Source organism: Macaca fascicularis, chromosome 16, assembly GCF_037993035.2.
Source record: "Macaca fascicularis isolate 582-1 chromosome 16, T2T-MFA8v1.1".
Classification (NCBI taxonomy): domain Eukaryota; kingdom Metazoa; phylum Chordata; class Mammalia; order Primates; family Cercopithecidae; genus Macaca; species Macaca fascicularis.
The window spans coordinates 47267703-47411881 of NC_088390.1; the positions used below are offsets into that span (position 1 = coordinate 47267703).

Genomic DNA, 144179 nt, shown 5'->3' on the forward strand with positions numbered 1-144179 from the left:
ACGCACACCAATTGTGAACACTAACTAGGAATACTTGAAATGGCTTTGTGTGATTAAAAGGTGCAGTACTCTTCAGGTGAAACCAAACCAGCGTATCCTAAAATAAGAGAAAATTTGGACATTATCTCAATATCCCCCAAATCAATCTCTGAGCTTCTTTCATTTATTTACCTAAGTCTCCACTTTAGTATTTCCCAAATTGTCCCCTAACTCCTACTCGACTGTTTTTTCCCACAATTTATTTACTTATTATGTTTATTGTATCTGTCTGTCTCTCCCCACCAGGATATAGGCCTCACAGGACCAGAGATCTCTGTTTTGTTCATTCAAGTATCCTAATTGCCTAAAAATTTGAGTGTGGCTTGTAGTAGGCCACACTCAAATAATCTTTACTGAATAATGCTTATGTGACACTTAGAGCTTGTGTCAGAATGTCTAGCTAGTACGTCTTAATATCTCCCAGAAGAATAACAGTTACAATAAAATTCCAAGGCATAGTATGAAGTTTCTCTTTTTGGAAAGTTTTACGCTTCCAAACAAGCTGGAATAATAGTTCAATAAACATCCTAAACCTTTTACATATATTTACCAATCATTAACATTTCACTACATTTTCTGCTACACACATGTACACACACACAGCACACTTTTTTTGTTTTTTTGAGATGGAGTCTCGCTCTGTCACCTGGGCTGGAGTGCAGTGGCACGATCTTGGCTCACTGCAACCTGACAGGGTTTCACTACGTTGGCCAGGCTGGTCTCGAACGCCTGACCTCGTGATCCACCTGCCTTGGCCTCCCAAAGTGCTGGGATGACAGGCATGAGCCACCGTGCCTGGCCAGCACAGTTTTTTAAAGGTAGGATGCAGCTGTCATGACACCTCACCCCTAAATATCTCATTATGGATCTCCTAGGAAAAGGTCATTCTAGTAAATAACCACAATAGCACTCACTACAATCAGACTAAGAGATTTAACATCAATTCAAGAAGATAATTTAATATACTATCTCCAGTGATCTTAAAAATGTCTAGCAGGCTTTCCTCCTCCCATCCAGGATCTACTCAAGGTTTACATATAGTATCTGGTTATCTCCTTGGTCTCTCTTAGTCTCAAAAAATCCCCACCTGTTGGTGTTTTCCATGACATTGAAGTTTTTGAGAATCCAGGCCAGTTAGCTTGCAGATTTTTCCAGATTCTGAATTTCCTTAATTGTTCCCTTATGTTTATTTGCAGGTTAAACAATCCCAGCAGAATTCTACATAGAGGTGTTGTGTGTCTCTTAGTGCATTATAACAGGAGGCCATCCATTGCTTTACTATTAGTGAAGCCAAGTGTGATTGCTTGGTTAAGAGGGTATTCACCAGATCTGTCCGTGGTAAAGATACATTTTTCCCTTTGAATTTATTAATTTTTTATTTTGAGGCAGAGTCTCGCTCTATTGCCCAGGCTGGAGTGCTGGAGTGCAGTGGCACGATCTCGGCTCACTGCAACATCCACCTCCTGGGTTCAAGCAATTCTCCTGCCTCAGACTCCCAAGTAGCTGGGATTACAGGCATGCGCCACCACAGCTGGTTAATGTTTGTATTTTTAGTAGAGATGGGGTTTCACCATGTTAGCAAGGCTGGTCTCGAACTCCCTCAGGTGATCCGCCCACCTCAGCCTCCCAAAGTGCTGGGATTACAGGCGTGAGCCACCGTGCCCAGCCTGAATTTATTAATTGATCTGTGAGGTACAACTTTGGAACCATGTAATTATCATATTCCCCAACATCCTTTCACTCAATTATTTTATCATTGATAATAACCAGACTGAATCAATTATTACATTGGCAGTTACAAACTCAAATTCTATCATTTGACTATATTTATTAGCTGGCATGCTTCTGAATCACTGTGAATTCATAGAGCTTTTTTTTTTTTTTATTTCATTTAACAGGTTATAATCCATTATTTTTTGATGTACAAAATACATCAAATTGTCCTAACTTTGGCAAGTGGGAACTCTGATGTTTGAAAGATCTTTATAATCATCTAATGTATATGTCACAAAACATGATGAGTTTGGAGGACATAAAACTCTAAAATGTAGCTGGGTGCGGTGTCTCGCACCTGTAATCTCAGCACTTCGGGAGGCTGAGGCAGGCGGATCACATGAGGTCAGGAGTTCAAGACCAGTGTGGGCAACATGGTGAAAACCCATCTCTACTAAAAATACAAAAATTACCCTGGTATGGTGGTGGGCACCTGTAACCTCAGCTATTCAAGAGGCTGAGGAAGGAGAATCACTTGAATTCGGGAGGTGGAGGTTGCAGTGAGCCAAGATCATGCCACTGCACTCCAGCCTGGGCAACAGAGCAAGACTCTATCTCAAAAAGAAATTTAAAAACTCTAAAATGTAGACTATAGTCATATATATTTGTAATTTATTTTCATTTATATATTTTTTTGAGACAGGGTCTCGCTCTGTCCCCCAGGCTGGAGTACAGTGGCACCATCTTGGCTCACTGCAGCCTCCACCCCCTGGGCTCAAGCAATCCTCCCACCTCAGCCTCCCAAGTAGCAGGGACTACAGGCACATGCCACCATCTCAGGCTAATTTTGTATTTTTTGTAGAGATAAGGTTTCACCACATTGCCCAGGCTGGTCTTGAACTCCTGGGCTCAGGCAATCCTCCGGCCTTGACCTCCGAAAGTGCTGGGATTACAGGTGTGAGTCACCATGCTCGGCCCTATTTATATATTTTAAAAAACATTTTGGATAGTTTGTTGGCACAAAAGGTTTGCTACCTGAAACAAGTTCAAAAAAATCTGTTGACAATCCCTTTGATTTTCTTAGAAGATGTATTATAGAACATTTTCTTTGAACTCGATGTTGATGTGTTGTAATAAGACTTCTTCCTAAGAAACTCAATGGATTTTGATCTTTATATGTTATTTGAGTTTGTAACAAGATTTTAAATAACTTTAACCTCAACTTTTTAAAGTGGCCCAGGAAGAGTTGGGGAGTTAATACAACTGCATTGCGTGTCAGATCGCTGTTGCATTTTCATTTCCTGAGCAATGTTGATGGACTGTGAAAATAGGAGAAAACTCTATAGAACCCCAAATAGAAAGGCTTGGGTTAGGCTGCAGGTAATAGAAAACCAGATAACAATGGTTTTACTCCATGGAGACTATATTTCTTCTCATGTAATAAGAAACCCAAAGGTATTCTACTCAGGGCTAGTGGAGCTGCTCAATGATATCATTAAAGCTTCCTCTTTCTCTCCACTCCACCATCCTTAGTTTGTTGTTTTTGTCCTTGTGGTCACAAAATGGCTGCTGAACCTCTAAGCTATTGCATCTGTGTTCTAGGTCAGGAAGAAGAGGGAAGGGTCATGAGGCCAAATGGAATCATCCCTATTAAGAAACTTTTTCAGAAGCTCTAAGCAGATACTTCTGTTTATAGCTTTTGGCTAGAATTGGAGCACATGCCCCCTTACTTGCAAAGGAGTCTCTAGTAGAAGAAAACAAAGGAGAAAGGGGCTACAGCCAGGCACGGTGACTCACGCCTGTAATCCCAGCACTTTGGGAGGCCAAGGTGGGTGAATCACGAGGTCAGGAGTTCGAGACCAGCCTGGCCAAGATGGCAAAACCCCGTCTCTACTAAAAATACAAAAATTAGCTGAGTGTGGTGGTGGGCGCCTGTAATCCCAGCTACTCGGGAGGCTGAAGCAGGAGGATCACTTGAACCCATGAGGCAGAGGTTGCAGTGAGTCAAGATCGTGCTACTGTATTCCAGCCTGGACGACAGAGCAAGACTTCATCTCAAAAAAAAAAAGAGAGAGAAAAGGGAGACTACAAATAGCTTTTTGATACCCAGTAAGACAGTATCTTCCACAGTCATGTAAATAGCAAGGTATCCTTAGTTGACGTTTCAGGAAAAAGAGATATAAAGAAGTTAACATGGTCGTAGTCCGTGTGTCTGCTACTCATAAAGCAAAATCACTGGAACATGTTCTATGTACTACTACTTCATTGGGAATGTAAAGATTGAAATTATATACTGCCAGTCAGGCAGAGTGGCTCATGCCTGTAATCCCAGCACTTTGAGAAGTTGAGGCTGGTGGATCACCTGAGGTCACGAGTTTGAGACCAGCCTGGCCAACATGGTGAAATCCTGCCTCTACCAAAAATACAAAAATTAGCCGGTCATGGTGGCGGGCACCTGTAGTCCCAGCTACTTGGGAGGCTGAGGCAGGAGGATCGCTTGAACCAAGGAGGTGGAGGTTGCAGTGAGCCAAGATCCCACCATTGTGCTCCAGCCTGGGTGACAGAGCAAGACTCTGTCTTCAAAAAATAAATAAATAAACAATAAAATAAATAAAATAAAATGATATACTGCTTCATTTGCTCTCTTTAGAACACATTTTTGAAAGCTCCAAGTTGGAAGTTCTAGGACTCTGGACAATCAAGTGTACTCAGCTTCATGTTGCCTCTTCACTACAGTTTCTTTTCTGTTTTTTTGTTTGTTTGTTTGTTTTTTGAGACAGACTCTCTGTCACCCAGACTGGAGTGCAGTGGCTCAATCTCAGCTCACTGCGACCTCATCTCAGGTTCAAGCAATTCTCCTGCCTCAGCCTCCCGAGTAGCTGGGACTATAGGCGCATGCCACCATGCCCAGCTATTTTAAAATTTATTTTATTTTATTTTGTTGTGTTTTTAGCAGAGACAGGGGTTTCACCATGTTGACTAGGCTGGTCTGGAACTCCTGACCTCTGTTGATCTGCCCACCTCGGTCTCCTAAAGTGCTGGGAATACAGGCATGAGCCACTGTGCCTGGCCTCTTTTTTTTTTTTTTTTTTTTTTTTTTTTTTTGAGACAGGGTCTTGCTCTGTCACCCAGGCTGGAGTGCAGTGGCGCAATCTTGGCTCACTGCAACCTCTGCCTCCCAGACTCAAGCAATCCTCCCACCTGAGCCTCCTAAGTAGCTGGGACTACAGGTGCGAGCCACACAACAGTTTCAAGTCCAATCAAAACACAGAGGAATTGAACCACTCCACTGAAGTAACTATTTCAGTCAGAAATATGTTCTTGGCCAGCCATGGTGACTCACCCACCACTATGGGAGGCCAGGGCAGGAGGATCAATTGAGCCCAGAAGTTTGAGACCAGCCTGGGCAACATGGCAAAACCCTGTCTCTACAAACAATACAAAATTAGCCCGTCGTGGTGATGCATGCCTGTAGTCCCAGCTACTTGGAAGCCTGAGGGGAGGATCGCTTGAGTCCAGGAGGTTGAGGCTGCAGTGAGCCATAATGCTGCACTCCAGCGGGGGGGACAGGGTGAGACCCTGTCTCAAAAAAAAAAAAAAAAAAAAAATCAGTGTTGTCACTCAAAATATAACTTAAAAACCATAGCGATATTACTCTAATTCCTTGTCTTAACAGGCAAAATATAAACATGTAAATTTTTTTTTTTTTTGAGATGGAGTCTGGCTCTGTCGCCCAGGCTGGAGTGTAGTGGCCGGATCTCAGCTCACTGCAAGCTCCGCCTCCCGGGTTTACGCCATTCTCCTGCCTCAGCCTCCCGAGTAGCTGGGACTACAGGCGCCCACCACCTCGCCCCGCTAGTTTTTTTGTATTTTTTAGTAGAGACGGGGTTTCACCGTGTTCGCCAGCATGGTCTCGATCTCCTGACCTCGTGATCCGCCTGTCTCGGCCTCCCAAAGTGCTGGGATTACAGGCTTGAGCCACCGCGCCCGGCCGTAAATTTTTAAAAATAAAACTGTTGCATTAGGCTACAAGCTCTCTTACATCTTCTACATCTGAGATTGGCAAACTATGGCTTACAGGCCAAATTTGGACTGCTGCCTGTTGTAAATAAAGTTTTATTAGAACACAGCCATATCCATTAGTTTATGTATTGTCTAAGGCTGCTTTGTGACTACAAAGGCAGATCTGAGTAGTTGTGATGGAGACTGAATGGACCTCAAAGCCTAAAATACCTACTATCTGGGCTGGGCATCATAGCTCATAACTGTAATCTCAGCACTTTGGGAGGCCAAGGTGGGTGGATCACCTGAGGTCAGGAGTTCAAGACCAGCCTGGCCAACATGGTGAAACCCCGTCTCTACTAAAAATACAAAAATTAGCCTGGCGTGGTGGCGGGCACCTGTAATCCCAGCTATTCAGGAGGCTGAGGCAGGAGAATCGCTTGAACCCGTAAGGTGGAGGTTGCAGTGAGCTGAGATGGTACCACTATACTCTAGCCGGGGGCACAGACTGGGACTCGGTCTCAAAAAACAAAGAAAGTAAAATACTATCTGACACTTTTTATAGAAAAAGTTTTATTTATCTTTTTAAATTTTCATTTATTATTTATTTATTTATTTATTTATTTAAGACAGAGTCTCACTCTGTTGCCCAGGCTGGAGGGCAGTGGCACGATCTCAGCTCACTGCAACCTCTGCCTCCCAGGTTCAAGCAATTCTCCCTGCCTCAGCCTCCCAAGTAGCTGGGATTACAGGTGCCTATCACCATGCCTAGCTGATTTTTTTTCTTTTTTCATTTTTTCTTTTGTATTTTTAGTAGAGACGGGGTTTCACCATGTTGGCCAGACTGGTCACAAACACCTGACCTCAGGTGATTCACCTGCCTTAGCCTCCCAAAGTGTTGGGAATACAGGTGTGAACCACGGCACCCGGCCTATTTATTTATTTATTTTTAAGACAGGGTCTTGCTCTGTCATCCAGGCTAGAGTGCAATGGCACCATCACGGCTCATTGCAGCTTTAATCTCCTGGGCTCAAGTAGTCTTCCTGCCTCAGCCTCCCAAGTAGCTGGAACTACAGGCATACCCCACCACATCCAGCTAATTTTTTAAATTTTTTGTAAGATGAAGATGAAGAGATGGAGTCTTCCTGTGTTGCCCAGGCTCTTCTCGAACTCCTGGGCTCAAACAACCCTCCCACCTCGGCCTCCTAAACTGCTGGGATTACAGGTGTGAACCACGGCACCCAGCCTATTTATCTTTACTTTGCATATATTAGGTGCTCAATAAATGTTTCATGATTTATTGAACGAATATATTGGAGCTTTCCAGTTGGACATAAAAAATTAACAAACTAGCTCTTTATATACATTTCTAGGCACGATAGTCAATTTTAACAAATCATAACACAAAGCATTTTACAGTTCCCCAATTTACCTGGCATTTGCTCGTTTCCTTGTCATTTGTTATTTAGAAGAAGACCACATGCCTTGAAAAAATCGTGTTAGTGCTTTAGCATTCCAGATTGCAAAATCCTGTGTATTCAAGTTTTCAAAGAGTTGGCCTTTGAGCTAAATATGTCTCATTGATATGTTTTATTTTGCTCACAGAGTACTGTTGTTTGTTTTTAAGCAACATTAGCTGCCAACATTTAAAAATAAGGTGACTTCACATAATAATCCAAGTTTCCCGCTTCTCCTGAAAATTTGAAAGATCTAGCAATGTGGGTACACGGTTTGGTTAGGCCCATAATCACCTGGGCCTGGTTGCTTCTGCTTCCTTAGATGGAGTGAGTACTCTCTTGTTTACCACAGTCCCCACCACTCCCAACAGCCTTACCTCTGGCTGCTTCCATCCAGGTACCATATCTGTGTGGCCTTTCTATAGACATTTGTATTTCAGATCCTTAATCTAGGGGAGTATAATTTGCTACAAAGGCCCCTGAACTGCAACAGTAGCTGAAAACCATATATTTGCTTCATTTTCCAGACTTGAAAACAGATTTGTCCGTCTAAAGACAAAACAGGAAAGAATGACAATGCTATTAAGATGATGACTTTCATTCCAGCTAAAAGGCAACTTCATCCTCCCACCCCCTCTTTCCTTTTTCAAACAAGCCTGAGGACTTCACCCTCTTGCCTTTCCGTTATTCAGCTCCTTCCACCCACTCCATCTCCTGGTGTTGTTTACCTCAAACCCTGGGGTACTGCCTCTCTCCAGTTCTCTGCTTCCTTGCTGACCTTAAAAACAACCTTGGTCATTTTTGTTTTTAGAGTTTTACTGCTAATCGCTGCAGCGAAACAGACAGGAAATAACAGTACAGAGGAAATTATAAAGTTTAGAAGACCTTGTAGTTCTTAGTCATAGTCCCTGATTCCCTTAAAGCGGTGGCACCTGGAAGTGCATTATTTTTAGTCTCTCCTGTTAGCTGGTGGATGGAGAAGAGAAAAGAAGAGTCTACCCTGCCTTGATAGAAGAGGAACCACTAGGTGGCAGCACAGGGCGTGTCTTTTCAGGTCTTTCTGCAACAGGCAGGCGGATGTGAGGCACCAAATTTTCTAGGAAGGGAGAACTTAGTACCATATCCTGGCAAGCATTTGGGCTGAGACCAATGGGATAATACAAGTCAGCCAAGAGACTCCAGTCACATTGTGCTGTCAAGTAGCCAGCGGTGGAATTCTTGTCTCTTGGGCTTTCTCCTGATAAGTTGGCTGTTAGTTAACCTGTTGGGGCTGCTAGGAATCTTCCAGCCCAATACCTTCATTTAACAGATAAGTAAACCAAGGTCCTGAGAGATCTGACTCTCCTTTTTTTTTTTTTTTTTTTTTTTTTTTTTGTGAGACAAGGTTTTCCTCTGTCACCCAGGCTGGGGTGCAGTGAGGCAATCATAGCTCACTACAGCCCTCAACTCCCAGGCCCAAGAACCTCAGCCTCCTGAGTAGCTGGGACCACAGGCGTGCACCACCAGGCCCAGCTATTTTTAAAAATTTTTGTAGAGATGGGGGGCAGTCTTGCCATGTTGCTCAGGCTGGTCTCAAACTCCTGGCCTCAAGCGATCTTCCCAGCTCAGCTTCCAAGGTGTTAGGATTACAGGTGTGAGCCATGGCACCTGGCCTTGACTTTCCTCTTGTTGATGTCATGCTAGGAATCCAGCCAAGTGTCTTTCTGGTTTCATTAGTGCCAGCTTATCCTTCTGGTCTGTGCCTCCCAGTTAAAAAGCATTTATTGGCTAGGATCATGCCTGTAATTCCAACACTTCAGGAGGCTGAGGTGGGAGGATCACTTGAGCCCAGGGGTTTGAGACAAGCCTGGGTAACATAGTGAGACCCTATCTCTATTTAAAAAGAAAATAGAAAAACATTTATTGAAGTCATTTAGTATGGTTCAAGACTAATTTTCCTAGCTTCAGAGGTGAAACTAAGAGGGAATTCTTTGCCTCTGATGAAGTGGGACTTTCCACAGGAAACAGAGGCTTACCAGGCACAGGAAAATAAAAGCTTTATGTGTGCTTCCAGCTACCTAACCCACCTGGGGGAAAAGCTAAGGCCCCTGGTCCAGAAGGGGGTGTTACAGCTGTCAGCACTCTATGAAGGCTAGACTGTTTTCCCTTTTTATGGGATCAGCTGGTGTAATTGTGGCATTTATCAAGAGAATCCTAGCATTGCAGGGCTAGGCCATGCATACCCAAAATAACTCACCAATCTTCTCAAATTACATTAGTAAAACTATTTGTATTCCTAGATTTAAATGTGAATCCAAACAACTGCACTATAACAAAAGCATGTCCTCAGGCTTCAGTTAATTTAGGGGGCAGTCTAGTGATCAAAGAGGAAATGCCTTATTGCAAGGTAGAATTTGCTTGAAGGGCTTGGGCCTCAGAAGGGAATTTTAATTTTCCTAAAATACTACCGAAAGTCTTGCTTGCTTATGTTGAAGCACTATTCTGGGAGTTACAAAGCCTTGCCACTCAAAAGTGTGGTCCTCCAACCAATAGCCACACTGAGGTTGGCAATGCAGAATCTAGCCAGGCATGGTGATACACGCCTGTAGTCTCAGCTCCTTTGAGAAGCTGATGTGGAAGGGTTGCGTGAGCCCAGGAGTTCGTGGTTGCAGCTGTGACTGCACCACTGCACTCCAGCCTGGGCAGCAGAGCAAAACTCCATTTAGAAAAAAAAAGGAAAGAAAGAAAACGAAGGAAGGAAGGAAAGAAAAGGAAGAAAGAAAGAGAGAGAAGAAACAAAGAAAGAAAGATAAGGAAATGCAGGATCTCAGGTCCAACCCATTCCTACTAAATCAACTCTGAATTTTAATAAGAAGCGTTTAACATTAATAAACATGTAACAGTTAACATTAATAAGCATATAACATATAACAGTAATAAGCATTTAACGTGCTTGTTAAAGTTTAAGCAGCAGTGCTTTAGGATATCCAAGAGAAAAGGCCAAGAACAACAGCAACCAAACAAACCATACCCTTTCTCCTCCCAAACAGTCCCCACCTTAAGGAGCTCGTAGACTGGTTTAGGAACACAAACCACACATATGGAAAGTGGTATGAAAATGATCATTAGGTGGCTCACGCCTGTAATCCCAGCACTTTTGGGAGGCCAAGGCGGGTGGATCACGAGGGCAGGAGATCGAGACCATCCCAGCTAACACGGTGAAACCCCGTCTCTACTAAACACACACAAACACACACACACAAAGAAAAAATAAAAAAAAGAAGGATGTCATTAATGCCGTGTGGGCTCCCCTAGGACATGTAGGACACACACATTTGGAGAGGGTGCAAAAGAATGATTACAGTTAAGAGGCCTGGTGCGGTGACTCACGCCTGTAATACCAGCACTTTGGGAGGCGGAGGCAGGCAGATCACTTGAGGCCAGGAGTTTGAGACCAGCCTGATTAACATGGTGAAAACCCATCTCTACTAAAAATACAAGAATTAGCCAGGCGTGCTGGCGTACACCTGTAATCTCAGCTACTCAGGAGGCTGAGGCAGGAGAATCGCTTGAACCCAGGAGGCAAAGGTTGCAGTGAGCCCAGATAGGACCAGTGCACTCCAGTGCATTCTGCCTGGATGACAGAATGAGACTCTGTCTCAAAAAAGGAAAAAAAAAAAAAAAAGACTGATTATAGTTAAGGGGGTCAGACTGGGCAGTCTTCCTGCAGGTGGTGAGATTTTCCTTGGCTCTTGAATAAGGTGATAAGCATGTGTTAATGGAGATGGAAAGGACAGAGAAGGGCATTGCAAGTGGACAGATCAGGACAAATCTGGGAGGAGGCAAATTGTAAATTCTAGACAGTGGCCTACAAATACTTAATTCTTTTATGCATGTTCCCAGACTTTCATTACATCCTTGCAGGTACACACATGTCACACATTAATGGGGCTGCACACATGTTATTTTGTCGCATGTTACATTTTAGTCAGTGGTTCTCATGGGACTTCTTCAGATGTGTTCACCCACATACAGACTTTTTTCTTTGGGTTCGTACAGGCAGGTCTTCACCTCTTCCTCTCTTGTGTCTTCAGCTGTGTTTTCTAGCTATTCTTTCTAATCCGGTGGAAGGAAATCCCTTACATGTGCATTCTCCTGAATTGCTAGAGCCTTTCTTAACAGTGGTGCAAATCTCTGTAAAGCTCTTAATCAGATCTCATAAACGATTAGCCCAAATGCGTTTTCAGTTTCTAAAGTTAATCATCCTCGAGGGCCAGGAGTTAACATGAAAATGGGGAACTTGCGGTTGTTCCCCTGTCTTAACATCCAGATTTCATTTGCAAAGTAAAAGTCATTACACAGAAGATGAAATCAAGAGTCTCAGCGCATATTTTCCAAATGAGGTGGTGTGATTGTATCCTCCTCATCCTTGCACATATGTGGCAACCTAAAGAGTTGTCCCGGAGGTGAAACAGTGGGATGAAGTGAAGACTGTCAGAGCAGCCCCCTGGCCACCTGAGGGGAAGCACACAAGGGGAGCTGACCCCACAGCTTCCTGAAGCAACACCAGGAAATGAGACTCGGGATCATTTGGGAGGACATAACACCCTTTATACAGTTCTTTAGAAGAGTTTACCCAGGCTGGCTATGGTGGCTCTTGCCTGTAATCCCAGCACCTCTGCAGGCTGAGGCAAGAGGATTGCATGAGCCCAGTTCAACACCAACCTTGGCAACACAGGGAGACCCTGTCTCTGCAATTTTGTTAATTAGCCAGGCATGTTGGCACACGCCTGTGGTCCTAGCTACTTCGTAGGCTGAGGCAGGAGGATTGCTTGGGCCCGGAAGACAGGCTGCAGTGATGCAGTGAGCCAAGATCATGCTACCTGGATGACAGAGCAAACCCCTGTCTCAAAACAAAACAAAAGGAATAGTTCACCCATAAGCTGAGAGCCTCTTCCCTTGTCTGAGCCTTGCTGTGGGTTGCTGAAATCAGCGTGGAGCACTGGGTCTGTTGGGGTGGTGTATGCTCATCGGCTTCAGGGCTGTAGATTCCTTTGCCCAGCAACACCCTGGCAAGGATAGTGTTGACTGCCCAACAGCAGCCAAGTGTTCATCTCTGTCAGGGCCTATCGGCAAGCAGCTTGTCACCAGCTGCCCAGCACACCCGGAAGAAAATGGTTCCTGTGTTCACACAGATAATTTGGGTTGATAGGAATAGCCTCAGGGGAAGACAATGGTGTCACCAAATCAATACTTGTGCTTCACAAATTAAAGTCTTGGCTCTGGCCCTGAGTTTATATTCAGGAGGGCACGACTCCCGGACAGAGACTAACTGCAACAGACATTTTGCTCCCAACAACAGCGAATTATCTTTTCTTCATAAGGAGTCAACTAGAGACTTGATATATTAAAGAAAATCCATTGAGGTTCATGCCCATAATCCCAGCACTTTGGGAGGCCGAGGTGGGTGGATCGCTTGAGCTCAGGACTTTGAGACCAGCTTGGGCAACATGGTAAAACCCTGTCTCTGCTTAAAAAAAACAAAAAAAAAAAGCAGCATATATATATATATATATATATATATATATAGAGAGAGAGAGAGAGAGAGAGAGAGAGAGAGAGAGAAAGAGAGACAGACAGAGAGAGACAGAGAAAATCCATTGAGAGCATCCATTAACTGTGAATTTATGTTTGTTGTGGCATCTCTCTAGAAAATAACGTTGGTAAGCTAGAAGAGGGGACCTGCATGCTGGCATAAATGAAGATTTCTACACTCATGTTTGTAGCAGCATTATTCACAAAAGCCAAAAGGTGGGAGCCAATCAAGTGTCCATTGATGGTAAACAAAATATGGTAGATACATACAGCAAAATATTCAACTTCAAAAGGAAGGAAATTTCAACATATGCTACAACATGAATGAAACTTGACAACCTTATGCTAAGTGAAATAACATAGTCACAGAAAAGCAAGTACAGTATGATTCCACTTTGATGCAGTACCTAGAGTAGTCAAGTTCATAGAGACAGAAAGTACAATGGTGGGCCAGGCACGATGGCTCATGCCTGTAACCCCAGCACTTTGAGAGGCTAAGGCAGGCGGATCACGAGGTGAGGAGATCAAGACCATCCTGGCTAACACGGTGAAACCCCGTCTCTACTAAAAACACAAAAAAAATTAGCCAGGCGTGGTGGTGGGTGCCTGTAGTCCCAGCTACTCTGGAGGCTGAGGCAGGAGAATGGCGTGAACCCGGGAGGCGGAGCTTGCAGTGAGCTGAGATCGTGCCACTGCACTCCAGCCTGGGAGACAGAGCGAGACTCCATCTCAAAAAAAAAAAAAAGTAGAATGGTGGTTGCCAGGGGCTGGAGGGAGGGGGTAATGGGGAGTTATTGTTTAACATGTACAGAGTTTCCGTTTGGGAAGATGAAAACACTAGAGATGATGTAATGATGAATGCACAACAGTGTGAATGTCTTTAATGCCACTGAACGGTACACTTAAAAATGGTTAAAATGGTAAATTTACGTTATGTACATAAAAAAAAAAAAAGAATGATTCTTTTATTCATCAGCCAGAGAGCAAGTCTTGTATTTAAATGGATCACAACATCGTGGGCTCTGTGGAGATTTCTTAGAAATGTACAGTAGAGTAGAAAAGGTTTAGCCTCTGGTTGAGTTTGCTTTTGGACATATATTAGTAATCATAGAGGCTGACAAACTGATTACTCATCAATCAGTCATGCAAAACAAAACACAGACTGCAACACAGTGCCCTAAGTTTTACCAACTAGGCAGTTTTCCTATCTTGTAGATCAGGGCTTTTCAAACTTGAATGTGCATGGAATCACCCAGGCATCTTGTTTAAAATGCAGTTTTGGATTCAGTATGTTTGGGGTGGAGCTTCAGATTTCTGTCTGTACAACCAGTTCCCAGGGGATGCTGATTCTACTGGTCCAGGGACCCAGTTTCAAGCAGCAAGAGTGTAGACCTCTTTGTAATTAAGATTCCTTTCTTTGCTTGTTTGGCCAGAAAAAAAAGGTTCCTGTCCACACCTTGGAGGTAACAGCCTCCTCATTAAAATCGAACACAGGCATCTCCAGATTCAGACGGAAGAAAAGTCTGTGGGAGATAGGAATTATTCCTGGGATCCTCTCGTTTTGTTACTTACTGCCATCAAAAGTCAGGTTTCAGGGATCAGCTCCATCTTTTTCTCCACCAAACCATGGACATACTGTAAATAAATCCCTTGCACTTATTCTCTTTAGGTATAGACCAGATCAGCTGCAATTTCAAAAGAAAGAAAGAGAGAAAGAGAGAGAGAAAGAGAGAAAGAAAGAAAGAAAGAAAGAAAGAAAGAAAGAAAGAAAGAAAGAAAGAAAGAAAGAAAGAGAAAGAAAGAAAGAAAGAAAGAGAAAGAAAGAAAGAAAAGAAGAAGAAGGGAAGGAACGAAGGAAGGGAAGAAAAGAAAGAAAGAGAGAGAGAGAGAGAATGGGAAATAAGAAAAATATGAGAAGCAAAGGACTTCCTTTGAAGTCCTCTAACATAATCATTCAGCATCTCCTCATTGCTTTTAGGCTCAAGCTCCGAATCCTTAGAAGGGCTTCTGGGGTCTGATGAGGTACCTGCCCACCCGACTCATCTCTCACTCTTCCCCTCCTTGTACTCTGTGTTCAGTCATACTGAATTTTTTTTTTTTTTTTTCTCACAGTTGTTGTCTCTTTGATCTGGAAGCTTGTCCCTCCTGTAACACCTGGCAGGCATTGTCTCTTCTGGAAAGACTTGACACCACTGCCCTCGTTTGCTGCCCTCTGAGTTAGGTTGTCTTTCGCTGTCTTCATTTGCACACTGTGCTTACCTCTGGCACAGCACTTCTCAATACATTTCCATTGTATTCCCCTGTCTATGTCCCCCACTGAACTGTGAGCTCCTTGAGGGATGGAAAGATGTCTTTTGCCCCTAGCACAGTGTCTCGAATATATGAGGTGCTCAACACTGAAAGAATGGGCAAAAGGCCGGGCGCGGTGGCTCAAGCCTGTAATCCCAGCACTTTGGGAGGCCGAGACGGGCAGATCACGAGGTCAGGAGTTCGAGACCATCCTGGCTAACACGGTGAAACCCCGTCTCTACTAAAAAATACAAAAAACTAGCCGGGCGAGGTGGCGGGCGCCTGTAGTCCCAGCTACTCGGGAGGCTGAGGCAGGAGAATGGCGTAAAAACCTGGGAGGCAGAGCTTGCAGTGAGCTGAGATCCGGCCCCTGCACTCCAGCCTGGGCGACAGAGCGAGACTCCGTCTCAAAAAAAAAAAAAATACAAAAAAAAAATACAAAAAATTTTCTGGGCATGGTGGCATGTGCCTCTAGTCCCAGCTACTCGGGAGGCTAAGGCATGAGAATTGCTTGAACCTGGGAGGCAGAGGTTGCAGTGAGCCACAGTCACTGCACTCCAGCCTGGGCAACAGAATGAGGAATAAGAAAGAGGAGGAGGAGGAGGAAGAAGAAGAAGGAAGAGGAGGAGGAGGAAAGGGGGAAGGAGGAGGGGAAGGGGGAGGGGGAGGAAGAGGAGGAAGAAATTGCTTAGTTCCTAAAATACCATGATGTTGCCCTCAGAAAGACTTTCGTAAAGGCCAAACACATTGACACCAATTTCTGTGTTCCAGCAACTGCAACTGAACTCCTCTGTTCTGATAAATTATATTACCCCAGCTTCCTCATTTTATATTGCTGACCATGTATCTTCTCCTGAAGACTAAATATAAAGAAATACACAAGGCGATAGTAGTTATTTTTAATGGAATTTGAGGAAAGGTAGAATCTCTTTTAATATTGTACGGTTTTTATTGCTAATTTGACCCTAAAATAACACTTTAAAATTGCGATGTTTCCAGATTTGAGGTCTCTGGGCATCTAGCAGTTACTAGCAGTCTCCAAATTGGTACATCTATATGTCTATCTATAGATCATGGCACAGATACTGCCTGCTTTATACAAAGTACTGTGCCAGGAGTTCCTACTGTCACAGGCTTTGCTCTTTAATGGGGAAATGTCACAAATGCTACACTAGAATTCTCAGCAGCTCTGACCTACTTGACTGCCTCCTCCTTCTCTTGTCTCCTGTGCCTTCTAAGATGTTGGTCTCTGCCAGTTCTCCTGGCTGTTCTGGACACCTCTTTTTACTTTCCTTTTCTGGCTCCCCTTTGATCAATCCATTTATATTAGTGCTCTGTAGGGTCTGTGCTGGTGTCTCTTATCTTCTCACTTTCCAGCTGTACTTGGTGGGTATATGCCCTTTATGTCCGTAGCCTTGGCACCTATTTATTCCCAGCTCAGTGTCTAGCCTCCAGCTCTCTCATTAACTCTAGACAGAGATTTCCAACTGCCAGTGGGGCTTGTCCACTTGAATGTTGTGCGGGTATCTTAAACACAGCATGTCGTTATCCTGTCTTTATCTTTCCTCCTATTCTTCTATACCCTACTGTGGTTAATGACACCTTTGTTTCCTCAGCTGCATGGGCTACTGGCTTCTAAGTCATTCTTTTATTTATTTATTTGAGACAGGGTCTCACTCTGCCACCCAGGCTGGAGTGCAGTGGCTCAATCATTGTGCACCACAGCATCAACCTCCTGGGCTCAGGTGATCCTCCCACCTCAGCCTCCTGTGTATCTGGGACTCCAGGCATGTGCCACCAAGCCTGGCTAATTTTTTGCTTTTTTTTTTTTTTTTTTTTTGTAGAAATGAGGTTTCAGCCATGTTTCCCAGGTTGGCCTTGATTCCTGGGATCAAAGGACCCACCCACCTCAGCCTCCGAAAGTGTTGGGATTACAGGCGTGAGCTGCCACACCCAGCCCCAAGTCATTCTTAATGCCTTCTTTCCCTACATCATCTTCCTTCCAACCAATAACCAAGCCTTGTTGATTTAATCTCTTAGTTCTTCCTTGAACCCATTCTGTTCCCTCTTTTTCTTTTTTTTTTTTTTTTTTTGAGACGGAGTCTTACTCTGTCGCCCAGGCTGGAGTGCAGTGGCCGGATCTCAGCTCACTGCAAGCTCCGCCTCCCGGGTTTACGCCATTCTCCTGCCTCAGCCTCCCGAGTAGCTGGGACTACAGGCGCCCACCACCTCGCCCGGCTAGTTTTTTGTATTTTTTAGTAGAGACGGGGTTTCACTGTGTTAGCCAGGATGGTCTCGATCTCCTGACCTCGTGATCCGCCCGTCTCGGCCTCCCAAAGTGCTGGGATTACAGGCTTGAGCCACCGCGCCCGGCCTGTTCCCTCTTTTTCAATCATCAAGATGTTACCACTTTTCACCTAGATTAGTGAAATAGCCTCCCTGTTGATTTCTTGGCCTCCAGTCCTTCCCCACTACTACTCTTCCTTCAGACTGCTGCCAGAACGTCTTTCAAAGCCCAGATTTGATCTTGCCAATCATTTACCTAAAATTCTTCAACAAACCCTTTTGTCTACACAGTTCAAAGCCCATAGCAAGATTTGTGAAGCTCTATGTGACTTACCTTTTAGCCCGCTTACGTTTTCAGCCTCCTCTGCTGACACTCTCCCTACATACCCAAAGATCCCCATATACCAAACCACTCAGCATTTCCTCACACACCATTCTGGCTCCTCTTTCAGGGGCTTTCCAGCTACTTTGGAAATTCAGCCTAGGAAACTCCTGTTATTGTCAAGATCCACTCAAATATCACTTCCTTTGGGAAGACTTCACCTCCAAGCACTCAGGGCGTATTTCTATTATAGCACCTCTCATGTTAGATTATATATATTTTTTCTTTTAGAGACAAGGTCTTATTGTGTCACTCAGGCTAGAATGCAATGGCACAATCATAGAGTACCACAATTTCCAACTCCTGTCCTCAAGTAATCCTCCCACCTCGACCTCCCAAAGTGTAGAAGCCACTGTGCTCAGGCTATAATTATGTTTTATATGCCTCCTACCCTCCTAGACTGAGCTACAGAAACCATGTCTCACTCTATTTTGTATACTGGCCCTTGGCACAATACTTAGCACATATCAAGCCTTGCATCAATGTTCAATGAGTAACCAAATAATTGAATGAATAAATAACCCACTGTGATACAAGTTAGAATAAGAGCAGTAGGCAAGTTGCACATAAACTGCTGCTGTAGGGCATTCAGAGGACTGGGTCACATTTCTTTCAGCAACCAAACAAGACTTCATATAATTGATTGCCATCTCTCCATTTACCCCTATATCTTTGTTTATGACTTAACACAAAGTCGGTTCATTCCATCCCAGGTATAGCCCACTTCTTCTCCAGCCTCCACCCAAATACTGAAACTAGTTTTCTCTTTTCTGTCTCTTGTATAATAGATCTTTAGTTCATTTTAGCTTTGCATATAACTTTTATAATAATTTACCTATTTATAAAGGGAGGTCCCTTCTTTATTCTAAGAAGGATTTTTTTTTTTTTTTTGAGATGGAGTCTCACTCAGTCGCCCAGGCTGGAGTGCAGTGGCGCGATCTCGGCTCACTGCAAGCTCCACCTCCCAGGTTCATGCTATTCTCCTGCTTCAGCCTCCCAAGTAGCTGGGACTATAGGTGCACGCCACCACGCCCGGCTAATTTTTTGCATTTTTAGTAGAGACAGGGTTTCACCCTGTTAGCCAGGATGGTCTTGATCTCCTGACCTCGTGATCCGACTGCCTCGGCCTCCCAAAGTGCTGGGATTACAGGCTTGAGCCACCGCGCCCGGCCTCTAAGAAGGATTTAAGTGCCTGCCTCATAACTGATTGTCTGTTTTTATTATAGCTTCTTGTATAGAAGATACCCCAAAAAATGTTTGCTGAATGAAGAAATAAAGGATTGCTCAGGCACCACTGGCACTTCAACTTGCTTAGCAAGTACTCATGCCTCTTAAGAACTGGCCAAGGGCCGGGTGTGGTGGCTCACGCCTGTAATTCCAGCATTTTGGGATGCCAAGGTGGGCAGATCACAAGGTCAGAAGTTCAAGACCAGCATGGCCAACATGGTGAAACTCCATCTCTACTAAAAATACAAAAACTTAGCCAGGCGTGGTGGCGTGTGTCTGTAATCCCAGCTACTCAGGAGGCTGAGGCACAAGAATCGCTTGAACCCAGGAGGAGGAGGTTGCAGTGAGCCGAGATCATGCCATTGGACTCCAGCCTGGGCAGCAGGGCAAGACTCTGTCTCGAAAAAAAAAAAAAAAAAGAACTGGCCGAGGTCTTAACTGGAGCACTCTCTCTACCCTGCATGTTTGACGGCATTTCTGTCCATTTTCAATCTATTTTGGTTATATGTTTTTCACACAGGTCTGTGGAACTTAGAACACCGAAGGCCTGTGCATCTTCATGGCTCACAGCTCATGCTGTGTTGACTTGTCCCGCTGTGGTTAATGTTTAGTCCCTAAACCATCAGCTGAATGTCCTTAAATCTGAAAGAATAATGAACACACGCCAACAGACAGCTTAGGTTTATTTGGTGACTTGCACCACGTACTTTGTGAATATCATCTCAGTCATCCTTTTAGCATCTCTCTCAGGCACATACTATCCTCTGTGGTGGCTCATGCCTGTAATCCCAGCCCTTTGGGAGGCCGAGGCGGGCAGATCACTTGAGGCCAGGAGTTCGAGACCAGCCTGGCCAACATGGTGAAACCCCATCTCTACCAAAAATACAAAAATTAGCCAGGTATGGTGGCATGCACCTGTAATCCCAGCTACTCGGGAGGCTGAGGCAGGAGAATCATTTGAACCCAGGAGGCAGAGGTGGCAGTGAGCCGAGATTGCACTATTGCCCTTTAGCCTGGGTGACAGAGTGAGACTCCATCTCAAACGAATAAATATGTAAGTAAGGGAAAAGCGATCACACAGCAGAATACAACCTAAGGGTAACTACTGAAGGGACAGATCAAGGAGCAAAGTCTACCATGTATCAACCTCTACAATGTCCCCAAGGGTCAGCTGTGTATAGGGACCCACACAGAATTTGGAATCCAAATACATCTCTGGATCTCCAGGCCTGTGTTTCACTCTCCAGGTAGTAATGAGATGTCTCCATTTTCTGCAGGCTGAATGATTCCCTCAGAGCAGAAGTATAAGTTTATTTATTGTTTTTCCTTCTATCATAAACAGTTATCGGTTGTGGCCCTTTCTCCCTTCCAAATAGATGCCCAAATTTTTGGAATTGGAAAGAGCCCAAGTCTTCCATATCAGGGGGTGGGCCCCACTGGGTGTGAGCCAATCAGCGTCTTCTGTCCTGTGAGCTCCTGATTTACGCTGGTCTATAACCTGAGATGGCCTCCTCAGGATGGACCCCCAGGGATTGCTGGAACTTGGACTCTTGTCAGCCTGGTAAATGGTATGTCTTAGATCTGCTGCAGCCGTCGTGGAAAGCTTGAAGCTGCCAGGAGAGAGGGGTTCCAACATGTGGTGGCTAAAGAATGAATCCAACTCAGAGGAAGCAGAGCCAAGAAATGGATCCATGCCGTTTGAATCTTGGATCAAATTGTGCCTGGATCTCCAGTGAGACAATAAATTCCTGTATTACTCAAGCCTATTTGAGGTTGTTTTCTTTCACTTGAAACATTAAACTTTTAAATTGATACACCCTAGTTAAATTATAAACTGTGTGACAGTAGAGAGTGTGTCTCCCTCTCTTTTTTCTTTCTTTCTTTCTTTCTTTCTTTTTTTTTTTTTTTTTTTGTTGCTTTGAAACAGAGTTTCACTACTGTCGCCCAGGCTGGAGTGCAGTGGTGTGATCTTGGCTCACTGCAACCTCCACCTCCTGGGTTCAAGTGATTCTTGTTCCTCCGCTTCCCGAGTAGCTGGGACCACAGGTATCTGCCACCCCGCCCAGCTGATATTTTGTATTTTTGGTAGAAATGGGGTTTCACTATGTTGGCCAGGCTGGTCTCAAACTCCTGACCTCAAGTGACCAACTAGCTCGGCCTCCCAAAGTGCTGGGATTACAGGCGTGAGCCACCGCGCCCGGCCCAAGACTGTGTTTCTCTTGATCACCTATGTGTTCCCTGGCACATAGTAAGGATTCAATAAATAACTTTTGAATGGATGCATTTTAGCTGCAAGGAACACCCATGAACTCTCTTTACTCAGCTGACAGCTAAGGAATCTGGTGTTCTGTAAGAAAGTGACGATGTGGATCTAGAAGTCGGACCTTACCCCAACACTGGCATTTTCCTAATCACAGGAAATCTTCCAGTAAATACGTTGGGGTCTTTGAGGAGGCCCCAAAATAGCAGTCTGCTCCCTTCTCTGTGAATTTTGAATTGAATCAGAAGATAGCAGCAAGCTAGACAAGGACCAAAAATAACCTTTTCTACTGATAAAGCTGATATTAGAGAACGTGGCTTATATCATCAGACAAACGAGCTTCCCGATACTCAACTTCAGAATTAGGCAGACTTGGCGGCTTGGTGACAGGCAGCTGAGCTGGAACGGGCCTCCTCTTCCCACCCCGCGGGAGCGAAGCTTGCTCCCAAGAAGAAAAGAAGAGAGGATGATATAAGGCACAGTTCCTCCTTCCAAACTCACCAGTCATATTAAACCACTCCTCCTTCTCAGGGAAGAGGGGGCAGGCGGAGAGAAGCCAGGAGTGTTTGGACTCCTTTCAGAAGAAAGAAAACATCAGGAGTGGGAAGACCCAGTCTCCCTCCCTCACACACACCACGTGTGATTTGGTCAGGTCAATTGATTCTACTTTGTTTTCAATCAAAATGGGCGATATTTCCAAGTGGTGGGATATGTTTGCTGTCTAAAATATAGAATAGCTCCATAGAATAACTCACACATCACAGAATCAAGCTCCCCAAGGAGTTGGAGATCTTCATTTGAAATTATGCAAAATTCAAAAGAAGAAACAAGAGCTCACGACGAAATTACACAATCAGGGGCACTAGGTGGCAATAAGCCTTTTGCTCTCTCACCATGCCCATCAAAGGCATTTCAAGAGCACTGAAAGCTCACACACTTCCCACGCCGGCTGTCAGTTTCTTTCTGGATGATCTCAGAGCCACACAGAGCATTCTTAGTCACTGGGAGAACAGAACCAAAGCTTAACTCCTTGGTGGCACCAGGGGAAGTGGCACTTCGAGTTGGATTCCAGGAAATCCAGGGAAACACTTGACACAGGAAGTCTGTGACCACGTTCCCAGTTTCCCCAGTGTCAAGGCTGGGGCCATGAGCATTGTTCAAAACACTCAGGCCTGCATTGTGTCTGTCTACCACATGCTTTTGGTTTTACTCCCCAGGGCACTTTTTCCTGTTTCTGTTTTTTGGTTTTGCTTTTTAAGGTAAACATGTACCATCTAGGCTTCAAGAAACGTCCTTGAATAACCATCGTTTGCCGATTTGAAGGTTGGTACACAAACTACCAGCTGAATTGGACAATCATAACCCCCCAAATGAGGCAAAAGTACATTTAACATTCAACACGGGTTTTCCTAAAAGTGGTATTGGCTGTTTAATGTGACTGAGCCTGGTGAGAACCAGGATGCCCTGAACTCAGCAGGATCCCCTCAACTCAGCAGGATCCCCTCTGTTCTTGCTGCCAAGACAAAGTTTTGCTCTAATCTTAAGTAGCTTGCTGGTGGGCTATTTGCTGGAGGTCACTAAGTAGACTTTGCTGGCCAGCCCTGGGAGAGAACCCAGGCTGACAAAGGAAACCTCGAACACAGCAAGATTGAGACAATATGTTCCCATCCTCTCTTCTCAAATGTAAAGCTATTTTCTCATCTATTACCTGCCCCTATTTTTACCATGAGAAGCTCTCCAATGCCACTTTAGCTATCGATAATTGGCAGTGAGTTTTGCAATTAACAGCTGCCCAGAATCAATTCCAAGGATGCGCAACTGAAACCGCTTTTAAAAAGGCAGAGTTGGGGATTGCTCTGCTGCCTACCTGACCTCCAATCCTTTTTCTTACCCATACAAACCATCTGCTGGAAGAATCTGAAACTTGAACCACGTACCTAAATGCCCAGTTCTGGGTATGGGGTAGATATTTGAGAAATATTTCGATTGATTGATGTGTACCCGGGGGAAGGGTACGGGCAGCTCCACAAGGAGTTGCTGTGTAATTCACAGTGAAGAGTGGCTCTCCTGCTGACTCAAAACTCCTTTCTTATTTCAGACCAAAGACTCCAGGGACAGGTTTGGGTAAGAAACCTGGCCTCAGGGAAAAGCATATGAAGCCTGTTCATTCCCCAGAAGAGAAGCAATAGAGAGAATTGCTCACCGTGATGGGCGCATCTCAGCTTTGCAAGTTTATCGTCCTCATGATAAACTTGAGGGGCACCAGCAAGGGGCCTTCTATGAGGCTGAACTTCCCACTCACCCATGCCTGTTAGAGACATGACCCAAGGCTTTGGGAGCTTTCTCGCAGCTTCTGCTTAAATGGGGGCAAGGAGGGAGCCAGTCCTTTCACCATGACCTCTAAATGACGCCAGTGCTGAAGGCTGTGGGGCCTTCGATCGCTCGAAAACTAGGAGACTTAAATATTTTTAGAGACATGCTGTCATCTGGGCAGCCTTAAGTGGATGTTTTCTCTGTCTTTCTTCAGAACTAGTGGGTTTGCAAGAAACCCTCCCAGGGCAGCAGTCTTAGAGGAAGTGCCTGCTAATGCAAGAAGGAGGGCAAGGGGGACAGCCAGCTGGAGCCTGGAGCTGCTCATGCTCTTGGAACCCTCGGCGGGCGCAGGCGGGGATTTACGGACCTGCCTTTTCCCTCATCATTCCGCAGGAAGCTTCTTTAAATGAGCCTCAGCCCAGCAGCTCTCATGGGGCCTGGTGTTTATAGTGGAGACCAAGATAACAGAACCGTGGAGGTGCCAGCCCTGGATACCGACCCCACAGTCCAGGAATCATCAACTGGGCCCCAGGGCAAATTGTGTTCTGTTTTCTCTGCGCAAGATGCCAGAATGCTCCTGCCTCGAAGAGGTTGACTCTGTTGTCAGCTGTGGGAAAAAACAGCCAGAGTTGCTATTTACACCCTGAACTGAAAGCTGGGTAAAAATAGCGCTAGCAGCTTGGTCCAGCTTCAAACCCCACTGCAGAGAGATTATTTTTGGAAGAGAAGATTTTCCTCCCCACCCACAGATCTGAAAATGGTCACCTCCCCGGAAGAAAGGAGGAGAGATGATCCCACGCAAAGGTGAAACCTACCCCCTTCCCACTTTCCCTGCCCAGGACAGCACATCAAGAGACGACGAGAAAAGCCCTCCCCTGACAGCAGGTCAGGCCCAGCACAGCCCTGCAGCTGACCTAGTTCAAGGTACAGTGAGAATTAATTAACTTTGACTAAGTGAGAGGAGGCAGCTTTCTGAACCTGGATGCTGCGCCATCCTGTTGCTTATGTGGCTAAAAGCAGAAAAAAATAATTGACCAAAAGAGTATGCAAGACCCCAGAACAATAGCTCAGAGCCTGACGGTCAGGAAATGACTCTCCAGCACTCCCGCTCTCGATAGGCCACGATGGCTGTAAAATGATGAATAAATTCCTAAAAGCCTGGTCTGGTCCTGCTTCTGTGTTGAGAACCCCTAGCAGCTGGGGGCTGAAAATTCTTCCCTCAGCTACTTGCTAGAGCTCAGGACCCAGTGTGTGGAGTTCTGGAACCTCCTTCAGGTTCAGGAGGTGATCCACATGACAATCAGTGGAAGAAAAGTCATTCCTTAATAGCATGCCCTTTATTCTGTAAAAAGATATTTTATAGGTACATATAAGTATGTAGATTATGCTGTCTTAGAACTCTAAAAAGATATACACATGTGGATAGTTCTTAACAGGTAAAACTATATTAAGACTGTGTGAAAAACAGCAGAGAAAAATACCAGATCCATGGTGTCATGAAATTGTTCTATAATCTGAAAGCGCCCAGGCTGCCCAGAGCTGAAACCAAGAGGTGCTTAATAAGTATTTTTAGGGAGGAAGAGAAAACACCTCCCACATCCTACCTCCATCCGAACCTCCTTCTACGGAGATCCAGGAACGAAAATGAATCTTCCAGTTTGAGAAGACATACCTCGGCAACCCCACCCACCTGAAAGAAAGGCAAGAGAATGACGTAGTGCTCCCCCAACCTCTTAGCACCCCTACCCAACACACGCCAGAGCTTCGCCACCCTGGCCTCAGTGTGAGCACTTGGGTAGCGACAAAGTCGGGGACACCTGGGTCTAGGTGGAAGTGGTACAGATGGGCTTGTGCCTGGGGCACAAGGGCAGCTCATGCCTGGCTTTTCCTCCGGTGGCACACAGACTGAGGTTTTATTCCCATCGTTGTTACCTGTTAGCTGTGTGACCAACTCACTTCACCTTTTTGAAATCTGTTTGCCTCGCTAGCTAAGAGGGCTGATACCACCCACGTCCTGGGGTTGTTGAGAACGAGCCGAAGCCGCATGCATGAGGGCTGTTTGGTGGCTGCTGCAGAGTGAGGGTATTGTGCATCCAGGGGCAGTCCTGTTTCCTCCAGGGCATATCCTGAGCCAGATTCGGGGATCTGTCCTGCTTCCAGCTACCTGACGATGGGGAGCCTGCCAGACGGCTAAAGTCTGAACTCTCTGAGAAATGCATGGCATTGACAGAAATTGCTAAAAATGTCCTTTTCCCCCACAGTGTGAGGCCCTCCTGCACCCTGCCCTTCATTTACTGTGGTCCTTCACCTGAAATGAAAATGGTCACCTCCAAGGAGCCAGAAACAGAATCTCCCTATTTGAGTGTCTCTGCCAATGGGTTGTCCAGCCAGCTAAGGGCTGGCTCAGCACTGGCTTCTCAGCTGAGGGAGGTCACGGAAATGGAGTCCCAGGGCCCCTTTCCAAGTCTCATCTACCCATGACATCGGGAGGGAAGAGCTGCCGCTCTGCTGAGTCATAGCTATTTAAGCTATCAGTACTCAAGGGCTCGGAGACTCCCCAAGGACCTGGGAAAGACAGCTCAATATCCCTTTGATCAGGACTGCTTTGGGTTTCTATTTCCAAAGTTGAGAGATCCAGATAATGCTGACTCCTGCCCAGGGACGAAGTGAGCTCAGGTCTCTCTCACTGACCTCCTGCTGAGAATTGTAGGCCAAGGTGGCCAGGCTCTCCTTTCCAGCCTAAGTCAGCTTCCTTCTGAGTCAGCTTTCTTCACCTCCCTATTAATAGCCACTGCTTTGGCTGACTCCATGCACAGTATGATTACAGTTTAAGAATACATCTCAAACCAGGAAGCAGTCACCTTCCTGGAGCTGGGCTGTGGAGGGCCCCGAGCGGAGGCTCCATCCCAGAAAGCAGAGGCCAGAGCAGCTGCAGAGAGGCTGGGGAGACAAAGTCATTGGCCTGCAAGACAAGTCACTGCTTTGGGGGTTCTGTCTCACTGAACTTTCCTTTGTTTAGGGCAGGAGACATGGACGCAGGCTAACTTTTATTTTATTCTTACCGATATTCTTGGGCAGGACTGAAAAAGTGTGGCTATATTATCCAATTATGCAGACCCCTCAGCTCACTGGAACGGCCAGTTCTAGACCAAACTGGGGTTAGCCCCTACCAGCGTCACCTTTTCTCCGTCAGGACGGTAACAAAGTGGCCTACTTAAAGAAGCTCAGGGCCGGGTGCAGTGGCTCACGCCTGTAATCCCAGCACTTTGGGAAGCCAAGGTGGCGGATCACGGATCACCTGAGGTCAGGAGTTCAGGACCAGCCTGGCCAACATGGTGAAACCCCATTGTTACAAAAATACAAAAATTAGCTGGGCATGATGGTGGGTGCCTGTAATCCCAGCTACTTGGGAGGCTGAGGTGGGAGAATCACTTGAACCCAGGAGGCACAGGTTGCAGTGAGCCAAGATCGTGCCATTGCACTCCAGCCTGGGCAATACAGTGAGACTCCGTCTCAAAAAAAAAAAAAAAAAGAAGAAGAAGAAGAAGGCTCAGATTGCCCAGATGGGATGGGATGCTGAGAACAGATTGAGTCCCAGCAAAAAAAATAAATAATATTTTTTACTCCACCCCTCTTCCCTTCCTATGTTTCTCCCCAGGAAAAGCAAACAAGCTAAATGTGCTTTAGCATTAGATCATACTGAGAAGCAATGAAGTCAGGCCACCCTGTAATTTGTTCCAGCCTTCCCATCCCTCGTGGCCCCTGAATGGGCAGAACATATGGGTTTAGGAGCCAGACATCCTGGATTCAAATTCTCACTTAACCTCTGAGCTAAGAGGGCTTAGTAAATTTATTCCACTTTTCTGAACCCCCATCTTCTTATGTATATAAAGGGATAATAATGTATCCTGAAATGATTTTAATGCAAATGAAATGAGACAACTTTGAAAAGTATGCCAAGTACTGTGCCTGGAATATAGCAGGTGATCAATAAACTATCTTAATTTTCTTTTCAAAAATATAAAATATGGGGAAATGTGAGGATAAGCCAAGACCATCTAAACCCCTCACACTGGTGGGGAAACATGACCAGCATCTCTAAACTGCAGGCCCATGATGTAAACATCTCTGGTATGAGGGCCCAAGAGAACAAGCAGAATGTTGTTTCTCTCCTCTGGATTCATACCATTCAGAAGTTCCAAACAGCGGCCCAATCTGGACCACGATGGGTTCCACTGAAGCCAAAGTGAGGCGTCTCCTGGCTCCATTTATCTTCCCTACTAACAGTTCTCAGAAGTCTCACAGTTCATAGGCCAGGCACGGTGGGTCATGCCTGTAATCCCAGCACTTTGGGCCGAGGCGGGCAGATCACCTGAGGTCAGGAGTTTGAGACCAGCCTGGCAAACATGGCGAAACACCATCTCTACTAAAATTACAAAAATTAGCTGGGTGTGGTAGCAGGCGCCTATAGTCCCAGCTACTGGGGAGGCTGAGGCAGGAGAATCGTTTGAACCCAGGAGGCGGAGGTTGCAGTGAGCCGAGATCGCACCACTGGACTCCAGCCTGGGTGACAAAAGGGGACTCTGTCTCAAAAAAAAAAAAAAAAAAGAAAAAGAAAAAAAAGTCCCACAGTTCATAAACAAAACGATGGCACCAAGAAAAATATGGGCAAGCCAAGGGTACAGAAGGGCTTCCATGAGGCGGGGTGCTTATCTATATTTCAAGGTCCCCCTTAAAAGAACCAGGTCAGCCAGGCCTCTGGGTGAACCCTGCTATTAGGAAGGCCAAAGGAGAAACAATATATCATGGGTGCCCTGTTTTTCAACCTGCTGAGAAATAACCTGCCCCCAGACACCTGATTATTAGCTGACAAATAATGGTCTCTTTAGCCCAGTCCCAGTTGGTGTCCCTCAGCAGCCTGCAAGTCCAGTGGGGTGGGGGCAGGGTCGGACTTTGTTCTTGCCACAGCTCTCTTCCCTCTTGCTTGCCAAGAGCTCACATATATCTGATGGGAGCCAACCAGCACTGCTGGCAGCACAAAGTGGGGCCAGCCCCCCCGTGACCTCCCCTCACCCAACATGGCCCCCAGCTGACTAGGGGCTTCAGTGGCAGAGGAGAGAGCGGGCACTGAATTGACTTGGGCTCACTGCCATAGAGGCAGCCCAGAATTCCCCTCACCTCAGTAGGGAAGCGAGTGGTCCTCATGTCCTTTGTGTTAAGTCTAGCCTGGAGTCTACCTACACGCAGGTATTGAGGGGATGAGAACACTGTCTTTTCTTTTTTTTTTTTTTTTTTTTTTGAGATGGGGTCTCACTCTGTCGCCCAGGTTGGGGTGCAGTGGTGCAAACACTCACTGCAGCCTTGACCTCCCTGGGCTCTGGTGATCCTCCCACCTCAGCCTCCTGAGTAGCTGAGTCTACAGGAGCATGCATGGATAATTTTTAAAATTTTTTTGTAGAGACAGGGTTTCGCCACATTACCCAGATTAGTCTCAAACTCCTGGCCTCAAGTGATCCTCCCCGCTCAGCCTTCCAAAGTGCTGGGATTACGGGCATGAGCCACCACACCCGGCCTACACCGTCACTTATTTACATGCCACAAAGACCGCCCAATTTAAGGATCAGCTACCCTAACACCATTCACTCCTGCCGTCACTCAGCAAATAGTTTTTGAACACTTACCTTGTGCCAGCACTGTTCTAGGTTCTGAATGCACATTGCTGAATAAAACAAGACTGTGTCTGCCCTAGGGGAAGAGCCAGACAAAGAACTTGAAAATGAATACATAAATAATTGCAAAGTGTGAGCAATGTTATTGAGAGAAGTACTTGGGGACAGTGATAGAGAATAACTGATAGGGAGGGGAAGGTGTCTGATTTAGATTAGAAGGTGAGGCAGGACCTCTCTGAGGAGGTGACATTTAAGGACTTGGGATTTCCTCTTTCTGCTCAGTTAAAAGTTCTCTCAATGAAAGGCTCTGAGAAGAATGAAAAGGTACTTCAGCCAGAGGTGCAGTAAAAAGCATTCTGGGGGGCTGGGCGCAGTGGCTCATGCCTGTAATCCCAGCACTTTGGGAGGCCGGGGCGGGTGGATCACAAGGTCAGGAGATCGAGACCACACTGTGAATGGTGAAACCCCGTCTCTACTAAAAATACAAAAAATTAGCCGGGCGCGGTGGCAGGCACCTGTAGTCCCAGCTACTAGGGAGGCTGAGGCAGGACAATGGCGTGAACTTGGGAGGCGGAGCTTGCAGTGAGCCGAGATTGCACCACTGCACTCCAGCCTCAGCGACTGAGCTTGACTCCATCTCAAAAAAAAAAAAAAAAAAAAAAAGCATTCTGGGGACTGGGCGTGGTGGCTCACCTCTGTAATCCTAGCATTTTCGGAGGCTGAGGCAGGAGCATTGCTTGAGCTCAGGAGTTCAAGGCCAGCTTGGGCAACATGGTGAAACCCCATCTCTACAAAATATACAAAAATTAGCTTGGAGTGGTGGCACCCACCTGTGGTCCCAGCTCTTGGGGAGGCTGAGGAGGGAGGATCACCTGAGCGCAGGAGGTTGAGGCTGCAGTGAGCCGATATCACATCACTGCACTCCGGCCTGAGTGAGAGTGAGACCCTGTTCCAAAAAAACCAGCATTCTGGAAGGAGAGCAGGGGCTACAGAACCCTTGTCCAAGTCTCCTGCTATGGATGCATTTACCCTTTCTGCCCCACACTCAGCATCCATCTTTCCTCCTTCCCAGGGCCTTTCTAGCACCTTGTCCTGTCCCCTAGCATGTTCTCTTCCCTGTGAAGACATTGCTCTTCCTTGTATGACATCTGTTATGGACACACTGTCTTTGAAAACACTTTTTTTTTTTTAGATGGAGTCTCACTCTGTCACCAGGCAGGAATGCAGTAGCGCAAACTCTGCTCACTGCAACCTCTGCCTCCTGGGTTCAAGCAATTCTTCTGCCTCAGCCTCCCAAGCAGCTGGGATTACAGATGTCTGCCACCACACCCAGCTAATTTTTGTATTTTTAGTAGAGACAGGGTTTCACCATGTTGGCCAGGATGGTCTCGATCTCCTGACCTCATGATCCACCCGCCTCGGCCTCCCAAAGTGCTGGGATTACAGGTGTGAGCCACCGGGCCCAACCTGAAAACACTTTTCTCTAGAGACCCTACAGTCCTGCCCTTGAATCTCTGCAAGTCAAATAGCTCTGATCTGTAGGAGATAAAACTCGCCATTCCTGCTGGGCCAGCAGGCTAATTACAGAATCTGCTTTCTATAACTCTTTATCTCAGGACTGTTTTCCCAAATTAGCATTAGCTAGGTAGCTATCAGGCCATCTGCCCCCTGAGTTAAGGAGTTGGCCTCTAGATTGTTGTGAAAGCAGCCCAGACATTGTAGCCAAACAGAGCTGGGATGAATCCTAGCTCCTTCCTTATCAGCTTTGTGAGCTTAGGCAAGTCACTGGGCTTCTCTGGGCCTCGGGTTCCTTACATGCAAGATTAGGAGGAGGATAGCACCTGCTCCCGCAGAGCTGGCACAGCAGTTAGCTAGGAGGCATGCAAGATGGATGGAAGTCATATGTACTCCACAAATGGGAGTCTTTGCTGTGACACCAACTATAAAACAATCTGAGTAGAATTTTGGCAGTGCGTTTTATGAAGGTGACTGATTGCTCCGTTAAGAATGGTGGCCAGGTTTCCATTTCAGAAACCATTTGGCCACAGGAGCTCCCTTTTTTAAAATTTTTTTTGAGACGAGTCTCACTCTGTCGCCCCAAGGCTAGAGTGCGGTGGCAAGATCTCAGCTCGCTGCAGCCGCCGCCTCCTGGGTTCAAGCCATTCTCCTGCCTCAGCCTCCCGAGTAGCTGGGACTATAAGCGCACGCCACCACGCCCGGCTAATTTTTGTATTTTTAGTAGAGACGAGGTTTCACCAAGTTGGCCAGGCTGGTCACGAACTCCTGACCTCAAGTGATCCGCTCACTTCGGCCTCCCAAAGTGCTGGGATTACAGGCGTGAGCCACCGCGCCCCGCTGACAGGAGCTCTTTAGTCTGGGGATTGCTAAGAACCGGGTGAAAGGAGAACACTTCGGGACCTGAGAAAAGGCATGGCTCCCAGAATCCCAGATTGCTAAGAATTCTGAGAAAAGTCTAGTCCAAATTTTTACTATCAGGCAGGATTGAATTTAAATCTCAGATATGGGTAAGCATATTTCCAGAACTTACAATGAAATAAAAAATAAATCTCAGACAGATGGAAATATTTCCCATACACAGTTGAGCAGCCATCACAAATGCTGCCATGGCTGTACTACATGATAAGATACTTTATTGTAATTACTTCACTCAGTCATTTAATTATCAATTCAAAAACATATTTACGGCTGGGTGCGGTGGCTCATGCTTGTAATCCCAACACTTTGGGAGGCGGATGTGGGCGGATCACCTGAGGTCAGGAATTTGAGACCAGCCTGACCAACATGGAGAAACCCTGTCTCTACTAAAAATACAAAATTAGCCAGGCATGGTGGCGCATGCCCGTAATCCCAGCTACTCGGGAGGCTGAGGCAGGAGAATCACTTGAACCCAGGAGGCGGAAGTTGCGGTGAGTCGAGATTGCACCATTGCACTCCAGCCTGGACAACAAGAGTGAAACTCCGTTTCATAAAAACAAAAACAAAAACAAATAAAAAATACATATTTACGGGGCACCTACTATGTACCACGTACTTACTATTCAAGGCATGTGGGATATACAGGCACCGAGACAAGGTCTTATTCCTTGTGGAAACCACAAAAAAAAAAAAAAGAGAGGAAGAGAAAGAAAAAGGAAAGGGCTGGGTGCAGTGGCTCACTCTTGTAATCCCAGCACTTTGGAAGGCCAAGGTGGGCAGATCACTTAAGCTCAAATGCTCGAGACCAGGCTGAGCAACATAGATGAGACCCTGTCTCTATAAGAAATACAAAAATTGGCACCTGTAGTCCCAGGTACTTGGGAGGCTGAGATGGGAGGATCACCTGAGCCCAGGAGGTTGAGACTGCAGTGATCCAGGATTGTACTACTGCACTCCAGCCTGGGTAAAAGAGTGAGACCCTGTCTGAAAAAAAAAAAAAAAAAAAAAAAGAAGAAGAGGAAAGGAAGGAAATGGTGATAAGTGATATGAAGAAAATAAAACAAGGTAATAGATAAACAGTGACCAGAGGAGGAAAGGGTGAGGTGGGGCTAGAAAAGGCTGACATTTGAGCAGAGACCTGGTGGGTGAGAAAAAGCCAGACATGAGAGAATTCAAGGAAAAACCATCCTAAGCGAGGATACCTCAGTACAAAGTCCCTGAGCAGAAATAAGCTTGATGTGTTCAAGGCACAGAAAGAATGTCCAGGCGCTTGTGGTCACGAGGCTGCGGGTGGCAGACAGAATATGTAGGACCTTGAAGACTTTGAGTTTTATTCTGATTGCAGAGGAGCAGCGAGGTCTGGTTTATACTTTGAAAAGCTCACTGTGGCTATTCTTGGAAATGTACTATAAGCGGCGTGAGTGGAAGTGAGGAGACCAGGTAAGGAGGTTATTGCTGGAGTTCAGGCAAGACGTGGTGGCTTGAACCAGGCTGTAGCATTGGAGATGATGAAAGCCCGTCAGATTTGAGACCTCTTTTGGGGGTAGAGCTAACAGGACTTGCCTAGGGGTTAGATATGGGTGAGGGGTATTGACAGAGAGGAATCAAAGCTGACTCCTGGATTTTGAGCCTAGTAAACTGGGAGGATGGTGATGCTGTTAAATTAGATGGGATTGTTGGGAGAGATTACTTATTCCATGTCTTCCTCCTCCTCTGGAGAACCTGGAGCTATTCAGAAGCACCATTCATTACTTCCATGGCTAAAAAGTACTACAAATCTTAGTCGTGGACCTTGAGGATCAGCTCACAATGTTCTCAGTACTGCAGCCTTCTCCAGGAGTCTGCCCTCAGCCTAGAGCACATCCAAGCGATGACCCAGGCCAGGAACCTGGGACCCAGCCTAGAGCCCTCCCTTCCTCTCAGTAAACGATAAAAACAGAAAAGTAGCTGAGCACTTCCTGTGCCAGACACTGTGCTAAGCACATGGATCTCATTTGATTTTTGCCACAACCCTGTGCTGTAGGTGCCATTATTATCCCCATTTTACTAATGGAGAGACTTAAGGCTAAGCAACTTGATCAAGTTCGCTGTTCTCTGCTAGGAAGTGTTGGGTGGAGCCATAGCCTGTGAGTTCACCAAGCCACCACCTCGTGGTGAAACAACGACTCCCATGGCTCGGCCTTCCTTATCTGTCTCTTCCTCTCTGTCCCCACGGCCACTGCCCTGGGTTAGGCATTTCTCTTTTTCTCACCTGCAATATTGCTACATCCTCCTTAATCACCTCCCTGCCTCCATCCAGCCTCTATGCCTCTCTCTAGTCCTTCCTTCCATAACTGTCCGAGTGGAAACGTGATGTGTATCTGACAATGTCACGCTTCTGCTCAAAAATCTTTTTTCCCTCCACCCCATAAGGAAGGAAACAAGCTTGAAATTCTTTAATGGCTTCTTGATGCCTATGAGTTAAAACCTAAACACCGGCCGGGCGCGGTGGTTTACGCCTGTAATCCCAGCACTTTGGGAGGCCGAGGTGGGCGGATCACGAGGTCAGGAGATCGAGACCATCCTGGCTAACACGGTGAAACCCCGTCTCTACTAAAAATGCAAAAAATTAGCCGGGCGCGGTGGCGGGCGCCTGTAGTCCCAGCTACTCGGGAGGCTGAGGCAGGAGAATGGCGTGAACCCGGGAGGCGGAGCTTGCAGTGAGCCGAGATCGCGCCATTGCACTCCAGCCTGGGCGACTAAGCCAGACTCTGTCTCAAAAAAAAAAAAATAAAATAAAAAATAAAAATAAAAATAAAACCTAAACACCTTACAAGGCCCTTCAAGACCTGGCACCAACCTCCTTGTGTGGCCTGATCCTCTCTCCTGCTGTTTCCCTTGAACTCTGTGTTCCAGGCATACCAGATGCACGTGAAGTCTCAGGTCTGAGGACTGGGCCAGATGTGCCCTCTGCCCACAATGCCTCTTCCTTTTCTCTTCTGTGCAATCCCTGGGCATTTGCACACACACGTGTTACACACACACTATGCTCATTTGGTGATTCCCACAAATTCTTTGAGACTCAGCTCCGAAGATGTCCCCTGGGAAGCCCTTCCTCACACTCACGATCAGATGTGGGCACCTCTTCCTCTGACACCACCCCTTCAGACCTCTGATGAAGCAAATTATTTTGTATTGTAATTTTCTCTTTACAAACTGTCCCTCTTAGAGAATATAAGGTCTGTGAGGGCAGGAACCATAGTTATGTTGTGACTGTTGTATCCTCAACATCTGCACATGTTCATAAATATTTGTTTTTTTATTTTGTTATTTACTTTTTTCTTTTTTTTTTTTTTTTTGAGACGGAGTCTCGCTCTGTCGCCCAGACTGGAGTGCAGTGGCGCGATCTCGGCTCACTGCAAGCTCCGCCTCCCGGGTTCACGCCATTCTCCTGCCTCAGCCTCTGGAGTAGCTGGGACTACAGGCGCCTGCCACCACGCCCGGATAATTTCTTTTTGTATTTTTAGTAGAGACGGGGTTTCACCGTGTTAGCCAGGATGGTCTCGATCTCCCGACCTCGTGATCCGCCCGCCTCGGCCTCCCAAAGTGCTGGGATTACAGGCTTGAGCCACCGCGCCCGTTCACTTTTTTCTTTTTTTGAGACGGAATTTTGCCCTTGTTGCCCAGGCTGGAGTGCAATGGCATGATTTCAGCTCACTGCAACCTCCACCTCCCAGGTTCAAACGATTCTCCTGCCTCAGCCTCCCGAGTAGCTGGGATTACAGGCGCCTGCCACCGTACCCAGCTAATTTTTGTATTTTTAGTAGAGACAGTGTTTTGTCATGTTGTGCAGGCTGGTCTCGAACTCCTGATCTCAGGTGATCCACCCACCTCAGCCTCCCAAAGTACTGGGATTACAAGCGTGAGTCACTGTGCCCAGCCTAATATTTGTTAAATGAATAAATAAATGGCTTCTTGAAATGAATTGATCTTCAAAGTAGATTCTGAAATCTTGGAAACACTTTGTCCTCACATTTTCCCTTTGTTGGACTTATTTCCCTGGGGATTTTTGCTATAGTGGGGCTTGGGTTGGAGGTTGAATATATAGTGGCTAAAATGTAGACTCCAGGCTGACCATGGTGGTTTACATCTGTAATCCCAGTGCTTTAGGAAGCTGAAGCAGGAGGATTTCTTGAGCCCAGGAGTTCGAGGCTGCAGTGAGCTATGATTGCACCACTGCAATCCAGCCTGGGCAACAGAGCAAGACCCTGTCTCTTGAAAAAAAAGAAAAAAAAAGAACTCAGCATCTCAGCCTCTGTTTTATTTATTGTAAAACTGAGTTAATAATAGAACCTACCTTAGAGGGTTAATATGAAGGCTAATGAAAAAGTACATGTGGGCTGGGCACAGTGGCTCATGCCTGTAATCCTAGCACTTTGGGAGGCGGAAGCGGGTGGATTGCCTGAGCTCAGGAGTTGGAGAGCAGTCTAGGCAACATGGTGAAAACCAGTCTCTACAAAAATACAAAAACTAGCCAGGCATGGTGGTGTGTGCCTGTAGTTCCAGCTACTTGGGAGGCTGAGGCACGAGAATTGCTTGAATTTGGGAGGCGGAGGTTGCAGTGAGCCAGGATCACACCACTGCACTCCAGCCTAGGTGACAGAGCAAGACTCTGTCTCAAAAAAAAAAAAAAAAAAAAAGTACATGTGGAACATTTGGTGTCTGGCACAGAGTGAGTGCTCAATACATATGAGCTATTATTAGCAGCTATTTTCCTGACAGCTTCACTTGACCCCATTGTGTCACCATCACTTTTTGAACCAAATGTCTGGAGTCTGGTTCTCCAACACAGGCACTCGATTTCAGCAGGCTTTACATTTGCCATCGTACTGGGTCACCCTGGATACTAGGCCTTGGGGGAAATGGATCCAGATGGTGTCTAAAACTCGGAATAGCCTTTTGCTTGTAAGTCATGATTTATTGCCTAGAAAGAAAAAGTAAGCATTACCCACGAGTCAACAGATTACCTGAATTCTTCAAAAGTCCCACCAGTCTGTTCCCTGCTGCCGCTCGCTCTTTCTCAAATTTGGTCAAACAGAGGTGATTGGTGATTGGTGCAGCAATTTCTCCTTGGAGGAAAGGAAGTGGGACGCACAGACCCTCAGAGTAAACTGCCAGATGTTTTGCTCCTTCCGTTGGCTACACAGGGGTGTATAAGAAAGCAACTCTGGGTAGACAGAGACCCCAGTGTGACAGTCCCATACACGGCTGGAAGAAATGCCTTTCTTTCAATACTCAGGCAGAAGGAGGAGGCTGTAGTCTCCATTCAGGCTTGAGATTTATAGATGCTGAGTTAAGCAGCCTCTTTGAGAGGTCATAATAGGGTCCCTGGAGCCTTGAACTAAATAGCCCAGATTATAAATTGCGAGATTGGCCAGACACGGTGGCTCACATCTGTAATCCCAGCACTTTGGGAGGCCAACATAGGTGGATGGCTTGAGCTCAAAAGTTCGAGTCCAGCCTGGGTAACATGGCGAAACCCTGTCTCTACCAAAAATACAGAAAATTAGCCAGGTGTGGTGGTGCACATCTGTGGTTTCAGCTACTCAGGAGGCTGAGGTGGTCAGGGAGGCGGAGGTTGCAGTGAGCCAAAATCGTGCCACTGCACTCCAGTCTGGATGACAGAGTGAGACCCCATCTCAAAATAGATAGATAAATAAATAGCAAATGTGTATGCTAATGAAGTGAGTGAGGAGTGACATGACTTAAAGTAACAAAATGATTCCTCAAAAGGATTAAATGACTCTTCATGTCAAATGACTTTTTTTTTTTTCTTTTGAGATGGAGTTTTGCTCTTGTTGCCCAGGCTGGAGTGCAATGGCAATGGCAAGATCTCGGCTCACCGCAACCTCCACCTTCCAGGTTCAAGCGATTTTCCTGCCTCAGCCTCCAGAGTAGCTGGGATTACAGGCACCCACCACCACGCCTGGCTAATTTTGTGTGCCAGCCTCAGATGGTCTACCCGCCTCAGCCTCCCAAAGTGCTGGGATTACAGGCGTGAGCCACCGCACCTGGCCTTTTTTTTTTTGAGATGGAGTCTCACTCTGTGGCCTAGGCTGGAATGCAGTGGCGCGATCTCGGCTCACTGCAGCCTCTGCCCCACAGGTTCAAGCAATTCTCCTGCCTCGCAATTCTCCTGCCTCAGCCTCCTGTGTAGCTGGGATTACAGGTGCACGCCGCCATGCCCGGCTAATTTCTGTATGTTTAGTAGAGATGGGGTTTCACCATGTTGGCCAAGATGGTCTTGATCTCCTGACTTTGTGATCCACCTGCCTCAGCCTCCCAAAGTGCTGGGATTACAGGCGTGAGCCACCGCACCCAGCCATCAAATGACGTTTTAGAGCCATTAAGAAATAACGTAATTTTGGGTCAGGGGTGAGGTCTTCGTTTAAATGTGCAATCTTTTTTTTTTTTTTTTTTTTTGAGACAGCGTTTTGCTCTTGTTGCCCAGGCTGGAGTGCAGTGGTGCAATCTCAGCTCACAGCAACCTCGGCCTCCCAGGTTCAAGCAATTCTCGTGCCTCAGCTTCACAGATGAGAATACAGCTATTCCCTGCATAGCTGGGAATACAGGCATGCATCACCATGCCTGACTAATTTTTGTATTTTTAGTAGAGACAAGGTTTCACCATGTTGGCCAGGCTGGTCTGGAACCCCTGGCCTCATGTGATTCACCTACCTGGTCTCTCAAAGTGCTGGGATTACAGGCATGAGTCACCGCACCCGGCCTAGTTTCTTATAAATTTAAACCTCCGCCTTACCATATGACCCAGCAACTCCACTCTTAGAAATTTACCCAAGAGAAATGAAAATACAGGCACAATATCCACAAAACTCTGTTCACAAATGTTTATAGCAGGTTTTTCAGAATAGCCAGAAACTGGAAACAAAACAAATGTCCATCAACTGGTGAACATATGATGGCATATCCGTACAATGGAATACTATTCAGCAATGAAAGGAACAACCTACTGATCCACGCAACATTATGGATGAATCTCTAAAGCATTACAGTAAGTGAAAGAAGCCAGACTCAAAACTCTTTGTATGGCATTCTGAAAAAGGCAAACCATAGGAACAGAAAACAGGATTGTCAGGGGCTGGGGCTGGAGGAGAGAGGTGATCACAAAGGGGACATGAGGAATTTTTTGAGGTGATGAAAATAGTCTCTATCTTGACTGTGGTGCATGACAGGTATACATGATTGTATTCATTTGTCAGAACTAGTACAACTGTACACCTTTAAAATTATTTGTTTAGAGACCAGGTCTCACTCCATCACCCAGGCTGGAGTGCAGTGGTGCAGAGCCCGGAACTCCTGAACTCAAGTGATCCTCCAGCCTCAGCCTCCCCAGTAGCTAGGACTACACGTGTGAGCTACCACACCCAGCTGATTTTTAAAATTATTTTTGTAGAGACAGGGTCTTGTTATGTTGCCCAAGCTGGTCTCAAACTCCCGGCCCTGAGCGATCCTTTCACCCTGGTCTCCCAAAGTGCTGGAATTACAGGGGTGACCCACGGCACCCACCTTTTTTTCAAAGGTGAATTTTACTGTTTGTAAATTATATCTGATTTGAAAAAAATATGTGTATCTATCTCTCTGGCTTTTGAGTTTCACAATCCTAGGCCATCAAGGGTAAGAAAAAAAAAACTCTCAGTAAGAGCAAAGTACTTGGGAGAAAACACCACAAATGAAAGCCATGTTTCCCCACCTCCATCTCTCACTTGAAAGGAAAGATTCCCTAGAGCAAAGAACGAGGAATGAGAGAGATTAGTGGGGCCTGGAGATGAAGAGGCTGGTCCTAAAGCGACCCCACTGAAAGTTTTGCAGTCCATGTTCGCTGACTGTGCAGCCTCTGACTTCGTGGGCTCATCCATTGCTTGCATCCAGGCACTACTTGTGAGGACTTCCTTTGGGCAACAGAGAGCACACGACCCTCTGACCAGCCAGCTGAAGGGATTCGTGTTTGTGCTCCCAAGACTTTGCTCAGCTCCCTGTCCGACATAGCCCATGTGGAGAAATCTGCCTCTTTGCTACTCCATGAGTAACTGCTAATCTCCCCATTCTTCCCGCCACTTGTACTTACGTTGGACTGAATGGAATCATTTGAGGACCTTCCTTGCCCCACAACACTGGTTGTAGAAAACATCTTTCTACATGCTTTACTTATGTTTCCTGTCCTCTAAGCTTCTCTCTCATTTACCTTAGGGTTTCCAGTGGAATAAGGTAAAAGCTAAAGCAATCTTTCCTTTCTCTCACATATGTTCAATAAATATCACAAGTTTTCTTTTGGGTTAGAGTTGAAAGGAAGAATTCTTTGGATAGTCGAGCATCCGTATATCCACTTGATTGTTCCTTCATCGAACCTTCACTGAACCTTTAGTCTGGGTAGCTGTAAAGAAAGAGTCTGAACTGGGCACAGTGGCTCACATCTGAAATCCCAGTGGGAGGCGGAGGTGGGAGGATCACTTGAACCCAGGAGGTCAAGGCCACAGTGAGCTATGAACATGCCACTGAATTCCAGGCTGGGCAACAGAACAAGACCCTGTCTCTAAAAAGAAGATTCTGGGCCGGGCGCGGTGGCTCACGCCTGTAATCCCAGCACTTTGGAAGGCCGAGGCGGGCGGATCACAAGGTCAGGAGATCGAGACCACGGTGAAACCCCGTCTCTACTAAAAATACAAAAATTAGCCGGGCGCGGTTGTGGGCGCCTGTAGTCCCAGCTACTCGGGAGGCTGAGGCAGGAGAATGGCGTGAACCCGGGAGGCGGAGCTTGCAGTGAGCCGAGATCGCGCCACTGCACTCCAGCCTGGGCGACAGAGCGAGACTCCGTCTCAAAAAAAAAAAATAAAAAAAAAAAATAAAAAAAATAAAAAGAAGATTCTGGGTCCCTGCCCTCAAGAAAGGGCTAGGGAGGGACATAGATAATACAACTCAATAAGGACCATAGCAGAGACCTGGGCCACGTGCTACAGGGACCCAGTGGAAGAGGGGCCATGGTGGCAGGGGCCATGGTGGCAAGGCCCATAGGAAGCCTTTCTAGAACTTTACTTTCTAGTCCAACCAGTAACTGCTGTGGCAACTCAGAGCTTTCCTTCACTGGGCAACTACCCACTCCCCTTGTTACATAAGCATTCCCAGGCGGGACTGAGAAAACTTCCTAAGGGCAGAGACCTTGTCTGTTTATCCCTAGTATAAAGCGTAGCTCATAAATATTTGTTAAAAGAATGTGTGAGTGATTGTCTTTGGGGATATTTAGCATTTGCCAAATTCCCTGGAAAGAAATATAAAATAAAACATGTTTAGAAAATACATGCTGGGAGCTAAATGATGAGAACTTAGAACACAAAGAAGGAAACAGACACTGGGGTATACTTGAGAGTGGAGGATGGGAGTGGGAGCGGAGCAGAAAAGACAACAATTGGGTACTGGGCTTAATTCCTGGGTGGTGAAATAATCTATACAACAAACCCTTGTAACATGAATTTGCCTATGTAACAAACCTTCACATGTACTCCTGAACCTAAAGTTAAAAAAAAAAGAAAGTACATGTGAAAAAAGGGATCATTATCATCCATGATATTGAGAATCCTTCTCCTCTGTGCAGTGTTTCACATGCATTTGCTTTTTCTTTTTTTTTTTTTTTGAGACAGAGTCTCGCTCTGTCACCCAGGCTGGAGTACAGTGGCCGGATCTCAGCTCACTGCAAGCTCCGCCTCCCGGGTTTACGCCATTCTCCTGCCTCAGCCTCCCGAGTAGCTGGGACTACAGGCGCCCGCCACCTCACCCGGCTAGTTTTTTTGTATTTTTAGTAGAGACGGGGTTTCACCGTGTTAGCCCGGATGGTCTTGATCTCCTGACCTCGTGATCCGCCCGTCTCGGCCTCCCAAAGTGCTGGGATTACAGGCTTGAGCCACCGCGCCCGGCCAGTGCTTTTTCTTTTTTTTTGAGATGGAGTCTTGCTCTGTCGCCCAGGCTGGAGTGCAGTGGTGCAATCTCGGCTCACTGCAACCTCTGCCTCCCAGGTTCCAGCGATTCTCCTGCCTCACCCTCCCAAGTAGCTGGGATTACAGGCATATGTCACCACGCCCAGCTAATTTTTTTGTATTTTTAGTAGAGACAGGGTTTCATCATGTTGGCCAGGATAGTCTCAAACTCCTAACCTCAGGTGATCCACCCATCTCAGCCTCCCAAAGTGCTGGGTTTACAGGCATGAGTCACTGTGCCCAGCTTTCACATGCATTTTCTACTTTGAGTAACATAAATCCATGCCTTGCCCTCACAGTACTGAAGCAAAAATCATGACCATTTCTTCAGCTCTACAGTGCCAGGCTTTCTCTTTCTCTCTTTCTCTTTCATGATCTCAGTCCTCACGTAACTTTTTTTTTTTTTTTGAAATAAGGTCTTGCTCTCTTGCCCAGGCTGGAGTGCAATGGCACAATCACAGCTCACTGCAGCCTTAACCTCCCAGGCTCAAGCAGTCCTCCCACCTCAGCCCCCCAATTAGCTGGAACTACAGGTGCACACCGCCATGCCTGGCTAATTTTTTAATTTTTTTGTAGAGACAGGGTCTCACTATGTTACTCAGGCCGGTCTCAAACTCCTGGACTCAAACAATCCACTCACCTCGGCCTCCCAAAGTGCTGAGATTACAGGCATGAGCCACTGTGCCCGGCCTGTAACCCCTTTTTATAGATGGGTCAGCTGAGTCTCAGAAGGTAACTGATCTGGCCAGGTGTGGTGGCTTTCACCTTTAACCCCAGTACTTTGGGAGACCAATCTGGGAGGATCGTTTGATACCTGGGAAACATAGTGAGACTCTATCTCTACAAAAATAAAAATACAAAAATTAGCTGGTTGTGGTGGTGCAGGCCTGTAGTCCCAGCTACTTGGGAGGCCAAGATGGATTGCTTGAGCCCAGGAGATTGAGGCTGCAATGAGTTATGACAACGCCATGGCACTCCAGTGGCCTGGATGACGGACCAAGATCCTATCTCTTAAAAAAAAAAAAAAAAAAAGGAAGGTAACTGACCTATCCACGGTCACACACGGTCACACATCTAACTAGCAACAGAGCTAGGTCTGACTCTGGTGCCTGAGGTTTAAACCACATGACTGTGTGTCTCATGCCCACTGGCAGAAAAAACTTTTGTAGGCATTCTCGACCAGGTGCGGTGGCTCATGCCTGTAATCCCAGCACCATGGGAGGCTGAGGCAGGTGGATCACCTGAGGTCAGGAGTTCGAGACCAGCCTGACCAACATGGTGAAACCCCATCTTTACTAAAAATGCAAAAATTAGCTGGGCATGGTGGCACACATCTGTAATCCCAGCTACTTAGGAGGCTGAGGCGGAGAATTGCTTGAATCCGGGAGGCAGAGGTTGCAGTGAGCTGAGATCGTGCCATTGCACTCCAGCCTGGATGACACAGTGAGACTCCGTCTCCAAAAATAGCAATAATAACGATAATAATAATAATAATAATAATATGGGCATTCTCATGTTGAGTTCTGCTGCCTTGTCGCACTGCTTGCTTTAAGCAAGCCTCCATCAGGCTATACCTGGGTTTACCCAAGGCAAGAGGAAATGTCTGATGCACTGGACTCAGCAAGTCCATGTCAGTAACTTCTGAGAGAACGCTGACCTTTTCTTTGCAGGATGACTACCCACTCTCCCTTGTTAAACAAAAACTCCCAAAGAGGTCCCTCCTACAGCAAGGGCTCCAGGAGGTCAGCGGCTCTCTTTTCCCTCCAGCCTCCTCTCTCAGATGGCTGAGAGTTCTCACCAGTAAACTATTTCTTTTAGAATATCATTGAGATCTAAAACAAAATGAAATCTGAACCTTGGGTATGTCTCATCACCATGGAAACAGCTTCAAGCCTGAGTGCCTCCAAGAGATATGGGTGCAGTTCTTCCAGCTGCCCTGGAAATAAGTGGCTGAGAACTGGGCAGTGCCGAAACAAGGTCCTGTTGAATTAGCGGCAGTTTTAGTAATAACCACAACAGGTTCAACATAGGATTAGGTCATCAGCAGCAGCAGTATCAACCTGTATTTTCAATTTTCAACAGTGTGCTGGCTTGGTCAAGAACCAGCCAAACGAATGACAGCACAGATCATCCTGTCTACTTTGGGAAGGGATGTTTTAAACTCTATTAAGGTGGTGCAAAGAATGTGGTAGGAAAAAATATATAAACAGTAATAAATTTTAAGAACATTCTGTAGAAGCATTTTCGCTTCTGGGAATGGGAAACTAATATTTCCCCAAGAGGCTTCATTATTAAAGCCATAAATAAAACATCCCTGATTGGACTGCTTGGATGCTTTGCTTGCGTGGCCTTGCTCTGGCGAAGTGGCTCAGAATTTGAGGCAGACACGTCCAGGGGAAGCTGGGGAGGCGAGTGAATTCGACAGCATTGGGCCTCCTCCTCTCCAGCACGTTGCCTGCACACCAGACGAGTGAGTGCAGGGATAATGAGCGCATTTTGCTGTATTGAAGACCACCAGAGAGGGTTAGCATAAAATTCAAGGATGATTTTTCTAGCTGATGCCCCGCTACCTTTCTTCTTTCCATAAACATACGCTCTCTCCTCTAGAAGTAAAGGCAAGTAGTATGGTGCAAGGACTACTAGCTTCGTTGCCTAACAGGGCTGCTGCTTATTAGGCCCAGTAACCATGATTACTTAACTTCTCTGCGTGTCAGTCCCCTGTATAGAGGTGGGCTTAGAGGGATAAGTGTTGAATCCGAAATATCCTATGTGCTCACAGTGTTCACCATAGTGAGTTCCAATCAATCAGTAAAAAGACAAGTGACACTTGCTGAGGCCCATTTGTGCTGGGCACTTTATGGCTGTCATTATATTTGACCTCACAGTAACTTATGTGGTTGCTGGTATTCCCTATTTACAGATGATGGAAATGAAACCTCATAATTGCAGCGACTTTCTCAAAGTGAAGATTGTGTAAACGTGCAGCGAGGCTTCAAATCCATCTGTGCAACCCCAAAGCCAAGGTTCTTTCCACTTGACTGTGTTGATTTCTGAGCTCATGAGCTCGGGATAAATCATTATTTTAATTGAAAATAAATATAACTCGCTGGGCACGGTGGCTCACGCCTATAATCCCAGCACTTTGGGAGGCTGAAGCGGGCAGATCACCTGAGGTCAGGAGTTCGAGACCAGCCTGACCAACATGGAGAAACCCTGTCTCTACTAAAAATACAAGATTAGCCAGGCATGGTGGCGCGTGCCTATAATCCCAGCTACTTGGGAGGCTAAGGCATGAGAATTGCATGAACCAGGGAGGTGGAGATTGCGGTGACCCAAGATCGTGCCATTGCACTCTAGCCTGGGCAACAAGAGCAAAACTCAGTCTCAAAAAATGTACGTATAATTATTTATCATCGGGAATTACAGGTACCTTATATGCAACATGAACTTTGAATCCTTGGCTTGGTCCAAGCTGCCCTGCAGAATTACCTCTGAAGGGCTCCATGGAGATGTTATCAGTGTTAGAATACCTTAGTCACTTTCACGTGGGCAAGGGTTGGGATTTTTTTTTAATCTTTTAAAATCATTCTGAGCAAGTGAAAACATTTTTTCCCCTCAAAAGAAATGTAAGGCTGGGGATGGTGGCACATGCCTGTAATCCCAGCACTTTGGGAGGCTGAGGAGGGTGGCTCACTTGAGGCCAGGAGTTCGAGAGGCCAGGAGGTGGAGGCTGCAGTGAGCCTTGATCGTGCTGCCTGTGCAACCAGAGATCCTGCCTCCAAAAAAGAAAAAGAAATATAAAAGCATAGTGCCACAACCAAAAGGGCTGAACTCCTATAAAATAAAGGTATAATACAACCCAACCATCCCTCAGTTCTAAGCTCTGTGTTTCCAGTGCTTGAAAGGCCAGGATTTCCATTTTATATGTTTAAAAAAAAAAAAAAAAGAATAAAACATGAGCGAACAAAATAGCCATGACATTTTGGGTGTGCGCTCAGATCTGCCAGGAAGTTTCCTTCTGGTAGATGTTCATGGCAGGCTGGGGCCACAGATAGGGTGTGGGCTTCACAGAATCAGAACAAGAGTGAAAATCCTCGCTTTTCCACAGGCATGCTATCATACTTCTTGAACCTCAGTTTCTTCTTCTGTGAAATGGGGGGATTATTGTGTGAACTAAACAAATAATGTGCATAAAGAACAAATATAATATTCTTCATCCCACTCTCAATTCAAAATAGACTTGTGCCATGTGTGATAACAATCATCTTCTTCTTGAATACTTTGTGCCCGACACTGGGCTGAGCCTTTTCTACAGATTATCTAAGGGAAATCAGTATTTGAGCTCAGTTGCTCTAGCTCCAGAGCCTACCCTGTGCCCTGCTCTAGGACATGAGCCACTTATTGGCTTCAGATGAAAGGCTTTGAGCAATTGCTTCAGCAGAAAGCAGGTGCCTGTCAGGGTCCAGTGGTCCCGTGTGAGGGTCCTGGCTGATGTGGCAAGTGACTTGGCCCAAAGTGGGGAGGCCCTTGCATAATAATCCCTCATCCTCTCACACTGCAAAATTAGTACCACAGCTTTCTGCTCTCTTGGTTTCCCTACTAGACTAGGCATATAATAGATGTCTGAAAAAAATGCTTGTAGGGTAAATAAATGCAAATAAACTGAACCATTTCCCTATGCAGGAAGCATTTTATGCTTAACTTCTTCATTCTACTCTTAAACATACTGACATGGTTAAACAGATTTTTTTTAAAAGCTGTTAATTCTCCGCCATCCAATTCAAGGCCCATCAGGCATTTATTCAGCACCTATTATTAATGTAGACGGCCAAGGATTACATATGTAATCCATTAGAGAGTATTAAAAACAACAACAAAGCCTAGTGTAAAAATATTGAGCTATGAAATACATAATACTTTCCAGGTAGCATTGACTTTTGTAGCTGTTTTGTTTATGTGAATTTTCTAATTTGAATTCCCTGAGCTCTTATTAAGCAGTCAGGGTGGGCAGACTGGGAAAGTGTCATGTGAAGCAACATCAGAATTAACATGGCAACATGCCGAAACCGCAGCTCTACAAAAAAATACAAAAATTAGCTGGGTGTGGTGGTGTGCACCTGTGGTCCCAGCTACTCAGGAGGCTGAGGCAGGAAGATCACTTGAGCCCAGGAGGTGGAGGCTGCAGTTAACAGAGATTGCAGCACTGCATTCCACCCTGGGTGACAGAGCCGGACCCTATCTCGAAGAAAAAAAAAGACTTAACAACGCTAAAATTTGGAATATGGTTTAGTAATGAGACCTTACAAGACCTCAATTTCATTATCTACAAAATGGGGATAGTGTCCTCTCCCCTCCCTTTCTCCCAGGAGGGAAATAAGAGCTTGAAAGAATGAGGACCCAAAGCTGGCTTGAGATTGGTTGTCTCAAGCACATTCTTTTTTCTCTCGTCCTTCTCTGCAAAAGGCAAACAAGAATGAAATGATAACAGGCACATCCACTGAAGCAAAACAGGTCACTGGAAGAAGATAATATACTGAAGGACAAATAAAAGTCAACTGTAGCTGTGCCCAGAATGGGTAGTTGAAAATATGTGGGAGGGAGAGAAGGCATGTCCTTTTTTATAAAAGATCTTTTTTTTTTTTTTGAGACAGAGTCTCACGCTGTTGCCCAGGCTGGAGTGCAGTGGCGCGATCTCGGCTCACTGCAAGTTCCGCCTCCCGGGTTCCCGCCATTCTCCTGCCTCAGCCTCCTGAGTAGCTGGGACTACAGGCGCCCGCCACCGCGCCCGGCTAATTTTTTGTATTTTTAGTAGAGACGGGGTTTCACTGTGGTCTCGATCTCCTGACCTTGTGATCCGCCCGCCTCGGCCTCCCAAAGTGCTGGGATTACAGGCTTGAGCCACCGCGCCCGGCCTTTTTTTTTTTTTTTTTTTTTTAAGACAGGGTCTCATTCTGTCACCCAGGCTGGCGTCTGGTGGCACAATTGCGCCTCACTGCAGCCTCAACTTTCTGGGATCAAGCAATCCTCCCACCTCAGCCTCACGCACCACCATGCCTGGCTAATTTTTTTATATAGATGGGGTCTCACTATGTTGCCCCGGCTGGTCTTAAAACTCCTGGACTCAAGCCATCCTTCTGCCTTGGCCTCCCAAAGTGCTGGGATTATGAGCATGAGCCACAGTGCCTGGCCATAGAAAGGCTTTAAAAATATTAGCAATGTGAAACATGCACACTTGTGTGGTTTTAGTATCTTCTTTGCCATTCCGGCTGCCTGTAAAAGATGGGTACTCCATAAGATATGGAAGCAAGCTTTTGAAAAGGTACTTTAAGATACAGTATAAAATGATAAGCTGGGCGCGGTGGCTCACACCTGTAATCCCAGCACTTTGGGAGGCCGACTTGGGCAGATCACTTGAGATTAGGAGTTCGAGACCAGCCTGGCCAATATGGCAAAATCCCATCTCTACTACAAATACAAAAATTAGTCGGGCATGGTGGCACGCACCTATAATCCTAGCTACTCAGGAGGCTGAGTCAAGAGAATCACTTGAACCCAGGAGGAGGAAGTTGCAGTGAGCTGAGATTGTGCCACTGCGCTCCAGCCTGCACGACAGAGTCTCAAAAGAATAAAAATGAAAATAAAAAATAAAATGATGATGCCGAGACAAAATTGTTCAGCTTATGTTAAATGAAGGCACCAGCTCACAAAATTTACTTACAGCAACTGGATATACAAGACAATGTGTGCATATGGATCGGACTGGAGGAAGAGTACTTGGCAAACAAAAACAGTTTACTTATTAGGATGATAGAACTGCCTTGCCCAGTGCCTGGAATCAAACACATGTTTACCAAATATTGTTGATAATAAAAATAAAAATAAAATAATAAAAATGAGAAAATCTGATATGCCATATAACTGTGAATACTGGTCTCTGTTAGCCAATCATTCAGAGATAATACCACCCCTTTTTGACATAATTTTGTTATTTTACTTCTTTTTTTCCCCTTTACTTCATGCAATACTATTTCCAAAGAAATTGGTGTCATCAGAAAGGTCTGCAGAGTCTATGAATATGGGGCTTAGTACACGGAACTGGATAAAGGTCACTCATGCATTTCTGATATCTAAAGCCAGGAGAAGCATTTGCAGATAGGCATGAGACTGGCTGTTTATTCATTAGTTGGCTGACTGTCCTTGGGAAAAACAAGCCCTTAGGATCTCAGACAGATCTGTGACTGGGTTTAGATAGGCCTTTAAATACTTTAATATGAAATGTCAAGATCAAACACACTGGGTCAACGAAGACAGATGAGCTCTTCAAAGAGTTAATATTTGAAAACTTTTATTTTCTCAAATGAGCACCAACACAGATTGGAAATATGACAGAAACAATGCACTTTTCTCTAATACTGAATCACTATGTACAAATACGGGAAAAGGTGAAGACAAATTATTTGAAAACAATTACCTTTGTTATAGAAGCATAGTGACCTGAAAAATGCCACCAAAGAAAATAAAAACCCAAACCCAACAAACACAGTTTGTAAACACAAGCATAATAGACAGATTCTGTATTGGAAGATAGTCTCTGCAGGCTGGGAAAGGGACCGACTCCCACTGTCACCAAAATGTTATACAAAAACATATGGGCAGATAGAATTTGGTAACATGAGAATAGCTTTCAGTTTCTTCTTGGCTTTACCTTTTACTGCCAGTAGATTTCATATCTATTTTAATTAAAAAAATTAAATATCTCTTTCCTCTATCTAGACAACTAGTATATTTTCTCATTTGAGGCAGATTCCTTTAAAATATGTAAGTTGATTGTGTTCAAGATTTGATTTCTCAGCCTCTTTCTGAACCTGAGGCAATCTGACCTTAAAAAAAAAAAAGCTGTTTATCACTAAGATATGTGTATTATTTTATTAATGTTCTTTTAATCCAAACCAGTTAATGTTTAACATGATGTGGCTTCTAAAACAGCTGGAGCCCTGCGATACGTGATTAATACACTCTCATCTCAGTTAGAAGCACAGATTTGACTGTGCTCCATCATCACAAACAACAGATCTCCTTTACAGTCTGTAAAAGCTGAGCACACAAAGCAAGAAAAAGGAGCAAACCTGCAACAGCTCCATGCTCAGGAAAACAAAAAATCCTCGTGGGTTCTGCTGTTGGTCCACTCAAAAACAGAAATAACCAGAGAAAAAGAAGAAAAACTGTATGTGCCCGAAGTGTAAACTGTAGTTACAGTGTCCCCACTCGAGAAAACAGGAGGCACAATTGAAAGTGCTTTTTACACACACGCGCGCGCGCACACGCACAACCAAAAACGTGATTCTGATTTGTTGGAAATTCTTCCAACAGGAAGAATCACTGTAAGTTGTTACTACTAAATTTACTTGGTTTTATTTATTTTCTTTTCTAGTCAATACTGATGCAAGAAAATATTTCAATTCTCAACCTGATTAATGTACTGCAGAGTCTGTTCCACTGGGGAAAAAATGCAGAGAGGCATTGCTTTAAAGCCTTGATCCAGATTAAAGTGATAGAGACCTTAAAAAAAAAAAAACAAAATAAAAAACCGAAAACGTGTATTGGTGATCACTGTTTCCCTTAAAATATACTTCATGAAATGCAAAGGAAACCATAAAATTTAAAATGAAAATAAAAAGTGCTCTCAGGGGATCTGAGAAAACAGCACCAAATATATTATTTAAAAAATTAAATATTATTTACAAAAGTATATTTTACAAGCAACTGTTTCTTTTATATATATCCACTTGAAAATCTCTTTCTAAAGGGTCATCTCTTTTGCACACACTGATCCACCAGTAAAAATGCACTCTAGCCTATCCTCGTGAACTCAGGAAGAACACTCAGTCAGGTCCAGCTGACAGCTTGTGGGTATCGAGTTTGGCTGTATTTGATTCATGTCAAATCAATCCATCAGCAGCCTGAGACTAATGTCCCGGGTCCCGAGGGGTCTGGGTCTACTCCAGGGTGGCCAAGGTCGTATGACCTAGGGTGGCACAGGGGAGATGGAGCTAGAGAGTCTGCTGGCTGGACTTCAGTTCCAAACGAAGGCAGCTGCTGGCTGAGGTATAGAACTTCATGCTTTTCCCTTTCTCAAGTCTCCTTACTCTGTCTCCACTCCCCACACCCCGCCCCCAGACTTCACCAACAAACTCCAATTCCCCCAACCCACCTGGGGTGAATGAATGAGGTCTTTGGTTACGCTCTAAGTCAATAATTTGGTGAGGAAATTAAAGAATGAACTGACTGAGGCCATGAGTTAATTTAGCATCTCCATAGCTCAGCTGTGGCCTCTCCAAGGCTGCTCAATGTTAGATAGACAACCCATGAACAGAGCGAATGTTGTAAGAAGCACTTTTGGTTTCACTGACACAAAGGGAAAGCCTAATGAGTTTTTTTCCCCTGTAGTTACGGAAAAACCAACACTCTACTCAGCTCTCTCACAGCAAGTATGGCACCTTGCACCCACTGGAGGCTCACTGGATAGTCATCGAAAAAAAAAAAAACACTCAGAACCAGGGTCTGACTGGAGCCTGCTCTGATCCATGCAACAGTCAAAGGCCTCATCCCCAAGGAAGAACAGTGGCACATTGGTCTTCTTCTCTGCCCCCCTGGAAACTTGAGGGCACCCCATGTCTAGCTGATGTCACCACATTCCATTTTCAGTTTGAAAGACAAAACACCTACCCCATGGTTAACCCCCATTTTCTTCCTATGGGAAAGACTATCAATAAATAGCCAGGACAATCCCTGAGGAAAGGGTCTAAGGAAAATCCATGAAGGAAGACTTTCCCTGAGGAGGGGAAGGGAGAGAGGGGAAATCCATGGCTTCTGTGCCGGGAAGCCGGCTTAGGAATGTGAAAGTTGAAAAACGATTTCATTGAGAACTTGGGCCTGTGAGCCAGAGAAACTGTTCTTCTGGGAGCAGAAATTCCATATTTCTTCTGAACCTCAGTCTACCTTGCAGTAAAGTGGGAAGAACAACTTGACCTCCCAGGGCTGTGAAAGCACTGGAAAGATCTGGACAGAAGCCTTGGGGAACAAAAGTCAATTTCTAAGAATCCATTTGTCTTACAGGGGCTCTCTCCTGAGAATCCTGGAGCTATCCTGGTTTCTGTCAGTCCTGCCACCTGCCCCTGGCAGGGCAAGCCCACACCTGTCTTGGGGCTCCCATTCCACCATCAGTGCGTGGAGACACACAAAAAACCATTTCCACCAAGGACGCGCTCCGAACAGAAATTGGTTCTGCTGCAGATGTGATTCTGAAAAGCTCCTGGGCTGTTGGCTGCTTTCATCTCAGTTCATCGCTTTACGGAGTCTCTCCATCAACTCATTCTTTTGTGAGACTTTTAGGGTGAATTTTCCAAGAGGGTCGGCCTACTTGGAGAAGGAGATGCTGAGAATTACCTAACACGCACAATAATATATTCAGTCTAGGAAATGAAACGAACCTAGTTAAGTGAGTTTCAGTCGTATACTGTGGACTGGCTGAATTGCTGTAGAACAGACTTCACAGTGTTGATTAAATGTAACAAACTCCTCTTTCTCTTAGGGCCTTACAGGGATGCTCTCCACTTCCCTAATCGAAGGATGTTTGGATGTGGGGAAAGGGTAATATCGGATTTGGGCAGAACTCCTCCCTGCTGCTGGACCACATTGACAGCAGATTTCTCTCCGTGCAAGACATTCAGACCTAAGTGGGGCAATTAGGGGCATGAGGAATCTACCAGCCAGGTTATTACTAAGCTCAGAGCCTGGGGCCCACGCTTTCTACAGTCTACAGTAACAGGACTGGAGAAACACACCTGAAACTCTATGAACAAGAAATTGTCGATCCCACGGAAGCCACTATAAAACCAAAGAGGAAAGATGGACCAAACCTGAACTGGTTCCAATCTAAACCCCTCCAGGGATTACCCCTACCCAGTCCCCTCCCTCACCACACTCCTCTTATGAGGGGTCAGAAGGAAGGGCAGTAAGAATTGCTAATTGATCCTACTTTTTATTTCTCTGGCTCAATATCTGAGCCATTTCTTCAGAGCTCCCAAACTGCAGCCCCTTTGTGCCCTGCTCTCCTCAATTACTGATTTTACTTGGTTGCTGGTCAAAGCCTTTGGGATATTTGGATGTTAAGCCCATTGCAAATGACAGTCCCCTCACACCTTATCTACGGTGCCTAAAGAGGCAAAGATGATGATTGCCCAGAGACTGAGTGAGGCACCAGAGTCATCGCACCCACCGGGCCACTGCCCAAGTCACTCACTGCTGCCAGAACACTCGCCCACTCAGCCCAGGAGCACCAGGCCCTTCCCCGCCGACTAGAATCAGGGCCACATCTTTGTGCTCATTTGCTAACCTGGCACATTTGGTGTCAGGAACAGAAGCTTCTGGTCAGAGAGAATGCAGTCATGAGGTATTTTTTTTTCTCTTTGTCCTTTTAGTCAAGTCAATTATTTCAAGCCTAAGTTATCAGGTCTCCAGGAGTAGCGTAATTTTGTTCCTACCTCCACCCTTCCACCCCTTCCCCGCACCAGGACCCTTAAGAGTTTCCCTTTCCCTCTTCCTCACGCCCCCATGCCACTGCTCTCCTGACAAGAGGCCGTCAGGCAGCTCTCCCACGGGCCCTGGGGCCCTTACCAAGGTGGGCTGCCGCCATGCGGTCAAGGATCTGTTCCTTTTGTTGTTTTGTTTTCAGCCAAAACTAGAACAGAGAGAAGCCAGGATCAACTCACAAACAGATACAAAGCAAAGAGACAGAGAGACAGCGATTTAGAGGCCGGTCACCAGAAAGATGGCGTCAGGGTGGGAGGATGCCCCAGATGGCAAGGCCCCTAAATGGATGGAACCAAGTGTCAGTCACTCTCTCACGCTTGGGAAGAATGTTCGGTTGAATGGCGTTCACGTGGACACTGGGTTGGGTAGATGCTGTCCAATCAGTCCCAGCCATTGTCCTTGATCATGTGTGCTAGTTCAATGATGTATTTGCCTTCTTTATATTTCTGGCTGCTTTCAAAAGCATGTTCCTAGGAAATACAGAGGAAGAGAAGAGATACTGAACGACCGAAGACAAGAAAATGATTTTTTTTTTTTGAGGTGGAGTCTCACTCTGTCACCCAGGCTGGAGTGCAATGACACAATCTCAGCTCACTGCAACCTCCGCCTCCCAGGTTCGAGCGATTCTCTTGCCTCAGCCTCCAAAGCAGATAGGATAACAGGCACCCGCCACCATGCCTGGCTAATTTTTGTATTTTTAGTAAAGAGGGGGTTTCACCATGTTGGCCAGGCTGGTCTCTAACTCCTGAGCTCAGGTGATCCACCCACCTTGGCCTCCCTCATACCTTCTGGGATTACAGACATAAGCCACTGCACCCGGCCAAGGAAATGACTTTTGTAACAGAAAAGCAGGGGCGGATGACAGGTATCAGCATCACCGTGGTCTGGTCCCAGCTTTACCCTGACTCAGTGAGATGATTCCTAACCCTCAAGTGCTTTATGTCCCCCTCGCTTAGCTGCAGAACTGAGGCAACACCAGGACTTTCACAACATTACAACAGAATTTTCCAGGAGCTTTGCTCATTTAAGTCTTTGCAATGTCACCCCCTCAGTAAGGTCTTCCCCAACTACCCTACTTAAAATCCAACTTCCACTCCAGTACTCCCTTTCTGCCTTCTGCCCCAACCCCTGCTTTAGTTTTCTCCGCTGTACTTCTCACTTCTGAACATACATTATAATTTGCATTTCTATTTTGTTTATTCTCTGTCTCCCATGACTACAATATAAACTTCATTCTGTGCATAGACTTTCATATTTAGTTCATGGCTGTAGCCTTAGAAGACTGCCTGGCACATAATAGAATTTCAATACATAATTGCTGAATGAATTAGTACATTTACATATATATATAAATCTTGGTTTCTGGTGCTAACGGAAGTTTGCCCTGTGGAGAGATCCATAAAGTTTCTGTGTCATTCCTGCTAGTTTCTAAGAACACAGGAAAGCCTGGTTCTAATTTTAAATTGTACTTGTTAGGCTTAGAGATGACAGGGAGAGGAACAAAATACTCAAGAGGCCAGACAGGTCTCCTTTTCAATCGGTCTTTCTTGCTGCTTCTATGTCAGATGTGTGGAGACAGGAGCTGTATAAACTCCAGGCCAGAGAACCTGGCAGCCCTCAAGCCCCACCCAACTGCCAGCCCCCCAGAGGAAGAATGTCATACTAACCACCTGGCAGGTGACTTTTCTAAACCCACAGCACTGTGGGCTCTCCCAGCGAATAAACCCCCCCAAAAGAAGTCCTGCAGAGGCAGAGGATAAAGGGCTCTTTTGTTTGCAGAGATACACGCGTAAGAACATCTTGGTGTATTCTCAGAAAAACACTGGTCATCTGTGTCTCAGCTCCATATGCACAAGCAGTGGACATCAGCCCTTCCCGGAGCCCCCAGAATTAGTAAGGAATTGAGGCGTACCCTTGGGGGTTCTGGGTCACAGTTGTATCAACTGTGTTTTCTGTTCTAGAGCTCATGGGCTTTGAATTTCAGAACAAGAGCTCACGCACACCACAGCAGCAATTTCCCTGACACTTCATTATTCCCTGTCTCTGTGCACACACACGCACACATGCGTGTATACGCACGACAGAGAAATGTGTTTTGGGAATAAGGTCCATTGTTCCACACTAATGTGTTTGGGCGGGAAGGAGGAGAAAGCAAAACTAAGAAAATGAGTTTCCCATTACAGAAAAAAAAAATTTCGGCTGGGCGTGGTGGCTCACACCCATAATCCTAACCCTTTGAGATGAGGCAGGAAGATTGCTTGAGGCCAGTTTGAGACCAGCCTGGGGAACATGACAAAACCTCATCTCTACCAAAAAAAAAATTCAAAAATCGGCTGGGTGTGATATCATGCACCTGTAGTCCCAACTACTTGTGAGGCTGAGGCAGGAGGATCATCTGGGCCCAGGAGGTTGAGGCTGCCGTGAGCAAGACTGCACCACTGCACTCCAGCCTGGGGCCTGTCTCAAAAAAATAAAATAAAATAAAATAAAATAGAACTGGGAGATTCACACCTACTTCACAGAGGTAACAATGGGGTGGCTCACGCCTATAATCCCAGAACTTTGGGAGATCAAGGTGGGTGGATCACCTGTGGTCAGGAGTTTGAGACCAGCCTGACCAACATGGTGAACCCACGTGTCTACTAAAAATACAAAAAATTTAGGGCTGGGCGCAGTGGCTCATGCCTGTAATCCCAGCACTTTGAAAGGCCAAGGCGGGCGGATCACGAGGTCAGGAGTTCGAGACCAGCCTGACCAACATGGTGAAACCCCATCTCTACTAAAAATACAAAAAAATTAGCCAGGCATGGTGGCACATGCCTGTAATCCCAGCTATTCTGGGGGCTGAGGCAGGTCCTGTTTGAACCCGGGAGGTGGAGGTTGCAAGTGAGCCAAGATCACACCATTGCACTCCAGCCTGGGTGACAGAGCGAGACTCCATCTCAAAAAAAAAAAAAAAAAAAAAAAAAGGAAGGTTCCCTGGGCTTGCACATAGGAGGTGACGGATGCATATTTGGGGTCCTTGCTGTGCTGTGCACATCCCAGTGCTTGTCAGGCTGTTTGATCTGTTTTCACGTTGGTTTTCCTCCTGAGCTGCCATCATGACTGTCAGCGCTTTGAGGGCAGGCACTGGATCTTGTCAATTTTTTTGGTATTTAGTCAAAGGCTTTTGATAAACCTTTGTCAAAAGCATGAATCGTTTTATCTGAACCTCAAGCATGGAGCAAAACCAACCAACTCAGGCTTGTCGTGTATCTTCAATCCAGCACATCTTCAGGGCAGTAAGACAGCCAAGAGGCTGGGAAACACGGGAAGGGGAGAACTTTTCTGCACTTGATCTTAGCCAAAAGGCCGAGAAGCAATGAAGAACATTTCTGGATAATCACAAGCAGAACTGTGTCTCCCACCCCAGATCACCCAGAGGGGGCCCATGACTGTACAGAGGGAACAGAATGGCCAAGTCCAGCTTCTCCCACAGGAACAACCAAGTCAACCATAGGAAGCTGTGGCTAACCCGTCTTGGCACCACACAACACACTGTCTAGGTTTTTTTTTTAATTTTGGGACAGAGTCTCACTCTGTCGCCCAGGCTGGAGTGCAACGGCATGATCTCGGCTCAACGTAACCTCCGCCTCCTGGGTTCAAGCAATTCTCCTGCCTCAGACTCCTGAGTAGCTGGGATTACAGGTACCCACCACCACGCCTGGCTAACTTTTGTATTTTTGGTAGAGATGGAGTTTTACTATATGTTGGCCAGGCTGGTCTCAAACTCCTGACCGCAGGTGATCCACCCACCTTGGACTCCCAAACTGCTGGGGTTACAGGCCTGAGCTACTGTGCCTGGCCCCATTTTTGTTTGTAATCCTGAACATTTCCAGAGAATGGGGAAAATGGAATCTGAAGGCAGTGCTACCAGGCTCCACTGCAGATTCCACCTGGGGCAGTTTTTTGTTTTGTTTTGTTTTTTTAATGATTTCCACAATTTCAAACTATTTCAATGGAATCATAATTCTGTGCCTGGCATCTATTGCTCACATTATTTTATATGTGTATAAATATATTTTTTCTCCCAAAAGATGTTATTTTTAGAGCAGCATTAGGGTCACAGCAAAACTGAGCAGAAAGTACAGAGATTTCCCACATACCCGCTTACCCACCTCCAGATTCCCCCACTATCAAAATCCCACACCAGATTGGAACATTTGTTACAATGGATGAACCTACATTGACATACCATTAGCACTCTGCGGCAGGTTTGACAACTCCTTCAGGCTCCTTCAGAAGCCAGAGGCAGTTCATGAGCCATATGACAGGATAGGGAATTTGAGACATTTTACATGGACTAAATTGCCTTCCCAGAGACAGGAAGACCAACTTTTCACTATCTTCACAATGACAGGGAGGGCAAGAATAGAAAGAATTGTGCAATGCATGGATGTACACATGCAGGCTGAAAAATTCTGCCAATAATAATAACAATAACAATTTAAGTAAATTTTCACTGACATATGCTCTATGCAAGGTGAAGACCTAAGTATTTTACAGGCATGATCCTATTTAACACTCAAACCAACTCTGTAAGTATGAGGAAACTTAGCATAGAAGCTAAGTAGCTTGTCCAAGGACACACAGACAAATAAGTCATGGAGCCCAAATTTGAACCTCACTCTAGCTGCCTAGATGGTTCTTAACCGCTAGCTAGAGGGATTATAGGGGCAGTGTCTATGGTTATGTGGTGACCCCAGCGCATGTTAGAACAATCAGTCCCTAGTGTTGAAGCAGATCCTGGTCCTTCTCTCCTCTCACTCTGGCAAAGGACTGCTCACTTTTCCTAGGCCCCAAAGGGGCCTTAACATTTTTTGCTGAGTTAAACAATGAAAGAATAATTGTCCATTTGGGAGACGTCCAGCCATGACTACATCTGACAGTGGATGTTAATTAAGGCAGTTTTCAATAATGACTTGCTCAGGGCCTGGGGCCTAGGTGTTTTAGGAATATTTATTGGGTTCTTGATCAGGCACGGTGGCTCATGCCTATAATTCCAGCACTTTGGGAGGCCAATTTGGGAAGACTACTTGAGCTCAGGAGTTTGAGGTCAGCCTGAGCAACATAGTGAGACCCTATCTCTATTTATTAAAAAATAAATTTGTTGACCAGGCACGGTAGCTCACACCTGTAATCCCAGCACTTTGGGAGGCTGAGGCTGGTGCATCACCTGAGGTCAGGAGTTCGAGACCAGCCTGGCCAACATGGTGAAATCCTGTCTCTACTAAAAATACAAAAAATAAGCCAGGTGTGGTGGCGCATGCCTGTAATCCCAGCTACCTGGCAGGCTGAGGCAGGAGAATTGCTTGAATCCGGAAGGCGGAGGTTGCAGTGAGCCGAGATCGCGCCATTGCACTCCAGCCTGGGTGACAGAGCGAAACTGTCTCAAAATAAAATAAAATAAAATAAACAAAATAAAATAAAATAAATTTGTTTAATATTTAAAAAAGAGCATGGGCTCTGTGTCAGAATACTACTACATGGTCACCTCCTTTGAGAATGAAAAATTTGGCCGGGCGCGGTGGCTCAAGCCTGTAATCCCAGCACTTTGGGAGGCCGAGGCGGGTGGATCACGAGGTCAGGAGATCGAGACTATCCTGGCTAACACGGTGAAACCCCGTCTCTACTAAAAATACAAAAAACTAGCTGGGCGTGGTGGCGGGCGCCTGTAGTCTCAGCTACTCGGGAGGCTGAGGCAGGAGAATGGCGTGAACCCGGGAGGCGGAGCTTGCAGTGAGCCGAGATCACGCCACTGCACTCCAGCCTGGGAGACACAGCGAGACTCCGTCTCAAAAAAAAAAAAAGAATGAAAAATTTAGAAATAAAAAATAAATAACAGAATATTACATGGATTCCTATCCTGGTGTGGCTATTAAATGGCTAGATTGCCTTGGACATATTCTTAACCTCCGTAAGTCTCAGTATCCCTATCCATAAAATAGAGGTGAAGACAGCACCTAACCTCTAAGGCTGCTGATGTATGGCTGGCATATAGTGAGCTGTCAAGAAAGGTTATATGCCATTACTATTATTATTTATTAAATCGAAAGGGGTGTGTGTCTCAGGGGTAGTTGTGAAGGAATGAATAGGAGGAGAGAAATATATCAACAGAAAGGAAAGAATGAGCGTGGTAGACAGGTGACTATCCTGGTCTAAGACAATCCCACAAGGCCATGGAAAGTCAGTAGAAGAAAGTGTTCTTCTGGCATAGGCTCTTGCAATTCCCTTCCAGCCCTCTAGCAACCAGACTCTTTTATACTCACGTATTTCCAGCCCAGAGTGGTTTTGCAGTTTTCACAGTAAATGTCTGCGACTGCATGCAGTCCTGTTAGCAACACTCGCTCTTCTGCAGGCCCACAGCCCACATTAACTCTATGTTGAGGCACAAAAAGAGAGAGTGGGTAGTCAGTGACATGCACATCAGTCATTCAAGCTGAGCTTCCAGCAAAAATTAACTGGGCAAGGCTGCCCCAAAGGGAGCCAACCCTGAGCTGAGCGGGTCTAAACCGATCTCCAAAAGGTGGCCACAGGGAAATATCTCAGCTGGAAGGAATTTCAGATCTGCAAGTTCTAGTGGAGTGGGTCTACAGAAATAATCTTTATGGTTGAGAGTTTGCTTAAAATTGTAATTTGTCTAACAAATACTTCCAATCTGTGACTTAGGGGGACAAGCTGACAGCCACACTGTGAAGTCCACAGCCATAGGCACAGGTCCTCACAGCTTACTGAGGACTGAATGAAGCTGATGCCACACATGGCAGCACACAGTGGTCCTCATACAGGAATGAGTGATCCCTGGGTGCTGAATAGGCTCTACTCCTTCACAGGGTGCCCAGCTCAAGCCACAGGCCAGATTTCCATTTTTACAGTTTATCAGGCTTATGTGGGCTTCACCTTCCCTTCCCAGGCAAGAGGTGATAAACCTGGTGCCCAGGAATGGCTGAGGGCCCTGGAAACTACACATCCGCCCGAAGTGGGCCTTCCTTCCTCCTTAGGTCCCATGGCAGATCTTGGTGTCTTATTCACCCCTATTCTCTTCCCCAGTGACATATCTCAGATCTCATTATGAGCCCTCCATGTTGAGGCTCTCAGAATCTCCTCAGCTTCTTCCCTGTGGGACTACAGTCCTCTGATGTGCCCTCTGAGGGGAGTGTAGTGAATATATTATTTTTAGCCAGAGATGTTGGCAAGAAATGTTCCCCAAAGGTAACTGACTACCAATTGTGGAGAGTAATGCTCCACGGAGTTTTACTGTGGCAGAGAGGGCAGGGTTCATTGTTTAATCATCATCAAGGATTGCTTTTTCCCAGCCCTTGAATCTGCACCCCACAAGGAATGTACCATTCAGAGGCACTCACACTGAGTTAAAGAGGTATGCTCGTCCTTGACTTCCTTGGAACGACTGAAACGCAAGAAAACAAATCGATAGTTAGACATCCATTTCACCACCCGTTTGGGAAACCAACCCCAATCGCAATAAGCATGACCTTCCAGGACTGACACAGCAAAAGGGAGTACTGAGCCAGTTAATGGTGCCGCTGGCAGATGGCGTGGGGGCGGAGAAGATGGCAGAATAAACAGAGCCACAAAGCTTGATCTGGCCCACTGGACTGTTTTCACTAGCCCAGGTGAGAAAATAAAAAAAACCCAAACCCACCATGTCATTAAAAACTTCTTCCCTCCTGACATTGCCTGATACAATTAATTCACCTGAGATCATTAATCCTCATTGGCATTCCTGGTCCCACTTGATTTCAGCCATCTGTGCTGGCCACAGCTTTCCCAGGCTGGCCCAGGCATGGAAACCACCACAAGCTCTTTTGCTTGGCTTCTTGGTCCAGCCCTAACAAAGGCAGCAAAAAATCCCCAACCCAAGAATAAACTATCCAACCCACACTCATCGCTTGTCATGCCTTCTAGAAGATTCTAAGGACAGTTTACAATCCTAAATGGGAGCATAGGAGCTCTTTTGAGATGTAAGCAACTCGATCTCTGCATCACAGAAACGCTCAGGAAGCAGCAATTCCACTTTAACCTCTAGCTTTACACAGGGGTTTCTTTCTTCTGGCTGGAGGGAGGCACGCAACAGGAGCAACAGGAGCCAGAGCCTGCCATGCAATCTGGCATCTGCTTTCATTAACACAGGCCCTGTCCATGTTTTCCCTCTCTGGTTACACTGAGAAGCCTGCCTGACATGAGCCAGCCATGTTCTGCACTGCTGCCTGCATTTTTAATGTGGCCTAACAACGGTGTCCTGAATTTAATATCTTAGTCTGCCCCGAAAAGCAACCACCAAAACAAGGAGGTGAGTGGCTAACAGATGACCAGCGGGTAGGTGAGCACCAGACAGGACTCAGATTAGCACGCGAGACAACCATTTTTGTCAGATATGCAGGACGTCAGATATCAGTGCTGCAGGCCAGTGTGAAAGATAAAATTCTTTTTTTTTTTTTTTGAGATGGAGTCTTGCTCTGTCACCCAGACCAGAATGCAGTGGTGTGATCTCGGCTCACTGCACCTCCATCTCCTGAGTTCAAGCAATTGTCCTGCCTCATGGGTGTCCTGTCATGGGTGGCACCCAATGATACCCATGTTCTGGACTCTTCATGTTCCCTGCATTTCCTTTTTCTTTCTTTCCTTTTTCTCCCCTCCAAGATAGAGAGTCTCACTCTGTCACCCAGGCTGGAGTGCAGTGGTGTGACCGTGACTCACTGCAGCCTCCACCTTCTGGGCTCAAGCGATCCTCCTGCCTGAGCCTCCTGAGTAACTGGGACCAAAGGTGCATACCACCATAACCAGCTATTAAAAAAAAAAATTATAGAGACAGGGTGTTGCCATGTTACCCAGATTGGTCTTGAACTCCTAGGCTCAAGCAATCCGCCTGCCTCAGCTTTCCAAAGTGTTGGGATTACAGGCGTGAGCCACTGCACCCAGCCTGTTTGCCTTTGTCTTTAGCATCCTGGATTGAAATCATCTGTTTATTTATCTCACTCCCTCAGTAGACTGTGAGCTCCCTGAAGGCGTGCGCCATGTCTTCAATCTGTCTCTGAATGCCCAACACATAAGCACGTGCATCTGGCACACAATAGTCATTTATTAAATATTCTGAGTCAATTACATTGTCTCTAGTTTCTTTCGTTTTCTATAAACAACTTTACTGAACTATAAGTGACATAATAAATGTTATATATTTGAAGTGTACTATTGGATGAGTTTTAATATCTGTCTATATCTGTGAAACCATCACCGCAATCAAGATTAAACTGCCCATCACACCCAAACATCTCCTCATATCCCTCTGAATCCTCCCCTCTGAATCCTCTTACCACTTATAGATCCATAGGTGATTACAGTTTTCTGTCACTATAATTTATATTTTCTGGAATCTTTTTTTGAGACAAGGTCTCACTCTGTCACCCAGGATGGAGTGTAGAGGCACGATCATGGCTCACTGCAGCCTTGATCTCCTGGGCTCAAGTGATCCTTCTGCCTCAACCTCCCGAGTAGCTGGGACTACAGGGGTGCACCACCGTGCCTAGCTAATTTTGGAATTTTTGTAGAGATGGAATCTTGCCATGTTGCCCAAGCTGGTCTCCTGAGCTCAAGTGATCCACCCAATCTGCCTGCCTTGGCCTCCCAAAGTGCTGGGATTACAGATGTGAGTCACCACGTCCAGTCCAGAATTTTTTTAAACAAACAAAATGTATTTTCATTTACAGTGTATATGTGTTTGACTTTTTTCACTCAGCACAATTCTTTTAGGATTCATCCATGTTGAACATATCAACAATTTATTCCCTTTTTGCTGCTGAGTAGTATTCTATTCTATGGATATCACAGTTCTTTTTGGTTTGGTTTTAATAAGAGATTTGAACTGGCTGATCTTCAAATCCCCTTCTAGCTTCAAAATTATATTCTCTTATTATTCCATGGTCCTAAGTTACAGGTAATTTGGAATGTCATCCTCTAAGAAACATTTGCTAAGACCTTCAAGTTCAGAGCTTAGAAGAAGGTGGCTATTGAGAAACAAATCCCAGAAGAAAGCAGACAGGAAAGTAACAGGAAGCAACAGAGCTTCACCATTAATGACAGAGAAAGGCTTTGAATAATGCATTCACTTCTTTCTCACCCCTGGATCACTGACTCTCTGCCAGACACAATTAGAAATACAGGGAGACAGGCAACACTGTGAGACTTACCAGGGCAGCGGTATCCCAGCCAGGTGTGCAAGACAATCCCCCAGACAACCCTTTTCTCCAGGGCAGTGAGGAAACACTAGCTCATTTTATATATTTTATCTTTAAAAAATAAGTTTTGCTAAACGGTTACAATACATGGATTGCCACTAGGCCTTCCCTGGACTGGCATGTGTCCTGTATGTATAGGTATCTGGAAGGAAGGGGCTCCACTGTGGGGGTCAGAGGTGACAAAGGTGTTCTTCTTCTGCCTCTGCTTTCAGCATACTGTGAATACTATTGTTTCTGTGAATAAGGCTAATCTTATTTTTTTGAAAAACAAGATCATTAAATAACAGGATCTTTGCAATGTTTTGCATATGAGATGGAGTACTACAAAGGGGTTCACTTATGGTAAAGTACCTGAACCCTGTGCTATAGAGAGAACTGGCTTTTGTCAATATTTTTACATTATTTTTGTGGCTAAAAAATGATATGCTTGTACAAAAATTAATTTGAAATGGAGGATATTCAGAAGAAAATCTCTGTGACCTTGTGTTAGAAGAGAGTTCTTAGATACACCAGAAACACAATCTATAAAAGAGAAAAAAACTGATACACTGAACTTCATCAGAATCAGTCCACATCAAAATGGTTAAATATTTTTTCTTTAACTGACAAAACCAAGTGTTGGCATGAGTATGTAGCAACTGGAACTCTCAAACATTGCAGAACAGTACAGAAACTTTGGAAATGAGGCTGGCAATTTCACTTACCCAAGTGAAACGAAAGCCTATGTTCACACAAAAACCTGTATGAGAGTGTTTTTAACAGCTTAATTCATAATCGCCCCAAACTGGAAACAACCTAAATGTCTCAAATGGTAACTGGGTAAGTAGACTGGTATATCCATATAACACTATTCTGTAATAAAGAGGAACAAACTATTGATATACAGAACAACATGGATGAATCTGAAACACATTACGCTAAGAAGATTGGTAAAAAGAATGTTTAACTGTAAGAGTTAGTAAGAGAGATGGAATTGATCTGTTATCTTGGTAACAGAAGAACGGTACTCTTAGGCCCTATAACAAAAGAAAGTCTTTTTTTTTTTTTTTTTTGAGAGGGAGTCTCGCGCTGTCGCCCAGGCTGGAGTGCTGTGGCCGGATCTCAGCTCACTGCAAGCTCCGCCTCCCGGGTTTTGCGCCATTCTCCTGCCTCAGCCTCCCGAGTAGCTGGGACTACAGGCGCCCGCCACCTCACCCGGCTATTTTTTTGTATTTTTTAGTAGAGACGGGGTTTCACTGTGTTAGCCAGGATGGTCTCGATCTCCTGACCTCGTGATCCGCCCGTCTCGGCCTCCCAAAGTGCTGGGATTACAGGCTTGAGCCACCGCGCCCGGCCAAAAGAAAGTCTTATAATCACTATTAGACTATATATTTATAAGACTATAAAACTAAATAGACTGTAAGACGCCCAGGTCCTAAGACTTATCTATGTTAAAACTCATATGACTCATATTCAAAGAGTGAATTTTACTGTATGTAAATTAAAAATTTTTTTAATTAATAAATTTGTAAAATAATAAGTCATTTCTAAAATCTATGCCTGCACACTCTATTCCTGTATCTGTACAATTAGGAATTGTAAGCAATTCCCTAATCTATTTAAAACTATTCCAAACAAAGAGTTTCAGAGGGGTTTGAACCCTTGTTCATTTTCATATTTTTTAATTCTTTTTTTAAAATTATGTTTGTGAAGGATAATTCTGAAATATAGTAAAAATACTTTTCAGTGCTAGGTGTGATGGCTCATGCCTATAATCCCAGCACTATGGGAGGCCGAGGCAGGAGGACCACTTGAGGTCAGGAGTTTGAGACCAGTTGGTCAACACAGTGAGACCTCATCTTTACAGAAAAAACCCAAAACCAAAACCAAAAAACCACTTTTCTTGAGAGTTTTCAAGAACAACCCTCTCATTAGAATAGGTCTTTTGAATTACTGTATCAGAAAGTGATCAACCAAGATTTTTTTAAAGGAGTATATCCAATCACATATACCTTCAGTAAAATTTAAAACAATTTTATAATTATTTTCTTTCATCCATTTAAATTATATAAATGTTCATTAAAAATTGTATGCTTACAATGTACGTATTACATGGCAGCACACATATGTATGTAATTTATAAATAAGTATATACATATTAGGAGTTTATGCTCAAATACTTTACTGATAGGGGTATGTCATTTTAAAAGTGTGAAGGCCAATGTTCTGGGGGTTCCTGTCTGCTTCCAGGCTGGTCCTAAGAGTCACTTTCTCTGGCCTGACACAGATTAGAATTCCTAGAGAGAGTTGGGGTGGGGGAGGGCACGTGGCAGAGCAGAGAAATGCCAGCCAGGCCCCGAGGCACCTCCAATGGCTTCCTCCAGGCCTGGTTTGAGAGAGTCTGCTGGGAGAGGTCCACATGTACAAAGGGTACTGAACCCCCTCTCAGGGCTGTCCTGGTGGCCATAGCCACTCAGGTTCCCGTGAGGAGCAGTATCGATGAACCTCTGATTCCTCAGCCTGGCACTCGGGATCAGCTGTGTTTTTTGAGGCAGAGCTCTGGAAGACTTTTCCATCATGGGTTCCATTCTGGGGCCCCTGCCAAGTCAACAATTATGATGAGAAAAACAGCCATGGAGAACAACAAGCTTCTTGCAGATAGACACAGACAAGAATAGCCCCAGCTGGGTTACTGGATCCTGTGGGGCCCAGCCCTGCCTGGCACGGCCTGGCACTCCCTGGAGTGAGGGTGGTACCGAAGGTGGGGAGACAGAAAGGAAGTTAAGGAAGCAATTAGAATAAAGCAAACAGAATTTCAGACCAGGAGATGCCAAACAGACTGTCAGACATATTTGTTTGCTGTCATTACTGCCAGGCAACAAGGCAGCTCTTTTCCATGTTGTGTATCAACCAAGGCTGGTGTGCAGGCCTCCAGGAAAGGGTTTTTGTTTTGTTTTTTAAGCCGCACAAAACTTTTCTTCTGTCCTTTAAAGTAAAGTAATAGTTCCAGGCCCAGCCCTTCCAGCCAGCTCAAAGGAATGGAAAGGGCTTTGAGTTTCCTGTTTAGTAGCCAAAACCACGGATTTTGGGCCCCTTTGCAAGTCTGGAAGGCAGAAACTCCTTTTAAAAGTAGGAGAACCACAGAAAAATGAATATTCTGGATTGAAGCGGGAGGCAGCAACAGAGCAAACGTGTGAGTTTCTTCCCCCGGTGACAGATACAGGTCCTCACCTTGGAGTCCTATTCACTTGAACAGGCTTCTCCCTACATGAAGGGTCCAGCAGAGGGGCAGAGCCTCTCATACTTCGGCCCCCTTCTCTCTCTAGGAAGATCAACCAACCATTAGCCACCGAGCATATCCCTCAGGAGGTGCACAGAGATCGGGGAAGCAGACGCCCACCTGCCTCACCAGCTGACACCTGGGAACTAGGTGACCCCTTGCATATCTGCACAGGGTAAGAGGATCTAGTCTTGGCATCAGAAGATTCAGGTTCAAGTCCTGGCTTTACAACTTCAACTTATTAGTCACCTGACCCTGAAAGAGTTAATTAACCTCTGAGCTGCCACATCTTTTTCATCTGTAAGTAGAAACCATGTCCATTTCCTAGGGTTGCTGAGAACAGTAAGTAAATGAAGCACAGAGTAAAAAGACCCTACCTCTCCTCTTTGGTCTTTTCAGGAGCCTGGAGGAGAGAGATGAAAACGTTGACTCTAACCTACTTGGTTCTTCAAACCTCTTTCTTTGGTGACTTTGGTCTCCCTCTTTCTCTATTATGCCAAAAGGCAAGGCTTCCCCCACTTTGCAATTTGATGACTCCATCAAAATGGAGGGATGGAACTGAAGCTCCCCATGAGACTTTTCCAGTTACAATCTTCTGTGAATCCACCTCTCTTAAAGCACCTGGCACTTGCTTCCTCAACTTACCACTCATACACAGTGTTACCTGCACAAGCTTCAGAGTCATATTGCCAGGGTACAAGTCCTGGTTGTGCTATATACTAGCTATGTTACTACCTTGAACAAGCTCATTAACCTCTCTGAGCCACAATTTTCTAGTCTGTAAAACAGGCACAATAAAATAGCTCTCACTCACACCAGATTTGTATAAGAGATAAGTTAGGGCTGGCCGTGGTGGCTCATGCTTGTAATCCTAGCACTTTGGGAGGCCGAGGAGGGCAGATCACTTGAGGTCAGGAGTTCAAGACCAGCCTAGCCAATACGGCGAAACCCCGACTTTACTAAAAATACAAAAATTAGCTGGGTGTGGTGATGCATGCCTGTAATCCCAGCTACGTGGGAGGCTGAGACAAGAGAATCACTTGAACCTAGGAGGCAAAGGTCGTCGAGATGGCGCCACTGCACTCCAGCCTGGGAGACACAGAAAGACTCCATCTCAAAAAAAAAAAAAAAAAAGAAGTTAGATATTGTTTATCAAGTGCTTCATAAACTTCAAGACTCTATATACTTCGTTACTGTTAGAATGTTTCTATTATATAGCTTTAAACAAAATTCATTAGGCTGGGCGTGGTGGCTGAAGCCTGTAATCCCAGCACTTTTCCCAGCACTTTGGGAGGCTGAGGCAGGCGGATCACTTGAGGTCAGGAGTTCGAGACCAGCCTGGCCAACATGGCAAAACCCGGTCTCCACCAAAAATGGAAAAATTAGCCAGGCATGGTGGCGCATGCCTGTAATCCCAGCTACTCGGGAGGCTGGGGCAGGAAAATCACGTGAACCTGGGAGGTGGAGGTTATAGTAAGCCAAGGTCACACTACTGCACTCCAGATTGGGTGACAGAGTGAGACGCTGTCAAAACAAAACAAAACAAAACAAAAACCCCAAACTTATTGATGTGCTGAGTTCAAAGAAAACCAACAAAAAAACTTATTGGTACAAACATAAACTTGAGCTTTTAAAAATTGAGATGTAATTCACATTACCATCACCCTTTTAAAGTAGACAATTCAGTGGTTCTTATATTCACAAGGTCACGCAACTATCACCACTATCTATTTCCAGAACATTTTCACACTCCAAAAAGAAATCACACACCATTAGCCGTCAGCCTCCATCTCCCTTGCCTCCAGCCTCTGGCAACCATAAATCTACTTGCTGTCTCTATGGATTTGCTCAAGGCACTATACATTTCAACCCCTTATAGTACTTTTAGGTGTCTCAGTGAGAAGGCATCAGAAGTGTTCAGGTGCGGATACAAAGGAGGATTAGTAAAACCTTTGCCCTTGGAGTGTTGGCTAAACCCCAACAACTCAACAGATCTCACATTCTGTAGGGAAGGGTCAGATCAGTCCTTTTTCCATTCTTTTCTCCAACCATGGTTAGGCTTGGTGAGATTTCCTATATTGGGTCAAAGTAAGCCATAGGCTCCATTCCAAAGAGTTGGAACCCAAGCAAAACAGTCCTAGATCCTGTTTGGATTTCAGCCTTGAGGATGCATATAGAGAAAGTGAGAGGGGTGATGATAAAGAACAAAGTTTAAAACTTCCAGAATTAGAACCCGAGTGCAACTGAAAGAAGCTGTGAACATTTAGGTAAGAGGAAAGACTGAAGGGGATTTATTCCATCTTCTCTGCAATAAGAACAAGAGGAAATAGACGGAAATGAGAGACTTGAGTTAATTATAAAGGAAGAACTTCCTGACTCTATTTGTCTTCCACATGGGGACATAGGTCACCAGTAAAGACTAGAATAGAACAAAGCCACTGTATATGCTTATGATTTTAAAAAGACTGTCACATACCTGTCTAGGAACCTTTGAGATGGGGGTAAAAAGCCGAGGGGCGAAAGGATGGCTTTCTTAAGGCCCCTCCTCCTGTGGCTTTGAGCTATGGTAGTCTCCATTCACTCACACATTCCCTCAACAGATGGAGGGAGGGGCAGGGAAGCCACCGGCTCTAAAGGAGGAAATATCTGCTGTGTGGAGTCATAAAATTCCAAGAGCATGGGAACATTCACATGCTTGGAACTGCAAAAACAAAAGGTGGTGAGGGGGCCTGGGTGCTGGTGTTTTATTGATGAAAGGGAGAGATTCAGCCAGGCACGGTGGCTCACACCTGTAATCCTAGCACTGTGGGAGGCTGAGGTGGGTGGATCACCTGAGGTCAGGGAGTTCAAGATGAGCCTGGCCAACATGGTGAAACTTCGTCTCTACCAAAAAATACCAAAAAATTAGCTGGGCATGGTGGTGTGCACCTATAATCCCAGCTACTCGGGAGACTGAGGCATGAGAATTGCTTGAGGTGGAGGTTGCAGTGAACTGAGATCACGCCATTGCACACCAGCCTGGATAACAGAGTGAGACCTTGTCTCAAAAAAATAAAAATAAAAATAAAAATAAAGGAGGAGACTCTGGGATTTAAGCCATTTAATGATCAGACTTTTCAAATTCCCTTCCTGTTGACCTACATGAACGGGCCCTTTTAGAGTCCTTTTAGGAGTCTCAGTGACAAGGTATCAGAAGTATTTAGGGGAACTAAGCCACTTTCAGGGATGGGCCTAGGGAATGGGGCAGAGAGAGATCCTATAAGATCTGTTGCCTCATGGTGTCGTGTTGCCTGATATTCAAGGGAAAGGATGCAGGCTTTGGAGCCTGAGAGGGACTGGACCCAGCCCTCACTAGCTGTGTAACCTTGGGCCAGTCACTTAATCCTTCTGAGCCTCAGGGTTCTCTACAGAAGGGAGAAACATATTGCCGATTCAATAACGCCCTATTCCAGAGGGACACGGTGAAGATGAAACGATTGTGCATTAAATGATTGTGTGTATAGTAAGTACCAAATGTGGCTCATAAAAAGCATTTAATAAATGTGTTTCCCTTCACACCAGCACAGGCTTTAAAATGGGAGCTGCGTAACTAGTCTGGAGGGGCCAGGCTGTTCAGTCAGAGCTCCCCAGACTCTTCCAAATCCCCCTATAGCTTAGACCCCATAAGTTCCTCTCCCACACCTCTTCCAACTGTCCTAAGGGCTTCAAATGGGGCTTGGGCAGTGTGGTTGTTCTCTGCTGAACCAGGAGCAGGATAAACCTCTCTAGTCTGTGGCATGGGGTTAGAACAGCAGATGCCAAGGTAAACATGCAGCCAGTGGGAAAGCGGATGCTGCCAGCTCTCAGCGTCCTGCAGAGAAGGAGTGAGGCATGGGAAGCAATGCCTCACCCAGAAAGATGGAGAGTAGGGGATGACCATGATCAGATATCCCCATCCTCTACAGAAGAGAGGCCAACATGTCATCCTCACCAGGTCTGTTTAGGGAGTCTAGCTTCTGAGTTAGACACTAAGGGTGGTGCCAGGACACGATGGCAGTCAGTCATTAAGAGCTGGGCCCAAGGCCGGGCGCGGTGGCTCAAGCTTGTAATCCCAGCACTTTGGGAGGCCGAGACGGGCGGATCATGAGGTCAGCAGATCGAGACCATCCTGGCTAACACAGTGAAACCCCGTCTCTACTAAAAAATACAAAAAAACTAGCCGGGCGAGGTGGCGGGCGCCTGTAGTCCCAGCTACTCGGGAGGCTGAGGCAGGAGAATGGCGTGAACCCAGGAGGCGGAGCTTGCAGTGAGCTGAGATCCGACCACTGCACTCCAGTCCGGCAACAGCACGAGACTCCGTCTCAAAAAAAAAAAAAAAAAAAGAGCTGGGCCCTCTTCAGTTCAAATATAAGCCAGAATCGTCAGGAGGGCTGAAATATGGGAGCTCAAATGTCTCTCAAAGCATTGGGCCCTTGAAAACAATTGTTAGAGTTAAAAATGATATGTAAATTAATATGCCTAGGAAGAACAAATACCAATTTCCTTACTTATGTTTCAGTTTGCATTCCTGATCCCAAAGCCAAATGGGCATAAATGAAAATGTTCTTATACTTCAAAGGCTGCCTGTAAGGTCAGTGAGCAAAGCCTACCGACCCCCAAAGTAAGACTTCCTTTGTAACCAATCTAGGCAAAGAAGGCCTGAGAAAGCCGCCCTCCACAACGGAAGCCGCATGCTGCAGAGGGGATTGCTTTGAAAATATTCTCTCTTTTTCTTTTCTTTTTTTTTTTTTGAGATGATGTCTTGATCTTGTTGCCCAGGCCGACATGCACTGGCGTGATCTGGGCTCACTGCAACCTCTGTCTCCCAGGTTCAAGCGATTCTCCTGCCTCGGCCTCCCGAGCAGCTGGGATTACAGGCATGCACCACCATGCCCAGCTACTTTCTAATAAGCAATCACTACAGTGAAATTAGACTTTGTAGATGAGACTGAGGTAGCTCATAAAAGTGAGTTAGAAATTATGAAATAATAGTTATGGCTCACACTCATATGATAACTACCATGTATCAGGCAGGATTCAAACAGTAACTCCAAGCAAAGTAACTTAATCCTCTCAACAAAAAACAATGAAAATCAGGTAGGTACAATCATTCTTCCCACCTTACAGATGAGAAAAGTAAGGCAAAGACAGGCTAGGAAATATGCCTAAGGTCCAACAATCTGGCCGGACGCTGTGGCTCACACCTATAATCCCAGCACTTTGGGAAGCTGAGGTGGGCAGATCACCTGAGGTCAGGAGATTCTGACCAGTCTGCCAACATGGTGAAACCCCGTCTCTACCAAACATACAAACATTAGCCGGATGTGGTGGTGGGTGCCTGTAATCCAGCTACTAGAGAGGTTGAGGCAGGAGAATCGCTTGAACCTGGGAGACAGAGGTTGCAGTGAGCCCAGATCACGCCACTGCATGCCAGCCTGGGCGACAGAGAGAGACTCCATCTCAAAAAACAACAACAGCAACAACAAAACAAACCCACAATTAACAAATGATGACAGAGGTCCAGGCAGTGTGGCTCTAAAGTCCAGGGAAGAATGAAATGAAGATGGGGTCATGAAGGTGCCATCCAAATGACTTCCTAAAATGAAGGGAGCCTAAACAGAATGAGACTAGAACTGACAGGTATACAGTATGCCAGAAAATGCAAAACACTTTCACATGTGAACTGATAAAACCGCCAAGACAGACGAGGACACTGAAGCCCAGCGCTGTTTAAGAAACTTCTCCAGTTTCACACAGCTTGTAAGTCAAGGTCAGAACTTTAAACCCACAGCTTTTGACTCTAAGTCCCAAAATTTTTCTAGAGGGTATTCACTGGGAAAGTCTGTCTCTCTGATGAAGAAGGATGGATCAACCTGTCAGAAGTTATGAAAATCTCTTAGGCTATTCAAATTTCTCTGCTCTGATTCCATACTGACTTAGCAATGTCCTAAATTTAATTCTCTCGCTCAAGTGGGTTTATCTTCAACAAAGACAACATACAGTCCAAGCTTTCAGGATGATCTGCTCCACTGTAAATTAATGCATTAGAATTGCATTTTCCCAATTAACTTCCTGTGAGTTGTGTGACTGTGAATCACTTCACCAGAGTTTGGTCACTCAAGTGAACAGATAATATTAAATTTGTACACCTACAATGCTTAAGGCTGACTGAGGACCACCGAGGGGAATACCCTCTGAGTCCCAGCCTAAAAACAGCTTTTTCATCTCAAGACTGAATGAGGCCGGGCGCGGTGGCTCAAGCCTGTAATCCCAGCACTTTGGGAGGCCGAGATGGGCGGATCACGAGGTCAGGAGATCGAGACCATCCTAGCTAACACGGTGAAACCCCGTCTCTACTAAGAAATACAAAAAACTAGCCGGGCGAGGTGGCGGGTGCCTGTAGTCCCAGCTACTCGGGAGGCTGAGGCCGGAGAATGGCGTGAACCCGGGAGGCGGAGCTTGCAGTGAGCTGAGATCCGGCCACTGCACTCCAGCCTGGGCTACAGAGCGAGACTCCGTCTCAAAAAACTGAATGAATGATTCTAATTTAAAATCTCTTGGAAACAAATAATTAAAAGCTAAGAAACTCTAAATCCCTTCTTTCTTTGGCACCAGGACCACACGGCAAAGAACTAGCAAAGAATACCAAAGAATGCTTCAGGAGTGGTAAAGAGAAATATTTAAGTAATTACAGGCCACTGGAATCTCATGCAGCGGGCTATAGTTTGGGTACAGTGGAGGATCTCAAAGGAAAACATACATACGCGACTTTATCCAGTTTTAAATACACTCACAGATACTGGGATTTGAAAGACCCCTCCCTACTCATAAAGGTCAACCATGCACCTGAAGCATGGCTCTCCCCTACATTTCTACCAAACCTCTCCTTGAATACTTGAATCAGGGGCCGAGAACTCACTACCTCCTGAGGAAGCCCATTCTACTGCCAATGACTCTGACAATGCCAAAATTCCTCATGTGAGCTGAGCTCTTTCTCCTTAGAGCTTTCTGATTCCTCCATCTTTAGATCCGTTATACTTCAGGTTATAGATTTAAAGCTCTTATCTCTCCCACATGAGGTTTTCCTTCTATGTAACTTCTCCCAGTTTAGTAGCTTGGTAGAATGAAAGAATTATGCAGTTGGATAAACTGACTAGATTCAGTTCCCAGTTCTAGCACTTCCTCTGCCATGTCCTCTTGGTTTGTTCAGCTTTCAGGTCAAAAGTTCCTCATCTGTGAAATGGGATAACAATATCCACCTTCTTCCTACCAGTCCCTTCAAATTTTCCCTATGTGGCCTGGTCTATGTTCACTATTGTTTTCTATACCTCTTTTCCATTTCATACTAAAAGGTGTTCCCTAGACACTTCCTACACTTTTCTTCTAATGCTAATCAAAGCACCAGGCCTTACTGAAACAATTAATTGGGCTCCAGGTTGCATGCATAAACCAAAGTACATAGATTTACGTGATTGTCCCTGCTGTGGCAGTTGTCCAACATCAGGCTTTCCTCTCGTGAGCGCATTAGCATATATCCACCTTCAACCATTTTATTCCAACCCTCTGGGACTGGATTTAGGAGTAGAGTTGTGTGAAACAGATCAAGGAAGAGACAATGTTACTTGAAAGGGTCATGGTGGTAAGAATTATGGTGGGGATTGAAGAACTCATAGCCGAAGAGCCTTATGAAAGAGACATGGGCATATAATTGTTAGAAGGATTTGAGCATAGGGTGCTTGCCAAAATGCAAGAGCACACACTGATGCCTCTCGGTATTCCCTCCAGAAATGGAACATAACTGGGTCAGAATATCCAGACTACCCACTCCACCCCTGCCAGGCAAGGCTAGATCATCTGCCTTCAACTAGGATGGTGTCCTCAGCTAGATCCCCGATACTCTGAACTGGGATTGCATCATCTGTGAAATGAAGGGATTGAGCAAGGTCTCTTACAAGGGTGAACATTCTGTGAGTCCATATTCTCAAGAGAATAGATGCCTCGCATATTAAATGAACATTTCTGACTCAGACTTCTCTTGTGTTTTCAAACTTCCTGTTTATCTGCGTAAAAAGCAAGTCTTTTCTGCTCATCAGATGACTGACCTTATCTGATCATTCCTTAAGACTCCCATCTTTAGACACAGAAACATAAACCCCTTCCACTTATTTGGGTGCTCAATCTTTCTTGGCCAACGCAAGTGCCCGACTTGCTGCAAAATATCAAGCATTGGAAAACAATCTCCAGAGCAAAAAAGCTTTGTGTCACACTGAAGCAATCTCTGACGGTAACAAATTAGAGGGAAACCCAAGTGTCCAATAAGAAGGGAATGGCTCAGAATGTTGTGCTAGGGCCGAATGAAGAAATACTGTGTCTCCGTGATGATAAATCAACAAATATCTAATGAACAGCCATGTCCAGAGCCTTGCTGGGCACCGCAGAGAGCACACAGCTAGTCCATCTAGCCACCTAGAAAACGGGACTAAAATACATTAAGTCTAAAGCAGTATAATTTGTGGCAATAAATTATGGTTGTTAAAGGAGTTCAGAGAAGATGGATGGGACAGGAGGAGATGAGAGCGCTGCAGGAGGGCTGATCACAGCAGAGGGCTTTCATGAAGAGGAAGTAAGGTCAAAGAGGCTGTGAGGCCTTGAAAGCCAACAGAAGCCCCCGCGACCTCCTCCATCTATAGTGATTAAGCAGCTGGAAGTGCATCTGTTTCGCGGCTAAGGACTCCTCAGTACAGTCCAGCTACATCCCCATCTCTTTCCTATAGAGAATAACAACTCGAGGAGAAATCAATGGTGGCCCTGAGATGTTTACAACATATAATAATAAAAATAGGCTGGGCACCACTGCTCACGCCTGTAATCCCAGCACTTTGGGAAGCTGAGGCAGGTGGATCACAAGGTCAGTTCGAGACCAGCCTGGCCAACATGGCGAAATCCCATCTCTACCAAAAATACAAATTAGCTGGGTGTGGTGGCACGTGCCTGTAATCCCAGCTACTGAGGAGGCTGAGGCAGGAGAATCACTTCAGCCTGGGAGGCGGAGGTTGCAGTAAGCCGAGACCATGTCATTGCACTCCAGACTGGGCAACAGAGCCCGTCTCAAAAAATTAAAAAGTAATAATAACACCACACTGTATGTTCCATGGTTTTGATACTGCCTCAGGGCATTGTCATAAGCACTATTTCCTCTCACTTCTCACAACCACCTTGGGTATGAGGAAAGGCAACAGTGGATGGGGATAGAGTCAGTCCTAAAACACACATCTTACAAAGCCCCTGCCTCTCTTAGGCATCTGCTTTGTGTGGTGAGCATTGTCCATTGTGCCCACATCTAAACACAGGGCATTCTTATCACTCTTCAATGCACAAATATTTCCTTACTGAAGGGAGTGGAGAGGGTGTGGGATCCTTAGCAGCACTGGGCAGTAAATCTGAAAGCAGAACTTGTTAGTTTCTAAACAAGGACCAGCCAGTTAGACCACAGAGTGGGTGTTTCCATGCAAATTCCAGCACTTTCATGTTGCTCCATGAACTGAGCCCAACCAGGAGAGCAAGCCATGGTTTTTGTATTTTTCTTTTTTGCAACCAGCTAAGGAGCCTTTGATTAGGCCTAGAGAGGGACTCAATTAGCATCATGGAAACAGAGGAGATTTCAGAAAGGAAAGGTCAGTCGCAAGTCTAGCATTTGCTATCAGCCATCTGCCAAGCAGGAAGTGCTACTCAGATCTATTTTTAATCATCTTCCCTAGGCTAGGGCTTCTGGGAAAATTCAGAGGCCAGGGTTATTCCAAGACAAACATTTAATTGCTACCTTTCTGTACACATTTTAAAACAGCCTCTGGGCACTCAAGACCAACTTATACACAGAGGCCCAGTTTCTGGGTCCTGTCACTCTGGTACCTACATCCAAGGTTATCTTTGGAAGCCGTGACGGGGGACCTCTCCTTGGGGACTGTCTGGGATATCAAGTAACTCCACATAATGTAATAATTCCTATAGCCAGCAGGTTTCAGATACTTGCTTTGGTTGCAAGTGACAGGAAGAGAGGAGGAGGTGGGAATTCAGGTCCAGGAGCTCATGTTCATTCCCCAAAGAAGTGAGACCAGTGAAGTGAACTGTGCAAACTTCCTCGTCACTCCCATTTTCATTTTAAGCACATTTATCACTTTAGAAAGGTAAATTAAAACCAGTTCATCCAGGCAGTAATCTCGTTTGTTACTAAAGATACTGACTGGCTAAAGAAAGGGGAGAAGTTTCATCTTAATTCCCAAGGCCCCAGCCTGTGCTGTGGCCGGTGCATCCAGGCATGAGAACATTCTGTCCACTGGCTCCTTCTCCCTCCTGTCTCGCAGCAGTGCTATGTCTCAGTTCAACGCAGCCCAAGGAATGAAACATCTCTGAGAGGTCTGGAGAGGGAGTCTGGCACAGCCAGGGCAGACTATGCAGAGACAGAGCCTGGCTCAGGCAGCCCCTGCATTCTCCAGCTCACCCAAACACAGTTTCCTCGCCTCTCCACATTTACAAACTCAGCCTCCAATTTCCATCCCAAGGTAAAGCCTGAGCATATACACGACTGTGCCCCAGCCAAGCCATGTTCCACCTGCCACTAAAGAAGTGGAGGATTGGGGACAGGCAGCTGGTCACCACCCAGTGCCTGCCCCATCCAACAGCAAGCTGCAGAGCCCACTGTGCCTGCAGACAAAGGGGCCTGCTCAGCATCCTACCCACCTCTGGACCTTCCCCCTTCCCTACTGTCAGAAGCTTATCTGTCTGCGAGCAGCCGGTGGGAAAGCTAAGCCGAAAGGGCACCTTGGCCATGGGATCTTTGCCTAAGGATGTGAAACAGGAGACTGGGTATTTGGGGCAACTTAACACCAGCCAGAGCCCAGCCAGCAGGCCAGGGAGGAAGGGACTGACTAGACAGGCATGTGCTTCACAGGAGCTCTAACTCCCCCGGCCAGGGGCTGGAATCCTCCTCCCAGTGTGCAGAACTCTACTCTAGTAAGCTGGGACACACATGCCCCTGGGGAAAATAAAACAAAAACAAAAAAACAAAAAAGGGCCACTGCACAGGGTCACTCCCCCGACCCAGTTGGACTACACATTAATTGGGGCTTCTGAGCCCTGCTGACTCTTGAGTTCCTCTTCTTGTCTGGTTTCAGCAGAGAAGGGAGTTAATCAGCAAACAGCTTAAAGGAAGGATAACTCTCTGCCCCTGCTGAGGGCCACCTGTGCCCCTCCTCTGTGTGCCATGGCTTGATGGGCCAGTAAACCCTATTGAAACAAACAGCAAAGAAACAAGCAGAAGCAATCTGAGGTGCCATGTTTGGTCCAAGTGTAAGACACCAGGAACAGGGGGTTACCTGGAGATTTCAAAGCCAAGCAGACAGCCTGAGAAGGACCAACGGAAGCACTTGTAGTGGGGTGCTGACCCTGTACTGTACCACCCTGAGAGTGAGTGTCTCCTTAGACCTTGTATCCTAGGTGGCTTGCTTCCCTCGGCCATCAGGGCCCTGATTCCACATCACTCTCAGACCCTCAGAAAAGGAATCTCTGGGGTGGGGTCTGGTGAGCTGCCTTTGTATCTCAGGTGATTCTGATGTACTGTCAGATTTGGGAATCACTGTCTAAGAATCTCCATTTTCCAATGCCTGTTTCAATTATTCTCCAAATACATAAAGACTGCAGAAGCCACTTATTTCCACCTTCGCTTGGCCCTGTTCCAAATCTCATGGCTACATCAAAGCCACTGGAACTCTGCAACTGAATTCTCTCTTTAAATTCAGAGAAAAACTCATCAACATGAGGTTGCAATTGCCAGGTTTCAATGATTTGGGGAGCCTTACTCAGGAAGCCAGGAGTGTCAGGCGAGACAGAGTGCCCAGGCCCTGCAAACCCCCAGACCTCCATGAACAAAGGCCCTCTTCTTAGAGTTATGACTGCTTGCTGTTTGCCAGTGATCTACCTGCTTGTTGTGTAGCTGAAGGCACCACCAAGGAGGGACCGGGCCTGACTATTTTTAAACGGCTATGGCATGTTATCAATGCCCACCACTCCACAACATCAACATTGTATAATCACACAAAGCTCAAGGATATATGGTTTACAGAAGCTAAAGAAGTTGATTTTCCAAAATAGGCTATGTTTTATTCTCATCTCATCTCAATAAAATCCTATTTGCTTAAAACCTTTTACCAGCTCCTCACAGCATCCAGAACTGTGTCTAAACTCCTTCGTTTGGCCTTCTAGGCCTTGCGTGATCCACCTTGACCTGCTTCCCTAAAGCACAGACTCCCCTGACTCCCCATCTGTCTTCCCTGTGGTCCCTGGACTTGGTCTTGTGTCGTGTTTCTCTGTCTCTGCTCAGAATGGACTCCTCTTTCTTGTCTTTGTTTTCTTGTCCACTTAGTAAATGCTTATAAACACTAATCTTAGTAAACATTCATCCTGCTCTTTACCCTCATAACATCTGGAACAACCACTTACAGTGAAATAATGACTGTGTTTCACTACATTTTATCACTGTTTACCTATTTGCCTTCCCCATTAGATCATAAGCTACTTAAGGGCAAGAATTTCAGGCAGGTGCACTGGTTCACGCCTGCAATCCCAGCACTTTGGCAGGCCAAGGCGGGTGGATTACTTGAGCCCAAGAATTTTAGACCACCCTGGGCAATATGGAGAAACCTCGTCTCCACAAAAAACAGAAAAATTAGCCGGGTGTGGTGGTGCACATCTGCAGTCCCAGCTACTCAGGAGGCTAAGGTGGAAGGATCACCTGAGCCTGGGAAGTTGAGGGTGCAGTGAGCTGTGACAGTGCCTTTGTACTCCAGCCTGGGCAACACAGTGAGACTCTGTCTCAAAAAAAAAAAAAAAGAAAGAAAGAAAAGAGAATTTCGTTGCATTCATTTCTGTATCCCCAGTGCTTCATACAGTAGGATTTAATATATGCAGGGTGATCAGGAAGGTTAAGTGACTTGCTCAATGCCACACTGAAAATTTAGTGCAAAGCCAAGTCTGGAGCAGAGATGGCTTGACCCTCATTCAAGGCTTTTCAAATGGTGCCACAGACTCTCCGTCAGCAGGGCCCCACACTGTTTTCCCATTACAGTGATGACACTGTAGGAAACTATGTGCCCTATCTGGCTTGATCGCCTTGTAACCTACGGTGGGAACCTGTGGGTGCTAGACGGCTAGGGCTGAAGTCTGGCCTATGGAATGGAATTCTCACCAGGGTGTCAATTAAGACCTTGTCAATTAGCACAGAGACTCAACACCTACACTCTCCATACAAGCCACCATGCTGGTTTGAGATTCCTCTTGAAATCACAGAAATCTATTTCTCCAACACCCATTTCACAACAGTCATTCTAATCATCTTACCCAGGGCTAAGTAAACCAGTCCAAGGGCCAAATTGGGCCTTTCACCTGTTTCGCAAATGAAGTTTTTCTGGAAAACATCCATGCTCATTTGTTTATATACTCTCTGTGGCTGCAGATTTGAGTGGAGACCCTGCGTACAGCAAAGCGTAAAATACTATCTGGCCTTTATAGAAAAAGTTTTGCAGACCTTTGGATGGAGCCCAAAGAACAGGGAATCAAGACTGCAAACAGCTCTTCCCTTCTACCAAGGGACTGGTTGCCCCTACTCTGAAGTTAGTGAACCAACTGGCTTTTGAATGAAGTCATTTCTTTTTTTAGCCCTGGTTACAGGCCTGGGATCCAGGAGGAGATTTTTGCCTGTCAGAGGCACACAGGGACCTGCAACACCTAGCACATGGCCTGGCACATAATGGCACTCAATTAATGTTTACTGAATAAACAAAGGCATGGGAAATCAGCCAGTCTGAGCCTTGAACAAAAGTCCATACTCCTGTCAGTTTCAAGGTGACCAGTCACACAGGTACCTGGCAGCAGCCGGGTGACCTAGATTTGTCAGACTTTATCTTATCGGCTTTCCTTTCTCCAAGCACTTGTCCCCACAATGCTCAGGGAAGGTTGGCCTCTTGTTTTTACAGAGAAAGAGATGGACAGGGAGGAACTCTCCTCCCACACCGACACACTTTGCGTTTTTTTTTTTCCTCTCCCGCTGCGGGGAGAATCAAGAAATATGGGGGCTTCGAGCTTCAAAGAGCTCCATGAAGTCTTGTTTCACCAGCTTCCTCTCTCCTCAGGTTTCCTAGCTGAATGTGTCTGGGATGAACCTTAAAGGCCCTCTCATAGTTCTACCTGTCGTCTGGAACATTTGGCATCTAAAGGGGAAAGGCCATCTGTGGATAAAGCTGGCAGGTTTCAGAAGGTCAGGAATGTAAACAGTGGGGAGAGGCCTGGTCCTGAGAACACAGACATTCCTCCAAAGATGCATCAGAGAACAGGCGGCTGCCCCACTAGGCTGGGCTAGCTCAGGCCGACTCTGCAAGGGAGGACAGGGACGTCAGGGAAACAAAAGGCTGAAAGCACTTCAGCCTCTCATGAAAATTAGGCAAGCTGAATGGAAAGCACTATGGAAATGCTGGTTTCTCAGCCGCCCTGGATAACCCTAAGGGCCAGGTTCAGGAAGGAGATATTCATTTCTCCTGCCACCAGCCGCTTTTTCAGGTGCTAGGCCTTCCGGGAACCAAAGGGTACTGGGTACAGGCTCAGTGAAGGCAAAGCTTGCATCTGTTTGTCACTGTATTCCCAGGGTCTAACACGTAAGAGGAGCTCACGCAACGTGGAATAAATGACAGGCCCAGTGCAGAAGGGTTCACTCAGGGATTTTTTGTTTTGGTGAGGAAACACTTATCTGCTTCCTCATTTATCGGCTGGGACGCTAAGGTGACAGTTAGCTTTCCAACAGATACATGAGGAAACAGAAAATTGCTCTTGGTGGAGCCAACCCTAACAGGAAGGAAAAGGAGCTCCTGGGCCCCCAAAGATAGAGAATTTTCCTTTTGATGATCACAATTTACCCCTTCAAAGACCCAAGGGTATCAGGGACTAAAGGCGAGGGGAGACCCAGCGCCACCTGCTCCGCCTCTTGACATCACTGTGGTCTGGAGGGGAGGGAGTTTACAGATTGATCAGATGTTGTTGTTTTAGCAGCAGCTGGCGGAGCCATCTCCTCCTCTCTTCCTCTCCCCCTCCTCCTCCGACTCACTGTCCAGCCAGGGAGACAGGGAAACAGCTAAAGCTCCTCTTGGCTGGGCAGCCCTTACCCCAGAGATAATACTCTGGGTCACCAGGTCAAACCCTCCTTTCAGCAGCTTTGCTGAGTGCTTTGGAAACAAAGGTTATCAGAGATTCTCTTTTGGTTTTGTTTTTTTAAGATAAAGAAAGCTGTTTCCTTCAAAACATTCCCCCACCCCCTGGCCGAAGCATCACAGAAGGAATCAAACTGACAAGCAATTCTCAGCTCCAGCTTCACTGTCCAGGCCAGGGACTTCTCTTCTAGTTGCCTGGGCTGCTGTGTCACAGCAGACTGAGGTCCTCAGGTGGGTCAGAGGCACAGTAACCACCTGACAGACTGGAAGAGAAGCAGGCAGGGACAGGCTTTTCCATTGGCATTCTAGAGAGGCCTCGCTGCTGCCTGCAGGTAAGGCCCCAGAGAGCCGTGGTGGAAGGTGCTGCTATTTCATTACCTCCTGAGACCTGCTGGTCCCCCTGGGATAAGGAACAAGCGACTCCATAATGAGAGGCCTCAAAAGACCACGGATGACAGTTGTAGGGCTCAAAGGCAACTGCTGAGACTCTCCAAAAAGAAGAGCAACTAGCAAGTGTGCCAGGCCTGTTGGGGTGCCAGGCCCTAGTTCTGTCACTTTCCATTTGGTTTTCCTTAGTGACTATTCATAGAATAACACTAGCTTCCAACATTTATTGAGCATTTGTCATATGCCAGGTCCTGTGGTGAGGACTTCACATTGATTATCGCATTTAATTTCCACAAAAATCCCAGCAGGTATCTAATATTACTATTATTCCCATTTGCCGGTGAGGCCATTAAGACGCAAAGGGGGCTGGGCGCAGTGGCTCATGCCTGTAATCCCAGCACTTTGGGAGGCCGAGGCCAGTGGATCAACTAAGGTCAGGAGTTCGAGACCAGCCTGGCCAACATGGCGAAACCCCATCTTCTACAAAAAAAAAAAAAAAAAAGAAAAAAGAAAAAAGCTGGTGTGGTGGCAGGCACCTGTAATCCAGTTACTTGGGAGGCTGAATAGGAGAATAGGAGAATTGCTTCAACTCAGGAGGTGGAGGTTGCAGTGAACTGAGATCGCACCATTGCACTCCAGCCTGGGTGACAGAGCGAGACTCTGTCTCCAAAAAAAAAAAAAGAAAAAAAAAAAAAGACATACATAGAGGGATTACTTAATGTACACAGTTACCAAATGAATAAGCCAAGGTTGGAACCCAGGCGGTCTGGCTCAGAGGTTATACCACGAGCTGCTATGTTATATGGCCTCATATCACCTTATGCTACTACATCAGACTCAGAAGATGCAGGGGGAAGTAGAAGGAACTTTAAAGACAGTCTAACCTATTGCACTCATTTGGATAAATGAAGAAAAGGGAGAGCCAGAGAGGTGAACAGTCTTGCCCAAGATCATAGTGCTTGACACTGTCAACCTTCCGGATGCCAGCCCTCTCCCAGGGCTTCCTCCAGCACTTACAAGCACCAGCTATGTGCACGGTGGTGTGGTGGGGGGGAGGTGGCAAAGTGCAAAATCAAGAGGCCCTTAGCTTCTCTCTGGGCTTTGGTTTCCTAAGCTGTAAAATGAGGAGTTGAACTAGAAACTCCAGGTTCAAAGGTACCTTCAGCCATAAAGTTCTGAGCATCTATGACTCCAGGACATTGAGAATCTTGTTAGGAAGCAAGACAATTATACATAAAAAGTGCATGCAACCATAACAACACAGACCATACCACAAGACAGTCATTAAAATGAACAACCAGACAGTGAGTTCCACTGACATTCAGAGCATCCTATAGACCAGGAAGACTCACTAGAAGAAAAAAAGATGTGAGCTGTTCTTCAAGAATGGGTAGAAACTGAAAAGAGAGAGAGGAGAGGAGGAGGATTCACCAAGGCAAAGGAAATGACAGGAGGGAAGAAAGGGTGGGATTTGCCACAAGGATTACTGAGTGAGACCATAAAACAGGCAAAGCCAAAAGAACCTAGGCCACATTGCCAAGTGGGAGCAAAAAGTACATGAGCAGATCTGAATCTGAACCCATCTGGCTTCTTGGTAACCTGGTAACCTATGGACTTATTAATCCCCACCCTGAAAGGATGTTGTAAAGTGACAGAGTAAGTAAAATACCTAAAGGGGTTCCTGGCACACAGTAGGTGCTCAATCAAGAAGAAAGTGTTCTGGGTGCAGTAGCTCACGCCTGTAATCCCAGCACTTTGGGAGGCTGAGGCAGGTGGATCACTCGAGGTCAGGTCAGGTCAGGAGTTTGAGACCAGCCTGGCCAACATGGTGAAACCACATCTCTACTAAAAATACAAAAATTAGCCGGGTGTGGTGGTAGGTGCCTGTAATCCCAGCTACTTGGGGGGCTGAGGCAGGAGAATTGCTCAAACCCAGAAGGCAGAGGCTGCAGTGGGAGAGATTGTGCCACTGCACAGCCTGGGCAACAGAGTGGGACTCCATCTCAAAAAAAAAAAAGTGTAAGTCTTTAGGGACCCGTGTGGTGGCTCACCTATAATCCCAACACTTCGGGATGCTGAGGTGGGAGGTCTGCTGAAGGTGAGGAGTTTGAGATCAGCCTAGGCAACATAGCGCGCGCGTGCTCTCTCTCTATATATATATATATAAAAAACTAAGGAAGTATTCAATCAATAATAGCTAATAGCAGCAATGTAATTTTTCATCTTTTTTTTTTTTCTTTTTGAGATGGAGTCTTGCTCTGTCGCCCAGGCTGGAGTACAGTGGCCGGATCTCAGCTCACTGCAAGCTCCGCCTCCCGGGTTTATGCCATTCTCCTGCCTCAGCCTCCTGTGTAGCTGGGACTACAGGCGCCCGCCACCGCGCCCGGCTAGTTTTTTTTTTTTGTATTTTTTAGTAGAGACGGGGTTTCACCGTGTTAGCCAGGATGGTCTTGATCTCCTGACCTCATGATCCGCCCGTCTCGGCCTCCCAAAGTGCTGGGATTACAGGCTTGAGCCACCGCGCCCGGCCTAATTTTTCATCTTGTGTTTGTTACAACACCAAACAACCTTATCTGTAAAGTTCTTCTACCCTCCATGGTGAGCCTTGCTTTCCCTTGTTTCCTAAACGTCACAGGCTCTTTAAGTGCAGGACTCATCTTCTTATCCCTACCATCTAGGTATAAATGTTGTTTAAAACACAAGAATTATGGAACCGAACAAGTAGTGTATGACAGTGGATTGTAGTCAGGCCCCCAAATACAAAGAGCCAAAGTAGCAATGGTGCAGATTTACCATTCCAGAGGCCAGAGGAAGTGCCACCGCTCAAACAGAAACAGAGGGATCCTGCACCCACTCCTTGCTTCCCAGGGTGAACACCCTGATGAAAAAGAGTTTCTTTGGATTTTTGACTGGGAATACAAGCTTGATTACCAGTGTCCCTGCTGAGAGCCTAGACACTAATAATATACAAACCAGTCTTATGATTGGAACCTTAAAGGCATCTGCAAACCACAGAGTTAATTTTCAGGGTACGCCTCATCGCTCAAGTCAACATTTCCTTTTGGTATTTAAAGTAACCACACAGAAAGAATCACATTTGAGCAGATTTTGTGCTCCAGCTGCCTGCAGTCTGCAGCAAAAGAAAAACAAAACATAAAGATGATTCGCCAGATTTGGTCCCAAGCAGCTCCCTTGATACTAAATTGGTGAGCAACTCTATGTGTGCCCAGATCATTAATTTTCACAGGGAGCAGGCATGACTATGGGACAGGTCTGCCTCCCATTTAAAGCATGTGACTTCCTGAACTCAATTCCCCTTGTCCATGCCTACAAATGATAAAGACAATTTTTTTAAAAACCATAGAATGCTTCTATTTCTTTGCCAAGCAGTGGTCAATGAGTATTTGCTGAATGACCACCATGTGCCTGGAACACATTCAGACCACTGCAATGGACAGACACCACTTGCCCCCTTCTAGTCTCTTCCTCACTAGTTCATCTGCCACACCATGGCAACACTGACCATTTGCTGACCACGTCATTACCTGCTTAAAAGTCTTCAGTAACAACCAACTGTCAATGGGATAACATCCTAGCTTCTATTCTTCTAATAATCTGGCTTCGACCTACACTTTCAATGTTTTCACAGTTTTTCAACCTCTACCCTAAAGAATGGCTGCTCCCTGTGTGCTCCCTGCCTCTGGCTCTTGGTTCCTGCCGCTCCTTTTATAAGCTCCTCCCCAACATTTGAGGCTTCTGCTTCCAAGCACAGTTCAATGCCACTTCTTCCACCAAGTCTTCCCAGAACTGCGTTTTCTAGACAGATGGATCTTAAAGTTTGGTTGTGTGCGTGTTTTTTTTCCTTTTCTAACCAACAGTATCTTTGGTGGAGAGCCTGATGAAAGCCATGAAACCCTCCCTAGAAAAATATACATGCCCACAGAATGACACACACAATTTCATGGAGTCCTTGAAGCCAGTCCATGGACCCAGACTGAAAGTCACTGATAAAGATCTCTATCTGAGTACTAAGTCATTCACTCAAATATTCACCGGGAACCTACCAGTCTTAGGAGCCGTGCTGCTTCTAGAGACATAAAAATGATATCACAATCGTCTCCTCAAGTAATCCACAGGCTAATGGGAAACGTGTCATCATACTGTGATAACTGCTTTAACAGAAGCATAAAAGATGAGGTAGAAACTTCAAGAAGGCATAACATGAATCTATTATCTCCCAAACTAGGATAAAAGTTCCCTGAGGAAGGGCCGGGCGCGGTGGCTCACGCCTGTAATCCCAGCACTTTGGGAGGCCGAGACGGGCGGATCACGAGGTCAGGAGATCGAGACCATCCTGGCTAACACGGTGAAACCCCGTCTCTACTAAAAAATACAAAAAACTAGCCGGGTGAGGTGGCGGGCGCCTATAGTCCCAGCTACTCGGGAGGCTGAGGCAGGAGAATGGCGTGAACCCGGGAGGCGGAGCTTGCAGTGAGCTGAGATCCGGCCACCGCACTCCAGCCTGGGTGACAGAGCGAGACTCCGTCTCAAAAAAAAAAAAAAAAAAAGTTCCCTGAGAAAATTTGAGGGTAGTATTATAATATCTAGAATAGTGCTATGTGCATGCACACACACACACACACACACAGAGAGTACATAATTAGTATTTGTGCAAAGACAATGGAATCAATAAGATAAAAAGAGCAGGTATAGGCACAGTACCCACATACACCAGAAACTCTTGAGATACAGTTAAAATGGTCCCACTGTGGACCAACTGTGCTATACAAATTATCCCAAGCTGGGTGCGGTGGCTCACATCTGTAATCCCAGCACTTTGGCAGGCAGAGGCAGGTAGATCGCTTGAGGTTAGGAGTTTGAGACCAGCCTGGCCAACACAGTGAAACCTCATCTCTACTAAAAATACAAAAATCATCTGGGCATGGTGATGCACACCTGTAATCCCAGTTAGTCAGGTGGCTGAAGCATGAGAATTGCTTGAACCCAGGAGGTGGAGATCGCAGTGAGCCAAGATTGCACCACTGCACTCCAGCCTGGGTGACAGAGTGAGACTCTGTATCAAAAAAAGAAAAAAAACAGCCAGGTGCGGTGGCTCAAACCTGTAATCCCAGCACTTTGGGAGGCCGAGATGGGTGGATCACGAGGTCAGAAGATCGAGACCATCCTGGCTAACATGGTGAAACCCCGTCTCTACTAAAAAAATACAAAAAACTAGCCGGGCGAGGTGGCGGGCGCCTGTAGTCCCAGCTACTGGGGAGGCTGAGGCAGGAGAATGGCGTAAACCCAGGAGGTGGAGCTTGCAGTGAGCTGAGATCCGGCCACTGTACTCCAGCCTGGGCAACAGAGCGAGACTCCGTCTCAAAAAAAAAAAAAAAGAAAAAAAAAGAAAAAAAAAAATCCCAGCCTAATTCATGGCTCTTTTCATCCAGAACATGTTCAATCTCTGCCCCTATGGAGGAAAGGTACCATAAGATACTATACTTTATGAGCCCCAAATAGTTTATTTTCACCAAGAAACACTGTAAAGTAACCACATCCCTTTGTTTGGAGGCTTTCTGTACAGATTTGATTCACCTGCCACCCCTTCCTGTAGAACAGATACTTCTACAGGAGTATAAAAGAGCCAATGCTTCATTAGTAGGAGACAGGGCTTTCAAAGGTCACATACTTGAAGAAAAGAATTAAGTGATTTGGGTTTGGGAAATGTGATTCTCTTTTATAAAAGCCAAATGGGTAGAGCATGTGTTGAAACTGGACTTACTGGGTTGTGCTGGAACTCTTCCATTATTTGTCACTTCTGCCTTGGCTGTAGCTTAGAAGTGATGTTTAAGAAACACTGACATGGCCAGGCATGGTGGCTCACGTCTGTACTCCTAGCACTTTGGGAGGCCAAGGCAGGCAGGTAACTTGAGGTCAGGGGTTCGAGACCAGCCTGGCCAACGTGGCAAAACCCTGTCTCTATTAAAAATACAAAAATTAGGCCGGGCGCGGTGGCTCACGCCTGTAATCCCAGCACTTTGGGAGGCCGAGGCGGGCGGATCACAAGGTCAGGAGATCGAGACCACGGTGAAACCCCGTCTCTACTAAAAATACAAAAAAAATTAGCCGGGCGCGGTTGTGGGCGCCTGTAGTCCCAGCTACTCGGGAGGCTGAGGCAGGAGAATGGCGTGAACCCCGGAGGCGGAGCTTGCAGTGAGCAGAGATCGCGCCACTGCACTCCAGCCTGGGCGACAGAGCAAGACTCCGTCTCAAAAAAAAAAAAAAAAAAAAAAATACAAAAATTAGCCGGGTGTGGTGGTGCATGCCTGCAATCCCAGCTACTCTGAAGGCTGAGGCAGGAGAATCTCTTGAACTCAGGAGGCGGAGGTTGCAGTGAGCCGAGATTGCACCACTGCACTCCAGCCTGGGCAACAGAGTGAGACTCCATCTCAAAAAAATAAATAAAAAAGAAACACTGACATTCAACAGCAAAGTGGCAGAGGCACCCACCAGAGCTCGGGCCACAGAGCGCAGGTGTTCCCACCCTTCTGCTTCTTAGTACCACTGCTCCAGTAAAGAGCTAGGTCCCACTACTCTAGAAACAAAAGGTTTACTTTTTGAGATAGACATTTACGCCGGCAATCTGTTTATTCCTTCCTCCTAAAAACTATGAATTTTATTCGAGTATGGTTTTTGTGAAAATCATTGTCATATATCCACTGAATATCAAAATTAGAGCTAAAATTATCTATTTTGCAGTTAGATAAGTTCATAGAATAATTATCTTCAACAGTTACATCTCATATTGTATATATTTATCATTTCTTTTCATCTTTATTTTTATTTTTATTTTTATTTTTTTGAGACGGAGTCTTGCTCTGTCACCCAGGCTGGAGTGCAGTGGCCGGATCTCAGCTCACTGCAAGCTCCGCCTCCCGGGTTTACGCCGTTCTCCTGCCTCAGCCTCCCGAGTAGCTGGGACTACAGGCGCCCGCCACCTCGCCCGGCTAGTTTTTTTGTATTTTTTAGTAGAGACGGGGTTTCACCGTGTTAGCCGGGATCGTCTCTCGATCTCCTGGCCTCGTGATCCGCCCGTCTCGGCCTCCCAAAGTGCTGGGATTACAGGCTTGAGCCACCGCGCCCGGCCTCATCTTTATTTTTAATTCTTGCTAACTGGCATTCTGGTCTGATTATATTGTGCATACCCTTAACGAATTATGTTGTCTGATGTGACACAGCAGCCACTAACAACACTACTAGTGATATAACTCAATGCTCACTATACTGTTTTCCAGGGCATCAGGAGAAAAAAAAGAAATGAGGGGATTTTTAGAAATTATGTTCCTATATTTATTATTTACATGAGGTTTTCAGGACATAGATAATTCCATCACGATTTTAGAGAGTAGTTTTATTGTACATTAAAAACACAAACTGGCCGGGTGCAGTGGGTCACGCCTGTAATACCAACACTTTGGGAGGCCGAGGTGGGCGGATCACTGGAGGTCAGGAGTTTGAGACCAGCCTGGCCAACATGGCAAAATCCCATCTCTACTAAAAATACAAAAATTAGCCAGGAGTGGTGATGTGCACCTGTAATGCCAGATACCTGGGAGGCTGGGAGGGAAGCAGAGGTTGCAGTGAGCCGAGATCGTACCACTGCATTCCAGCCTGGGCCACAGAGCAAGACCCCATCCACCCCCCTCAACAAAAAAAAAAAAAAAAAAAGAAAGAAAGAAAGAAAGAAAAAAGACTGGGTGCGGTGGCTCACGCCTGTAATCCCAGCACTTTGAGAGGCTGAGGTAGGAGGATCACCTGAGGTCAGGAGTTTGAGATCAGCCTGGCCAACATGGAGAAACCTCGTCTCTACTAAAAATACAGAATTAGCTGAGCGTGGAGGTGCATGCCTGTAATCCCAGCTACTCAGGAGCCTGAGGCAGGAGAATTGCTTGAACCTGGGAGGCAGAGGCTGAGGTGAGCCAAGATTGTGCCACTGTACTCCAGCCTGGACAACAAGAATGAAACTCCGTCTCAAAAAAAAAAAAAAAAGAAAAGAAAAACAAACAAACCAAACTGGTGAGCCATGGGAATTGAGAAACAAATCCCTGCCCTGACAGGTAGAGAGGACAGGATGGGACAGATCCCGGTACTTCCACAGCAGCACTCCCTCCGTGGCACTGCCTCCACACCACTGCACGGGGGTACTACACTACACTGGTGTAGAACACCAGGGCTCAGAGCCAGAGGTGGGAAACCAAGGGCAGAGTCTACCTCTTGGCAGCCACTAGATCAATACAAGGCTTCAGAACATCTCACTCCCTGACTCTTCTCAAAGCAATGCTGCATCTAATCTCTAGACAGGAAGGGAAAACCAAAATGTCACCACTGTAAGCCCAATGGAACCCCACAGGGAACAAAACCCACCTGCCTTCTAAATGTTCCTAACCTCAGAAAGACTGCCCAGAGCTTGCAAACAAGTCAGGCCAGGGCTCCTCACACAGAACGCTGGGGAGGGGTACGAGGTGGACGGCCCCGGTTCTGAGGCTGTGTGACCTCAGTTTGATCACTGAGTCACCCATGGCCTGTTTCCTCATGAAGAGAGGCTTGAATGAGATGATCCGTAATTCTGGAAATTCCGTATTTGTCACCAGAAGATAATCTGACCTATAGATCTCATATAACAATAACGTAAATAGTTTTGGAGACTGAGCAAAAGGTTTCCTCATCCCGCCTCCATCAGATACCCCTCTACAGCACCCTACAACTCCTTTCCTCCAGGACCCAGAGCACTAAAGCAACCGTGTGTTGGCATGAAGTCACAAGGCCCCAAAGTGGGTCTGTGATAGAATAATCCAATTTATCCTTCCTAAATGGCCTACTCCACAATGCCATTAAGGGGTTGGCAGGAGAGAGGCAAAGGGAGGATGACAGACAGAACATTTTCATACAAAAGCTTTGTGAAGACCCAGGTTTCCATAATAGATTATGTCCACTAAAATGAGTGTTTAGATTATTCTCACTAGGGCTGGCTACTAACTGTTCCAAATGAAGCTATTATTATTTTATAACCAAAGTATATTTTTATACTAGGGCTTATATGTACCATTAGGGAAGAAACAATGTGAGCAATTCCTCATGCCAACTCAAAATACCTCTGCATGCAAACACTCCAGCATTTAGACCATAACATCCCCTAAGAAAGAAATTGTAGGATGCCTTGGCACATTCCCTAGATAGTTCTGTCATCAATTCAAAGAGCTTTTCCCCTTATCCTCTTTACCATTTTACAGAGAAAATGCCATGTTACCTTTCTTTTTTTTTGAGACGGAGTCTCGTTCTGTCGCCCAGGCTGGAGTGCAGTGGCAGGATCTCGGCTCACTGCAAGCTCTGCCTCCCGGGTTCCCGCCATTCTCCTGCCTCAGCCTCCCGAGTAGCTGCGACTACAGGCGCCCGCCACCTCGCCCGGCTAGTTTTTTTTGTATTTTTTTAGTAGAGACGGGGTTTCATTGCTTTAGCCAGGATGGTCTCGATCTCCTGACCTCGTGATCCACCCGTCTCGGCCTCCCAAAGTGCTGGGATTACAGGCTTGAGCCGCCGCGCCCGGCGCCATGTTACCTTTCTACAGACACGCTTGGCTTGCTATTACCCCTTCTCATATCCAACTCTTGTGCCTCAGGTACCAAGTGAACCCATCTTAGCCAAACTAAAACTCGTTGGTGTCAGGCAGGAATAATTCCCTCCAATCCACCCCCTTGCCTTTCTGTTCTTTTCTTTTGGACAGTAAGGCCAAGAGAAGCAAACAGACTACTTTATATTTACATAGAGGTTTGTGATTTGCAAACCACCCACACATCCATGATCTCATCTGAGCCTCATAACAATGCAATGAGATAAACCTGCTCCCCTAGTAAGGTGTATGCCTACTCCTCAGGACTGTTATTGGGATAGCACACCATGAGCACACACTAGGTGCTGGCTGCTAGAGACATCTGCTATGGTCTGAATGTCTCCCCAATATTCATATGTTGAAATGCTCACCCCAAAGATGATGGTAGGAGGAGATCAGGCCTTTGGGAGGTGATCAGGTCATCAGGCCAAAGCTCTTGTGAATGGGATTAGTGTCCTTATAACGAGGCCAGAGAGAGACCCTTCCCTTCTACTGTGTCAGATTAAGTGTGAAGGAGCTGTCTGTGAACCAGAAAGCAGGGCCTCACCAGACTGAATCTCGTGTTGTCTTGAACTTGGACTTCCCAGCCTCCAGAACTGTGAGAAATAAAGTTCTGTTGTTTACAAGCTAACTAGTCTATCATATGTTGTTTTAGCAGCCCTAATGGACTAACACAGCATTAAACATAGTAAATATTATTTTACCCATTTTATGAGCGAGAAACTGAGGCTTGGAAGTTGGACAGCTGATTGCACGTAACTAGGCCTCTAGGGATCTAGAGCAAGCTATGAAGGTAGAAAGCCTGGTACGGGATTCTTTCCGCCACCATGGCAATACAGACTCCATTTGTTTTTAAAAACTTTGTAACTCTACACTTCCATTAGGCTTAGGCACACTGATAGAAGGGAGCCTGAAGTTCCAGCCCTAGTCCCAGTTCACTGCTGGTCACACACTCAGACCTTTGTATCCCCTTCTTCATAATGAAAGCACTCATTTTTTTTCTCTTTTTTTCTTTTTCTTTCTTTCTTTTTTTTTTTTTTTTTTTTTTTTTTTTTGCACCAAACGAATGTCAAGCTTTCAGATGAAAGGCCCTATTACCAGTACAAAGTATCATTTAATTACACTGCTGATCCAGCTCCAGTTATCTGCTTCCCAGCTCCTAACTCCCACTGGGCAGATTCTGAAACTGCATAGGAGATTAAGTCAAGAGAGGAGAACAGGAGAGACATTCTCTCCTTGAACTTTCTTAAATGGAAGAGGAGGGGGGGAAAATGAAAAGAAAGGCCTATTTTCCAAGGAGGAGGCTGGGGCAATGATCTTTCCATTAGGCAGACCTGCATAAGAATCTATAGATTATTTAACGCCGGGGGTGGCTGTGGAGTGAAATAAAGGAACCTTTGTGCAATGCCAGCCGCAGCTCCCTCAGCTCTCCCCACAGCCAGGCATTTCACCCAACCCTTTAAATCATCAAGCTCTAATGCACCCCATCTGTGTACCGGCCTGAGCCAATGAAACTGAAGCCTGTGCTGACTTTGGCCTGGACTTGTGAATGAGCCTTTCTGCCCCAAAAGGGACAGGAAGGACATGAGGCCAACAAAGTATTTTTTTTTTCTCATTACTTGTCTTCTCCAAGGCTCAACCTCCATCTATTCATTTATCATTTACTGAGATCTTGCCATGGGTCAGGTTCTGACCCTGAGACGTAAAGCAGATATAGGCCATGCCCAAGGACGTAGAAGAAGAGCTCAGGAGAAAGGAGTGAAGGAGGGAGGTGAAGAAGAAGGGACACTCTTGACTAAGGCACACAGCCCTGAAACACCCATACCTGCATATTCAGGGAATGTGGCTTGGTTCTGAGTGGCTAAAACAAAGTGGAGAGCTGGCTGGAGACCTAACAAAAAAGTCATGACTCTGCCAAATTGTCAAAGGCCCTGTACACTAGGCCAAAGAGATAAGACATAAATTCTGAAGGCCATTACCATCTCCACATACTCAACTTCTGCCCATTTTACAAGGCCCAGATCAAAGAACCACCTCCTCCAGCAATCCCTCCTGAACACCCACTCAAAGTAATCACTCTTCTCTGAACCTCTGATTTGACATCTTGGACAAGTTTTATGAGTTTCAGCTTCTTCATCCGCATAAAATATGACTCATGTCACCTACCTTAAAGACTTCATACGAAGGTTAAGATAACATTTATAAAGTGTCAAGCTGCAGTTTTTAGTACATAGAGGGTGCTAAAATACCTTATTGGTACCTCAATTTCTTATGATACATAGCACTGGTTCCCTGTATTAAAAAAATGATGCCTTGGCTTTCCCAGTAGATATAGGCAAATAATTTCTCTAGAGATTTCAAAAAAAAAAAAAAAAAAAAAAAAACCGACAACTCACAATTCCCCTCCAACTTTGCAAACCCAATTCCAGCACCCAAGAGACCAACTCCTCTCTTCTCTCACTGACACCTTCTCACATTCAAACTTCCAGACTCAAGGGGTTCCCCAAAATTCAAAGGCAAGCTGAGAAGGAAGCTAAAGGCTGGCTGAAATGTAAGCAGCATAAAGGAGAGGAATTAACAGAACCATAAAGAAAAGAAAGTGGGGCAGATTCACAAGTCTGGCCAGAGGATAGGACTCTAAGGGGCTGTATGCTTCAAGCTCTGTGGTCACCTTAGACCCTGGAGAATAGGCTAGAATAGGGAGTTCGGTCCTCAGGCCTGATTTGAAAAGCCTTACTACTACAGATGTGGTTATTTGGGCAGCCTTCTTCACCTCCTAGGTCAAATCAGCCAGCTGGAGAGGACTGTTCTACAAGAGCTGACTAGATCCTTCATTCCTCTCTGGCTGGGGCTACCAAACCAGAGACAAAGAAAGCAACAGCCACCTTTTCCAGCAGGTCTTGTAAACAGATGAGGAACACTGATTTAAAAACAAAACAAAAAACTTCATCTGGGTCTGTGTAGAGGTGGGTTGGTTTGTTTTTACTTTAATGGTGTGAAGTCCTGGTTCTGGGTAAAGATGCTTTTGTAAGGGAAAAGTCTCCCATGATCTCTTTCTCTTTGTCGTGCAGCCTAGTAAAACCTGTTTCTCTTCCCCTGGGAATCTAGGGCCAGGAGGGAAGCAGTTCCCCTGAGAACGCTGCCTGAAGGATCCATTTCCTGAATTGCACAACTGGCATGTTGGTTTATTTACTTAATAATCCCCCAGCCCCATCTTTAGAAAGCAGCTGCCTAAGCACCTCAGGAAAAATCGGCTTCCATTCTTCTGATCATGATCAAATGTCATGCCATTATTACCTCATGTATAAGCCCTAAAGGCCCCCACAGGCCAGACGGTCTGCTCTTCAACAAGCCACTTTTGGTCCCTGCCAAAGGCCACCCACTTTAGTAACTCCACAGTCTTACAACTTCCTGGGGGGCTCTCTCTTCTTGCTAAGGAACCCCTCTTACAAGACATCCTCCTGCTTTCTTAGAATTCACCTTCTGAGCAGGGAGCACTCTTCACTCTTCGTCCGCCAACCTAAACCAAGCAAGCTGAGCACAAGGCTCCCATCCATCCCCAGCCCTTCCCTTTTCTGGCCTGCAAGCTGCCAGCTCCCAAAGCCTCCAACAAGGATGACACCTCATTTCCAAAATAACAAATTAAACTACTACTCTGTCCCTCCAACTCAGAGTTACTTTTCAGTTGAGCGAGACAGTCATGTGGGTCAGCCCTCCCTGTACAAAGATGGAGTACAAATATTCTTGAGAGAGCCTGTAAACCTCTGCAACCTTAAGAGCACTAAGCGCCCTCCCCGAGGTAGGCAAGGAAGGCCTGCTGGAAACATGTACCTTGGAAATTAGTTCATCATGATTGGCCAAGTGAGCTCTGCAGTGAATGCAGCTGTAGGTCCGGTGGCAGGAAGGCAGATATGCCTGGAAAGTCTTTGATCTTGTCATCTTCACCATTGGCGCTGCTGAGTGTGGGGTGAACTCTGGGGCAGCCCACGAGGCACTCCCACAGGATGGGTCGCACGGGAAACACCGGAAGACACAGGTAAAGGCCGTGGTTTGGCAGCGGGTGGGTGTGGGGCAGGCTCCACACACTGGTGATGTCTTCGGCAGAAGAACCCTCACGCGGAGGTCTAGGGCTAGTTCTCAGCAGCCTGTAACATCAAGGAAAGAGGACTGACATTGGCTGATGGAGCAGGGCTCCCTACAAAGCAAGCAGAATCCAACTGCTACCCATGAAGAAGGCAACACTTACAGGATCAAATGACCCACTTCTCTGTTCCTTGTATTATGCCCAAGATACCTAATGAATGAGAAAGAAACCACTGGAGACTCCAGTCTCGCTGCTTTTCTGGAGTGGGAAGTTCAGTATCATCCCAGCAGTTTCATTAGACACCCAGCACATGCATTATCGTCATTCCCAGGCAGCCCTAGATAACATCAGGCTTGAAGATGTGCTACCACCTACAGCCCCAGGGAGAGGACTCCTCAGGGCCCCCTCTCCTGAGCCAACCAAGGCAAGTGGTTAAAGGAGAAGGAAAAGTTTAGCCTCTAGAGGTTCACCACATCCAACAGTCACACCTGGGTTTCTCATCCATTTCCAGATGTCGAGAGTCCAATGCTTGAAGCCATCACCTGCAGAGGCAGCAAACCCCACACTCCAGGCTTTGCTTTAGAGATTGAGCATGGGATATAAAGGATCAAGTTCCCAATCAGCGGGATCCCTAGTGGTAAGCCAGCTCTTTCCGAAGAAGTGATTCTCTCTGCAATACACCTCACTCAGAAGTAAATAGTACATTATTTTTTTAAACCAAATGAATGAAATCGATGGCATAATCAGAATCCTGCATCTAAAATTCACAGTAACAGTGAATTTTACCAGAATTCCTTCCCAGCCCTTTGACTTCCCATTATCCATCCCATAGTACCATACATCTTTTCTACCACAGCCTCAGCTCTTTTACTGGGAACCAAGGACACTGAGAAAGCGAGGTGGTGCCAAGGTAACTAAGTGAGCAGCGAGTCCAAATAAAGGTCTGAGGGCAGGGCCACAAGGTCTAAGACTCCTCTGCTTCTCTGTGGCTCACCTGCCTGAGGCTTCCGCACCTGCTATCCCCTGGGCTTCACTAATAGGGGTGGTGTTTCCACTTGCCTACCTCCCAGGAGAGTGGGGAGTGTTAATTAACACCTGCGTCATGCTTTGAAGATAAAATTATTTAGGGAGATGGGGAAGGAAGATAAACAAAATCAGATCTTCCTGGCTGGACTACGTCTGGGATCCATCTGGATCTTTAGAGAAAGCCTGCAATTCATCATCCTCTTTTTCCTCTAAACCTCCCTGGAACCAAATCTTCCAAAGCAAAGCTGCCGTCTTCCCTGGAATCCTTCCCACCAAAGCAGTCACTGAGGCCGCCATACTTCTGGGACACTCTATATCGTCCTGAGTGGCCAACAGCACTACCTAGCACTAGGCTGAAGGACAGTATCAGTCACCACCCTTTATTCCACAGTGAGAGCACTCCTCTTCTGCAGCCCTGAGCCAAGGAGGCTCCACATGCAAAGCGGCCAATTATATGTGAGTTATCTGACTGTTGAAGGGATTCAAATCTCCAGGGGCCAAGGTACGATGTCGCCCCTGCTCAGCCTCCCACCTCTAGTTTTAAAGATGTAAAATCAGGTTATAGTGAACATTATAGCAACACTTGAAGGAAATGGAAGTGGGAAATAATTCTCTCGGCTTTGCCTCAGAGTTAGGCCTGACCATCACAGGAGACAGGATGAAAGATACATAAACTTTTGATCCAGAACCCCTTCATCACACCCTGGGCACACTCTGAGTAGCAGGTAAGGTGAATGACAAGACAGTCCACAGAAGACCAATGCATAGTGTTACAGGTAGAAAGGTGGTAGAGCGAAGCACTCCGCTTGGAGTTTCCTGAAATACCCTCAACCTTCCTTTTTCCTTCTTTTTTGAGACAGTCTCACTCTGTCTTCCAGGCTAGAGTACAGTGGCATAATCTTGGCTCACGACAACCTCCGCCTCCCGGGTTCAAGCAATCCTCCTGCCTTAGCCTCCCAGGTAGCTAGGATTACAGGTGCCCACCACCACGCCTGGCTAATTTTTGTATTTTTAGTAGAGACGGGGTTTCACCATGTTGGCAAGACTGGTCTTGAACTCCTGACATCAGGTGATCAACCCGCCTCGGCCTCCCAAAGTGCTGGGATTACAGGTGTGAGCCACCGCACCTGGCCCTTCAACCTTTCTAATATTCCTGTTCCATTCTCAGGATAGACAGCATGTCCAGGAAAGGAAGGGGTGGTGAGTTAGAGAGTAAGGAAATAGGAAAGACAGGCAGGGGAAAACAAGCAGTAGGTTTCCCCCAGGCCAAATGCTGCTGGAGTCCACAGCCTTAGCTGCCCGCTGGGGAGCACACAGAACACCAGACCCATTCGTCTTACACAAACACAGAGGGGAGAAAAAGAAACAATGACCTGGCTGCCAGTCTGAGTTTAGAGAGCAGATACAGAGTCTGTTTTCTTAGACATGCAGACAGCTTCTAAATTATGCATTTCCCCAGAGTAGAATTATTTCTTCTCTCACTTCTCCTCTGAAGGAAACCCCCAAAAAAAGTTTACAGGTAGAAGTTTCTGGTTATGCTCAGCTTCAAATCTGAATCCCAAAACTTATTCAAAGCTACCTTCTGTGAAATAAGCATTTCTCGTTTGTATTAAATGCGAGTGTGTCACACACACACACACACACACACACACACACATGCACATTCCATCCTTACCACAGCTCTGAACCTAAAAAGACAAGAGAAAAATTTACCACATAAGCAATGGCCCAGGCTGTCTGGTGCTCTGGACAGAAAGGCTCTGGAAGGCCTAGACAAGAGGCCTTAACACTTCGCTGTGGCAGGGTCACTCTGCTCCCCATTGCTCTTAAATATGAATAAACAGGCATCCTAGGGAGGGGACTCAGTTCCTAAGAAGAAAAAAGGAAAAGCCAGGTGTGGTGGCTCACACCTATAATCCTAGCACTTGAAACAGGATTGCTTGAGCCCAGGATTTCAAGACCAGCCTGGACAACACGGCAAGACCTCATGTCTACAAAAAAAAATTAAAAAATTAGCCAGGCATGGCTAATAAAAAATTAGCATGCGCCTGTGATCCCAGCTACCTGAGAGGCTGAGGCAGGAGGATTACTTGAGCCCAGGAGGTTGAGGTTACAGTGCACAGTGTTCACTCCAACTGCATTCCAGACTGTGTCACAGAGCATTAAAAAAAAAAAGAAGAAAAGAAAAAGGGAAGAAAAAGTGGCTTGCTGAAATATGAATCTTGTTCAACTGGTACAGGACAAACTAGAAGAAATGAGAGGAGGTAAGTAGAAAGCAAAGAGAAGCAGGATCAAGAAAGGCCTATAGGTCCAGGGGCAGTGGTTCACGCCTGTAGTCCCAGCACTTTGGGAGCCTGAGATGGGCGGATCATGAGGTCAAGAGATTAAGACCATCCTGGCCAATACGGTGAAACCCCATCTCTACAAAAAATACAAAAATTAGCCAGGTATGGTGGCACACACCTGTAGTCCGAGCTACCTGGGAGGCTGAGGCAGGAGAATCACTTGAGCCTGGGAGGCGGAGCTTGCAGTGAGCCGAGATCACGCCACTGAACTCCAGCCTGGCAACACAGCGAGACTCCGTCTCAAAAAAAAAAGAAAAAAAAAAGGCCTGTGGGCTGAGAAAGGGGAAAGCAGGCTGCATGAGAGGAACAAGCTGAGAGGTGGGGACCAAAAACTCATCATCTGCATTGTCTTCTTCCCTTTTAAGCAAAAATTTTAAAAGCTTCTCGGGTCAATTCTCAGGAAAGAAAACTGATTTTTTTTTTTAAGGAAGAAATTAAGAGTATGGAGTTGAACTCATTCTAATTTTTGAACTTTAGCCCCTGTTAATGGTGCTTCATGAATCCAACTCACAGAACATAACCGTGGAGTCTAAATTGATTCCCAACAATCATCAAATGAGCTTGATATTTAAAAGCCTCGGGGCACATGTGCAAATGAAACACCATTTTCAGTGAACTAATAATCCATCACGTTGGAAATTAAAGGAAGATTTGCCGCCGCCCCAGCTAGCTTACAATGAGCAGCACGGAAAGAAAACCCATGTGAGATATTACGATTAAAAACAAAGATCTTCGATACAACACCTTGAGAGCCAAATGCACACAGAGCACATGCCAACCTGGCCAGCACCACCCGCCCCCGCCTCCCTGGCCAACAGGCCTTCCCCACAAGGGAGTAATTGCCGCTGAAACTCAAAACAGAACCTTCTGAGTGCCACCAGGATGGAGGGGAGGGAGGTGGGATGCTTTCATTAAGCCACAGAGGAACGTGAGGATTGATGTGGAAGCAAGGCTGGACCACCACATGCCGAGCCACGGAAACTGACCCGAGAAATGGGACTCTCTACAGGAAGGACACGAGACAAGGCTGGTCCCAAGGCAGGCCTCTGTGTTGTTGTTTCCATGGGGTGTCTGAGAGGAGGTGAAGACTGGAAAAGAAGTGGGCTCTGGACTCACACAAACCAGGTCCACTCCTTTCTAGCTGCATGACTTTCAGCAAGTTACAAAAACACCCTGATCCTCAGCTTCCCCATCTCTAATAAGATCAACCTCCACAGGGTTCTACGTGTTAAGTGAGACTGTCTCAGTGCTTACACAGAGCTGGTGCACAATACACACCAAAATTTTATCTATTATTTTTAATGGCCAACGGGGGGCAAAAACAGATGCTGCTGCTTAAAAAAAAAAAGAAGAAAAAGGAGAAGGCCTGCGAGTTCAGACAGACACAGAGTTTGGGGTCCTTTGGGAACATCCTATTTTTCCTCTTTCCTATTTATGTTGAACTAGATGCCTGTGTGTAGCCAAATTCCAGCCTGCCCCTTCCATTAGGATCCTTTAACTTGTCTTCAAGCAGCTCTTTGAGATGGTACCACTGGGACATCTCCCCAAATCTAGAATTCTCTTTTCAAGATGAGACAAAGCGGCAATAACATTGGAGGAACCACACACATGTGTTAGTACTGAGGTCCTTCTAAGAGGTGCTTCCTCAGTGGCCATGCTCTCAACAGCCCAAAGGTAAGCATCTCTGACTTATACAGCCCTGGCAGGCCATTGGGCCTCTTTCCCCCTTAAATCCACCCACTGCATGCCAGCCAGTGTTGTCTATTTAAAAAGGAGATTTGACCATGTCATCACGCTTACAGCCTTCAGAAAGGCAACACAAAGCAGTGGTTAAAAAGACAGGACCGGCTGGACACAGTGGCTCACGTCGATAATCCCAACACTTTGGGAGGCTGAGGCAGAAGGACTGCTTGAGGCCAGGAGTATGAGACTAGCCTGGGCAACATAGTGAAACCCTAAAAAAAAAAAAAAAAAGAAAAGAACCTGGAACTAGTTGCAAATCCCAGCTCTGTCATTTACTAGCTGTGTGACCTTGGACAAATTACCGAGCCTCTCTGGGCCTCACTTTCCTCACAAAAAATAGAGACAATAATATCTACTTCATATGGCTCACGTGAAGATGAACTAAGTTAGTAGAAAAGTACTAAGCATATGTGCCTGGCATGTAGTAACCATATAACACATTCCAGGTGTGTATTACTACTGATGCCCATGCATAGCTTCGGACTCAACTCATCCTCTACACCTTATCATCCTCCATCTCCATTTATTGAAATGACATTTAAGAGTCTACCACGTGTCAGGAACTCTTTTGTTGGAGGCATGTGGCAACTTGTACCACTCCTTGTAGGTCCCCTCAATACACCACGCTTACACTCCATGCTTCCATGGTTTTGCTGATGCCACTCCTTCAGACTGATACAACCTTCCCATCTCTCCTCACAAGGCCCTTACTTGACCATTGAAACTCAGCTCAAATGTCACCTCAACACTGGGCTTAGTGGCCTCTCCTGTGTTCACCTCCATCTTAACCCTACTGAAATCGAAATTACCCTTTCCTGCCTCTGTATCCTCTACTAGAGGTAGGCTCCAAGAATCATCTTTGTACTCCATGAACTCAGCAGCACAGGGCACACAGTAGAGGCTAAACACCATCACTGAACTGAACCTCCTCTGCTTCCCACTGGCTGCCCACTGGACAGGTCCACCTACCTGCACAGGCAGCAAATGTGATGAGGACCCTCCCTCCCTCTCCAAGCAAGGAGGAAGGAGGCGAACTTACTCTGCATCCCCAGACTCCATCTAACCCAATTCTCTCCTCACCACCTCTACTCCCATCCTGTGCTGGGATGCCCAGGAAAACCACAATTCCTGGGTGCCACTCAAAGGCCTGTCATTGGCATCCATGCCTATTCTTTACATTGCTGGTCTAGGTTTAAAAACAAACAAATTAAAAACTCTTAGAAAGCCTGAAAGGGACCTTGTGCTAACTTTAAGGACAGGAGGGTAGGAACGTAACTAAGTAGCCATAGCCTGTCCCAACATCTGTGAAGAATGAAAGCAGCCCTGGCTGAATGGTGGTGGCAGCAGAAAGGAGGAGGCAAGCCACTTCTGGGAGTGGGAGACAAAAAAGGGAGAGGTGGAATCACGAGGGAAGGCCTTTATACTGGGAGAGTTGTCCTCCTTCCCCATCCTACTCTCCCCAGAATCCGGAGCCTAGAGCAGACAGCACAGAGAGACCTGTGCCCACCCAATGAGAGAGGTGGGCAGCAGTGCTGCCCAGCGGTTAAGAGTGCAGGATCTAGAGGTGGGTGGACTTGGATTCCATCTTAGTTCTTCTCACTAGCTACATTACCACTGGGCAAATTGCCTGAAAGGAGATAATAATAGTGCCTACCTCCTGCAGGAGACAGAAGGATCAAATGAGATAATGCAATTGGAGCATTCAGCACAGCACCCAGCACATGGTTAATACTCAATAATCCTGATTAGCTACAGTCACCCTTACCAGTGAGGGAGAAAAGGCACAGGAATTGTTCCTATTCACAAGACCAAAAGGAACAGTGTTCCTGCCCCCAGGCTGACTCAGGGTGGTTAGGAGGTTAGCACCTAAACTAATCGACTTAAAGGTACATTGTGGTTTAAGAAGGCTTCTGTGGCTTAGCTGGGGACCTGATATTATTGCTGTCGTTCCTAACACAGACCACTCCATCACTTACTGTACTGAAAAAGTTATCTCTGTGGTCTACACTGACTGTACTAATCTCAGGACAGGGCCACTGCTGAAACTTCTCTGAAAACTCTCTATTAAAGCTGCCAAGGAGCTGATGTGCAAGACCCACAGGAAAACCATCACTTTCTAGATACCTCTTTTACAGCACTGGAACCAGGTGGGACTTCAAATCCACCCAGCTGGTAATAAAAACCAGCTTGGATACTCAAGAAACCATGCTCCTTCATAAACAAAACCAACCATTCATCTCAACGCTGGATGCAGGGTCTAGTCTTGGTTTCAGGAGGGTTATATGTCCGAGGATAATCCTACATGATCTCTAGAATTCTTTCAGCCTTTAAAGTCCTGGTTCCATGTAGTAGTGATGCTCTGCCTGCCGAATCTTGCCTCAGGGGAAAGTATCCCTCTGTCAACCTTCAAAACATCAGGTCAGTGGTGGTATTAGATTCTCACAGGAGCGCGAACCCTATTGTGAACCGTGCATGCCAGGGATCTAAGGGATCTAGGCTGTGCGCTCCTTATGAGAATCTAACTAATGCCTGATGAGCTGAGGTGGAACGGTTTCATCCCAAAACCATCCCCCACATCCGTGGAAAAATTGTCTTCAACGAAACTGGTCCCTGGTGCCAAAAGGTTGGGGACCACTGCTCTAGAGGAATGGAAGAGCCACAGAGACTTCTGGCAACGCTTCATGAATATCATTTATCATAACCAGGATTTTGAGTCAAAACTACGGGCAGTCTCCAACACGCCAAGTTCAAACACTAATACTTTTTTTTTTTTTGAGACGGAGTCTTGCTCTCTCACCCAGGCTGGAGTACAATGGCGTGATTCTGGCTCACTGCAACCGCTGCCTCCCAGGTTCAAGCAATTCTCCTGCCTCACCCTCCCGGGTAATTGGGATTACAGGCGTGTACCACTATTGCTGGCTAATTTTTTATTTTTAGTACAGATGGGGTTTCACCAAGTTGGCCAGGCTGGTCTTGAACTCCTGACGTCAGGTGGTCCACCTGCCTCAGTCTCCCAAAGTGCGGGGATTACAGGTGTGAGCCACAAACACTAATACTTTAGAATGCCAATACTATTTGGCCGTGGTGCTGCCTTCAGCTGCTTTCATCTGAAATGCTCCTTAATGGGCTTTACTGTGTTTCTCTGGATTCTTCTCCTACCTCTCTGTTTGAGCCTCTATCTCCTGGCTATTCTCCTTCCATCGTTCTTGGAAGTGCTTCTGCCAAGTGCCTCTGACTGCTTGTTCCCCTGGGCCTTCTTACCCACACCCTTTCAAGCCTTCTAAACTTGTGCCTTCTACTCCTGAACCCTTGAACCCTTTATAAAGGATGTCTCCACACTGGGCACAGTGGCTCATGCCTGTAATCCCAGCACTTTGGGAGGCTGAGGTGGGAGGATCATTTGAGCCCAGGAGCTCAAGACCAGCCTGGGCAACACAGTGAGACTGCTGTCACCTTCATTCCAATTCTGTTCCTTCTTCCAGTTGCCCAAGTAGGAAACACCCTTTACGCTTTCCCTTCTATGTCATACTTCATTTGTCCCCTAGACAGTTGGTTCTGCTTCTTAGATGCACGCTCCCATTGCCACCCTCAGTCACCAGCAGCAGCACTGTGAACCCCATCCTCTCTCATCCTGGACTACTGCGACAGCTTCCCACAGGTCTCCCTGACTCAGCTCTTACCTCTCCAGCCCATTCTAGAATTCTATTTATAAAACACAACCTGATCACACTCTCTCATGTTTCAAAACCTCCAGTGGTTTCCTAGCAGCTTACAGGATGTGGTCCAACCCTTCAGGTGGCACTAAGAGCCTGGGCCCAACTCTTCTTATATTGTCATCACCTCCCCGCCCCACTCCAAACCTTTGCTTCCTACAGATCAAGCTCAGTCGTTATCCTGTGCTCCTTACACTATTCCAGCTCCTGCAACGCCTTACCCTACCTTCTCTGCCTACCTTATTCTTCAAGGAATGAGTAAATGCCTGCTCATCCCTTAACACTCAGCTCCAGTAGGACACTAGCAGAGCTGGTGGTCCCTTCTCCCAGCACAAAAAAAGTTTTCTCTGGAATGGCATTTTATCACACTGTTCATGAGTCTCTATCCCCATCAGACTGGGAACTTCTTGCAGTCAAAGGTCCGGCCTTCCAGATCCCCCCAACCCCACCCGCAGTGGTCTCTCCAGGACTCACAGCCCCAGCATACTGGAGATCCTTGATAAATGTTAACTGAGTAAAATGAATGGCCATCAGTGAAACCACACTGCCACGTAAAGCTGGTATTTTTAAAATCGCCTTATTTAGTTTGCCACTATCCAGTACATTTAAAATATCCAATCTGGGCATTACACAGGACTCACACACCATTAATGCTCTACAAAGTTAAAAAGCCAGTAAACGCTTGTGATGCCAACTCATTTGGGCTGGCAGATGGAGTATGAAATTCAGTAGGGCCATGAAATCATCACTCAGCTGAGCCACACCACGCGAGCCTCTGATGCTTTTACCTGGCTGCTGTCTGACAGCAGAAACGTTTCCTGCTCTGCCCTTCAGACAGGCTGTGTATGCCCTCCTTGGGTTAGCTCCCCAAGTGACCCTCCCACGTGGGCAGGGACGTCTAGACCCCTAGAGAAACTCTTAGAGTTCCAACCTAGGCGTCTTCTTCCAAGATGGTCCCCACAAAACCCCCAGGACAGTCTGAGCTGCTACCCTAGGCAAGAATGAGTCACAAAAAAATGAAGTGTCAGATTTGATTCAGGCCAAGAAGGCGAGCGATCCCTCAGCCCTGCCTTGACTATGCAGACGAGAGAGCCAAATGTACCCTCATCCTCCAGCCCCAAGAGACTGCCGCCCTTCAACACCAGTCCTTCCTTTTGTATTTGATCATGCTCAGAGATGATAACCCTGGTTAAAACAAAACAAATAGATTTTTCCCATGATCTGTGACCCAGAGAAAAATCTGGTCCATCTCTCTGTCCCCAGACAGGGTTATACTTGAAGTATAATGAAAAATAGCCATTTACAAGATCTATGAAGAAAACAAGGTCTTGGGAAATAGGGTAAGAGATACGGCCTATCTTCAGAAGTTACTGTACTAGGGAACTCTCCCCCTGGCCTCATCCAGCCCTAACCAAGTCAGGCTCCCCTATGCCACACATATAGCACTATCCATAGCGGTAATTTTACTGAGGTGATTATTTGATTGTCATCTGTGTTTCCCACACTCAAATATCTGCTGAATACACGAATGTGTTGTAGACTCTGGGCACTGTGTGACCTTGATTTCTCTTTAAACTGCTGGTCCCCCAGGGCACAGCTGGGGCCCCAATTAGCTACAAACCACCCAACCCAAATCTGCCAATACAATTCTGTTGTTCAGCTGTCAGCATGCCTTTGGCTTTCTGACTTTAATCTCCCAATTCAAATCCAAAACTCTAGACTCTGACATCTGTGGCTGGGCTCCCCGCCTTTCCGCAACGGGAATTTGGAAATTGAACTTTTTAAAAACTGAAGAGCAAAAAAGGGAAGAGGCACTTTCAAAAGGTTGATTGTATGTCTAAAGACCAAGTCATCGCCAGCCTAAAGTTGGAAGTTATTTTGTTCTGGGAATTATTAAACTGTCATCCAGTGGTGCCATTTACTGAGGGAGAGGAAAGCGGGTGGCGTGGGAAAGGGAGACTCTACAGCACATTTCTGGGTTTCTTCTCTGAATGGGAATAGCAGAAAGATTTTAACAAGAATCTAAGTCCCCCTTCCATTCTCCTTCTTAAAGGTGCTTCCACCACGTGCCTCTGATCCTTTGAGGCCCGGCAAATGCACGCAGCCTGTTCATCTTTGTAAGACGCTTTCCCGGCTCCCCGCCCCGGCGGAGTTTCGCTCTTGTTGCCCAGGCTGGAGGGAAATGGCGCAATCTGGCTCACTGCAACCTGCGCCCCCCAGGTTCAAACAATTCTCCTGCCTCAGCCTCCTAAGCAGCCGGGATTACAGGCACCCGCCACCACGCCCGGCTATTTTTGTATTTTTAGTAGAGACAGGGTTTCGCCATGTTGGCCAGGCTGGTCTGGAACTCCGGACCTCAGGAGATCAGCCCGTCTCGGCCTCCCAAAGTGCTAGGATTACAGGCGTGAGCCACCGCGCTTGGCCTTTTTTTTTTTTTTTTTTTTTTTTTTTTTTTTTTTTTGAGACAGAGTCTCGCTCTGTCGCCCAGGCTGGGGTGCAGTGGCTCAATCTCAGCTCACTGCAAGCTCCGCCTCCCGGGTTCCCGCCATTCTCCTGCCTCAGCCTCCCGAGTAGCTGGGACTACAGGCGCCGCCACCACGCCCGGCTAATTTTTTGTATTTTTAGTAGAGACGGGATTTCACAGTGTTAGCCAGGATGGTCTCCGCCCGCCTCGGCCTCCCAAAGTGCTGGGATTACAGGCGTGAGCCACCGCGCCGGCCGCCTTAATTTTTTAAAGTTCCGCAAATTGGCCGGACTTGGTTTTCAGCTCTTGTTGTACCTCCCGGCTAATGAGGTATCTTAGCTTTAAGGCTGCAGTTAAGTGTGGGGATAACATTTCCTCAAATCCTAACAGAAACAAAGAGCCCTGCGAGCACAACAAACTGCAAGCCCTATTTAAGTTAGGTTTATGTAATGCGCACGTTTATACCATTAACGTAACCAGTCCTGAAAGTTAATTCATTTCTCTCTTGTGGTCCATTTGGCAATGGGTCTATTTAGGGAGGGACCCCCAACAGACAAAGACCAAAGTGGTAAAAGCAGAAACAAAGCGGTGGGGGGGCGGGGGAGGGGGACGGGCGCACAGATACCCTGGATGACATAAGCCGGGGAAACACAAACAAAGGAAAAAGCAAAAATAGAAAGAACAAGGGGAAGGGGGCCAAAAGCCAAGGCTGCTTGGTAGCTCCTGCCAGAGGATCAACCACAACCTCAGTGGTTTCCAGACCTCAGACATGTGTGGGGTTGGCTGCTTTAGAAGAACCTGAGAAACAGGTTTGCAGGGGTTATTACTATTTTCTTGTTTTTGTTACAAATTCCCCATCCTGAAAATTCTGATTTTGTAGGCCTTTAGTGGGACGAGGAATTCTTAAGGCAGCCAGCTTCCAGAACCCCTAGAGATAGCCTCCCTCCTGGGGACACCTATGATCTGAGGCAATTAGCCATTGTGTAGCGCTCTTCACCATTACTATGAATGAAGTCACAGTCCACTCCCATGGAGTGCTCTATCTGCAGCCATGGTAGCTGAGAACTACATCCCAGCGCCCTCTTTCCCCATCTCACGGGCTTACTGAACATTCCCCATACTCTCCCTCTTATGTTCACGCCTCGGTGCCTTTGCACACAACTGTTCCCCATGGAATGTTTCTGCACGTGTAAATCCGCTTCATTCTTCACCAATCCATCTCGAAAATAGGGATCAAATATTCCTGATTGGCAGGATCTGTTCCATGCCTACACTAATTTGCCCCAGGTACTCCTGAACAGAACGCCTTGAGAAAACAAAAAACAAATCACTAGAAAGGTATTTCCTAGAATTAAAAATTTCACATTGGGTAAAACAAAGCCACTTTCTCTGGTGCAACTAAACTTGGCCACAGAAGATCCTGTTTGAGCCTCAGTGGCACCCATCTGCCAAATGGATGTCAAACCTTCCTTTCCCAGTGAGAAACAGACAAAGGAACTCCAGACACTGGAGGGTAACCTCATTTGGAGCCAGCAATCCAGTTTCGAATCAAAGCCACTCAGTCTAGACACACTGCTTTTAAGACCAGGGGAGGGCTGACTGCTCTGTAGCTCAGGAAACCCAGGTGTTGCTGACCCATCTAGGTAATAGGAATGCAGGTGGCAGTGCTGCACCTCGCAAGCAGAATGCTGCTCTGCCTCGTTGCAGAGAGAAGGTAGACTCTGCCTAGAATGGAGACATGGGCTATTTAGGGTTTAGATGAGGAGCTGGTATTGTTCCAGAATGTGCAGAAGTAGGAAGAGGCCTTGGTCTGAGAAACAGAAGGTATGGTTTATAGCTTCCACTTTGCCCTAATTAGCACTATGTCTTAAATCAAGTCCTTTTTCTGTTTGAACCTCAATGTTTATATCTCTAAAATTTTAACACCTAAACAGATTTTAATGCCCAACCCAGTATATACCTAATTAATAGAAAATAAAAATTACAAGGTTAACAGTGGAAAAAAATAGGATGCAGAGCCCTACATAGTCACTAAAATCAAGCTACAGATTTGGCTCTGTACTTCCTGGTAGCCAAAGCAAAAAGAGAAATATGATGCTATAAATTTCCAGTTTCCACAAAAGATAAAGCATACCAGGTTTTCACCAGAGGCAAAGCTTTTCAGAGAAACTACGTTCTAAAAGCGTTTCTCCCATGAACTTCTTAAAGGGGGCATTGAATCTGTAGCTAGTCTTCAATATAAACCCTTATAAGAACTACAGTAACAAGTTATGTAAAGCTATTTCTGACAGACACTGAAGCTCAACTCAGTAAAAATAACAATGGAGGGGTTGACACAATGGCGCATGCAGATGGCCCAGCTTAATCAAGTCTAAAACCAAGAATGCCACAGGAGCAGATAGACAACATGTCTTCCAAAAACTTCCGTAACTATTACTTCTTCCAGGTGGATGCTGGGCAGCAGTCAGTGTGCGAATAGACGGTTTCTAAATTCCATTCCAGTTCAAATAGATGTAAGTGGCATTTTCAGTCTTCACTCACTTATAGTAAGAAGTCCTTCTCTGAACCCACCACACACTGTCCACTCCCAAATCAATGGATTGAGAATGGATTCCTCTCAGCCAGAGAGAGGGGAATCCACCTATTAATATTAGTGCTGTTATTAATAGCTAGCACTGAGTGCTTAGGTGCCAGGCTCTGTGCCTGGCTTCCCCTGCAGTCTCATTTAATCCTCCCATCAGTCCTGTGTGATGCGAACTATTATTAGTATCATTTTACAAATAAGGAACAAAGATTTAGAGAATTTTAGTAGATTGCCAAGGTCACAGAGCTAATTATCCAGGTCTTTCTGATTCCAAAGTCCAGGCTCTTAGCCCCACATATAGTGCCTCCTGGTATTAATGAAATGTGATTACTGATAGAAATGCTAACATTTGTTAGAAGAAAACAAACAGTGAGGCCTAGAATAAGGTTACTGGGGTAGATAAGAGTTGTTTATTATTAATAACAACAAAATAACAATGGAGCTTTTGGAGCCTTTGCCAACCTATAAATGGAATAAAGGAATGAAAACTATTGTGAAAAGCAGACATAGTGCAAATGAAAGTAATTCTGAGAATACTATGTTATCCCAGAAAAACAGAATTATCTTTTCCTCTTCTCTTAAACTATATTTCTTCCTCTAGAGATTCTAAACCTTGGTTCTCTTGGTCATTCATGCATTCAACCAACAAATATTTATCCAGTGTCTACTCCACACCAAGCACTTTTAGCAGTAAGCAAGACAGAAAAGCTCTCAAGCTTCCGTGTCGGCAAACAAGTAGATAATATATTTCCAGACGGTATTAAAGTGCTTTGAAGAAAATAAAGTTAAGGGGATTAAGAGAGGCTGAGGGGCAGAGAAGGGAGGAGGAGCTGTTCTAGATAACTGGTCGTCAGGAAGGAGCTCTGAGAACCAAGTGAGAGTCAGCCATGCAAAAATTTGGAGAAAGAGCCAGGCCTGGTGGCTCATGCCTGTAAACCCTTGTCAGAGGCTGAGGCAGGCAGATCACCTGAGGTCAGGAGTTCAAGACCAGCTTGGACAATATGGTGAAACTCCGTCTCCACTAAAACTACAAAAATTAGCCGGGTGTGGTGGGGTGCGCCTGTAATCCCAGCTACTTGGGAGGCTGAGGCAGAAGAATTGCCTGAACCAGGCAGGCAGAGGTTGCAGTGAGCAGATCATACCACTGCACTCCAGCCTAAGCAAGAGCAAAACCCTATCTCAAAAAAAAAAAAAAAGAAAAGAAAAAGAAAAAAAAGAAGAAAGAAAAGAAAAATTTGGAGAAAGAGCATCCTGGAAAGAGGTACTACCAGTAGAAAAGCCCCATGACAAAAATAAGTATGGCATGTTTCAGAAACCTCAAAAAGGTGAGCGTTTCTCAAGCAGGAAGCAGCAGAGTGGACACAGTGGGGATTGGTAAGAGATGAGGCAGAAGACAGGGGAGTAGGTGGTGCCTACAGGGAAAGGAATTAGATTATATCTGAAGGACAATTTGCCATTGGCAAATTGGCGACAAGGGAATAGCATATTCTGTTTTACTTTTTTTTTTTGAGACGGAGTCTCGCACTGTCGCCTAGGCTGGAGTGCAATGGCGCAATCTCGGCTCACTGCAACCTCCGCCTCTCAGGTTCACCTCAGCCTCCCGAGCAGCTGGGACTACAGGTGCCCGCCACCACGCCTGGCTAATTTTTTTTTTTGTATTTTTAGTAGAGACGGGGTTTCACCGTGTTAGCCAGGATGGTCTCCATCTCCTGACCTCGTGATCCGCCCGCCTCTGCCTCCCAAAGTGCTGGGATTACAGGCGTGAGTCACCACGCCCAGCCTCTGGGGTGTACTTTTAAGATCACCAGTGTTATATCCACAGCTCCCAGGTAAACAAACCCAGGCAGTACAATACTTGACAGACTCAAGTGTATCACCTTTTGTTAAGGACAATGTCACTGAAAACTAACAACTCTAAAAAATATCTTTAGCCTGCAGGGCCTGGCTGGCTTTCCATCATTACAGGCTCAAGTTGAAAATTATGCTTCTTTCTTTTCCAAAACTTTATACCTTTTTATGCTCAGGGGAATGCAGTTGTCAGAGCACCTAGTGGTTTGCGTGACAAACACTAAGGAAATGCCAAGATAATTTACAATGGGAATTGATCACATCCTCCATCTGAATCTCACTTCAACATCTCTTCCTTCTGGCTTTTCCAATCCTGGGACATCTCATCCCTTGCCATCCTTTTGTTGCTTTTTCTCCATATGCTCAAAACTAAACATTCTGAATGTGAGCTGCTTGGCCAAACTGAACATTATTAAAGGTAATTTTTAAAATCCCATGATTAATGTTCCCATAAGACACACCTTTAGCAAGAAGGGCTACGGTTGAACTTCAATTTGGATAAAGTCCTTTTTGAAGCTAAATCGTAGCTTTCATTAATTCAAATAAATGTATCCTACCAATATGTCTGGACACAATAACTAAGAGGGAAAAATCTAACCTGTGGCTGCATCAGGTGTGTGTGTGTGTTTGTGCCTGAAGGCAGAGATAACAGCATCAGAAACTGGAGGCCTAACAAGATTCACCTGCACTCAGGGACTGGGCCATTACAATGGGAAGTAACCAGGACTGGGGTAGCCCAGGAGGTATGGGAACTTGTGCCTCTTGCTAAGACCTGATGGTAGACAAAATCCTGACTCCTCACCCCCCTTCCCCTCAAATAAAAAGAGTTACCAGCCTGCCTTTCCCCCAGGCTACACAGTCTGGATACTAAACAAAATCAACCTTTTCTTTAGCTGGCCAATTGTGAATCCCCCAGGCACAATGACTATGTGGCTGCCTGCAAAACCGTTAAAAATCATTAAGACAATGAAAAATTCACATAATCTATGAACAGCACAGCAACACTCACGCAACTCATTGGCACTACTCACATCTCCAACCCCCACACACCTAGAAACATCTCCTGGTACACAACACTGTGCAGCAGCCCTCAAACAGGCTGGAGTGGAGAGCGAGGGATACCAGTCTCTTAAAGCCAACTGGTTCGTGGCAGTTGAGAAGAAACAATACTGTGTCCTTAGACTTTTCAAAGCCTAAGCCAGTGTGATTGGCAGCTGAGTGATTTTGGGATTGCAGAGTATGGGGTCACATACCTGACTGCACTTCAGAGCCAAGTAAATACCTTTCACTGTTCCCTGCCTCCAGTTCCCACTAGATCAGGGGCTCTTATCAAGCACCTGCATCACAATCTCATGGGTCCCTTTGTAAAAATGCAGATTCCTGTGGCCCACTGAAAATAAACATCTGCCGAATAGCCTGACAAACTGTATTTTTAAACACGACCCAGGTCATCTTTATACACGTTTTAAGTTTGAGGACCTCTGCCCTAAAGCGATGCTTCTCAAACTGTGGGTCAGGACCTGCTTGGTCAGGAAATCAAATTAATGGGTCGTAACCAGCAGTTGATTATTTTTTAATGAAGTAGAAAAAAAAAAAAAAACTTTAAAACAGAGCACACTGCAGGTAGAAAGGGTAATTATTGTTCTCTGAAACTTATTTCAGTTACAGACCTGTATGCACTGCAGGTCTCACTCAAAGTCTGAAAACCACGCTCCTAGAGGGAAGAAGGAAAACGGTTTTCTTGTGCATGGTGTTTATTTTCCATTTTCCACCCCTAACTCCAAGCATCTTGATTTTGGTTCAAGCACAGAAATACCAAGACAGATCCAAGAAATGCTATCATTGAATGTTAACCTGCCGCGGCAAAGCCCAGCTGAGGAAGGGGATGAGGCTCCCACTGCACTCCTGCCTGAGACCCGATCATGGAGCTGGGGACAGGGGATGGTGCCAAGGGGGAAGTCTGCACAGCTCTCCCCAGGCTGGGCCTGTTTCTGGGGAAAAGAACTTGCAGCCACTCAAAACACAGTTTAGAAGAATGAAAATGTTCCTCACCGGAGGCAAGACTCAGTCACTCACAGGCCAGGTGGCCCCCAGAGCCAGGAGAGCACGGGGGAGCAAAAACCATGTGAAATCAAGTCCCACCCCAGAGCCAGTGAGGTGGTTTACCGAACTTCTTGCACCTCTAATGCTCCGTAAGGCACAGGAAAGCTGACCGCTACCCTTCTTACCCAATGCTTTGGGACAAGGAAGAGCAAGGAAGGAAGGGCAGGGAGAAAAAGACAGCTGCCTCGTTAGCCTTCAGATTCACCAAAGGCAAGGACTCACTCAAGAGCCTCCCAAGTTGCAAGGACAGCAAAATCAGCAGAAAAGCCAGAAAGCAAAACCCCCGGAAAGCTTCGGAGCAGTTCCCTGGGGCCATTCACAGCGGCGGGACTGGAGGCCGGGAGAGGGTGCAGCTCCGCACTAAGCGGAGGAAAACGGGACACTCGCTCACCTGGCTTTTTAAACTCTCGCACAGAGGTAGCAATCTTCTGGACAAGAAGTCCAAAAGAACAGGTGTCCCCCACCCCTGCACGCCCCCAAGACCGGAGGAAAGCCCACCACTCTGGGAAAGACACCAGAGGAGGTCGGCGGCCAACTACGGTAAACTGGAAGTGGCGAAAGGTCGGGGCCGCCCCTAAGCGCCAGCTCCGGGGAGGCGCTCGCGGCAGAGGCCCCCGCGTTCCTTTGGGCAGGACTTCGCGCCCACCCCCTTGGCAAGGACACCGGGGAGGCGCCAGGACGCGGCCAGGCAGGAACTCGACTGCGGTTACCTCGGTTCGGGCCGGGGCCGACGACGCGCTCCGAGAAATTTCGACGGCGCCCAGTCCCACAGTGGGAGGCCCCCAGGGCGGTGCCCTGTGTCCAAGTGTCCCCAGGACTCTCCGAAGGAGACGCGGCGTCACGAGTGGACGGAGGGCGTCTCCAGCCCCACCCGGACCCCACGGAGTCCGAACCCGCGGGGACGACGCGGAGGAGGAAGCGGCGATCCCAGCTCCGCGCCCCCACCCCAAACCTGGCCCCGCAGACTTGCCCGGCCCCTGCCGTGCGTCTTCCACCCCGACCGGGGGTCCCGCGCCCCGGGCTCTCTCAGTGAGCAGCCGCGGGCCCGGCAATGTTTGTAAACAAACCGGTCACGTGGCCCGGCTGCGGCTCCCCGCCCCCGGCGCCCGCGGCCCCCACGGGGACCCCACGCGGAACCGAGAGCGCCGCACCTCCAACCCCGCGCAGGCCCGGCCGGGGGAGTCCGGGGTCCGGGGCCGGGGACCCAGAGCCCGCGCTGACAGTGCGCCCCACGCCCACGCGCGACCAGCCCGCGCCGCACTCCGGCGCACTCACCCGGCGGCAGGCGGCCCCGTCCGGCCAGCGCGGGGCTCGGCTCCGCGGCGGTGCGCAGCGGCGAAGCGCGGCCCGGATGGGGCTCGGGCTCCCGGCGCGCTCTTAAAGCCACAGTCTCCGCCACTGCCGCGGCCGCCACTCCGCATCCCTCCGGGTCCGGGCCGGGGGCTACCCCGTGACGGACGCACCCCCGCGCCTATCCCCTCGACTCAGCACATAGCAACACGCCGCGGGTTGGCCGGGCGCAGCCGCAGCCCATCCGCGCGGAGCCAATCATCAGAGGACGGAACTCCGCCCCCCGCTTCCCCGACCGCCCAGTCCCCCACCCCTCGGCCCGGCCCGGCTTGGCCTGGGCGACAAGAGTGAGGCTGGTCCGGGTCCCGCCCGTCCGGGCAACTTGCCGGAGGGGCAGGGACCCATAGAGACAAAGCTGGGTGGGCTGTCAGCGCCTAGGAGGGCGCTGTTTATTTGGGTTTGGGGTTTGTCCCCAGGGCAGGGCTGGGATTCCCAGAACCTGGGTTGTATTTGGGGGCGGGGGGATTTGCAGTGCTTCTCCTTGGAGGCTCAAGATAGTCATTCCTTTCTTACTTTTTAAACCTCGCCCTAAGCCATAGCTTAAATTACCAGAAGTGGCCCTCAGGACCCGGGGCAATTGAATTTAAAACGATAGTCCCGGTTCCACCCAGCCCACCCATGCCCTGCTCAGAAGCCATGCATTTCCCCTCTTCTCTCTTTCCTGCTAGTAATTTCGGCGAATTAAAAGTACGAAAGGGGCTTAGAGGAATTGAAGACCGATCTATTGCTGCTAATTTTCCATGACTTTTAGAGGCAGATGACGATGGTTAGAGTGGGATGGTCCGAGTGACCAGAGGGGAGGAGTCCACGTTCTGGATCATTGGGGTGGTGCTTTTCAAGGAAGAGCAGGTTAAAAAATAACCTCATGGCAGTCAGGAATCCAGGGAGGCACCAGGTGGGTGGAGTGGGGCAGTTTCCCAGCAGGAAGACAGGTCAGTTTGATAAAGAATGTAGGCACGGACAAGGTGAACAGAGCAGGTTCTGCCTTTCACTCAAGACACTGGGGTTCCGCAGTTCCTCTGGGAACTCCTCGTCCAAGGAAACTAGTGATTTACTGTGCAGCTATCAGGATGTGGGGTGCTGCAGGAAGTGCAGCTGACTCCCCGCCTTCCACACACTGGTTTGCACGTACACCCAGAATGCTGGCTCACCTGCATCTCCACCCAGCTGTCTTTCAAATATGCTTGGTCAACCAAATTGTATTCAGTTAATGTCTATTGCATGTGAATCCCGTCCCCAAAGTTAGTGAAAACAACAAAACACCCCAAATACCTCAGTATTGTGGTGCTGACATATCAGCATCAGATTTGCAGTTTCAGTGTAAACAGAGGCTATGTCATGGTTCACAACTGACTAGAGAGTCTAAAAGGTGGGGGGGGGGGCAGGGGGGGCGGGGAATGCTTTCAGATGGGAAGGAATCACAAACAAGAACTGTTTAGCATTTAATCCTTAATCTAAGATGTCATGGATTCTTTAGATTAGCAAGAGCTTGCTGTCTCGCCCTGATCTGCTTCTTGAGCATGTTTCTTTGTCTCTCCAGGCCTAGGTTTCCACAGTTTAAAAGAAGGAGGGTTGAAATAGGATGATCTCAAGTCCCTTCCAGCTCTGAAATTTTAAGTAGGACCAGAAAGTCATGTTTGTTATGTTTCCGCAATATTGTGCGAGCGAATATTTGTGTTGCCACATCACCACTTCCTAACAGTAGATGCTGAATTAGTTTAACACCCAGGATATTGGTACGTTATGTAACAAGACTGGTGGCTACTGTTTCTGTTTAAATAAAAGATAATGTTAGCTAAAAAAGACTAGCCTGGTACCGTGGTTTCAGAGGGAGCTCTGAGGACCCCTTCAGGCCTGCTGTGTGTATGCAGGGGACTGGAAGAGGCCCTAGACCTTAGGGCCAGGAGACAATAGAACCAGCCAGCCAACCAACAACAACAAAAGTATTAAGCCTGATCGTGCCTCCTCCAAGTCAAAAAGAGCCAAGCATTTTGAGCTGGGAAAGGAGAAGGGAGAGATGAAACAAATAGATTCAACTTCTCTTCTCTGAACCCAGAGAGGGAGAGGGGCCCTTGAACTGTCCCTCAATAAATTTTCTCAGTGCCTACTATGGACAGAATTTCCTGCTTGACTAGGATGATAGTATCTGAAAAATCTACTGAGAGGAGAGACGCTGAGGCCAATGGAGAGTTGGTGAAATGAGACAGATGTTTATCCTGGAAAGCAAAAAAGAGATGGAGAGAGAGAGAGAAATAAACGAATTTGTTCAAAGTCAGCCAAGGCTTAAACAAACAAACAAACAAAAACTCCTGCTGCTAAAAGTTTGAGAGATTCCTGGCTTCACAGATTATCAGTCTGCCTTTGTCAATGGAACAGTACCTCTGTCTCCTCTGTGTGAAGCCAAATTCATTCATTCCCAGAGCCTTCACGGCATATTTTCCAGCGACCTCTCACTAATCCCATCTTCCCACTATTGCCATATTGGTGCTATTGCTGCTGTGAACAGAGTCACTTTTACGTGTTCACCTTACTCAACCTCTCAACCTGCATATTATTAATTTGAAATAATTAATTACATCTTCCTTCCCCTCACCACCCAGCCACCTCCCAGTTCATCAACAGGTCCTGTCAGTTTCACTTCACAAATATGTATTTGCTCTGCACACATATGCCTCTGCTGCTGCACCCTGGTTGGAGCCACCAACATCTCTTGCCTAGAATAAGCAACAGCTTCTCAACTGATCTCCCTGCTTCCAGCCCATTCTCTGTGCAGCAGCCAGATGGTACTTCTTCTAAACAAACTCCTTCTGGTGGCCCACAGGCCCTAGTAACCAGGCCTGCCAACCTCTCTGGTCTTCCACCAACTGTCCTTTGCTCAAATTGCTGCAGTCAAGCTGGCCTTTTTTCTGTTCCTCATCCTGTCGTAGGGTGTTTGTATTTGCCATCCCCTCCACCTGGAACACCTTGTCCCCAGAAGGCTGCCTCTTCACCATTTGGTTCTGAGGTCAAATGCGGGGTGCGGTGGCTCACGCCTGTAATCCCTTTTGGACTTTGGAATGCCAGAGCAGGCAGATCACCTGAGGTCAGGAGTTCGAGACCAGCCAACATGGTGAAGCACCATCTCTACTAAAAATACAAAAATTAGTTGGGCATGGTGGCAGGCACCTGTAATCCCAGCTTCTTGGGAGGCTGAGTGAGGCAAGAGAATCGTTTGAACCCGGGAGGCAGAGGTTGCAGTGAGCCAAGATCACGCCACTGCACTCCAGCCTGGGAGACAGAGCGAGACTCTGTTTCAAAAAAAAAAAAAAAGCCTCCTCCAGAGAGGAGGATTGCCCATTCATACATGCCGTGCCCCCTTTCTATCATAACCCCAGTTTATTTTCTTCATAATATGTATCACTCTCTGAAATCATCTTGTTCATTTCTTTGTGCTTTTTTTTTTTTTTTTTTTTTTTTTGGTCCCATCTAGCTCTGAAGTGTAAACTCTGTATAAACATCAGGGACCTGTCTGTCTTGCTTCCTGTTGTGTCCCAAGTGCCAAGAACAGTGACTAGCACTCAACAGATTTTTGAATGACTATCTGAACAAATGCATGAGTGTGCCTACTGCCTCATATCTTTGTCCCTGCGGTTTCTTTCACTTGGAATATTGTTCTCTCCTTTATCCCCCTTCCCCGCCCCTCAGCCCTTTCCTCTCATCCCGTCTCAAATCCATTTGCCTGATGATTCAGTCCAAAGATTGGATCAACTATCACTTCTGTGGAAGAATTTCCCGTAGCCTCCCCAGAAAAATAGTTTTTCCTCTTCTTAGTACCCTACATAGTACTTTACTCAGAGCTCCATTACGTCACCCCACACTCCACACTTCCAATTAAGAGTTATCAGTTATCTCTCCTCTCTGCCAGTCCCTCTTGGGCTGGAACCTTATCAGATCATCCTTGTATTTTCAGCACCTGGCACATGGTAGGCCCTCCCTAAAGGTTTATATCTGAGTTGAATCCAGTGGGAGTCCAAACAGAAATTGATAGGATCTGTTCTCAGAGTATACTGATCAACAGATAGCAGTCTTACTTTGTAGTATGATAACATTAAACTTGAAACTTTAGTTTGTTCTATATAAAAGGGACAAACTACATTTTAAAAATCACAGTACAATGGAAACTTCCTGAAGGCTAGAGGCCACCAGGCTCTCACACTACATACCACCTGGGAAAATGGCCAGCTCTGCCTGTGTAGGAGAGAGAGCTGTTCCTCAGAGGTCACACCATACCCCCTCCAACCCCCACTCCAGTAAAGTCCCATGACATTGCATCACAGAAGAGGGCCTGGTGCCGTCTTCCCGCAGACACATGATGGTAACAGTGCTTTGTTTCTTTATGTACAATAAATGCTTTCTCTGATCCCCATCCAAGTCTCTTATTTTCGGTCATGAAAGTGGCTGATTCTGTGCCTTTCAGACTGTTAACAAGGGAGGGTTGTACCTTGGGCTTCTTGAATGCTTTAAAAAAACATTTGCTACCATTTATTGAGCACATATTGTGTGCAGAGCAGTTTCTCTTCCATCTAGTTATATTTAATCCTCAAAGCAACCAGCAAGATAGATATTTCCCTCATTTTAAAAAGGAGCTGATGCTCTGAAATTTGAACCCTGATCCAACTGGCTTCAAAACCTAATCATTCTTTTTCTTCTACACTGTCAAAGACTAAAACTGCTTACCTTCTGTTACCCTGAAATATCCCAATCGCCTTTACAAGAAAACAGCCAAAGATCAAACTACTCCACAAAGCGAAACCCTATGCCAATCTAAAAGATCTGGAAGCAAGAGTGGTGAGGGCTTAGCACCTCCCTCTTAACTACAGTAAAAATCATTTATTTGGTGCTTCCTATGTTTTAGAAACTGGTATAGACATGTTACATGCATTGTTTAATTTAATCTAATATTCACAACAACCACAGGTCTACATTTTTTAAGCATAATTCCAAAGTTCAAAAAGCTCTGAAAATCCAAAGTTAGTTTGACATGGCTCACTTGATGGCAAACCTTATCTGACATGAGGTCATTTCTAGTCTTTATTAATTTCACCTAGAATATCCATATGTTTCTTGTAGAAATATTGAAGTTTGAAAGAGTACAAACTCAGCCTGGCAAGTTAGTTCACGCCTCTAATCCCAGCACTTAGGGAGGCCGAGGCAGGCCAATCACTTGAGGCCAGGAGTTTGAGACCAGCCTGGCCAACATGGTGAAACCCTGTCTCTACTATTAAAAATACAAAAATTAGCCAGCATGGTGGCACATGCCTGTAATCCCAGCTACGTGGGAGGCTGAGGTAGGAGAATCGCTTGAACCCAGGAGGCAGAGGCTACAGTAAGCCAAGATGGCACCACTGAACTCCAGCCTGGACGACAGAGCTAGGCTCTGTCTCTAAATAAACAAATAAATAAATACAAACTCCCTAGGTTCTCTGTAACATGCAGTATATGAGCTGAAAGATTTGGGAATCTAAAACACATCTATCTCAGGGTTTCAAATGAGAGATTGAGAACTGGCAAGTAAATGTAGGCTCAGAGAGGTTCAGTAATTTGCCCAAGGTCAGCTAGTAATGGTAATGCTAGAATTAGAAATATATGTGAGGCTGGGCAGCTAGTCAATGGTAATGCTAGGATTAGAAATACATATGATGCTGGACACGGTGGCTCACGCCTGTAATCCTACCACTTTGGGAGGCCCAGCCAGGCAGATCACCTGAGGTCAGGAGTTGGAGACCAGTCTGGTCAACATGGTGAAACCCCATCTCTACTAAAAATACAAAAAAACAAAAAATTAGCTGGGCATGGTGGTGCATGCCTGTAATCCCAGCTACTTGGGAGGCTGAGGCAGGAGAATCGCTTGAACCTGGGAGGTGGAGGTTGCAGTGAACGGAGATTGCACCATTGCCCTCCAGCCTGGGTGACAAGAGCAAAAACTCTATCTCAAAAAAACAGAAAAGAAAAGAAATAAATATATTTGAAACTGAAAAAAAAAATATTTGGAGCACATATGACAGACTAAGGATTAATTTTTCTGAAGGCAAAGATATGAAGTGACAGTTCATGGTGGAAGTAAAAGAAATAACTTGTAAAGATATGGAAAAAGCGTTAAATCTTATAACAAGAAAAATTAAAATTACAATGAGGTGATATTTTAATCTGTCAAAATTGGCAAGTAATGGCCGGACATGGTGGCGGGCACCTGTAGTCCCAGCTACTCGGGAGGCTGAGGCAGGAGAATCGCTTAAACCCATGAGGTAGAGGTTGTAGTGAGACAAGATCGGGCCATTGCACTCCAGCCTGGGGTACATAGCGAGACTCTGTCTCAAAAAAAAAAAAAAAAATTGGCAAGTAGTATAACAGTTCAGTAACACTGCTTTGGAGAAGATGTGAAAAAACAGCCAGTCATATATTGTTAGCAGTAAGGTAAACTGGAATAATTTATTTCTATAGAGGACAACAATTTGGTAATCTCTCTCAAAATTAGAGATTAAAATCTCTCAAAAGTCTCAAGATTAGTATACTCAGAAATTTCACTTCTAGGAATTTATTTATTTTAATTTATTTTTATTTTATATATTTTTTAGAGACACGGGGGTTCCCTATGTCACCCAGGCTGGTCTTGAGCTCCTAGGCTCAAGCAATCCTTGCCACCTACCTCAGTCTCCCAAAGTTCTGAGCCACCACACTGGCTAGGCATGAGCCACCACATCGGCTAGGAATTTTTTAAAGCATTTTTTTGGAAACAGGCTCTTGCTATGTTGCCCAGGCTGGCCTCCAACTCCTGGACTCAAGCAAGCCTTCTACCTGTCTTTCCAGTCACTGGAATTATAGGCAGGTACCACCATGCCTGGCTAGGAGTTTATTTATTTATTTATTATTTTTATTTTTTGAGACAGAGTTTCACTCTTGTCGCCCAGGATGGAGTGCAATGGCGCAATCTCTGCTCACTGCAGCCTCCACCCCCCTCGGCCTCCCAAAGTGCTGGGATTACAGGCTTGAGCCACCACGCCCAGCCAGAATTTATTTTTAAAATAACTCACACACAGTGCTGGGCGCAGTGGCTCACACCTGTAATCCCAGCACTTTGGGAGGCTGAGGCGGGTGGATTCCATGAGACCAGGTGTTGAAGACCAGCCTGACCAAACCCGGCCTCTACTAAAAATACAAAAATTAGCCAGGCGTGGTAGTGTGGGCCTGTAATCCCAGCTGCTAGGGAGTCTGAGGCACTAGAATCACTTGAACTGCAGAGGGTTTCAGTGAGCCGAGATCGCGTCACTGTACTCTAGCCTGGATGACAGAGGGAGACTATCTCCAAAAAAAAAGAAAAAAAAGATAACACACATGTGCACAAAGATGTATGTAAATGGATATTGTAAAATTGTTAGTATTATCAGATGACTGACTCTCTAGGGATGTAACTTTGCAATTGCTAAAGCCCATTTTACAGCTCTCTAACACTGATAATGGTGGATGATTATTTTTCTGTCCAGCAGAAGAGAACCTGAAAGGTTATTATTTTTACTGTGTGGAACATTAACTAGTTTTGTATCAAGCTTAGCAATTCAGAATTTCTTTTTTAAAAAATCAGATATCAGATTACAAGCTTCAACAAAATTTCTTTTTATCCATTGACTTTACTCATCTCAATTTTTTTTTTTTTTTTTTTTTTTTTTTTGAGACAGTCTTGCTCGGTCGCCCAGGCTGGAGTGCCGTCGTGTGATCTCGGCTCACTGCAAACTTCACCTCCCAGGTTCAACAATTCTCTTGCCTCAGCCTCCCGAGTAGCTGGGACTACAGATGTGTGCCACCACGCCCAGCTAATTTTTGTGTGTGTGTATGTGTGGTTTTTTTGTTTTGTTTTGTTTTGTTTTTTGTTTTTTAGCAGAAATGGGGTTTTACCATGTTGGCCAGGCTGGTCTTGAACTCCTGGTCTTAAGTGATCTGCCTGCCTTGGCCTCCCAAAGTGTTGGGATTACAGGAATGAGCCACTTCTCCCAGCCTTATCTCAATTTTCATATTCTCTTTTGAAATGACAATTTCTCTTTTGAAACAACAATTCTACCCACAGTCCATTGGTCAAAGAAAATCATATGGTCGGCCGGGCGCGGTGGCTCAAGCCTGTAATCCCAGCACTTTGGGAGGCCGAGACGGGCGGATCACGAGGTCAGGAGATCGAGACCATCCTGGCTAACACGGTGAAACCCCGTCTCTACTAAAAACACAAAAAATTAGCCGGGCCAGGTGGCGGCGCCTGTGGTCCCAGCTACTCGGGAGGCTGAGGCAGGAGAATGGCGGGAACCCGGGAGGCGGAGCTTGCAGTGAGCTGAGATCTGGCCACTGCACTCCAGCCTGGGCGACAGAGCGAGACTCCGTCTCAAAAAAAAAAAAAAGTAAAAAAAAAAGAAAATCATATGGCCAACCACAAAGTCAAGAGTGAAAGGAAGTCATACTCTATCTTCTTTACTGATAGAGTATCCAAAGTTACAGAGCAGAGAGCATGATATATAACCTACCATAAGGAGTAGCAAACAACAATCCAGTCTATTATAGTGCTCGGTAAATATGTGTTGAATGAATGAATGAAGAGTAAACAAACTCTAGGATTTAAATGCAAGAAAAACATGCTACACAACAATTGTACAAAGTATGCCATCATTTGTTTTAAAATATACACTTATGGCCAGGCGCGGTGGCTCACGCCTGTAATCCCAGCACTTTGGGAGGCTGAGATGGGCAGACCGCCTGAGGTCAGGAGTTCGAGACTAGCCTGACCAGCATGGTAAAACCCGTCTCTACTAAAAATACAAAAATTACCCAGTCGTGGTGGTGGGCGTCTGTAATAACTGTGGTTGCTGCTGGAGAAGAAAACGGGGAGACTGGAGGTTAAGGATGAAAGGGAGCCTTTCCATTTAGTATCATGTGTATGCATTGCTATTAAACAATAAATTCTCTAAGGAGAGAATAGAAAGAACAACCAAAGACTGATTATAGGGTCCACGCCCTAAAACCCTCTTCTATACACTATTTTGATTAAGTATGGATTTCTTCTTCTTTTTGTTATTAATTCATTGCAGACACACTGAGCATAGGATCTCTTCTGTCTCTAGTTCCTCCAGACTTACTTTTTTTTTTTTTTTTTTGAGACGGAGTCTCACGCTGTTGCCCAGGCTGGAGTGCAGTGGCGCGATCTCGGCTCACTGCAAGCTCCGCCTCCCGGGTTCCCGCCATTCTCCTGCCTCAGCCTCCTGAGTAGCCGGGACTACAGGCGCCCGCCACCGCGCCCGGCTAATTTTTTTTTTTTTGTATTTTTAGTAGAGACAGGGTTTCACTGTGGTCTCGATCTCCTGACCTTGTGATCCGCCCGCCTCGGCCTCCCAAAGTGCTGGGATTACAGGCTTGAGCCACCGCGCCCGGCCTAAGAGTAAATTTGTTTCCCATGATTCCTTCAACCAGATTAGCTCTTTTAGCTATGCTGCTCCTGAGTAAATAAAACCATTCTTTTAGGCCAGGCTTGGTGGCTCACACCTATAATCCCAACACTTGGGGAGGCCGAGGTGAGCAGACCTCCTGAGGTCAGGAGTTCAACACAAGCCTGGCCAAGATAGAGAAACCCCGTCTCTACCAAAAATACAAAAATTAGCCAGGCGTGGTGGCGCACACCTGTAATCCCAGCTACTCAGGAGGCTGAGGCAGGAGAATCGCTTGAATCCAGGAGGCAGAGGTTGCAGTGGAGCCGAGATCATGCTACTGCACTCCAGCTGGGGAGACAGAGTGAGACTCCCTCTCAAAAGAAAACAAAAAACAACAACAACAAAAAACCCGTTCTTTTAATAGTGAAACATGGCAATGACTGTGGCTTCCTCATACTTTGTGGGTGTGTATAGTCAAGTGTAGTCCATGGGCACTCCCAGAACTTCAGATATAGTACCTCTCAGAGAGTAGCAATAAGGAAAATCAAAATATGATGGAAGAGATTAAACATCTACACAAAAGATTCACCTTGTCAGCAAGTAGGTGGCTAGAGATTTGGAGCCATCTATATCCAATCACAGGGATTAGGGCATAATTTTTAGGCCCTAATTTAAGAACAATTGTATATGCTATTGTATCCAAAGCTGTAAAATATTCTAGTCTCTGAGTGAATCCATTGTATTGTATATTGTCTGAAGAATAGCCTCATGAACTACTGAGGTATCCCAGGGAAGAATAAAAACATCACAGCTGGCCGGGCGCGGTGGCTCACACCTGTAATCCTAGCGCTTTGGGAGGCCGTGGCAGGCGGATCACAAGGTCAGGAGATTGAGACTATCCTGGCTAACATGGTGAAACCCCGTCTGTACTAAAAATACAGAAAAATTAACCGGGCGTGGTGGTGGGCGCCTGTAGTCCCAGCTACTCGGGAGGCTGAGACAGAATGGCGTGAACCCAGGAGGGGGAGCTTGCAGTGAGCCAAGATCGCAGGCGTTAGCCACCACACCGAGCTGAAAAAAGTGATTTCTGCAGAGCAAGAATTTCAGCCAGGTGCAGTGGCTCACACCTGTAATCCCAGCACTTTGGGAGGTCAAGGCGGGTGAATCATCTGAGGTCAGGAGTTCAAGACCAACCTGGCCAATATGGCAAAACCCCATCTCTACTAAAAATACAGAAATTATCTGGGTGTGGTGGCTTCCACCTGTAGTCCCAGCTACTTGGGGGCTGAGGCAGGAGAATTGCTTGAAACCAGGAGGCAGAGGTTGCAGTGAGTTGAGATTGTGCCACTGCACTCCAGCCTGGACGACAGAGCAAGACTTTGTCTCAAAAAAAAAAAAAAAAAAAAAAAAATTATCTGGGCATGGTGGCATGACCCTGTGGTCCCAGCTACTCCAGAGGCTGAGGTGGGAGGATCTGTCACTTGAGCCTGGGAGGCTGAGGTTGCAGCGAGCCAAGATCATGCCACTATACTCCAACCAACCTGGGCTGACAGAGTGAGACCCCATCTGAAAAACAAAAAAAATTAAAAAAAAAAAAAACAGAGCAAGAATTTCTCCAACATGGCAGAAAATATCCTGCCACAGTCTCAGGTATTTCATTTGGCTTAACTGGTTATCCCTACAGAGGAACTGAACAAATCCAGCTAGGTACTATCTTTTAAGGTCATCCAACTCACGTCTTTATTATACCCTTGATTTTCAAGTGTAACTTAAGGTTCTAACTGGGCTCACCAACATGTATTTCTTTTTTATTTTTATTTTTTGAGACAGAGTCTCTCTCGTTCACCCAGGCTGGAGTTCAGTGGTGCAATCTCGGCTCATTGCAACCTCCACCTCCCGGGTTCTAGTGATTCTCATGCCTCAGCCTCCTGAGTAGCTGGGATTTCAGGCGCCTGCCACCATGGCCAGCTAATTTTTGTATTTTTAGTAGAGATGGGGTTTCGTCATGTTGGCCAGGTTGTTCTTGAACTCCTGACCTCAGATGATCCGATTGCTTCAGCCTCCCAAAGTACTGGGATTACAGACGTGAGCCACCATGCCCGGCCTCTGTGACCTGTTTTTGAACAGTGTTGATTTACTAATTTGTAAGCTTAATTGTTGCTTTGGTCTGCCCAGCACTGAGGCCCAGGCTCCCAACAGAGGTTCATCAGACAACATGACACACAAGATCAACTGAGATGCAGAGGTGAGAGTTTAAACAACAGCTCAGACCAGTGTTCTACCACGGCAGAGTGCAAACTCATTGCATGGCCAGCTACTTCTCCTTTCTGCTGCATTCTCCTTCCCTTGACTGGGCTCTTCCTTCTTTGAATGAAACATAAATAGGTCCATTTCATTTAGTCAAATGACAATATCATCTGCTGTCCTAGCAGCTTGACTGACCAGACTTTTATTTTAGCTTCGCTGCCTGGTGGGACTATTCCACCTCCATCAGTTTTGCAGGGTGATGAGCAGTCTATGCAGGCAGGGTAACATTGGGCCCCCACGGAATTGGGCAGACTTTAGATCAATTAGGACAGCAGTTCTCAGCCTTGGTTGTATATGAGAATCACCTGGAAAGCTTTTGCAAACTACCAGTGCCACGCATGCCCTACTCCTAGGCAATTCTAATTGCCTTAATTGGTCCAGGATAGATTCTGGTCATGGATGCCTTTATTATTATTTTATTTTTTGAGACAGAGTCTTGCTCTGTCACACAGGATGGAGTGCAGTGGCATGATCTCGTCTCACTGCAACCTCTACCTCCTGGGTCCAAGGGATTCTCCTGCCTCAGCCTCCCAATTATCTGGGACTACAGGCACCCACCACCACGCCTGGCTAATTTTTGTATTTTTAGTAGAAATGGGGTTTCACCATATTGGCCAGGCTGGTCTCAAACTCCTGATCTTGTGATCCGCCCACCTTAGCCTCCCACAGGGCTGGGATTACGTGAGCCACCACGCCCAGCCATGGATCCCTTTAAAAACTCCACAAGTGTCCAGGCACAGTGGCTCATGCCTGTAATCCCAGCACTTTGGGAGACTGAGGGAGGAGGATCACTTGAGGTCAGGAGTTTGGTACCAGCCTGGCCAACATGGTGAAACCCTATTTCTACCCAAAATACAAAAAAAAAAAAAAAAAAAAAAAAAAAAAAAATTAGCTGCTTGCAATGATGCACACCTGTAACCCCAGCTACTCAGGAGGCTGAGGCAGGAGAATCATTTGAACCTGTGAGGCAAAGATTGTAGTGAGCCAAGATTGTGCCATTGCACTCCAGCCTGGGTGACTGAGCCAGACTCTGTCTCAAAAAAAAAAAAAAAAAAAAAAAAAAAAAAAAAAAGCTCCTCCACAAGTAATCAGTGATGAGGACCATGGGCTTGGGATCTTCTATTCAAAGGGCAAATTTAAAGCTGACAAAATTTTCTTCTAAGCCTTCTGGTCTGAAGTGCACTTCAATCATCTGCACACGTTCCATTTTGCAATTAACCTACACACATATTTGCAGAAAGCTGGAAAGTAAAAATGTGTTCATGATACAATGCCATGCTCCATGGAGTGCAAGACATTTTCTCATATATTCTCTCATTTAACCCTTAAAATAACTCATTGAGGTAAGAAGGGCAAGGTATTATTATCCATAATTTTCTGGTAAGGAAATTAGTATCGTGAGTCAAAGGAGGATCCAGACTTCTGGTTTTTGTTCAGTGCCATTTAATTATATCATACCTACTCTACAGTGACAGTGAATAACCTCGACTGTCACTGTCACACAGTGGGAGGAAATATTGCCAAAGAGTTAAGAGCGAATATTTTGATTTTATTTTAAGACAGAGTTAAGCCGGGCGCGGTGGCTCAAGCCTGTAATCCCAGCACTTTGGGAGGCTGAGACGGGTGGATCACGAGGTCAGGAGATCGAGACCATCCTGGCTAACACGGTGAAACCCCGTCTCTAATAAAAAATACAAAAAACTAGCCGGGCGAGGTGGTGGGCGCCTGTAGTCCCAGCTACTCGGGAGGCTGAGGCAGGAGAATGGCGTGAACCCGGGAGGCGGAGCTTGCAGTGAGCTGAGATCCGGCCACTGCACTCCAGCCTGGGTGACAGAGCGAGACTCCATCTCAAAAAAAAAAAAGACAGAGTTTTGCTTTTATTGCCCAGGCTGGAGTGCAATGGCATGGTATCAGCTCACTGCAAACTCTGCCTCCCGGGTTCAAGCAATTCTCCTGCCTCACCCTCCCAAGTAGCTAGGATTACAGGTACCCACCACTATACTTGACTAATTTTTGTATTTTTAGTAGAGACAGGGTTTTGCCTCCCTGTTGGCCAGGCTAGTCTCAAACACCTGACTGCAGGTGATCCTCCTACCTTGACTTCCCAAAGTGCTGAGATGACAGGCGGGAGTCACTGTACCCAGCCAAAACCCAGGTCTTAATGTCTCATTTAAAAATATTCTCTCAGCCGGGCGCGGTGGCTCAAGCCTGTAATCCCAGCACTTTGGGAGGCCGAGACGGGCGGATCACGAGGTCGGGAGATCGAGACCATCCTGGTTAACACGGTGAAACCCCGTCTCTACTAAAAAATACAAAAAACTAGCCGGGCGAGGTGGCGGGCGCCTGTAGTCCCAGCTACTCGGGAGGCTGAGGCAGGAGAATGGCGTGAACCCGGGAGGCGGAGCTTGCAGTGAGCTGAGATCCGGCCACTGCACTCCAGCCTGGGCGACAGAGCGAGACTCCGTCTCAAAAAAAAAAAAAAAAAAAAAAAAATTCTCTCTTGGCCGGGCACGGTGGCTCACGCCTGTAATCCCAGCCGTTTGGGAGGCTGAGCAGGCAGATCACCTGAGGTCAGGAGTTCGAGACCAGTCTGGCCAACAGGGTGAAACCCCGTCTCTACTAAAAATACAAAATTAGGTGGGCGTGGTGGCCGGCACCTATAATCCCAGCTACTCAGGAGGCTGAGACAGGAGAATCCCTTGAACCCGGGAGGCAGAGGTTTCAGTCAAGATCGCACCACTGCACTCTAGCCTGAGCAACAGAGCAAGACTCTGTCTCAAAAAAAAAAAAGACCTGGGTTTGAATTTTAGTTTTATCACTTGCTGGCTCTGTGATCTTGGCAGATTCATAATCTCTTCGAGACTCAATTTTCCTCATCTGAATATGGTACTGGGATATAGTATCAACTTTGAAGGGATAGCAATGAGATACAATACTTGTTACTCACCTCATTCACCTCATATGATCATGCCACTTTTACACACCTGTTAGAATAGAAAGAATTATTTAAAGTAGTTAAGCCAGGCATGGTGGCTCATGCCTGTAATTCCAGCACTTTGGGAGGCCAAGGTGGGCAGATCACTTGAGGTCAGGAATTCAAAACCAGCCTAGCCAACATGGTGAAACCCCATCCCTACTAAAAATACAAAACTTAGCCAGGTGTGGTGGTGTGTGTCCCTAATCCCAGTTACTCAGGAGGCTGAGGCAGGAGAATCGCTTGAACATGGGAGGTGGAGGTTGCAGTGAGCCAGATGGAGCCATTGCACTACAGCCTGGGCAACAGAGCAAGACCCCATCTAAAAAAAAAAAAGGCCAGGTGTGGTGGCTCACACCTGTAATCCCAGCACTTTGGGAGGCCGACACGGGCGGATCACCTAAGGTTGGGGGTTTGAGACCAGCCTGACCAACATGGAGAAACCCCATCTCTACTAAAAATACAAAATTAGCTAGGCATGGTGGTGTATGCCTGTAATCCCAGCTACTCGGGAGGCTGAGGCAGGAAAATCGCTTGAACCCGGGAGGCAGAGGCTTCGGTGAGCTGAGAATGCACCATTGCACTCCAGCCTGGGCAAGAAGAGTGAAATTCTGTCTCAAAAAAAAAAAAAAAAAAAGAATTATTTAAAGTAGTTGGACTTCTTTATTCTATTTGTGGGGAAAACAGAGATCAGACTGTTACTGTGTCTATATAGAAAGAAGTAGACATAAGAGACTCCATTTTGTTCTGTATTTGAGATGCTGTTAATCTGTGACCTGTCCCCAACCCTGTCCTTGCAAGAGACATGTGCTGTGGTGACTCAAGGTTTAACGGATTTTGGGTTGTGCAGGGTGTGCTTTATTAAACAAGTGACTGAAGGCAGCTTGCTAGTTAAAAGTCATCACCATTCTCTTAATCTCAAGTACCCAGGAACACATACACTGCAGAAGGTCGCAGGGACCTCTGCCTAGGAAAGCTAGGTTTTGTCCAAGGTTTCTCCCCCATGTGACAGTCTGAAATATGGCCTCGAGGGAAGGGAAAGACCTGATCGTCCCCCAGCCTGACACCCGTGAAGGGTCTGTGCTGAGGAGGATTAGTAATAGAGGAAAGAAGGCCTCTTGGTGGTTGAGATAGAGAAAAGCATCTGTCTCCTGCCCGTCCCTGAGCAATGTAAAACCCGATTGTATGTTCTATTTACTGAGATGGGAGAAAACCACCTTAGGGCTGAAGGTGGGACACGCTAGCGGCAATGCTGCTCTTTATGTGCTAAAAAGGTTTAAGGAGATGTTTGCATGTGCATGTCAAGGCACAGCACTTTTCCTTAAACTTATTCATGTCACAGAGATCTTTATTCATATGTCTTACTGCTGACTTTCTCCCTACCATGATCCTATTATCCTGCCACTTCCCCTTTTCTGAGATGGTAAAGATAATGATCAATAAATACTGAGGGAACTCAGAGACCGGTGCGGATGCCAGCGCAGGTCCTCTGTATGCTGAGCGCCAGTCCCCTGGGCCCACTTTTTCTTTCTGTATACTTTGTCTCTGTGTCTCATTTCTTTTCTCAAGTCTCTCGTTCCACCTAATGAGGAATGCCCACAGGTGTGGAGGGGCAGGCCACCCCTTCACTGTTTAAAGTTTTTTTTCTTTAGTGTCAATCTTTGCTTTTCCTAACTGATACTGCTGCATAAAGTGAAAAGATGGATTCGTTTGTGAAGGTGGCGTTTCCCATGACAGTCACCAAATGATTCCCTTTAGATCACCAATCAGATTCTAAGGCTGGGTATGGTGGTTCACACTTGTAATCCCAACACTTTGTGCAGCCAAGATGGGGGGAATCCCTTGAAGCCAGACTGGGCAACATAGCAAGATCCCATCTCTACACAAAATAAAAATAAGAAAATTAGCTAAGTGTGGTGGCACACACCTATAGTCCCAGCTATTTGGGAGGCTGAGGTGGGAGAATTACTTGAGCCCAGGAATGCGAGGCTATGTGAACTATGATCATACCACTGCACTCGAGCCTGGGTGATGTAATGAGACGTGAGTAAAAAAAAAAAAATCAGAATTCTAGGAAATGCATCATTTTAAAGCCTTCTTTGCTTATTTTACCAAGGCAATACTTGATCAGATGCTTTAAAAAAATTAATAGACAATTTTAGGCCAGGCGCAGTGGCTCATGTGTGTAATCCCAGCACTTTGGGAGGCCGAGGCGGGCAGAACACCTGAGATCAGGAGTTCAAGACCAGCCTGGTCAACATGATGAAACACCATTTCTACTAAAAATACAAAAATCAGCCAGGCGTGGTGGCGGGCGCCTGTAATCCCAGCTACTCGGGAGGCTGAGGCAGGAGAATTGCTTGAACCCGGGAGGCAGAGGTTGCAGTGAGCCGAGATCATGCCAGCCTGGGTGAAGAGTGAGACTCTGTCTCAAAATAAAATAAAATTTGAAGGGTGGCCGGCCCCTCCACACCTGTGGGTGTTCCTCATTAGGTGGAACGAGAGACTTGAGAAAAGAAATGAGACACAGAGACAAAGTATACAGAAAGAAAAAGTGGGCCCAGGGGACTGGCGCTCAGCATACAGAGGACCTGCGCTGGCATCCGCACCGGTCTCTGAGTTCCCTCAGTATTTATTGATCATTATCTTTACCACCTCGGAAAAGGGGAAGTGGCAGGATAATAGGATCATCGTAGGGAGAAAGTCAGCAGTAAGATATATGAATAAAGATCTCTGTGACATGAATAAGTTTAAGGAAAAGTGCTGTGCCTTGATATGCATATGTAAACATCTCCGTAAACCTTTTTAGTGCATAAAGAGCAGCATTGCCGCTAGCGTGTCCCACCTTCAGCCCTAAGGTGGTTTTCTCCCATCTCAGTAAATAGAACATACAATCGGGTTTTATTTTTTTTTTTTTTTTTTTTTTTTTTTTTTTTTTTTTGAAATTTCTTTTTTTTTTTTTTTTAATTTATTTATTATTATTATACTTTAAGTTGTAGGGTACATGTGCATAACGTGCAGGTTTGTTACATATGTATACTTGTGCCATGTTGCTGTGCTGCACCCATCAACTCGTCATTTACATCAGGTATAACTCCCAATGCAATCCCTCCCCCCTCCCCCCTCCCCATGATAGGCCCCGGTGTGTGATGTTCCCCTTCCTGAGTCCGAGTGATCTCATTGTTCAGTTCCCACCTATGAGTGAGAACATGCGGTGTTTGGTTTTCTGTTCTTGTGATAGTTTGCTAAGAATGATGGATTCCAGCTGCATCCAAGTCCCTACAAAGGACTCAAACTCATCCTTTTTTATGGCTGCATAGTATTCCATGGTGTATATGTGCCACATTTTCTTAATCCAATCTGTCACTGATGGACATTTGGGTTGATTCCAAGTCTTTGCTATTGTGAATAGTGCTGCAATAAACATACGTGTGCATGTGTCTTTATAGCAGCATAATTTGTAATCCTTTGGGTATATACCCAGTAATGGGATGGCTGGGTCATATGGTACATCTAGTTCTAGATCCTTGAGGAATCGCCATACTGTTTTCCATAATGGTTGAACTAGTTTACAATCCCACCAACAGTGTAAAAGTGTTCCTATTTCTCCACATCCTCTCCAGCACCTGTTGTTTCCTGACTTTTTAATGATTGCCATTCTAACTGGTGTGAGATGGTATCTCATGGTGGTTTTGATTTGCATTTCTCTGATGGCCAGTGATGATGAGCATTTTTTCATGTGTCTGTTGGCTGTATGAATGTCTTCTTTTGAGAAATGTCTGTTCATGTCCTTTGCCCACTTTTTGATGGGGTTGTTTGTTTTTTTCTTGTAAATTTGTTTGAGTTCTTTGTAGGTTCTGGATATTAGCCCTTTGTCAGATGAGTAGATTGCAAAAATTTTCTCCCATTCTGTAGGTTGCCTGTTCACTCTGATGGTAGTGTCTTTTGCTGTGCAGAAGCTCTTTAGTTTAATGAGATCCCATTTGTCAATTTTGGCTTTTGCTGCTGTTGCTTTTGGTGTTTTAGACATGAAATCTTTGCCCATGCCTATGTCCTGAATGGTACTACCTAGGTTTTCCTCTAGGATTTTTATGGTATTAGGTCTAACATTTAAGTCTCTAATCCATCTTGAATTAATTTATCAATAAACATAATCCAGCATATAAACAGAACCAAAGACAAGAACCACATGATTATCTCAATTGATGCAGAAAAGGCTTTTGACAAAATTCAACAGCCCTTCATGCTAAAAACGCTCAATAAATTCGGTATTGATGGAACGTACCTCAAAATAATAAGAGCTATTTATGACAAACCCACAGCCAATATCATACTGAACGGGCAAAAACTGGAAAAATTCCCTTTGAAAACTGGCACAAGACAGGGATGCCCTCTCTCACCACTCCTATTCAACATAGTGTTGGAAGTTCTGGCTAGGGCAATCAGGCAAGAGAAAGAAATCAAGGGTATTCAGTTAGGAAAAGAAGAAGTCAAATTGTCCCTGTTTGCAGATGACATGATTGTATATTTAGAAAACCCCATTGTCTCAGCCCAAAATCTCCTTAAGCTGATAAGCAACTTCAGCAAAGTCTCAGGATACAAAATTAATGTGCAAAAATCACAAGCATTCTTATACACCAGTAACAGACAAACAGAGAGCCAAATCAGGAATGAACTTCCATTCACAATTGCTTCAAAGAGAATCAAATACCTAGGAATCCAACTTACAAGGGATGTAAAGGACCTCTTCAAGGAGAACTACAAACCACTGCTCAGTGAAATCAAAGAGGACACAAACAAATGGAAGAACATACCATGCTCATGGATAGGAAGAATCAATATTGTGAAAATGGCCATACTGCCCAAGGTAATTTATAGATTCAATGCCATCCCCATCAAGCTACCAATGAGTTTCTTCACAGAATTGGAAAAAACTGCTTTAAAGTTCATATGGAACCAAAAAAGAGCCCGCATCTCCAAGACAATCCTAAGCCAAAAGAACAAAGCTGGAGGCATCACGCTACCTGACTTCAAACTATACTACAAGGCTACAGTAACCAAAACAGCATGGTACTGGTACCAAAACAGAGATATAGACCAATGGAACAGAACAGAGTCCTCAGAAATAATACCACACATCTACAGCCATCTGATCTTTGACAAACCTGAGAGAAACAAGAAATGGGGAAAGGATTCCCTATTTAATAAATGGTGCTGGGAAAATTGGCTAGCCATAAGTAGAAAGCTGAAACTGGATCCTTTCCTTACTCCTTATACGAAAATTAATACAATCGGGTTTTACATTGCTCAGGGACGGGCAGGAGACAGATGCTTTTCTCTATCTCAACCACCAAGAGGCCTTCTTTCCTCTATTACTAATCCTCCTCAGCACAGACCCTTCACGGGTGTCAGGCTGGGGGACGATCAGGTCTTTCCCTTCCCTCGAGGCCATATTTCAGACTGTCACATGGGGGAGAAACCTTGGACAAAACCTAGCTTTCCTAGGCAGAGGTCCCTGCGACCTTCTGCAGTGTATGTGTTCCTGGGTACTTGAAATTAAGAGAATGGTGATGACTTTTACCAAGCATACTGTCTTCAAGCATACTGCCTTCAGTTAAACAAAGCACACCCTGCACAACCCAAAATCCGTTAAATCTTGAGTCACCACAGCACATGTCTCTTGCAAGGACAGGGTTGGGGGTAGGGTCACAGATTAACAGCATCTCAAATACAGAACAAAATGGAATCTCTTTTTTTTTTTTTTTTGAGACGGAGTCTCGCTCTGTCGCCCAGGCTGGAGTGTAGTGGCCGGATCTCAGCTCACTGCAAGCTCCGCCTCCCGGGTTCGGGCCATTCTCCTGTCTCAGCCTCCTGAGTAGCTGGGACTACAGGCGCCCGCCACCTCGCCCGGCTAGTTTTTGCCACCTCGCCCGGCTAGTTTTTTGTATTTTTTAGTAGAGACGGGGTTTCACCATGTTAGCCAGGATGGTCTCGATCTCCTGACCTAGTGATCCACCCGTCTCGGCCTCCCAAAGTGCTGGGATTACAGGCTTGAGCCACCGCGCCCGGCCCAAAATGGAATCTCTTATGTCTACTTCTTTCTATATAGACACAGTAACAGTCTGATCTCTCTTCGTTTTCCCCACAAAATTAAATTTAAATTAATAGACAAATTTTAGAGCAGTTTTAGATTTACAGAAAATCTAAACAGCATATAGAGTTCTCATATAACCCTGCCCTTGACATAGTTTCCCCTATTATTAATACTGTATATTAGTGTAGCACATTTGCTGTAATTATGCAGATTTCTTTAGTTTTTACCTAATGTCCTTTTTTCTGCTCTATTATTCCAGCCATGAGATAACTTTACATTTAGTTGCCATGTGTCCTTGGGCTTCTCTTGGTTATCATAGTTCCTCAGACATTCCTTGGTTTTGATGCTGGTGTTTTGTTTTTGTTTTTTGTTTTGTTTTGTTTTTTTGAGACAGAGGCTCGCCCTGTCCCCCAGGCTGGAGTGCAGTGGCATGATCTCGGCTCAATGCAACCTCCGCCTTCTGGGTTCAAGTGATTCTGCTGCCTCAGCCTCTTGAGTAGCTGGGACCACAGGCACTCGCCACCACGCCCAGCTAATTTTTGTATTTTTAGTAGAGATGGGGTTTACCATGTTGGCCAGGCTGGTCTTGAACACCTGATCTCAGGTGATCCGTCCGCCTCGGCCTCCCAAAGTGCTGGTATTACAGACGTGAGCCACCGCGCCCGGCCAGTTTTGATGGTCCTGACAGTGTTGAGAAGTTCTCATCAGGTATATTGCAGGCTGCGCCTCTCTTAGGCTTTGATGCTTTTCTCATGACTAGACTGGGGTCATGTGTGTTTTGGGGGGATGACACAGAGGTAAGGTGCCATTTTCATGACATCATATCAAGTGTACATACTATCAATATGATATATCAGTGTTGATGTTCTCCTGGATCACATGGCTGATTGTCAGGTTCCCCCACTGTAGTGACTCCTCCCACTCCTTGTCATACTCTTTGGGCAGAGGTCACCATGCACAGCTTACACTTAAGGAGAGAGGAGTTATACTCCCCTCCTTTGCAGTATAGTAGTTACATAATTTATTCGGAATTCTTCTGCATGGGAGATTGATCAACTGCTTTAGTGTGTAAACCTGCTGTCAGCATCCACCAAGTCATAACAATCTATTTGGTGGCGCCCGTAGCCCTGTATTTTCAAGATTAGAACCATAATGGGGTCTAGGGAGACCTCTCGTGGTAAAATAAGGGCATAACAAGCCAGCTACATGCTCTCATTTTATGCCATTGACTTTCCTTTAGTGCAGTGCTTCTCAATCAGGGGCAATTTTGCCCGCCCAGCCCCAGGGAATATTTGACAATATGTGGAGACATTTTTGGTTGCTGCAACTTTTGGAAAACCATGTTATTGGCACCTGGCAAGCAGAGACCAGAGATCCTGCTAAACATACAGTGCTTAAGACACAAACAACAAAAAATTCTCTGAGTCAAGATGTCAATAGTGCTGAGGTTTAGAAACTCTGCGGTTAACAGCTTTATAAGTTACAGATAATGTTCAAAGGGACACATTATAATGAGAAGGAGGAAAAGACCTTATTTTGTGAAAAAGGATGAATTCTTAAAAAAAAAAAAAAGCCGGGCGCGGTGGCTCAAGCCTGTAATCCTAGCACTTTGGGAGGCCGAAACGGGCGGATCACGAGGTCAGGAGATGGAGACCATCCTGGCTAACACGGTGAAACCCCGTCTCTACTAAAAAAAAAATACAAAAAACTAGCTGGGCGAGGTGGCGGGCGCCTGTAGTCCCAGCTACTCGGGAGGCTGAGGCAGGAGAATGGCGTGAACCCGGGAGGCGGAGCTTGCAGTGAGCTGAGATCCGGCCACTGCACTCCAGCCTAGGCGACAGAGCGAGACTCTGTCTGAAAAAAAAAAAAAAAGTACAAAAAAACTAGCCAGGCGAGGTGGCGGGCGCCTGTAGTCCCAGCTACTCGGGAGGCTGAGGCAGGAGAATGGCGTGAACCCGGGAGGCGGAGCTTGCAGTGAGCTGAGATCCGGCCACTGCACTCCAGCCTGGGCGACAGAGCGAGACTCCGTCTCAAAAAAGAAAAGAAAAAAAAAAAAAAAGAAGTACATCTGGAAGGGTAGCAGAATATGTTACACCAAAATATGCCATTTCAGCATATTAACTATTTTGAGCTGAAGACAACTCAGAAGAAGCAAATACAAGGAAAATTCTCTGCTCTCCCCATATTTGTCTAGAAGCAGATCATAAATTTGTAAAGGTGGCCCCTCTCGTGAGACAGTCTCTCTCTATTGCCCAGGCTGGAGCACAGTGGCATCATCATAGCTCACTGCAGCCTTGATCCGCCAGGCTCAAGCGATCTTCCCACCTCAGCCTCCTGAGTCACTGGGCCTACAGGTGTGCACCACCAAGCTGGGCTAATCTTTCTATGTCTTGTAGTGACTGGGTCTCCCTATATTGCCCAGGCTGGTCTCAAACTCCTGGACCCAAGTGATCCGCCTGCCTTGACCTCCCAAGGTGCTGTGATTACAGGCATGAACAACTGCACCTGGCCAATTTATTTTTGAGTCAGGGCCTCACTCTGTCAATGGGGCTGGAGTGCAGTAGCATGATCATAGCTCATAGCAGCCTTGAACTTCCAGGCTCAAGGAATCCTCTCTCCTCAGCCTACCAAGTTGCTAGGGGCTACAGGCACTTGCCATCACACATGGCTAATTTTTATTTTATTTTATTTTATTTTATTTTTGAGTCGGACTTTCGCCGGTTTTTTGTTTTTTGTTTTTTGAGACGGAGTTTCGCTCTTGTTGCTCAGGCCGGAGTACAATGGCGCAATCTCAGCTCTCTTCAACCTCCACTTTCCGGGTTCAAGCAATTCTCCTGCCTCAGCATCCCGAGTAGCTGGGATTACAGGCATGCGCCACCATCCTGGCTAATTTTGTACTTTTAGTAGAGATGGGGTTTCTCCATGTTGGCCAGGCTGGTCTTGAGCTCCTGACCTCAGGTGATCCACCCACACTGGCCTCCCAAAGTGCTGGGATTACAGGCCTGAGCCACCACACCTAGCCTGGAGTTCCGCTCTTGTTGCCTAGGCTGGAGTGCAATGGTGCAATGTCATGCGATTATTGGCCGCATGTATGTTTTCTTTTGAAAAGTATCTGCTCATGTCCTTTGCCCACTTTTTAATGGAGTTTTTTTCCCGTAAATTTGTATAAACATTATTTTTAACCATACCAAGCTCCTATCCTGATTAGGTTTATAGTTGAGAAGTTTACATTTTTATTTATCACTGTTTTATGCTCCTGTACTTCTCAAAATCCTCCACCCATTTCGCTTTCCCCATCTTTATTGAGGCATAACTGACAAAAAGTACATACGTTTAAGGTGTACAACTTGATGTTTTGATATATGTATATCCAAATTATCACCATAATTAAGCTAATTAATGGACCTATCACCTCTCATAGTTACCATTTCCTTTTTCTTTTGTGGTGAGAATACTTAAGATCTATCCCTTTAGCAAATTGCAAGTATACAATGCACTATGGTTAACTACAGTCATGTTGCTATACATTAGACTTCCAGAACTTATTCATCTTGCATAACTGAAACTTCGTATCCTTTGACCAACATCTCCTCAATTTCCCCTCCCCACAGCCCCTGGCAACAACCATTGCACTCTCTTCTATTATTTTCACTATCTATTTTATTTTATTATTTTTTAATTGTTTTAGAACCAAAGTCTCACTGTGTTGCCCAGGTTGGACTCGAACTCTTGGGCTCAAGGGATTCTCCTGCCTCAGTCACTGGAGTAGCTGGAACTATAGGTGTGTCCCACCACACCTGGCTATTTTATTTTATTTTATAGTAGGAAAAATATGGTGTTTTTTGTTGTTGTTTTGTTCTGTGAGATGGAGTCTCGCTCTGTGGCCCAGGCTGGGGTGCAGTGGCACGATCTCGGCTCACTGCAAGCTTCGCCTCCCTTGTTCACGCCATTCTCCTGCCTCAGCCTCCCGAATAGCTGGGACTACAGGTGCCCGCCACCATGCCCGGCTAATTTCTTTTTGTATTTTTAGTAGGGACGAGGTTTCACTGTGTTAGCCGGGATGGCCTCCATCTCCTGACCTCGTGACCCGCCCTCCTTGGCCTCCCAAAGTGCTGGGATTACAGGCCTGAGCCACTGCACCCAGCCTGTTTCCTTCTTTTTAAAGGCTCAGTAATATTCCACTGTATATGTATACCACATTTTCTTTATCGATTTGTCTGTTGATGGACATCTAGGTTGTTCCCATATCTTGGCTATTTTGATAGTGCTGCAATCAACATGGGAGTGCAGCTATCTCTTTGACATGCTGATTTCATTTCCTTTGGATATATATACCCAGAAGTGGGACTGCTGGATCATAAGATATCCTATTTTTAATTTTTTTAGGAACCTCCTTACTATTTTCTGTACTGTTGGCTGTACCTACCCATTTCATTTTTCACATCTACATTCTTGCATTTAAATTCCACCTTAAACATGATGTTAAGGAATAAGCCAGGAACAGAAAGTTAAACAATGTGTGATCTCACTCATATGTGGAAGCTAAAAAAAAAAAAGGTGATCTCATAAAAGTAAAAAGTAGAACAGAGGATGCTATAGGCCAGATAAGGTAGGAGGAAGGAAGGGATAGAAAGCTAGATAGGAGGAACAAGTTCTAGTGTACCACTATAGGATGACTATAGTTAACAGTAATATGTAGTTTCGAGTAGTTAGGAGAAGGATATTGACCAGCCTGGGCAACACAGTGAGAAGAAAAGAAAAGAGTATAAGAGAAGAGAAGGGAAGAGAAGAGAAGGAAAGGAAGGCGGGAGGGAGGGAGAGAGAGAGGGGGGAGGGAAGGGGAAGGGAGGGGAGGGAAGAAAAGAAAAAGAAAAAGAAAAAAAAAATTAGCCAGGTATGGTGGCACACACCTGTGGTCCGAGAGGCTGAGGCCAGAGGATCGCTTGAGCCTGGGAGGTTGAGACTGCAGTTGGCTATGATTATGCCACTGCACTGCAGCCTGGGAGACAAAGCAAGATCAGGTCTCACAAAGAAGGATATTGAGCATTCTCAACACAAAGAAAGGATAACCGTTTGAGATGCTGGATATGCTAATTATTCTCACCTGTGCGCTATACATTATATGTATTGAAACATCACTATGTCCTGTGCAAAACACAAGTGATAGAAAACAATGTTTTAAAAAGGAAAAAAGGTAACATTACTATGTGCTGTATGAATATGTACAATTATTGTCAATTAAACACATACATAAAATAAATTCCACCTTAAGAAAAATTTCTTTTTGTTGTATATTCCTTATCCTCTCCTTGTGTTTTACCTTTCAAATCAAAAAGAGCATTTTAGATCTGGAGGGACCATTTCCTCTACCTGTATATGTCACCCTATAAATATCACATTTCTCTTTTTTTTTTTTTTTTGAGACGGATTCTTGCTCTTGTTGCCCAGCCTGGAGTGCGATGGTACAATCTCGGCTCACCACAACCTCTGCCTCCCGGGTTCAAGAGATCCTCCTGCCTCAGCCTCCTGAGTAACTGAGATTACAGGCATGCACCACCATGCCTGACTAATTTTGTAGTGTTAATAGAGACAGAGTTTCTCCATGTTGGTCAAGCTGGTCTCGGACTCCTGACCCTGTCAGGTGACCTGTCTGCCTTGGCCTCCTAAAGTGCTGGTATTACAGGTGTGAGCCACCACGCCCAGCAATATCACATTTCTTAAGATTTGCTTTCCTAATTCTGTCTGATTCCAGGGTCAAAGTCCTTGACTATAGCACAAGCAGTTTAGCTTAGGAAGACCGTGGCTTATTCATTTTCCTCTTTCTCCACTCTATTGCCTTCTTAGATTTGGGTTCAGAAGTCAACCATTTAAATCTCAGTGCCTGCAACACATGAATTGATATCATTGTCCCCAAACCCATTTTGCAATCTGTGATCAACTGTTAAATTAGTCATAGTGCTTATTATCAGGAAAGGGGAGTATTTCATGTCCAGACAAAAACTAATTTGTAAGTGGATCTAGAGCTGAAGCTGCAATATAACAATTCATTTATTTAACAAATATTTATTGAGACCTTCTATGTGCAAGCATTGTTCTAAGCTCTGAGATAAGGCAGTAGCCAAAACAAATTCCTTACGGTTATGGACTTATATCCTGGTGAGAAGAGACAGATAATAAACTAGCAAATATATCAATATATAAAAAATATGTCAGCTAGTGATATGTGCTATGGATAAAAATAAAACCAGATAAGGGTGAGAGATAATGAGAAGGTATACAGGGCTATTTCAGATGAGTACGTTTGTTTTGTTTCTTCCTTCCTTTCCTTCCTTCCCTTCCCTTCCTTCCCTTCCTTTCCTTCCCTTCCTTCCTTCCCTCCCTTCCCTCCCTTCTTTTCTTTTCCTCTTCTCCTCTCTTCTCTTCTCTTGTCTTCTCTTCTCTTCTCTTTTTCTTTCTTTTTTGAGACAGAGTTTCATTCTTGTTGCTCAGGCTATAGTGCAACGGCCCGATCTTGGCTCACTGCTGCCTCCGCCTCCTGGGTTCAAGTGATTCTCCTGCCTCAGCCTCCTGAGCAGCTGGGATTACAGGAACCCATCACCATGCCTGCTAATTTGTTAAATATTTTTAGTAGAGACGGGGTTTCACCATGTTGGCCAGGCTGATCTCCAACTCCTGACCTCAGGTGATCCGCCTGCCTCTGCCTCCCAAAGTGCTGGGATTACAGGCATGAGCCACTGCACCTGGCCTTCTTTCTTTTATTTTTCATTTCTTAGTTATCAAGGGTTGTGGCATTGTAGGAAGTAAGAAGATGCTGGGCGAGGTGTTAGAGCCCCGGCATCGAAAAGTGGTCAACCCGCTGGTTGGTAAGAAGAATTGACAGACAACAGTACAGGTTTGATAAAGGAACGTTGTATTAGAAACAAAGAACACTGCAGAAGAGGCCAATGAGGTGCCTCAGCAAGAAAGGACTTGGATTTTCCTTAGAAACATTTATGGACCTTAAGGCAGAAGCTCGAGGGTAATTTGGACCATATTAGCCATGTAGGCCATGATAAATGATTACGTTTGTAGCTATTTTGGTGCCTTAATGTCAGCAACGATTGTATAATGAGTTTCCACATGGCATTCTGGAGATGGATAGAAATTCTGGCTACTTAGAAATTGTTTGAAAGACACCTGAAACCAGATGCAGACTTTAGATACAAGGGAAGTTTAATTACTTCTAAATTCTCCAGGTAAGGAATTTTTGTCCCCAGTGCCTGCTTGATCACCAGGTGATCTTTGCTCTCCTCAGAAGGGATCGCATTCTGGATACATTTTGAAGGTAGAGCTGACAGGGTTCTTTGATGGCATTGAAGTATAAGAAAAAGGGAGTATCGGCCAGGCGTGGTGGCTCACACCTGTAATCCCAGCACTTTGGGAGGCGAAAGTGGACGGATCATGAAGTCAGGAACAAGAAAAAAAAGAAAAAAAAAAAAAAAAAAGCCGGGGGTGGTGCGGGGTGGAAGGAGTATCAGGCATGATTCTAAGTTTTCAGACTTCAGCAGGATGTGATTGAACCCAGGAATTCTTTTGTTTTATTTTGTTATTTTATTTTATTATTTATTTTAGACAGACTCTCACCCTGTCGCCCAGGCTGGAAGTGCAGTGGCACGATCTCAATTCACTGCAACCTCCGCCTCCCAGGTTCAGGCGATTCTCATGCCTCAGCCTCATGAGTAGCTGGGATTACAGGTGCCTGCCACCATGCCCAGCTAATTTTTGTATTTTTTTGTAGAGACGGGGTTTCACCATGTTGACTAGACTGGTCTCGAACTCCTGACCTCAAATGATCCACCCAGCGCCTGGCCTTATTTTGCTATTTTGTTTATTTATTTACTTATTTATTTTTAGAGATGGGGTCTCACTATATCGGCCAGGGTGGCCTTGAACTCCTGGCCTCAAGCAATTCTCCTGCCTCAGCCTC

The 144179-nt window shown here is 46.0% G+C and overlaps 1 protein-coding gene and 2 long non-coding RNA genes across 7 annotated transcripts; 1 reads left to right on the forward strand and 2 right to left on the reverse strand.

Annotated features, from left to right (window-relative positions):
* The first annotated feature begins 12809 nt into the window (after window positions 1-12809).
* LOC141408788 (uncharacterized) lies at window positions 12810-79732 on the forward strand. The gene is made up of 2 exons (XR_012425573.1): window positions 12810-15345; window positions 71023-79732. It is a non-coding gene; the product is annotated as an uncharacterized lncRNA (long non-coding RNA).
* YPEL2 (yippee like 2) lies at window positions 49001-115465 on the reverse strand. 5 transcript variants are annotated; one of them, XR_006693264.3, is made up of 6 exons: window positions 115324-115465; window positions 95970-96283; window positions 60668-60711; window positions 59573-59681; window positions 53349-53734; window positions 49001-52088 (listed from the first exon to the last, which is right to left on the reverse strand). XR_006693264.3 is itself a non-coding variant. In XM_005583867.5 (5 exons), exons 2-5 carry the CDS (start codon window positions 96084-96086, stop codon window positions 53645-53647), a joined length of 360 nt encoding a protein of 119 aa, XP_005583924.1. In that variant the 5' UTR covers window positions 96087-96283; window positions 115324-115465; the 3' UTR covers window positions 49001-53644. The 5 variants fall into 5 exon arrangements, 3 of the variants coding, with proteins under 3 accessions (XP_005583924.1, XP_045232011.1, XP_015293369.1); XR_285320.5 differs by having other exon boundaries at window positions 49001-52091; XM_005583867.5 differs by having other exon boundaries at window positions 49001-53734.
* On the reverse strand, window positions 65569-86387 carry LOC135967648 (uncharacterized). Its single transcript, XR_010581792.1, has 2 exons — window positions 72278-86387; window positions 65569-71633 (listed from the first exon to the last, which is right to left on the reverse strand). It is a non-coding gene; the product is annotated as an uncharacterized lncRNA (long non-coding RNA).
* Window positions 115466-144179: the final 28714 nt, after the last annotated feature.

What these genes read in the sequence shown, in the direction of transcription:
- YPEL2 (XM_005583867.5), bottom strand. Translation starts at nt 96,086, where the DNA reads ATGGTGAAGATGACAAGATCAAAGACTTTCCAGGCATATCTGCCTTCC. An exon ending in ATGATGAACTAATTTCCAAG is followed by an intron (nt 60,712 to 95,969) that starts GTACATGTTTCC and finishes CTTGCGTTTCAG; the next exon opens with TCGTTCCAAGGAAGTCAAGG. An exon ending in CCACTCTGGGCTGGAAATAC is followed by an intron (nt 53,735 to 59,572) that starts GTGAGTATAAAA and finishes TGTATTTCCTAG; the next exon opens with GAACATGCTTTTGAAAGCAG.